This window comes from Cuculus canorus, chromosome 1 (assembly GCF_017976375.1).
Source record: "Cuculus canorus isolate bCucCan1 chromosome 1, bCucCan1.pri, whole genome shotgun sequence".
NCBI classification, from domain to species: Eukaryota; Metazoa; Chordata; class Aves; order Cuculiformes; family Cuculidae; genus Cuculus; species Cuculus canorus.
In genome coordinates this window covers 136,096,936-136,218,831 of record NC_071401.1, presented here as the reverse complement: position 1 = coordinate 136,218,831, position 121,896 = coordinate 136,096,936, and the positions used below count along the sequence as shown (strand labels likewise).

The 121,896-nt window shown below is 39.6% G+C and overlaps 5 protein-coding genes across 10 annotated transcripts; 2 read left to right on the top strand and 3 right to left on the bottom strand.

Moving 5' to 3' along the window:
* Positions 1 to 224: 224 nt before the first annotated feature.
* Positions 225 to 6,471, bottom strand: SPX (spexin hormone). Its single transcript, XM_054050248.1, has 6 exons — positions 6,335 to 6,471; positions 5,350 to 5,430; positions 5,160 to 5,217; positions 3,874 to 3,936; positions 3,140 to 3,217; positions 225 to 1,163 (listed from the first exon to the last, which is right to left on the bottom strand). The coding sequence occupies exons 1-6, from the start codon at positions 6,338 to 6,340 to the stop codon at positions 1,108 to 1,110; spliced, it is 342 nt and encodes a 113-aa protein (XP_053906223.1). The 5' UTR covers positions 6,341 to 6,471; the 3' UTR covers positions 225 to 1,107.
* An 11,583-nt stretch (positions 6,472 to 18,054) lies between these two features.
* On the top strand, positions 18,055 to 57,319 carry IRAG2 (inositol 1,4,5-triphosphate receptor associated 2). Of its 2 annotated transcripts, XM_054078523.1 has the most exons (39): positions 18,055 to 18,661; positions 19,428 to 19,535; positions 20,268 to 20,448; positions 20,669 to 20,745; positions 20,825 to 20,903; positions 21,871 to 22,029; positions 22,999 to 23,116; positions 24,165 to 24,215; positions 25,205 to 25,282; positions 25,815 to 25,871; positions 27,959 to 28,018; positions 28,123 to 28,187; positions 28,271 to 28,370; positions 29,939 to 30,082; positions 30,355 to 30,450; positions 34,022 to 34,185; positions 35,854 to 35,968; positions 36,401 to 36,563; positions 38,792 to 38,853; positions 39,781 to 39,846; positions 40,748 to 40,856; positions 41,999 to 42,146; positions 42,947 to 43,028; positions 46,258 to 46,304; positions 46,388 to 46,452; positions 46,579 to 46,695; positions 49,265 to 49,347; positions 49,496 to 49,568; positions 50,368 to 50,422; positions 50,509 to 50,536; positions 51,080 to 51,220; positions 51,652 to 51,786; positions 52,612 to 52,759; positions 53,641 to 53,678; positions 54,337 to 54,414; positions 54,516 to 54,580; positions 55,027 to 55,128; positions 55,303 to 55,407; positions 56,670 to 57,319. In XM_054078523.1, exons 1-39 carry the CDS (start codon positions 18,055 to 18,057, stop codon positions 56,911 to 56,913), a joined length of 4,413 nt encoding a protein of 1,470 aa, XP_053934498.1. In that variant the 3' UTR covers positions 56,914 to 57,319. The 2 variants fall into 2 exon arrangements, with proteins under 2 accessions (XP_053934498.1, XP_053934506.1); XM_054078531.1 differs by lacking the exons at positions 18,055 to 18,661; positions 19,428 to 19,535; positions 20,268 to 20,448; ... (14 more) ...; positions 38,792 to 38,853; positions 40,748 to 40,856 and having other exon boundaries at positions 36,235 to 36,563; positions 56,670 to 57,238.
* Positions 57,320 to 57,377: 58 nt separating this feature from the next.
* Positions 57,378 to 84,600, bottom strand: DNAI7 (dynein axonemal intermediate chain 7). Of its 5 annotated transcripts, none has more exons than XM_054078541.1 (16): positions 84,566 to 84,600; positions 82,048 to 82,068; positions 76,661 to 76,742; positions 75,078 to 75,166; positions 73,771 to 73,872; positions 70,144 to 70,281; positions 68,144 to 68,290; positions 66,872 to 66,975; positions 65,107 to 65,386; positions 63,252 to 63,357; positions 61,502 to 61,668; positions 60,420 to 60,564; positions 59,809 to 60,023; positions 58,966 to 59,133; positions 58,621 to 58,734; positions 57,378 to 57,656 (listed from the first exon to the last, which is right to left on the bottom strand). In XM_054078541.1, exons 1-16 carry the CDS (start codon positions 84,566 to 84,568, stop codon positions 57,378 to 57,380), a joined length of 2,160 nt encoding a protein of 719 aa, XP_053934516.1. In that variant the 5' UTR covers positions 84,569 to 84,600. The 5 variants fall into 5 exon arrangements, with proteins under 5 accessions (XP_053934516.1, XP_053934523.1, XP_053934531.1 ...); XM_054078548.1 differs by having other exon boundaries at positions 59,809 to 59,930; XM_054078556.1 differs by lacking the exon at positions 58,966 to 59,133.
* A 67-nt stretch (positions 84,601 to 84,667) lies between these two features.
* On the top strand, positions 84,668 to 86,222 carry ETFRF1 (electron transfer flavoprotein regulatory factor 1). Its single transcript, XM_054079586.1, is given in 6 exon segments — positions 84,668 to 84,730; positions 85,821 to 85,914; positions 86,003 to 86,074; positions 86,076 to 86,102; positions 86,104 to 86,152; positions 86,155 to 86,222. Coding segments are annotated over 5 exon segments (258 nt in total). The 5' UTR covers positions 84,668 to 84,730; positions 85,821 to 85,869; the 3' UTR covers positions 86,220 to 86,222.
* KRAS (KRAS proto-oncogene, GTPase) lies at positions 86,075 to 115,405 on the bottom strand. Its single transcript, XM_054079577.1, is given in 9 exon segments — positions 86,075 to 91,504; positions 97,576 to 97,703; positions 104,592 to 104,683; positions 104,686 to 104,750; positions 106,979 to 107,070; positions 107,073 to 107,108; positions 107,110 to 107,163; positions 113,378 to 113,500; positions 115,201 to 115,405. Coding segments are annotated over 8 exon segments (606 nt in total). The 5' UTR covers positions 113,489 to 113,500; positions 115,201 to 115,405; the 3' UTR covers positions 86,075 to 91,476.
* Between the last annotated feature and the right edge of the window lie 6,491 nt (positions 115,406 to 121,896).

The window sequence follows — 121,896 nt, the reverse complement described above, 5'->3', positions numbered from 1 at the left end:
TGGGTTTTTGTGTCTAGGAGAAGCAACATTAGAGTTAGCGTGAGTAAACAAAATTAATTAGCAGTGTCATGAGAAAGATCAGAGGAAAGCAGCATTAAAAGATGAAGAGCATGACTAGGGTTAAAGGTTAAAAAAATAAAACATTGTTGCTTGGACACAAGAATCATGTGGCTACTTTTTAATCACATGAGAACTACAGAGGGATTTCCAGTAAGACCGCGAAACTACATAAATAATATTAAACATATCCTTATCAGCATGGAATAATAATTAACCAATTTAGGTATAATTCCAGTTTTGCAACTCAAAACAAAGGCCAAAAAAAAAGTATAATAACAATGCAATTAATATTCTTTGTGCCTGTTGCCATGCTTGGCACCAGATTTGTAGCTAGTTCACCACCAGCAGCTCCAGCAGTACTGCACCTCCTGACAACAGTAGTGACTGTATGCCATAGTCATCAATGAAGCCCCGATCCTTTAAAGATCTGTCTGAATACTATCTTTATGCAGTTGGATTGTTCAGAGTGTACACTTCTGCACGCATGGACCTGGGGCAGCACTGGGGTCAAATTCAGCACTATTGCCTATTCTTGTGTTGATAGACGCCTGCAAAAAAACCCACTTGCTTTGCAGTCAAAGATAGCTGGATCATTTCAATATCTCACTGACTTTATTGACCATCAGCAACTTACAGGGCCAGCAGTGAAGTGATGAAGGAATCTGCCTTTATCAGAAATAAAATGACTTCAATATAGAGCTGGGTGGAATATGGCAAAAGGTTTCTCAAAGAGTATTTAAAAATTGTTTTAAATGAAGTAATTGTCCAAAAAGATAGTTTTAGAGTAAAGATCTTTGCAGGTAGGATTGTACAGAGTATTTTAAATTTTGGGTGGGACATACAAAGTGGTCTAAACGAGACAGGAACTTTGCAAATCATTTCCTTATCTGAACTAGTAACTTCTAATCAGTTTGCATCCAAAATGTTGCAACATGTATATACATCACCCTTTTGGAACTTAAATGAGAATGGATGAAATACTGTTTGCACAAATCATGATTTCAGGATATGTGCAATACAAACTTTAAGGAAATTTGAAATATTTCATCAGTTTGATACGTTCTCTGTCAAGTAGCCAGGGTGATCACTGTTTTCTTCTTCAACTGTAAGACAAGACATAATGGGTGAAAATAAGTTGTAGGTAAAGGAAAATTCAGTCAGCCAAAGCTTTTGAGAGATAGCTAGATGTGCCTTAGGCACAGGTCTAGTGTAATGTGACTGCTTGGCTAAGAGACACAGGCATCTATAGAAATAATCATATCTTCTCTCACGTTAAATGTAAGAAATTTTCTCTTTGCTGAAGAGCAAAGATACAAAACATGTTGAGAGGGATAATTTTTTTATGCAGAAGAAAATAATGTAATTGTTCTTTCTTTGCATATTTCTCTCTGTCAAAAAGATTTTAAGATCACCTGAAAGTGGTCTTCTGAAAGTGTAGTGTTTACCCAGGTTTGACTGTGTTGTTATTCCCTGATAAAATAATGGCAATATTATTCCACATAGTATTTTTCAAACAAGCTGCCAGTTCTGCGTATTTCTCAGATATGTCATTTGTTTTCTTAGGAAGCTGTTACTCTGCACTATCTCCTCTGGAACAGCAACCATAGGCAGAAAAACACCACTAAAATTTACGAATCCTAAACTTCAGAGAGTTTTCTTTTGTTGTTACTATGCAAGTGGCACTTTCCCCTCATTCATCTCTAGATGTCCAAAGCATGAATATAATTTTTAATTCTGCCTTTCTCTTTCAGTCAAAATTCCACTGATTTTTTTCTTTTTTTTTTTTTTTTTTTTTTTGTTAAGTAGTGTTCTGCCAGGGCAGATATTTCTAGGGTTTTGCTTCACATTTCCCAATTCAAGTAAAACATTTTTTCTTCCTGTCATGATGACAGAAATCAAGAATCTGAATAAGGAACTGAGAACCATAACAATAAGAAACAAAGGCAGCTTCTAACCATCTTCTGTTTCTCTGTGTCCTGGACCAAAGATTCAAGGAACATTAATTTAGACAAATTCCTGAGCTTGTATAAACTGCAACAACCTCCCCAGATACCAGGGGCCAGAGCACAGCACAGACCCTCCACAGCATTATAGGGTACACCCTCTGTTTATAATGTCCCTGTCCCTGGCTCCATGTCTGAAAAACAGTCTATGGACCTGAAGAAGTGAAAGGTAGGATGACAGAGGACATGGATAGCATAGATTTAGGGTCTCAGCCTGGTGAGCTGTTTGCATCCATCAGATGATGAGTTCAGGGTGATGGCTTTGCAGAAAGCTGGTCTAGGGAGGAGAGCAAAGTTGAACTATAGCAGGATGAGGGAGATGGGGAACATGGGATAGGGATCCTCATTTAAGGGAGTGCAATATGCACAAAGGAGATGAGGGAACACAAGTTATTTAAGCCTGGCACAGTAGCTGGGTTTTGCTAGGGGGTACTGTGAAAGGGAGATATGATTTCTGAGGTTCTGAAACGAGAAGCAGAAGCACACAGCAGGTGATGAGAAAGTAGGTGGTGAGGAAACAGACATGGGTGTGTTGGGCAATATCACCAGGAGGCTGGGGACACATGAATGAAATATGGGATTTTTCAGAATATCTCAGGGCTCTACCTCTGAACTTCACTGGGAGCCCTTGTCAGCTCTGCGAGCAACAGAGCTCTCAGGAGCCAGATATGAATTCTACAGCTGCTCTGATGGGACTTCTAAGGATTTTTTTTAGCCTTTATACCAGGACATAAAATTCAATGGAGGAAGGCAAATGTCATAGGCAAACAATATTCTGTAGAAAAGAAAACCCCAGTGGAGTTTTGTTTTGGAAAATTCAATTCAAAATTCCCTTTAATCTAAACCAATAAAAATCTTAAAAGCAAAGTAAAAGTAGAATGTAGTAGTTTACCTGCTATCATTTATTTGATTCATGTTCTAATCTGAGTAAATGTACACTCTAATACAATGAAGTCTGTGAAATAATATCTCATTTCAAATGAGATCTTTTAGATCAATTTACTAAATTGTTTAATAAATGAAATACTGATAAACTTTGTTTTAAAAAATCAAGGTAAGATAAAACATGGATTTACCTTGTTTCTGTAAGGAACTAAGGAACAGTGCTGCAGCTTCAGAAAGAGATAAAGGATCTGTGTTTTGGCTCCGTGTTTCTAGAATTATAAAATCAGAGATGCATGGTGTGTTAGTGTTTGATGGCATTCCTTTATTTTGTTCTTTGTTTTTTTTATCTCTGTAACTAGAGACACAAAGAGAAAAAAATACTGTTGTCTCCTTCACTCTCTAGCATTCTCTGCTCAAAACCAGCCCAATAAATACTTAACATAGAAGCCACTAGCAATCTTTTTACAAAGGAAGCTTTTTCAAAATCCCCTAGAAGATAAAAGAATATTTTAGGCTTTTTTTTTTTTCATATTTTTTTGCTACAACATTCTGCTTTCTCCAGAAACATTATCTAGCATGGATTAATATTGTCTACTTTTGTCATATGTCAGTTCAGCACAATTAATAACTTGATTTGAATTGTTGCCAGTGGAAAAAGAAAGTCAAAAGTACTGATGATAATCCTCCCACTTAACAGCCAGGTCAGTCTGGAACTTATTTAAATGAAGTCACACAGCTACGCAGAAAAGGAAAGTCACACAATCTTTACTATGTGCTTTTTGGAATGAAGGAACTAACAAAAGGGAGTTTAATTGTTTTCTTGCATATGATTCCAGGAAAACAAATCCTCTCCAGCTTCCTCAGATTTCTTCCATAATCTGAGGAAAGACTGATGTGTTACCTACAACTATGTGCATGTACTTACCAAGCTGCATTCTGTTGAACAGATCCTTTCGCTGGCTCTCATCTGAGATGAATCGACGTCCTTCTACAAAAGTAGTGGGAAAAGGGTGAAAACAATCTCCTAAATCTGTTGTAATTCCTTCTTTACAGTCCCAAAACCAGTCTTTTCAAAAAACAACATTACAGCTTTACTTCTACAAACACAGAACGGGATGAATAAGTCAATCCTTAGGTCTTCCCAAATCAGCAATAGCCCATCCCGAAACACTCCAAGACGTACTTTATTTCATAGAACTTCCTATGCATTAATAAGAATGATACCCAAGTTGACATAGAAGTAGCACAGTGCATTATTCAGTTAGAAGAATCAGACAAAACAGAGGGCCAAATTCTTTGATTTTATGAGTAGAAATAATTTTATTAATGCCACTAGAACTTTTTACAGTTACACTTACAGTTTTTTTGAGATTACATTTACTTCGTTATTATTTGTGTTGTTTCCCTTTTGCCTTTCTTCCAGGATTATGAGCTTCAAGTTGCTTGTTTTTTTTTTAATTTCACAGAAGCTATTTTTCTCGGTCTCTTAATACATACCCTGCCTGACAGCTTTTAATTTTCAAACAACGATTCAGAATAGAGTTTTTAAAAATACAAATATTTCTTTGAAGTTTTGTGGGTTTGCATGGAAAGACTAAATTTCTCTTTGGTTCTGTATTTTATCTCTGTATCTAATGCTTCTTTAACTCTGGACTGACAATAGAAACTCAAAAGGTCATTTACATAACCTTAAAAACACAATATTGATAACACTGGCATCCAAGTTCTCCTTAGAAGAGGTTGCTTGTGGTCTTTGTACCACCTCTAATGCTAGGTGGTTGTAATAGGAATGCATGTTCTTGTACTGGTTGAGAGGGTGTTTCAATAAAGCCTGACCGAGAATAAGGAATGATAACTATATCCAGTATGCCTTAAACTCACTTTAAGTTTATTTCAGATATGGAAACTCCTTTTCCAATAGATTTTACATTTAAGCTTCAAACTCTATACATTTTCAGTATTTTATTTTGCTTTTCTTCTTCCAACACTTATTTTCTTCAATTTTATTTCTTTAAAATTAATAATAATACTGGTGATGCCACTGTTTCAGAGGCAAGAAGAAATAACTAATTAACACATCCTTGCAAACCTCAGAACTTCACCTCCAAAGCATCCTTGAGGATTTATTGCTTGTATGGAGTCAAGCAGATCAGGAATAATCCAGTGGTAGAGAAAGTTATCTCATCCAAATGGAAAGAGCTTTGGACTTACGTGCACCTTTCAAATAGAGCATAGCCTGAGGAGTCCAGTTTCTTCTTTGAAAATGAGACTTTATGCCAAAACAAAAGAGAAAAGAGACAAGTCAGTGTTGCATGCCATTAAGAACCAGTAGAAATACTTAAATGGCACCAACCTGTGAGATTCATGGATGCTGCACATTCAGCCTGAGTGAGTAGTTTACCTGAGGTGCGCTCCAGGAGAAAGATAGGAAGGATACTGCAAGGAACAGTGCCATTGCGGATGCTGTCAGTTTACGCTGTCCCTGTGCACCACAAAAAAACAGAAGGTACAGGAAAAACCTTTCAGATCTGTAGATCCTCTCAACTTCAAACGTAAATGTGAAGGTATTTCCAGTTGCTCTTTTCTCCCTGACTTGCTGCCAAACCTCCTTTTGCTCAGTGGCCATTTCAGCTTCAATACACAGTGATCAGATGGGAGGATGAAGGCTAAATCAAACATACTTTATTCTCTTTATTCATATTCATAATAAAAGTCCCATACTGCCTTAGAGGCAAGCACCTTTTATGCTCCAATTTATAAGGGCATTAGATCTTTCAGAAATGAGAATAATGTGCCAACTAAGGAGGAAAGATGATATAAAGTAAAACTTGATTTTACCAAATCTGGAATCATAGAATTTAGACAATAAGCAAATGTAGGGGGGTTGCCATTCCCAGCCAACCAAGAAACTGGATCACTACTGTCTCAGGAAAAGAAAGTTTTAAACTTAGCATCCTATTTGCATCAACCACGATTAGACACATGTCACGAGAGAGGCTTTTTTGATTCTTGGAGTCTGTTCCCTGATGCAGCACATGCAAATGAAAGCACTGAGCATGAATCCTCTGTGAGCAAGTTGCATCTTTGCTTGTTCGCACAGACCACGTTGTTATTCATGCATTGACAACAGTGATGGGCAACAGAGAGCATCTAACTTCATGATTTACATTGGTTTATTTTATCCTGGCTGTGAGAGCACATTGTGCTATTAGTGTTTTCTTTAATGCAATTGTTGCACCTTGAATATAAATATGCATATATTCCTCTCAGGTTATTTTTAAGGTAAAATTATTAAGACTTCTTGCAGTTCCTAAATATTATACTCACATAAAAGATCATAAATTGCAAACTAAGTGTTTCCTACAGAACAAAAGAATCTCACTCACCTTCATACTTAGATCAGTGGCAAATTTTCAGTCTTCTTTTCTTGGGATAGTGTGTCACAAGATCTCCTATAGGTTTGGGGTTCCCTTTTTAAATCTTCAGAGTGAAGGTACCCTCCCCTTCTGCGGCAGGGCGGAGGAGTCTAAAGGGATCTCTTGTCAGCCCTGTAAATGGAGAAGTAGAAGGTCTGATGACTCCTGAGGGAAACCTGTAGTCTTGCAGGAAGTCAAGGAAATGATTGAAAGATGGATACCCTTGGAGATGCACCCTATTAGCCAGGTGAATACCTTCTGAATACATTAACATCATCCTTGTGCATTTGCAATACGTCACCTTCTTGCTAGATGATCGATAACCACAACCAGAAGCAGATATTAATATGGATGATGAGTCTTTATCAAGATAATCTAATATATATCAGGTTGCTGTACATTGCGGGAGCTGGGACAGTTAGTAAATTACTCTCGAGTCATAATGTGCTAACATCAAGAAAAAGATTACTTAGACAATGTCACTAACTTGAGGTTATTCCTAACATACATTTAGAGGATGGTGTCTCTTGTTTGACTCTCTAGCAATCTCTTGTGTCTAGTTTTCTTACACACAAGTAAAAATACAAAGCTGAATAATAAAAAAAACCCACCAAGAAAACTCCAATCCTTACCAGTGAAACTGTATTCTGTCTCATGGATCGGTTGGAGTAAAAACCCGCATCATGGGCTTGAATAGGTCAAGCGGTGTATCAATAAACAGAAAAAAATGCAGGAAGCAGGAATCAGAGAAGCCATTTCCATAAGCTACTTCTAAGTGATTGTTGAACTCATTGCAGTCATGGATAGTGGATTTGGTTCTCAGGCAAAGAGCTAATCTCTTGACACTAAGCCATGTTGGTTATGTACTTAGGGTTTTTATCTCTCCTTAATATTTTTCTTTGTGAAACCGGAGAAAGAAGCAGAAAAGGAAGCAAAGCAAACAGAGAGCGAAAAAATTATCTGATTAGAAGAGTGGCCAATATAATCTTAATGTGGCAGCCTCACAAATGGGATCAGCCTGCAGTGTAACAAAATCACAGGTCAGCCCATGTGTGTGACAAACTCATGCTCATGTATGTGAAGGCTGAGTGAGGAGTGTGCAGACAGGCACTGCTAGGACATGTTATGAGCTTTTCCTTGACATAGTGTGTCTGTGGAGACTACTCTGAAGAACACTGTTAGTTAAGGTGCAATTGTTTTCATGGTTTTGGGGGAAATTTCTCTGTTCTCTGATCATGCCAAACGGAATTGTTCATTGAATATACAGAGCTGGCATTAGGTGCAGCTTACTCTGGTATAGATGCAAAAAATCAGAGGGTAGTTCAGGTTTTGGCCTCATGAAGCTCTTGTGATGGCTAGGAGCCGCTGTTATACCTCTATCCTATTTAAAAGGCCATGCTATGATGCACTTTAGCTAGGTGAAGGGATTCTACTTGCATATATGTCAAAGTGAAGTTTACATTTTCCTTGCTCTTTTCCTCTTGCTCTGACAGATCAGAGACATTTCTTCATGATGTTTTACCCTTACCCTTAGAAAGGGGCTATGTATTGCATCTAAGCAATATTTAACAAGCAGAAACTTGAAATAGATATAGCTACTCACTTATTCCCTTCTGGAGTGGCTTCAGAGACTCACTTTATGCACAGACCACAGGGCCAGAATCAAACCGTACCACTGAGTCTGTACAGATTAATCCTCTGCCTTTGGTATTAGTCAATGTAACATACGTTCTCTTCACAATAGTTGTCCTTGTGGAATAAAAATACCAGAATGTGTTTGGCACTGAAAATAAGCTTTGTTTCTCCTTCCATTGGAATGAGACAAGTTAACCCAAAATTAACTGAAGACTACCAGCTCAGTCTCTTTTGCAAGAACAGGGGAGAATGGAAAGACAATAAGAGCCATGGAGAAAAATTTATGCTGTTACCCCACTGTAGAAAGGCAGCTTCAGATTTTTTTATCTTTTGACCATTCTGCGAAGCCTGAGCTGCTCTGAGTTGGTGTTGGAGTCTCACTCTCTCTTCCAAACCTGGCTTTATCACCAAAGTCCCCCAGCCTCTAAGGGCTGCCTGGAGGACAGCAGGTTACTGAACTGGACGAGTCAAAACCTGAACTGGCTTATTATGAGGTGACATCAGCTCAAGAGCAAATGCAGTGTTTTGACAACATCCTCTTAAATGGTTTTAATGTTGTACCATCAGACGCTTCGATGGTGTCTAAAAAGTGAAGATTTTAGTTTCAACCAGTAGCAAGAGAAAGACTACCTTGTCCAAACACCACTCAGGTCACCTGTAACAGAGACATGGGACTGCCAGCTGCAACACAGTGCCTACAAGAGACTCAAGACTTGTGAAGAAGCAGCTGAAAGGCATCCAGGATTCCTATTGTACCTAAAATGCTGCTAATTGCTTTTGACTAGGCACCAATTCACTTCTAGAACCCCTTGGCCACAGAGTGCAGAGCATTAAGAGAGCAGGACTGGAATTCCCCTCTGGAGAGGTCTATGTCTCTTCATTGGCTTCAGACAGCATTTTACACATGGAACATCAGATGAAATTAACCCAATCCCAAACTGAATTTCCATAGTGGTAAAAAGCTTTTATTATTCCCTTAAATTCTCTGTGCCTTTGTGACTCAGGGCCCTAAATCCATCTCTAAGTCACTCTGGTGTTTTTTTTAAAATATTTATATTTCAAAACCACCCTCCTGGAAATCTCTAAGAAGTCTGCATGCAGAACAAAGAACTCCAGGTCTGTCAATTCCACTTTAGTGATTAAAATTTAAAAGATTCTTCTTCTCCCTTCATAGCTCTTTCTTGTCATGTTCCTATAAGAAGGTGGTCATCTCACTCTTCCCAGAAATCTAACCACTTCCAAGATGGCATGTGGAACATGATTTTTTCGCCAACATCAGCAGGAGGCAGTACTTTGGGAACAAAATGCATGTACTGATGGTGTTTGCATTCACAAAAAAACATGTTAATGTGTACAGGCATATGTAAGCTTGTACTCTTGTAAAATGACATAGCCTATAATTGAGCATAGCCTATAATTGGGTTATGGATCAATACACACTAAAAAACTACAGCACTTAGGATGATGAGCTGTACATGAAACACTCATCGTCAATCCTGCCATTTCTCAGCTGATTCATATAAATGAGGAAATGGCTTTGGCATGTAATCAATAACCTAAGTGAGGGAAATAGAGTGAATCTTACTGTAGCAGCAGGACCTCTTATTAGAAAGAACATAACCTCTTCTTATTCTTAAAGATGATCTAAAGGGCAAAGACTACTTATCCTGACACTATAAATGATAAAAAGCCAATTTCTGGGATTGAATTTCAGTGCTGAGGTGGGTGAAAAAATTCTTATATGGTGGAGTTTTACCCAGTGGGGTCAAATACACATCACTGACTTGCATCACGACCACATACTTTCCCAAATATACCCCTAAAAGCACAGGCTACAGTTATTGTGCCTGTCTGTTTTTAAACTGCACGTGAGGACACCAGTGATCCATTGTTTACTCTTGAGTAAAAGGTGTAGCTGTTGTGTGTAGGTGGCCAGTAGATACGTCAGCAAATATGGTAGTCTGACAGTGTGGGGGTACAAATCTCCTGAGATCTGTGACCTTTGTCTCAGATTCTCATTTCCTTTGTGCTTTCATGCTTGTTTGTTAACTCTTTCAGGAATACATTTTGCTTCTGCCTGGCATCTGAACAGCACCAAGCACAGTGCGGTTCTGGCTCTTACATGCTAACCATAGCATCCTAGAAGGCTGAAGCTGCAAAGTAGGAAACTGCAAACAAATAATTTTGTATTTATTTTGCAGTAAGCAGATTTAAGTTAGATGCTAAGATCAGCTTTCTAACAGTAGCACAGTGAATTATAAATAGATTGCCTTGGAAAACTATGAATCTACTTTTGCAAAGAAACCCAGAGAACAGATTAGCCAATCACCTCTTAGAACTCATGGGTAAACTGTTCATGCCCAGAAATTTGGTGATGAACTTTATGACCCCTTAACATCTTCTTTTGGGCTTGTTTTTTTTGCATTCTGTGATCTTTTAATGTTGATTCTGGTCTTTAACGCCATACATCCCACTCAGACCAGGGGGAACTTTGTGTCCAAGTTCCATGTGTGCCTTGTAAAACCTGTTGACTGAGCAAACCTTATGTGCAATCCATCGATACATTTTATGTCACATGAATAAATGTTTCAGTATTATTTTTCAGAATAGGCCCTAACTTATAGAATAATTTGGTTGGAAGGGACCTTTAAAGGTCATCTAGTCCAATGCCCCCTGCAATGAGCAGTGACATCTTCAGCTTCTCTGGGAAGTTGTATTTTCATGGTGCAGCTCTGAAGGGAAGAAACACTCTCTGACACAACCATGTGCATGATTACAGAGATCATTTGTGGCTGGTGCAAAATTTATCTAACAACTACTCTGTTGCACAATCAGCACCGTTATATCTGCAGGACACATTCCAGTGCTACTGTGTAGTTACTACAGTTGCTTTTCTTGTTTTCCCTAAGCTGGATGAGAAGAACTATACTAAAAACTACTTGCAGTACAGAACAAGCTCTAGAAAAGCCACTCTTCTAGGGGTTGTGTAAATCACAATACACACAGAGGTTGAGTCCTGGTGAATAACAAGCTAACCATGAACCAGCAATATGGCCTTGTGGCTAAGAAGGCCAATAGCATCCTGGAGTGCATGGAGGAGAGTGTGGCCGGCAGGTCAAGGGAGGTTATCCTCCCCCTCTTCTCTGCCCTACTGAAGCCCCATCTAGAGTACTGTGCCCAGTTCTGGGCTCTCCAGCTCAAAAAAAGACAAGGATCTATTGAAGAGTCCAGTGGAGGGAGACGAAGGTGATTAGGGAACTGGAGCATCTCTCTTACAAGGAAAAGCTAAGAGACTTGGGTCTGTTCAGTGTGGAAAAGAGAAAACTGAGACGGGATCTCATAAATTCCTGTAGATAGCTGAAGGGTGAGAGTCGGGAAGATGGGGCCAGATTCTTTTCAGTGTGCCCAGTGACAAGGGGCAATGGGCACACACTGAAGCACAGGAGTTTCACCTGGACATGAGGATAAACTTTACTATGAAGATGGCAGAACACTGGAAGAAGCTGCCCAGAGAGGTTGTGGATTCTCCTTCTTTGGAGATATTCAGAACCCACCTAGATGCATTCCTGTGCAACCTGCTGTAGGTGAACCTGCTTTAGCAGGGGGTTGGACTGGGTGACCTCAAGAGGTCCCTTCTAACCCCAACCACTCTGTGATTCTATGATAACATGACTATAGTGTGATCTATGCTACATCCAGGTCCAGGAACTACAGTTCTCAGAAGTGTACTGATGAAAGAGAAGAAACTTTAAAGGATAATAATAAATAAAAGTAAAACTTAAATACATAATGTGGGGCAAGGGATGTTTAAAAGTGTCAGGAAAAAGTAGAAAGCCACAAATATTTGAAAGATGTAAATATCACAGGAAGAAGTGTTTCTTCTGAGGTTGAACAAACCATAGGATAGTACTTTTTTTTCAGTAACGGAGAAGTGTGGGGCAAATACCGGGAAAAAAGAAGACCAGCTGAAACACAGTTTTGTTGAGTTTATAAGGTGGAGAAGAGACTTGACCATCTAAGTACAGGCATTTACGAAGTATCTTAGCAGAAGCTGTACCACTCTTCAGACAGGAAGATACTACTGAATGTATCTCATAAAATGTACCTTTTTGTAATGACAGAAGCACCAAAGGCCAAGGAGTCATCTGACCTTTTCTTCCATCTCCATGAACTTGGCAAAGAGGATTTTTGTCTTTGTCAAGAAGCTACCTAGAGGGCTGCAAACTATGCTGAGCATCACGCATGCAGTCATCTCCTCTTGGCTGAGCAGTACATTTGTCACACAATCTCACTCATGGAGTTTGGCAAGAAATACATGCTGCTGCTGGTCATTGTGGCATTTCAGTCCATAAACAGTGAACAGAACTGAGATAGAGAATAAAAGGCAAGTTACACTGAGAAACTGCATGATAACCAGACACTCAGATGTCAGAGACTGAAACGGCCTGTTGCATGTTCTTGACACACAAAGTGCCCAACCTCTGTAAGCATGGTTTCAAGCATGTTCATGCTCTTGGACTGGTTTTTCTTACCCACACACACTGTGAGGGATGGTGAGAATTTGATACATTTACATAGAAATACACATATCTCTATGCATGATACGTAACTTATGCAAAGGAAAATGTTGTTAAAGCCTGAACAGGAAACCCTGGGGAATATTTTCAAGACAAACCAGGTAACTTAGGACCTTTGCTGCATTAAAGTTTCTTAAACTTTGAAGACATTTGTCCTCAATATTTGCCTATTCATACTGAACATGACAGAATTTTACCCTTGAATAGCATGCATTATAATCCTCCCATGCAGAGGACAGGAATCCTACTAAAATACGAGTATTCCTTTTGTCTTACGCTGTTGCAGCAACTAACATTGATGTTGTTTGAAACAAAGCTTGGTTATAGAGGCAGAAGTCCATTTTATGGGAGAACAAATAGCTCTATCTACTGTACCAGGTCATCAACATTGACAGACATTTCAGATGTCCCCAAGGTGGGTGGGCAACCACTGCCCCCAGGTCTGTGCTTTATCTATCTCAGCCTAGAGTGAAGCTCTAAGTAACACACTGAAGTGCAGCAAAGATGGGCTGTAGGCCACATGTACTTGGACTGCATGCCAGGCAAATGGGGGATGGCAGGATTTTCCTTCTGCTGGGTCCCTCACATCACTAAATCACTGCAACACGTATTTCTTTTTGAAGAGCTGAATAAAATAGCACAAACCCCAAAACCTGATTCAGTTGTTATATGAATCTGTGATTCTACCTGAAGGTACAATCCTGTTCTGAAGGAATACAATGTAAAGGAGCCTCTATTTTTTGAAATTAAAAATTTTATTGCAAGTTTTTTATTACCAGGGTTTGTACTGAAGAAGAGTAATTAACAGCTTAGCTGTTCAGTAGCTAAACTTAACTCTTTACAAAGTCTCGTGATGTTTGTTATCTGAAGCAATGGGAAGAGGAGGCAGACTGTGTCGTTGAGACTTTTCAGAGTGTATCAGACATATAGTTTATTACTCAGACTCTGTGAATGAAGCACTGCTTCCTGTGCCCCTATAGTTCTCTCTATCTCTCTCAGTTTATACTGCAAGGTCTGTACACAAGGGTTGTTTGCTCCTGCACAGGGGTCCAGGACTATTCTCCATGGCAGCTCTCTGTGGGACACCTCTGCATGGCTGCCTCTCCATGGAGAAAAATCAATGTGGGGACCCCCAAGACCCTGCAGCAAGCAGTCTGGCAGACGCCACCAGTCCTCCTTCCCTGGTGCAGACAGAGCACCACAAAGACTTTGAAAATCATCAGGTGTTCTCGCCAGGTGCTCGGGGCTCCCGATGTAGAGTTGTCCCTGCAGAGATTCATCCGTGTAGAGATGTCCCACAGAGAGCTGTCTTGCAGAGACTTATTCTGCAGAGTTGGCCACCACAAAGTGTTGGCTGCAGATCTGTCCTTCCCACCTGCACAGTGGCTACTCTGCTAGTTGTACAGCAGCACAAATAACATTGTCACCTGGAGGAGCTTCCCTGAGCAGAGGTCACTTATTCCTATCAAGGTATGAAAAAATAGGGTGATGCTTTTAATATGAGAGATTTTCTCTTCAATAAGTTAAAAATCTTACCATACACATAGATCTCTCAAAGATAAAGAGAAAAGAGAAGAGATCCTCACTTGGATTGGTTTGATCTCAGAAATGCTACCTCTATATTACTATCAGCTTTACTCCTAGAAGAAAAAGTGTCTAGATAAAAACATCCATCTGTCAATCAAAATAGAATTTATGGCATCACCTCCATTGTCTCTGGTAATGCCGCTGGATGACAGTGAGAAGCTTTCACTTTTATTTAACAGATTTCCCACAAAACAGGGAACAGACATGTCCACATTTTGGGTTTTCTTCACAAAGCACCTATAAGAGCACTTTTTACTGTTTTCCCAGGAGTGCTGAAATAGCTTGTGGTAGATTGGGAAGTGTCATTTCTCCAAGTGTTTGGAGAAGTCTGATGGGCTGTGCAGTTAGTAGGTAGTGGGCAGTAATAGTCTCTTAACAACATTATTCTGTTTCCAGTTATTTGTACAGCATATACCTAAAGATTCACAGTGTTCAAACGCAAATCTTGTTTGAGAATTTAATAATAAAAACAGGACTTGGTTTACAGTCCTAATGTCAAAACTCTTTTTTTTTTCCCCCTCACAGAACTGAGTGCAGAGCAGACAGTAACACAGAGACTCTTAAATACTCCCATCAGCTCAAGACTTTTCAACTTCTGCCTTCCTTTAAAAAGTGGTTAAGAGCTATTAAATTTATACACTTTCTGGATTCTCTGCTCAGACTGTCACAGGAAAAACTAGAAGAGGTTTGCTCCTGTCTGAAAGTTTGCAGTAGGTGGGAAAAGTAAGAAAGAACTGCTGAGAAAACTGAGAAACATCCCAAATACCTGAGATCAGACACAGCACTATCTGTGTCATTATTTTCCTCACTGGTTTAAAAATAAGGATAGGATAGCAGAGAGACTTCAGGATGCCTTGAAATTCCAGGCAATTTGTTTACCAACTACTGGAAAGATGGGAGAAAACAAGTAGGAGGGCTAGAAAGATGGAGATCGATGGTTGATCTGCACCTCATTGGCAGCTCATTGTCCCTCTTAGCCTGAGAACGGAGGGGCAGGTAACAACAGATGTAACTCCTAAAGCTGATTCTCCAGCAAATGGGTCCACTCATAGCTTGAGTGCCAAAGTTCATTCAGCTGGTTCTGCTCAGAGGAACAGCTAAAATAGCTTTAGTCATCCTGTACTAACTCTACCAGAGAGGAAGAGAGGGTAGTTTTCTTCATGCTATTGTAAGCACGAGGTCCTGGGTTGGGTTATTTAGGGGTTGGTTGTTTGTTTTAATGGGGAATTAGAAACAATGTTTAAAAAAACCCCACATTGTATTTAAAAAGACTAATATTATTATTTTTTTAAGGGTTACTTATGCCTGTTTGAAGGCTCTTGTGCACTTACGGAATATACTTAAATCTAAACTATATGTTTTTTCCTTTTAAAAGACATTCTGTATCTCTAACAAAAGAGACTGCTTTGACTTGCTGGCATTTAGTTTTAAGAACTAAATCTTTTAAACCAGCCATAATAATAAAAAGTGGTCTCTTTTCCAAAATTATTCTGAGAGTCTTACTATTGATATTTTTTTTTAAGTATTCCTGTTGCTAAGGACGTGTTCATTAAGGTAAATGTTACTGCTTGGAGAAATAACAGTAGAATATATAGAATATATAAATATAGAATATATAAAATTAAGCTGCTGGTGTGCAAGAAGCTTGTAATAAACCAATTTAAGCAACATGTTGAGTATTTATGTCTATTGAAATCTAGATTAATAAATACTTACTTGTGACTTTCCTCTTTGCTTCATTAGATTGTATGAGTGGCAGCTATTATGTTAAATGCTAGGAAAACGTTGCTGTTTTTAAGAAAAGATTTCCTTTTTTTTTTTTTTTTTCCTTTTTTCCTTACCTTAAAGGAAAGCAGGGAGCTAACCTCTTGGTGGAGGGATGAGAAGGAGAAGTTACTTCATTTTGTTTCTTGATGCGCGGTTTGAGTAAAAAGATTCAGTTCACTAATGTCTATGTCCTTCTGTGGGCAATATAATACTTCTGTATGTAGGGAGAAAATCTTTCAGGGCCAAGGAGTCTGTTCTGCCCCTGTGGGCAACTATGTCAGTCCCTCTGACATGCACACAGTATCTTTTGAACTTGATTTATAAGCCTGTTGTTTCATTTCCCTCTGCCCCTAGCAGAGATCTGCTCTGTAATGGTGCTATTCTAATAGGCTGGCTACAAGTAAATCCCATCTGAGAGGATCTAAGGACTGTTGTTGCTGGTCATGTAGATTATGCAGTTAATGTACAATGAGCTCTGACTGTTTTCCTTCACAGCAAGAGCAGGTTTTGGGTTAGGTTGGGGAGTGGTTTTTTTTTAACATTGCATATAACCCTTGGGAGAGAAGCAATACAATGCATTTTCAGAGCTGTGGAGGTGAAGGTGATAAAGTGATGGAAGGTAGGCATACATCCATGATATTGGGTGCAAAATATCACCTAAAGTCTGATTCTTGGGAGCTTCAGCTGTCCTCATCTGGTGGGTTGGATTTTTTTATAATAATATATCCCTTATAAATGCCTAAATGTCATAGCTATCTTCCAGTAGTATTGCTTTTCCCCTTCTTGTTTCTCTCCAATGTCAAAGATTCAGCCAAAGTGCTGATGGCTGTTACAGAGCTCTGTTCAAGTCTCTTCGTGTTCGCTGGGTTACACTGACTGGTGGATGGTGTTCCTTAGTGCTGATGTTTCAGTGCATACTCTTTCAGGGGGGTGAGGAACTGAGTGAAGTCCACAGCGCAGCAGTGTCAGATGAAAGCTCACAGTGACTGAGTTCAGAGGAGAAGGTTGCAAATTGCAAGGTAGAGAAAGACATCTCACTTGAAAATGTGGATTTTGTATCTGCAGCACATGCCTTCCGTGCCCTGGTCACACACACATGCTCATCCTATTGGAAATATCCTTTTTAATACTGTCTGGGAGAACAAATAAGAATACAAATAGAATTGAAGTGCCTCTGTAGAGTGTTTTTTGGGTAATTCCCCATGTGAAAGTGTGACAGGTGTAGTTGTGGCTAGTTAGTATAAGAAATAGCTGGGGTTTGGTGTTTTGATCTTGTAGGCTCACTGAAATGCTGAAACTCCTAGTTGTACTTGCTTTTCCCACCTTCCCCGGCTGGTACCCGCAAAGAGCAAACCCAGAAACCAGGCTAACGTTTTCCTGAAAGTAAACTTCATTTAAATATTAGCTTCTGAAACCCGTCATGAGACAGTATCAAGAAAGCTGCAGGCTCCGAATAGTTCAACTGATTTGTGTAGCTGTGGCTGCAGGGTTTGACTGGGAGGCTGTTGAAAGAAGTGAGAAGCTGATAATGTCTATAGTTGCAGGAGATATCTTCAGTAAATATCTTGATGGTTTTTGTGGTGAGACATAAGCAAAAAGCCATGAAATCAGGCAAGGAAGTGCATGCTACAGATGTGAACAGAAGTAATGGTTACAAAAGCTGTATGAGGCTTTTTTTTGTCTTCTTTATTAACACCTTTTATATGAAAATGAAATATCCAATTTGGGATAACGGTCTGAGTAATGTTGTGTAGTGTTTCCTTTAATCTAAGAAGATAGTCAGCTGCTAGGTTGCAGCTTTTTCGGTTCTTATTTCTGTTTTCACCCCCCCTACTTCCCAACACAGTTATTGTATTTAAGAATAAGCAGTATGATTTCAGAAAGTATTTCTTTCTTTTCAAAATCCACATTGCTTCTAGTTCTCTGGAAAACTAATCCTTGTGACTGAAGGTTTCTGCCACAGCTGGTACGTGGACCAAGGATCTTCAAATCGCTTTATACCAAACTCCAAGCTTTCTGCTGAAAGGGAAAACTTGCACAAACAATATGCGTATGTTGATAATCCTGACTCTTATATCTTGTCCCTATTCTTTCCAGATATGTTGAAAAAGAGGTGAACTGACAATGTCTTCAGAACATGGAGCTAACAAACGGCATCATAACCCAGTGGACAGTATATGCAGAAAGATCAAATCTATCCAAATGATGGACCAAGCTTCTAACACTGCTTTGCAGATACCAAAATTTCAGTCCCAGAACTTCGACAGTCCGCAGTGTAATATTAAAAAAAATCTAGAAGAAATACTGAAGAAAAGAACTTTTAGAAGTCACGATTCACAGTTTAGAAGTACTGATTCACAGTTACTCAGTCCTAGCAGTGACAGTGTGCTCTCTGCAGACTTGCAGTTGGTATCACCTTGTCTTGGGCATATGTCTGACTCCTGTTCTGCAAATGCTACTTATTCAGTCACTAAAAGTGAAGAGAGATCCAGCAGCTCATGGATGCCAGTGAGCCCAATGGAGAACTGTTCTCCATCCTACTTCAGATCCAGAGAGGCTAATACCCAGAACAAACTGTGTGCTTTATCGAATATCAAATCTAAAGATGTGCCTCGCAACCAGAAGTATCTTACATCAAGTCCAAATTTATACTTCTTCCCATCTGATAAAAAGTCAGAAAGTGCTGTGATCAAATCTAGTGTGCCAAAGAGACTATCTTTGAGTGAAAGAGGTAAAAATCCAGGGGAAAAAAAATAACCCTCCTAATCCAAAGTCTTAGACATCTGAACAGTCAGCCTACTTAGATGGCGTTAATTTACTACTTAAACTAGTAACAGTATGTTTTGGAATCACTTGGATCCAATAATACTGCAGAGAGAGCAGAGTTAACATTTTAATTTTTCTTTTAAAAATATGAATTTAAAAATAACCAAGTAAAGCTTCATTAAAAACTTAAGTCATTTTTGTCGATAAGAGATTTGGCTTTAAACTTAGTTTATCTTTAATATAACAATATATATCTGTTTAGATATGGCTTTTTGGTTGAGTTTTTTGGTATTTGTGGGTTTTTTTTTGTAAGGATTGTTTTCTTCATGCCTTAATCCAATGACAATGGTTTCTGTACAATATATTTGGAGGGGAAGGGAAGAAATAGCTGGCCACTTAATGTTCTGTTGTTATGTTTATTTCATACAAAAGAATAGCCAGGATTACCAAAAATGTGCGTACAGAAGAAGATGCATAAACAATTTCCCAACTCGGAGGCTCCAGCTATGGCCAGTTTCTGGTGTTATTTGGCAGTGAAATCTCTGTTTCTTTTGGCAGGGGAGAGGAAGCTGGTTTGTTGGTTTTGGTCTTTTAATTATCTTAAGTGTCATTCAAGCTGTGGTATGTGATGTGTGCTCACGCTATTACAAGCATAATATTGGAGTTAGCATCTGTGATGAGTGAAAGTTGCTATAAGTAGATAAAGATGGACAAAATCTTATTCATCATAGGACGGAAGCAGACGCTGGGGTACAAAACTGAAATGTATGATGTGAGCTTGATCTGTGAAGAAGACCTACTGACCACTATCTTCTGTGCATGTGACATAGATCGTACAGGTTTGCCAGTGCTTTTTCATTGCTCCTTTTTATTCTCTTCTCACCAAATTTTCAAGGCTGAGATAGTGTTGCGATTCCTGAGGTATGCCAGTCTGCGCTACTCTTGAACTGAGCAGCTTTCTTAGTTTTGTGGCCGCATGCGTGGCAGACACAGAATGAATGCTTGTGTCTCTTTTGCATGGTACCTGTCTCTTCCACCATCTTTCCCCTCCCCCCACAAGGTGACCTTTGCTGTGTTTTAGTGTAGAGGAGCAACGTGCTTCTAGAAATCAACCTCATTAGAAATGAGTCTTTATTTCTTTAAGGCTTTTTCCTGCTAGAAAAGAGAACTTTGGGAAACTTTAGAGCAAGTGATAATTTCCAAGTTCCACCTCAAACATGACTCAAATTGGTAGAGAAAAGAGTCATAAAGCGGAGTAAGATAATGTCAGTCACGAAGTTTGCCCCATTTGAGAAACCTGAAAATAGTAGCATGCCAAATGTGTCAAGTTTGTTCTTAAACTGAAGTTCACAAAACTAGTAAACTGGACTTTCAGAAGAAAAAACAAACAAAAGCTCTAAACTATTCCTTTCCAGGTCACACTAGAACTGCAGGGATTGGTTGCTTGAATACAGCTTTTGAGGGCAATTGAATACATACAAGTGGATATTATTAACGTGCCCTTTTAGATCTTTTTATAAAGGCCTACTAAACTTCAGAATCTGGTCCATGGATGTCTGTATCTATTTTAGGAAAAGTAGCAGTTTCCAAAATAGTTGATTATTTGAGACATACTACTAGTCGGGGATTGGAAGATAGTGGCCTTCAAGAGCTGTGCAACATGCTTGACCCAGATCAGAAAGATGTCTCCATGGACCTGGAAACATATCATGCCATCATGAAAGAGTGGATTGAAGACTGTAAGAGAAATTGGTAATAGCTTTTTATCAGTCTATCTCATAAAACTTCTGTTGAAAACAGGAGAATAGAAAGTTCTCCTGTGGTTTACGTCTTCCATCCTCTGGAACAAAGATTGTATCGGGACACTGTGATGACAGTGTGGGTTTTGGCTGAAAGCTGTTAAATGTTACAAAGCAGGTAAGCAACCCAAAGACGTATTGATTTTTTGATTATTGATGTTTCCTTCTTCCAGGGAAGTTAGTGCCACTGAAGATCCAACAGCAAGCATGGAAGACCTGGAACAAAAAGTGCATAAAAACATCTCTGAAGGTGCAAATCATTTTATTACATTTTTATCCAGGATAACACTGCTTTTTTACTCTATAACCAAAACCCCCACCTCTTTCAGCAAAAAAGACGCCAGGACGGATGAATGTCACATCAGGAAGTTTGGAGGCCTTTGGAGGTGATGTGTCTAAAGGGGACATGTAAGTCCACTGAAGCGATTGTTTCAGAATTTAGTACTCCTAGTTTTGATTACGCAAGAGCGATTGCTAGAACCACTGTTTAAGAAAACTATCTTGGCACTTTCTAATGCTGACCTCTGTCTGCACTAGCTCTTAATGATATCACATTTTTCCTCACGGCTTCTGCTCAGATTTAAAAACACACTAGTAATTTTTCCTAGTAATTTCTCTAGTCCTTTTGTATCCATTTGCTTTAATTCACTGTAGTCAGAATTTTGCTACCTGTTTCTTTTCCTTTTAAAACTGGTCATTTCCTTCCCCCAAATTCCTGTGTGTACGATATTTCCTGAGTACTTGGTCCTTGGTTTTGTTTGGGTTTTGGGTTTTTTGTTGTGGTTTGTTTTTTTTCCTCTATAGTCATGAATTTGACTTGGATTCTGTTAATAACAAAGCACTTGAACACCAGAAGTTTCAAAAATGACTTTTTCATTTTCTACATAGTCAAAACTCTTACAATCTGCTTTCTGATGCTCCCCTATCATTGTTCAGAATCTCAAAAATGAGACCCTTTGTCAAGTTTCAGTTGAAAGCATAATCGGAGAGTGGCTAAGAGGAAAAGAATGGATCCAGAAATAGTGGAGCTAATACAAAAGTATGGTGGCCCAAGAGGCAATTAGCAAAGGCTTAACATAACTGTCATACAGACATCCAGATGTGGCACTTGTCTAGTGGCATACTTCAGTTGCAGGGAGGGAAAAAGAAAGTGCTTGAAACCAAAACAGTTCCTGGTGTCCATAGAATTAGTGGATGGATCTGAAGATGATTTGATAACTCTGTGAGGAGAAAACAATTGTACACTGCAGCATTACAAGTCCTCTGTGGGCTCTCCTCTTGGCTCTCTAATCAGGTATAGAATTAGATCTAATCTAAAAATTAGATTTTTTAAAAGGTTTGAATTGCTCAAGTCCTGCTTTTGTTATTGGAACAGGGAGACTTCTGATTTGATAATCTGTGTTGCGGACCTGCAATACAACAACCAGAAACTTCAGGAAGAGAACAACAAGCTGAAGCTCACCCTGGAAGCTGTGGATGAGACCAACAATAAGCTCTTGGCAGATAATGAGAATCTGCATCAACAAGTAAAAAGGTGGGAGACTCTGATGGCATTGGGTCTTTGCTGAAGTGACCACGGGCAGACTTGTTTTTCAAATGATCCAGCTTTGTTCTATGCTTTTAGCCTCATTGCTTTTCCATGACAGCAACTTTCTTGACTTAATGTAGTATCTGTAAGGCTTAATCCTCTTGCCTGATTGTTCTACTCTGTACTTCCTGGTTTGTATAAAAATCGGTAATTCACCTTATAGCCTGTCTCTTGCAGCATAAGGGGCTACAAGTGCACACAGACAAAATCTTAGGAAAAAGTAAGACAAAACAAAACAAATTACAAAAATAACCAACCAAAAAACAAAACCTCAAAAGCTTAATGTTGCCAAGACAGCAGCCGAGCACTGGAAGACTTCCAACCTGAGACCTCATGTTTGCTGCCAAGCAAAGGGGACGTGAACATGCATGAGTCCTTTGAGGAATTAAAGTGAACTGTCTCACTAGCTTAGTATTGCTGCAGCCTGGGGAGCTGTCAATGCCATAAGTACAAGCCTGTTTTTACATTGAGTTCATGATGCTCATCTGGCCCAATTAATTCAAATATGATATAGTTATGTCACTTGCCCAACTATTCCCAGTAACTTCTGAGGAGGTTAAGGCAAGAGTCCTGCAGTGTAGTTGGCATGGCTTGTGTTGCTCTCGTGATGGACCATGTGCTCTGGGATGCTTTCCAGCCTAGAGCTAGCCAAGAAAAGGGCCTTGCCCCATTGGTTAAATATGCACTGTTTGCGGTATCAGATCAGGATAAGAACGTGACTCAAAACTTATCCTTGCAAACTGAACTGAATTGATTTCTGTAACTGCTAACAAAGTAGTATTGTAAAGATGAGTATCTGAGTCAAGGAATAAATCTCTGAGGGCTTCTAAAAATACTTTTCTTGGTATTTCAAGTCTATCTAATGACCAATAGTAATTTGCTACACTTTCTTTGGATTTATTGCCCTCCACACAGCATCCAGCATTCTGTGCTTAAATTGAAATCACTGGAAGAAGAACTAGAAGATGCAAAATCCAACCTGAACCTTTCAGAAGAGAAGAGACAGCAGATTCTCTGCCAGAATAAACAGCTGGTAGGTGTTCTTATTTCTTAGCTTATATTGTATAGTGTTTCATATCCTGGCATGACTGCTTGGACTGTAAAAATCAGCAGTATAACCAGCTATGTCCGACTAGGTACCGAAGCTTTTTGAGGATGCTTGAAATGTGATTTATTAGTGTTACAAAAACACTGAAGTTTTACATAAGTTGTTTCTTCAAACTATTGACAGTTACAATGAAGAAAACAGCTAAAAAGGCCAGTCTCGCATATAATTATGGTTAAAGACAACACCTCACATGCTGCCACCACTGAGCCTTGTCTGTTTTGAAGCAGACGTGCTGCCAGAAATTCATGTGACTTTGGTGCCAGCAGGGACAGGAGACACTGTTTGGGTGTCCACACTAAAGAATAATTTTTCCAAAACACCCCTTGCCAGCCATGTTGGGCTGGCAGATATAATAAAGGCTTATTAGAAACCTGTCTATTCTGGACTGACAGCTGGAAGACGGGAAGAACACCTTGGTGTGTCTCAAAGAGAATGAGCTGCCTATATGAGTGTCTGAATTGTACCCCAGGTGTCTGAATAGCAAAGCCAGTGTGACTGCAAGATGTGTAAAACAGCCTGGTAACAAGGCTGATGTGGCTGCGTCTTTAGCAGGTGTTGCCAGACACTAGAGCGTAGGCTTTCAGGAGAACATGTTTGTGTTGCTGCCATATGCGTTGTTCACACTACAGTGGTGTCTCTATACCCTATTGTGTGGGCATAACTGTAAACTAGTGCTCCATAGCTCCGTGTGGTTCTGTTGGAGGGTACTTAGAAATCAAAAAGCCTTTCATGCTGAGCAAGAATGCAAGATTTTTGGTGGTATCCTGCAGAAGTGTGTGCATATTTTTGTTTTATTTTAATTTGAGATTGCATGCATAATAGCACGGCTAGACTTGCTCCATATTAGGCCGAGGACATGTTTGTGGTCTGTTGCTTTTTTGCTTAGTTTGACTCTGAGTGTTGAATTTGATGTGCAAAAACAACTGTTCTCTCCTTCTCTTTTTTTTTTTTCTTATTAAATAAACTCAACCAGGAAAAAGAAAATCAGTCACTCATCACCAAAATCGCTTCTCTCCAGGAAGAGGTAAAATAAATCATGGCTTTGCAAGTACCTGTTCTTGTCTAGCTGAAAGCTCACCATTAAGAAATGAAATGTTTGTCATACTTTGAAGCCTGATATGCTAATTAGGTTATCAGAATGCCTTATATTTTACAAGGAGGACATCATAAATCTCTATACCTTGAAGCTGCACTGTGCTTCAGGCTTTGTCTGCTGGATAAGCATGTGAGGTTGGGGAAGCATGGGGGATGACAGGGTCAACAGCTCTTTTCCTCCCCCATTTCAAAGCTTTATAGATAAATCCCTAACGTGTCTAGTTAAGACAGACATTGACACAGGCCAAGGACCTACAGGAGGCTTGTAGGGAATTTGCTGCTAATGGAGCTGTATTTTGTTCTTATGTATTTGGTTAGTTAGTTCAGAGGAGAGCTATTAATTCTTACTTTATTACTTTAAAATAAATACTTAGTAAACCAGTTTTTATCAGGTGACAAAATGTTTTAATACTTGCTTGCAGACCATGTTTTAGACCACTTAGGAGGAACTAGAGAAACAGGTTAAATCATGCATAATTATGAAAAGAAGCACCACATGGATTCAGGAATCTATTTTCTATTATAACATGGTAGTTGTTCTTTGCATGCTTACCATGCTCAAGATTAATCTTTCTGAAAAGGACTGAAGTCCAAATAGCTATTAAATTGCATCTTTCAAAAAAATAATTCTCATGCTGCAGGCCTGAAAGGTTTTCTTTGTTTTTTTAAGTGTGGTCATATTTATAAATCGTGTTTTGAAGTTTTCTCTTTTAACAGTGCTATAGAGAAATGGGGAGTGGGGGGAAGGGAGCAGAAATAGTTTCAGTGGGGCAAACACGTACAATGTATGTACATAAATGCTGTAAGTACTTTAGAGTAGGCAGTAACTTGGGGGCGGAGATGTCATTTTGCCTAGTTTCTTCAAGGGAAAGCTGTCAATCCATTCAGCTGTGCCTAAATACTGTGTATGTTGTTCAGAATATTAGGAATAACATGGACACCGATGGACTTCAAAAGAAGATTTTGGAGCTGTCTAAAAATGCAGCAGAGCTTCAAGTAAGCCTTTCAACTCTAGGAGGAACAAAAAGACAGCTTATAGTTTACTCGGGTCTAGCGAGGTGAATTTCCTCCTCTGGAAGGTAAACAGCCATGAACCTGTCCCTATTAAAGGGCTGCAGTGCAAGTATAGTTTGGACTGCATGGCAGTTTTGACTGAGAAACTTACTGTCTGAAGGCTAAAAACTGGGCTAATACAATCCACAGTTAAACCTAAGTTAAACTTCTAGGAAACCTTTGTCTCACTATTTGTGAGACTATATTAGAAAGTCATGCTTTGGCTGGTGTTGCTGAAATTATTAGAGTGGACACACAAGAGCAAACAAAGTTGACTGAAAGCTGAGAATGCTTTTGCTTTTAACTGAGTGCAAGGTTTGAACTTTGAAACACACCGTGTAAAGCATTCAAAGAAGAATTTGATTTTCCTAAGTGTGGAATCTTGATACCTTTTCCTCCTTCCAAGTAGGAGATCAGAACAGACTCATAGTGCATGGTGATGACTGGTATTATTTCTGATCTTTTAATTCTTTAGATCCAAGTACATATGTATGAGAGCACTGTGGTGAATAAAGAAGCAAGCTTGATCCAGGTTAGTTGTTTTTATTTCACTACTGTCTTGATTGAAAATACTGACTATGGGCTTATTTGTAAAAAGGCAAGGCAATAGTCTTCACTGTGGCACTTTTATTTCTACTGTTCTCACACTACAGAACCTGATCCTATAAATGGTTTCAAAGTAGGCGAGATCTGCTTTAAGACCTGCTTATGAGTCAGCATAATTAAAGGTTTCAAGATTTTTCTTTTATTTTAAAAAAGAAAAAATATCACAACCTGTTAAAACAAACTAAATTTGCAAACTAGACTTCAGGAAAATGTACAGAAACTTCTAAAGGCTACTTCCTTCAACAGCTGGAAAATAATGCAGAAGATCCTTTGCTTTGTCTAGAAATAAAATTACTTGATTTTTATGTTAAGCTAGAAATGGTGATTCAGAGCCCAATGGAAAAGCAAATTTGTCCTTTTTCATTACTATTTCCTAGGCTTTGCTGAAGAAGTCAATATTTCTGACTATATTTTTGAACTTGTATTTTGTATTGGAAAACAAAGACGTAAGACTACATGAAGGTGTTGGCATTCTCTGTATTCATGAACTATGCAAATGCCCTTCTAGGTCAGTGGAGTTTCTATTTAGCTAAACATGTTCCAAATCAGCTGATGAAATATTTGACTATTAGGCTGCCTCCAAAGATAAGTCCAACAGAATTCAAATAGTGACAAGAGAGAAACTAACTCTAATTTGATCTAGCTGATGACTTTGTAGCTGATTGTTTTCTAATAGGTTGGGTGGGGGTTTTTTTGCTTGAATCAGTTTAAAAGCACACAAACTGTTTGTTTTTTTTTTTTAAATGCCTTTCACTTTCTCCTCCTTGAATGATTCAAAGCTTTTGTGATCTCTGTAGTATCCTTTTATTTTTAAAAGGCTTTTTTAGTCTTTTAGCTTTAGGAATTTTGAAAGTAGACTGCTACATGGCATATTCTTGTAGATTAAGGTGACTGGTTTGTATTATCTTGAAGAAACTGGAGTGGAAAACTGACTTTGCTTGTTGATGTTAGGATCTGTGGGCTTACCTGTAAACTAAAAATCCCCTCCCATAGCTCTTTTCCCAAAGGCAGATTGGTTAGGCTTGATAATCCTTGAAAACTACTATGGCAACCTCTCTTTTCCAGGCCTGCAGATGGTATGTGAAATGGAAACAGTTTTTTTTTCCTGATTATTTGGGATTTGGGGGAATTTTTTGTTTGTTTAATAACCTTCAGCACAACAGTTGTTTCTGCCAAGGGTGGAAACCTGTTAATACAATCTCATTTTTTCTGCTTAGCTTTCTGTGTATATCATCTCTCTCAAAACCCCCTACTATTTTTAGAAGGAAAGAGTAGGGAGAGTCATAAAACAGGTGAGAGAACCAGAGCTCCTACTTGTTCTTCTTTTCAGTAAGAAATGCTCTGTTCGTCTGTGCAGCATCTTCTACCGTTATGGCTTAACATGACTGGAGCCCATTGCTAGTTCATAGAAGTACTAGTTTTCTTAGAGTCACAAACTCCTCAGTCCTACTGTGAGGATTGATATGTGCTCTATCAGCCCTTACATTAGCAGTTTTTTGATCAGTAGAGCTCTACACTTTATGCCTTTTAAATGTGAAAACTGAGCGTAAACTCAGAATATTGCAACTTGTTGAAAGGCTCAGTTTGGATTAAAACTCATGCCAGGCAGAACATAGTAGAAGCTTTCAGCTGAAACTAGGGTGCTTCCTTCTAATTTAATCTGCTACTTCTGGTAGAGAAACCAGGTAAATAATAAATTAAAACGCAGCACCTGGAAAGAGTGTTTCTGCCTCCTTAATTTCTATTTAACTCCCAAAAAGATCATCTGAGTGCATTTTGTTAGTCAGTATGCAAGGCAAATGACTATATTCTTCCAGATTTGTAACTATTCTTATGTTACATAACTAGATTGCTTCTCAAGCTAAATCATACAGCTTACTGCTGTAATGTGAGTATAGTGTTATTTTAATCACAAATCATCGTACCTGTAAGCATTACAAATGCACTTCAGTGTCCTAGTTGTAGGGCTATGTGCTTTAAAGGTTTTGTTTGTTTTTTTTTTAATCTCTGCAGAAGGAGCAGGACATCAAAGAACTGAAGTTAACCATTGTGGAGTGTTCCTCAATAATAGAGGTATGCGACAGAGTTCAATTTTTGACTATATGAAGGGGAAAGCATGTATATCCTATATATTCAGCGTTATTAACATTCTAATCAGGTCTGATTATACGTTCTAGACTTTGCGGGCAGAAAAAAATAAGCTACTGGAGAACATGCAACATGTGCAGCAAGAGCTGATTTCGTGAGTATTGTGAACAAGTCCTAGGAACTACAGATCATCAGAAGTCAAAAACGGCTGATACAATGTTTTTCTTCTTCTTTTAGGAATGGATTGAGTTTCCCATTGCTGTGTAAACTTAACAGTAATATTCCTGAAGGGATGAATTCACTGCATTGTGAACTGGAACTTGCTCAGTCTTCTGAGGTATGAATCCAGTCTCTATTGAATTTCATCCCAGTTGTCTTGCATCAGAAAAGAAAGAACAAAGCTCATTCTCTGTAGGTCATTAGATAACCCTGGAATTCAAAGCCTAATGAAGCCTGAATCCTAGCACGCAAGCACAGAATGTGAAGGTTGCAATACTGCCCCAAACACATTGGAGAAAGTCCAAAGAAAAGAAAAAACAGTCAGAGATTCAATAAAATGCGACTTCCAAAGTAAATCTGAAAGAGCTAGCGCTGTGTGTTTAGCTGGCAGAAACAACAGACTGATAGGTGAAGATATGATTTTTTCAAATATATAAAGGCTATTATGCTGAAAAAAATAACACCATTTCTTCTTGTGCTGCTTACACCAGGAGGAGAGACTTCTTTTTCCTCTAAGTCTAATGCGATGAAAAAGAAAATTAGGCATTACAGTAAGCAACTTTGTAGTGCCTTCATCTAGTTTATTCTTTAGAAGCATCTGTCTGTAGGCACCGTTTCCTTGCCCCTCAGCAGGTACAATGAGGGCTAGTATTTAGAATCCTGCATCTGTTCCCCCCCCTCCTTTTTTCTCTTTTCCTGAGGTTTTTGGATAATGACTCAGGGGAGGACAGGAAAGTCTTCGTTCTGATGAGTCTGGCACGGGCTGACAAAAATTTTAGTACTGCAGTTGAGCCCGTTGGTTTGGAGTCATATTGCCCCCGGTGTCCTCTGCAGAACACCCAGCAGGTGCTTGAGTGACTTGGGAAGAACTATGCTCTTGATCAGACACACTTCATTTAACACTGGAAGTTTGGTCTCTAATTTACTGTTCTCATAGCTTCCCAGCACTCTAAGAAACACTGGAGAAAAATTATTCAGGTTTTCCTCCTTATGTTTCCCTAAAGACATTCCATGTAGTTTCACCCTTCCTTATAATGCTGTCTTCCCCTCAAATGCAAGCTGTGCAGTGGAGCTGATAATAAATATATGCTAATGCAGTGATTTGTGATTTTTTTTTTTTTATTTTGTAAGATTTTATCATGCTGCTACTTGCTTTTGTATGTGGCACATTCGCAAAGAGCATTAGCATTTGCAACAGAAAAAGTTCTAATACTGGACTAAAACTGCAGGCCCAGAAATTAAAGTCATAGTTGGCTAGGCAGCTCTGTTTCAAAAGTAACTTATTGTCCCCTATTCCACCTCCCCACAGCCACTGTGAGTCACTGTGTTTACCTCTCAAATGCTGTAATGAGAAATGATTTCACCAAATCACCTGTAAAGCAAGTAAGGGCTCTGCTTATTCACCAGTTGGTAAAGCCTCTCCTGAATAAATATAACTAATTATGGACTTCCTCTTGCCTACTCCTGACATAAAAATTTACGTTGGATCACTTAACATCTTGCTTTTTTTAAAATCCCTGTGAGATGATGGTTTTGAAAAGCTTTTACAAACTTCAAGTTTCAGTAGCTCTGACCTTCTGGTAAATATGATGCAGGGATACTTCAGAAAACGCTAAATGTCACTGATACAGGTTTGTAATACGGAGATGTCAAAATAAACTAGCTGGCTTTTCTATCTCTTCAAAGATTACCAAGACTGAATGGACATCCCTGAATGAAACACTGGACCGTGAAGTGCAGTTTTTACTTCAGGAACCTGAATATGTGGGAGAAAAATTCAAGGCTATCAAGCAAAACCTGGTCAGTGGCCGAGTTTATTTGAATATGGATGTGGTCTTCTAGCAGCATCTTTCAACTAGGATTTTTTCTGAACGCTGATAATCGGATCATGTTTAGTCCTTTTGAAAAAAAACAGAATGACTTCTGTGAAGAGGGAGGGATGCATGCTTACTCTAACAATATCCCTTGCACCTACTGTAACTTATAACCCGAGTAACTCTGTGCAGCGTTGTCAGGCTAGTACTAGAAATGTCAGGGTTTGATTATTTTTTATTTTTTTTTCTTATTTTCCCCCTCCTCCCAACCCCATTCCCCAGGAAAAGGAAGCCTCTGAAACAGAGGAGCTTGTCATGAGTTCTTTACAATGGCTGAAAGATCCTGATGTGAACATGCAACAGTCTTGGGAAAGAAAACTTGTGGTAAGAAGCTGGTTTATCTGAAGATACTTCATGAAATCCTGGGGCTGTGCAAAAATTTAAGGCATGTGTCTTAGTGCTGCATGCTACACATATTAATTGCCTGAGACCATAAGAGTCTAATTGGTAGTCAAAAATGGCTGTATGGAGAGAAAGATCCTTTGCAATGCTTTTTAGGAGGAAGGGAATGATTGCTTTTCACTTAAATGCTGTGCTTTTCCTGACTTGTCTTCTGCAAGACCTCAATTTCTTAAAACTATACTTGGAGGAAAGGCTAGGTAAAGCAATTCAATTTGAAGAGGAAAACTAGGTCAGATGGCAATACTATATTGTGTAAGCTATAAAGCTGAGTTTCCCTGTGCTATGAATCTGACTATAGCAGTGGATGGTTTTACCATCAAGAGGAGGAGAGAGCTATCTTTATAACCGCATTTCCAAATAAAAACCTTTATAGGGTTTAGAATCATAGAAGAGTTTGGGTTGGAAGGGACCTTAAAGATCACGAAGTTGCATGATCCAACCTTCCTGCCATGGGCAGGGACACCTCCCCCTGGATCAGGATGCCTAAGGCCCCATCCAACGTGGCCTTGAACACCTCCAAGAATGGGGCATCCAAAGCTTCCCTGGGCATCCTGTGCCAGTGCCTCACCACTCTTATTGTGAAAGAATTCCTCTTTATGTCTAGTCTAAATCTGCCCCTCCCCAGTTTATACCTATTGCCTCTTGTCCTATCGCTACAAGCCTTTGTAAAAAGTCCCTCTCAAGCTTTCTTGTGGCCCCTTCGCATGCTGCTTTCTTTTTAAAGGTGAAGTGTTCTGCTTTTGCTGGACACACTCCACAGGAAAGTTTCCTACAAAAGCATCTTACAACTTAATCTTACATTATGTATTTTTACTATTCCTCATGCCTCAAATAAGGCTTGAAAGTAAAGACTTTTTCTCAAGGTAACTGGAAAAAATAATTTCCTTATGTGGTAGCAGCAGTCTGTGGACACGATTCAAGTCTCTTCCTCTTCTTCTGCTCCCTTCCCTCCTGAGTAACAACACGGTTTCTGAAATTCTTGTCTTACTGAATGTAGTTTTTCCTCTAATCTGCTCCTTCTCTACTAATCTGTTAAGAACACTGCTACTGAAAAGTCCATCAAACTGATTATTAATGCTATCTTTTAGCTCCTTAATAGGTGCAAAAAGCCACCTGGGTAATAGCAGGTGGCACCACAGAACGTACTCCTTCAAACTGTTGTAGCTTTCTGCTTGAAAGCCCCTTCTTTTCCTCTAGTGCTGCAAAATATTGTAGCTGGGCCGGACCTCTTCATGTATCCTAGGTGGGCAGGAGCCATCACTGGAACCACCCAGTGTGCAGACAGCATTTCTAATTTTTTTTATTTTTTATATAAATTCTGAAATCTTGAAGTAAGTGCATCTCAGTCTTTTCACACTGCTGTGACTTTGGCTAGACTCCAGGAAACTGCTGGCTCGTGCACTGCTGTAACTTTTTTACTAAAAACTTCCTCCTTCATAGTTGTCACAGCTGAAAAATGTTTGTTAATTTATTATTCACGTCAGGATCATATTCCTGTTAAAAACATGAGGCTGAAAACTTTTGGTGTAGGTGGTGGAGTCGATTGTGGCAAATTAATCCTATTCTGGCTTCTAGAGAGTGATACAGTTGGAAACTAAGGAAACAGAGAATCAAAGGAGAACAAGATTCTTTAAAAATAAAAGGTCCCGCGGTTCTGGGATCCAAGCTGATGGGAAGTGACTTCATGTCAAAGTCTTCACCTAGCTAGAACAAGTCAGATATGTGGGAAATACGGTATATGGAACTGAACAGTAGTCAATAAAAAAAAAATCAAAATAAGTAAAATAGCTCCTTCCAGCCATAGAGAAAGCTTTTTGTAGGAAAATAAATTAAATCTTGGACCATGCACTATCACCAGAAGCTTAAACTCTTCCCCAGCATTTCACATTAAATGTATTATAGAGAAGTTTTGCTGGATTTCAGTGTATTTAAGTATGTTTTAAATTAATTATGCATAAAGTAAATTTTAAGTGTGCTTATGTTTTTTTATATATGTATATTTAAGCATATGTAGTTGTTGACAGCGAAAACTTTTTTACTCTTCTCCTGCTGGAAGATAAGGCTGTGGCACATGTACCCTGGTAAGCCTACACCACTAATCTGTCAAAAACCATGCTATTTCTAAAAGCAAGTACTGCCTGCCTTGGCTGAGAAACCGATCTTCAGGATGTGGGCATTTGTATATGGTCATATCCCATATCATCCTAGCAAACCTATCTAGCAAAACTGCTCCAGCTCTTAGGTCTTTTTAAGTATGATACTTAATCCACTACGCCTTTTCACTTGAAGTTGATGAACGACATTAGACTCTAACTTGCAGCTAGATAACATAGCCTATATTTGTAGGATTCATGTTTTTCCCCTTTGAACTAATGTAAAATCCCAGAAACATGACCCTTATTGCTACCTGACCTCTGTTTGATTCTCATTAAGTATTCATTAAAAGCAGAGAAGTCTGTTTTATATGTTCAATTGAATAAAGCCAGAGAGAGAACCGTATTCTTCCTTCTTAGTATGTTGTGCTGCCAGTCACTGCTCAGAGAAATACAGAGAATGCAGTATTACCTAACTCCTCACTTCCATATTTTTTTCTTCCTTCAAGTCAGAGGTAAAACTGAAAGCCTTTTTCACAGAGGTCACCCCTTTGATAGATTTTATCTGCTAAACATGTATGACAAAGTGAAATATGGATTTATTGCTTTTATTTATTTTCTTTTGGCGTAGTACAAAGTTGTACTTTGAGGACAAGTAAAAATTAACAATTTCAGTGCTTTCTGCAAGATGGTCGTTATTAAAACTTCATGTATTTCACTGTGGCATCTGGTCATCTTGTGGTGGCGTTTTTCCAGGGTAGGATGTAAAGACACCCTAGCGTTGCATGTAATCTCCTGCCAAGCTTAGAATAAATAGTTACTAACACTGTATTTATTTTACAAGAGAGAAAGAGGACTGTCTGTATACCCTAAATCTGCCCAGAAAGAAAGGTTGAAAGTGGCTTGTGACTTAGAAACAACCTTTTGATAACTGAGAGTGCCATCTGTCAAATTGAACTAGTGTATTGAAGGCTTACATTTTCTTGTGCAAACTGTTATGCATTGTTACATCTTCAAGTCTTAAAGTACTAACAGTTGGTAGGAGTCTAGACTGTCTGTCCGCACACTCCATCAGATTCAGGAGTTAGAAGGCACAGATTTGAAGTTCAGGTAGCTTTGTTAACCTAGTAGACTGCCCAAAACAGTTTTGCACAAAACAAACACCTGTTTATAATATCTCCCTTATTAAACCACATTTATTTCTCTCTCTCTTCTCACTTCCTCAACCAGATATTGTGCGAGTAGATTACAAAATATTGTCAGTCATCTACCTTCTTCATTGCTGATAGTGTTGCATGTAGAGCAGGGAAATAATTTTTTATCTGTAAACTTGGGCTCTGGTTTACCCTGTCTGTGCTTCTCATCTAAGCACGGGGCAACTTGGTTTCAAAATTTCACAGGTTCTCAAGCAAGAACTAGGAGAGAAAAGGCGTCTTTGGGTCCACAAACTTAATCTCTTGGAACAGTACAAAGAATCCCTAGATAAGGACTTTATTCAAATAGCAAGCAACCTAAGGAGAACCAAGACAGAGCAACTTCACCTAAGGAAAGAGCTCTCTGCCAGGTACCCCTTCAAAGCATGGGTGTCTTTGCTGAGGGAGGGGAGTGTTGTTGATTTCTTAGCTCTTTGGTGGTGTGTTTGGGGGTTTTTTTTTGGGTTTTGAGTTGCATTCTTTGTCCTGTGGAACAGTGTTCACTGAACTATGAAGACCTTTTTTTCATGGAGGAAATTATCTGCTATTTGTGGAGTGTATCTGGTTTTAGCATAACGTTACGCTGCATGGCAGTTAAGGTTTTCGCACGATATAACACACGAACTTGGAGATGTCTTTGAAAACAACAGGGAGACCACACATTAAGCAGTTAAAACAAGAGGAAACTGCCTATCTAGCAGGTGCAACCATTGAATAAACTGCTGGTTTTTCTGCTGTTTTTTCACAGCAGTACAGCTGTAAAATATGTGCCTACAGGTATTATTGCTCTGGAAGACAATTGCTAACCCCAGATGATATAATGTTTTAGTTTCTCAAGGGTATAGCTTCAATGAGTTATTGACTAAGAAAATGTAATTTTGAAATTTCAGTTCATTGTCACATAGTTCTTGCTATGAGTTTCGATGTTGCAAATACGGCAGCAAAAGACAGAAGGTGTGAACCTTTGCCTCCCTGCCCTCCATCCTCACCTTAGGCACTCAGGACAGCGGCTAGTCAAGTTGGGTTTTGTTGGGTTTTTGTTGTTGTTTAAGTTTCCAGAATAACTAATCTGAATCTGTTGTCTTTGTGGAACTCGGGCTTACTCATAGTGTCAGCCTTCTGCTAACCTACACTAAATGTAAATATTTGCATGCGTGTCTTTACTTGGCATTGGGGTGTAAGCAGCTTCCTAGGGCTTTGTGTCCCTGAAGAGCTAATGTTGAGCAGTTGTACTGCACTTTTGCCTGACTTGTCTTCCACTTAGCATTGTTAATGTAGACCTCCCACATTTTTTTCCCTTCACTCAGAAAACAGATGATAAAAATACTGGTGGCTTGGTTTCTTAAAGCTGCCTCTCCGTATCAAAATTGTTTGTGGTGGTAGCGACAAGCAAAAAAAAAAAAAAGGTGAAAGTGAGTTAGAGAAGGAATGGTCAAAGAGTTTCTGCAATGGAAAAGAAAGGGTTCCTTGAAAGTCATTACCTTTAGACACTGGTTGTGATGCCATCTACTTGCTGTCAAGTAAAATACCCTCTGAAACACCAGGAAACTAATCTGATGAAGATGAGTATCTGCAGTAACAGCTCCAGGGTATCTTTTCTGGAATTACTGAATCTATATCCAGTTACTGTTTCTCCCAAGACATGAGGCAATGCATTTGTTTGAACAAGTGGCAAAACTTTGCCCCACTAAGTTCTCGCTTTTCTAGGTTTCATTGGATATTCCATAAGCTTCCACTGTGGTACCCAGGTGACTGAGGCTGGCACAGCCATTGTGCTGTTCAGCTGGGGCGGAACCAGGGAAAACCTCCATCCCCTTCCTAATTCTGGAGCTACTGTAGAACAGCTTTGTCTGCCTACTGGCTTGAATTGTGCTTAGCAAGAATTAAATCCCTGGTGCTGAATCCTGGGGAGCTACAACGTGTAATGGCTGAATGTGGTTCTTGATGCACGTCTCAACAACTAGCATGTGTCATCTCCCAGGCATGCCTGCTCTAAAATGTCAGTAACGGATTGTGGTTTGTGCTCTCTTATCCTGCAGGCAACGTGAGTTAGAAACTGTCAAACAGTTACAAGAAGAAACTGCTGGCCGGGCAGAAGCCCTTGGTTTAGAGCTGCAAAAAGCTACAAAGCAGCTTGAGGATGCCAGCAAGCAGGTAAGGGGCAGTCTAATTCCTTCTATATGGAAAACAAACAGGTGCCAAAGGCTACGTACAATGCATCACTGCTCTTGGGGGGGAAAAAAGCATGTTCAGAACAGAGTGCCTCCTTGCAAAAGTGGAACCAGCAGAGGAAGTAAAATTTGAGGGGGTGGTGACAACAGTTTGCTGATGAAAGAGGCAGCATTGCATACTTGTGGTGGCTTAAAAAAAAAAAAAGAAACGAGAAAAAAACCCAAAAATATCTTTCATACACAGTCCACCCCAAAGTAAAAATGCAGAAGTTCAGAGAGAGCTTTATCACTTCCTAAGAAAGAACAGATGCAGTTTGGTTTCATTTACATGAACTGTAGAGGCTTCTTATGTTGACCAGACTGCTTTATTTTTTCTTTAATTCTTTTTTTTTCTTAAATACTTTTTTGTGCTTAGGCAGAGGATCAAGTTGAAGCACTTCACTCTGCTTGTGAGGAAGCCACATCCTTGAAATGCAAGTTAAAGGAAGCCATTTCTGAGCAGCAAAAGCTCAAGGATGTGAATGCAGCTTTAACAAGCACTTGCCAGTTGCTTCAAGAAAAAGTGGAAGACCAGAAAAGTGAGTAGCTGCTGGCAGCATGCCAGCATTCATTTTTGCATGGACAAGTCTTTCTGGTTTAGTTATGGCAAGGGGGAATAGAACTGATCTGCAGCTCATCCATAAAAATGCTTTGTAGAGTCTCTTCCCTCCCCCCCCCCCTTTCTTTGTTTTCCCTTCTTTTTTAATAAGATGTGACTCTATGGCTTCTGGGCTGAGAATCAGGTGGGGTCTCAATGAGTGGGTGTTGGGCTGGACCGAAGCTGCAGACTCTATTAGCAATATCTCTAGCCCTAGGAGGAAGAGTTAATAACTCCGTGGGTAACAAAGGCTCTCCTTTACTCAAGGTGCTCTTCCCACACGTGAATAGCCCACCTTATTCCAAACAAAGTCATCCTTCTTTCTTAAGCTTCCTGTACAAAAGAGATCTGATTTTTGTGCTATTTTCTGCCCGCTGCTTGTATTTTCTTTTAATTTTTAATAACTGTATGGTGTTAGGCTGTTCTCTGTATTAGAAAGCAATCATATCACTGCATCATACATGTGCAACTTCTGCTACAGAATCATGGAAACTTCATACTACCTCCTGCTCACATCAACACTTCATAAGCTTGGGTAATTTAAGAACCTAGTTTGATTCCAGATGTCTCATTCTTTCCAAATTCTGAAGTGCATATAATTTGCTTATGTGGAAAAAAATTTGACTGATTGAAGTCCACTGAATGTTTGATGTCAGGCATACATTTCTCAGGCCAAAGTGACTGATGCTCAACATAGTTGTTTACAGTGCACATGTATATAAATCTACAATTTACCTGAGACCCTATGTCTTAGCTCTAAGGCACAACTGTTAAGCACTGATGTGGCATAAATGGCTCCACACTGTGCTTGCAGAGTTCTGACCAATATTTTTAGTGTTCTTCACGTGTTCTTGTATAGCTTTCACATTTACTGCTTCCTTCAAACTGTGAGGCTGCTTTCTAGCAAGAGGCATAACGATGGAAATAGTGTGACGTTTTCCAGTTCTGAATAAACAAAGGTTTATTTAGCTCCTGTAAAAGGAGCTAGAGTAAATGAAATGAGGGGAACCCAGATATGTGGAAGAGATGGGTGCCACTTAGACTGGAAAAAACAAACAAACAAACCAAAACAAAACCCCAACCAAACAAAAACCAGTACAAAACCAACCCCAAACAAACCCCAGGAAACATGACCACCCTAAAAATGGCTGAGACTTTGGCTTTAAATTACTCCAGGTAGTTTGCAGAAATCTCTTTCAGATGATAAATAGAAATAAACTGGTAGATGTGTAGAGAAGTTGAAAGGTGTTATAAAGAACAGGGCTGAAAAACAAGAATGGGACTTGGGGGAGACAACGCTTTGTATTCACTCCTGTAGAAAACCAGACAGGTCTAGTTCCCCTTCTGACTGAAGGACTGGGTTGTAGTCTCTTCCCCAGCCCACCTACCCATGGCATTCCTCTACTTCCCCAAAACTGAATGATAAGAGATAAGAAATGAGGAAATTTGTTGGCCAAGAAAGCTACTTCAGCCTAAATCAGCCTGGCACAACTCCTTCTGTGTTTCAGATGCCTACTCATGCCTTGCCACTAATTACTTCAGCCCTCATCCAGTCAAAAATCTGAACAAGCTGCTGAGAGCTGCCTTCATTTTTTTTTTTGCTAGGGCACTAAGGTGATGACCCTAATGAATGTCTTTCTATCCCAATACCCATTATTAGCTGTGGTATAAAAGCTCTGACAGATTTGCATCAAGGTAGAAGTCACCAGGGGCAGACCCTGGCACTACTGAATTTGAGCAGGGAATGTTTTTAAGTGTAATGTAAAGCCCATTGACTTTAAATCTTCTGTATGGGATGCCAAATTGGGAGGACAAATGCTTTGCTTCCAATAATTTGTAACAGAGCTGTCCACTTCTGGATGATGTCCAGGGAAATTTGGTACCTTAACTCTGATGAAGAAGGGAAGCATTCCTTCCCTTTATAGCAAGAATCATTACCAGAGATCAGGGAGTGCCCAATATCTTCCGGAACTCACAAAACAAAATGCACTTTTAAATTTCTTTCCTGTGAAAAAAATGTTGTAGGTATAACTAGACTAAAGGTAAGTGCCGTGGGTTTGTGATGGGCAGTGGGTTAGGTTTAAAGACACTCTTTAAACTCTTAAAAATCTGAGTGCTTGTTATTGAATTATCAGGAATCCTGTAAGAATTGTAAATGTCTCTTCATAGTGACTGTTAATGCACTAAGATGGGAACTGCTTCAAAGGCGACTCTGTGAATTGCTGTGTCAGGTATGATGCTTGTCTGGTGGGAAAAGAAGAGGTAGGCTTGCACAGAAGGTGCTCTCTTGTAAGGTCTTCTACAGCTGAGATGAACTGCAAGCATCTGGTTTATTTTTTTCTAACACATGTAACTAATGCAGCAAACTGTTTATGCTGATCTGCACATTATTTTCCTTCTTCAGCCTTCTGTAAAAAATGGGCTAGAACTTGCAGGTGTGCTGTTTGGTCTTCACTGTAAACAATTGCTAGTGATCGTATCCAATGGGGCCAAGGGTGCATGGGCCCTGCTGCATGGGTGTAATTTGTCCTCTACAATCAGCCCTTTCTTCTGCAGACAGTCTTGAAAACAACATTTAAAAAATTGTAATATAATATTTCTCAGTATTCAGACAATGGAATAGGCACTGAAACAGTAATTACTTTTGTGCCCCTTTGTGGAAATATACTGGAAATTATATAACTCTGTAGTACTTTGCTTTAAATAAAAACACTTTCTTTAAGTTTGGAAGGGGGCGGAAGGGAGAGGCATTGTGGGAGGACTTTTTTTACCCAACCATCTCTAATAGGGAATGCTGTAGCTCAGAGCCTGAATGATCTGGATTTACCATAGAATAACAAGGTTTTCATAAATACAAACAGAAAATTCTGACACGTATCTTAGGCTGTAACGGGGGCATCAGAAGAGCAGAATCAAACCTGTGGACTAGCTATACATGGATAAAACTTGTATTTGTGTTTAAAGGTCTGCAGAATTAAAGGCTGAAAGCACCAAGGGGAAACAACTGCATATTTTTGCTGATAGCTGAAAGTAGCTCAATTAGAGAGACAAAATTAAATTTTGTTCATAATCAATAGTAGTGTTCCTTCTCCTTTTTTTACCTTTTTATTTTCTTCTTCTATGTCAGTCTGCCTTAAACTGTTTCTCTATTGCAACAGTGCTGTGCAGAGTTAGAATCTGACTACGGTCTGCTGCCCACATCAGCTGAGCCGGTAAAAGCGAAGGTAAGTGTGTTTGCTATGATCATTGCTAAGCTTGTTAAAATATGACACTAGTTCTGTTTGTTCGTATTTTTTTTCCATGACCAGAAGGAAATAAATAATTTGCTTTATGAGAAACTTATTGAGATTAAACATTCAATGAAAATAACTTGACAGATACATGTTCATGCATATACACATGCATGCGTATAAACACATTCAAAGATGTATTAAAAATCTTATTGCAGAACCAGCTTCCTATTACATCTGAACAGTCACTGACAAATACAGGCAACTAATAAGTTGCACTTTGAGAAGTATCAGAGGCTGAAGATGAGGCTACGTCTTCCAAATTCTTCCCTTTATAATCACTTAAGCAATATTAGGTCGAATGCAGCTGGTTAAGTGTTGCTTCAGAAGCTGCCTTTAGCTGCCTTCAGATGACATCTCTTCAGCAGTAAACAGCAAGCAAGTGGTGTGCGGTCAGGGCAGGCGATAGAGGGGGCAGTGCTTTGTCTCCACGCAGCGAAGCTGGAGCTGCCCTTCTGCTGAGAAAAACCTGATCTGTGTAGCAGGTACTGGACACTGGAGGAATGTTCTCCTCAGTCTATTGGCTTGGCTTGGCTGAGAAGGAGGGAGAAGGTTGGTTCTTATGAGTGGTTTTGTTTGTTTTTTCATTGGTGATTTTTGTCTTTTTTTTCCCCCTAAGCTTGAGCCAATGCCTGTTGAAAATGTAAAGTTGAGTTATTCTACCTCTTTCTGTATCTCTGAGCTTTTCTAGACAAAAAAGCAACAAATAATGTATTAGTATAAGTGTTAGTATTACATTATGCAGATGCAACTGTGTGTGTAGGGAGGGAGTTGGTGGCTTTAATGTATTCAGTGTGACTGAACAACAACAGCACTCTTTCTATTTTTCAATTAGCAGCCCCAACGCTCTAAACAACTGTGGAGCAAAGGACCTACACTGTGCACCGAATATCCTAAGACACTGCCCTCAGATATTTTGTGCTGGCATAGTACGTCTCTTGTAGGTAAGACCTGGTGGTGCTGGCCATTATTCACTCTCTCCTGAAATACAGGAAGAGTTGATTGGTGGTATAGAACAGCATCACTGGTGTTAATAGGCTGGTAGAGTGTGGAAAATCTGTTGTTGCCCTTAGCCCAGTTTTGCATGTGATCCAGGAGGCTGTTAAATACTTGCAGTTAAAGGCCTGAAAAGGTGGGTGCTTGTCAGCCTAACAGGAGTTCCCAGAAACTCAAGAAGCCATTGGTATAAATCATATATCCAAGTATACTCCTGACAAGATGCTTGCTGGTCTGGATTGAGAGGACTTGAGTTACGTTCCTCCCATTCTTGCTGTTGACTGGCCCATGCTGAGATAGCAAGCAATATCTTGCTACTTTACTACTGAGATGAAGTCAGACCTGGTTTACAAAACTTTAACTGGTAACAGCATGACGTCTCTACTGAGAAAGAAATAATTGTATTTGTTGATGTCTCCTGCATTCATAAGGTGTTCATACTTCCCCACAACTTTTGAGCCTTGCTAGAATTATAAACAACGACTGACAGATATGCATTGCAGGGCCACAGAACTGCAGAGTGCATTTGGGACTCTATAGACAAAGTGTTTCTTCTAGCAGTAAGCTGCTAAAACAGTCTATTCTCATGCAAACTATAAAATGCCCAAATGTAATTCTGCATCATATTGAGGGAAATGGAATGAAATCTTTCTTCACTGCACACACTTCTTATAAGAGCACTCTGCTGCTCTGGAAGGGCTGTTTCATCGAATCCGCTCCATACTCTTTGCAACTTCCTCTGGTAGCACAATCTAGCCACACATAAAGCAGGTATTCCAGGCTTGCATTAATCAAGTAGTGATATAAAAAACACTGTTTTCCAGCCCTCCCTGCCACCTGGAACAGAGCTGTCCTACCTGTAAATTTCTATAATCTGACTGATGGAAAATCCCCATTCGCAGGTGTTCAGGTTCTCCTTCTACAAAATGTGTTAAGGCCACATAGCCTAACCCGTTCCTACTAAGATGCAAGCTGCCTTATTTTAAATCTGTATTTGGTTGGTCTGCTTCTTGAATACTTTAGATATAGTAAAAAAATCGACATGTGACTAAATCCAACTTTACCCTTCACACTTGTCTCTCTTTAACAGATGCTTTGACCTTGGAAATTTCATACCCAAATAATTCTCCTGTACAAAACTGGGATCAGCTTTGTAGACAGAGCTCTGGCAGCTACACGTTTGAAAGGTGCAACCTAGGGAACACATATGCTTCAGATGTGACGTCAGTGGATTGCAGGTAAGATGGCAGATTGACCTCTTTGGGGTGGAGGATGGAAGAGTCCGCTTGATCTACCATGTTTCAACGGAAGTTGTACCTCCAGCACATGCTGAGTTCAACAGCAGGGATCTCTTATAGGAAATTCTGGATGCCCAGTGGTCAGATAGGGGTGTTATAGGATAACACTTTGCTTTTGTTCACAAAAGTAGCATTATTTTCTACTGAAACTATAACCACCAGCCAAATACAATGATGGCCTTTCCATTTCATGCTGGAGGAGTGAGGCATGATGTAGGTGTCCTTGTGTCTATTTTCAGTATTTAAGTCACAACTGACGCTCCCATTTAGGAGCCAAAATCCTATTGGCTTTGAGGAGTCGCTGTTCTTTTTTGCAGAGTTCTGAGCAGGAGTTCTGAGGTCTTTGGTTATCAAGCTGCCTCCTTATATCTTTAAAATTGAGATTGAACTGCTCAAGGTTATGAAAGCTAGCTAACTATTGTCAGTGAATATCTTAAAAGATGAGGAAGTTCTTGAAGATGCAGAGGCAGGCAATCTGCAGTAAAAGATTTGGCAGCTCTTGAGGCTGTTGCCACTGGTTTTCTGTAGAATTGTGCAGTGTGGAGGAGGCTGGGAGAAGGACTGGTTCTTGCTGTCCGGGGGTGGAGGGATTGATGTTAGTGATGAATTTGTCTTTCTCAGACAGACCAGCTGTCTGACTATACAGATAGGGGTGACTTCAGATGTTATGTGCTTAAGGAAAACGGGCAATACATCTCACTGTTGTTTGGGTAATATGCAAATAAAATATGTATTGCCAGGTGGAAAATATGCTCTGCTGGCAACAATACTGATGCAGACCTTCCTGTTTCCATTACAACGATGGACTTCTCAATTACTGAGGTGAGTGCTGTCTCTGGTGCCCGAGGTGTTCTTTTGAATGGGTTCAAGCATTTACTGCCTCTCTTGAATCCAGACCCAGACTGAGCAGGTATAAAACAGCAATGCTCCAAGGTGAATGGAGCTGGCATCAGTCAACACAGTGCTGAGATATCTTGTTCTGTATGGGGTAGTCCCTTCTATTTGGGCACACATCTGGAATACTGTATTTATAGACCCAAATGGCTTGATGTCCATTTCACACCTGTGTCATTCTTTTAGCTGGGGAGTATTTGAAACGTAGTTTCAAGGCTTGAGACAGTGCTGTTTCTACAGTAATGCTCAGTTCTGCTGTGTGATTTTGGGTTTTATCTACATGCAAGAAGCCATGGGATGTTTTAGTTGTGAATGCTGCATTTCTTTGTGCTTTCTCCCATGGCTTCTGTGTAACAGCTGAAAAATGTTCTCTTTGTGGTATGAAAACTCTCCTTCAGCTGGTATGCTCAGATGTGCTTTAATTGCTATACTGAATCTTGCATTTGCAGCTTGAGCTGTCAGTTGGCTTTCTCGTGGCAACAGCAAGATGAGCTGCAGGTCAGTGCACCTGCCTGTGCTCTGTGCTAGTGCCACAATACTCACTACTGAAATCTAAAACTCAGCCCTGCCATGCAGGACTTCAAATTAACTTCACCAACTCCAGTATTTGTGTTGGTGGTGATGGAAGAATACTGGTCAGTGGTTTGTGTCAACCTGGAAATAACTTCTGCAAGACTAATGACAGGGAAACTCAAGCCTACTCTAGCTAGCGTGCCGTACGTGCAAGTGCAGCGGTGGTTTAGTTGTAGCCGCAAATCAAGCCAGAAAGTGCAGAGAGGTTAAAAAGTAAGAATTATTTGGATTGCCTGCAGTTTTGGCACACTGCTCAGTTGGGGTAGGGCAGGTGAGAACTCCTACTTTGTGCTGCTACTACTTAAGCTACCTTTAAAGAGGATAATCTCAGGGGATCTTGCTTTATCCAGTCCTTCTAGAAAGTCACAGACTTGCAAAGTTGTTTGAAATGCCTGTGCTTAATTGCTCTGGAGTTTTCTGTGATTCCAGCTGGTCTCAGAAACGTCACTTTCTGCTTTTGCTTCTTTATATAAACTTTCAATGTCAGTATTCTAGAGGGAGAAAATTAAAACATTAAAGCTTGCCCCAGAGAAAAGGCAAACAGGCTGTGTCCAGTATCTGTTCTAGAAACTGTGATGTGCAGCAAAATTTGAATATCCTTGTTTAATAGGAAAAGTCTCCTAGCTTTGGGGGGGTTTTGTAGTTACACTGTGGTTGCAGATGCGTTCGACCAGATCGAGCCCTTTAACATGTAAGTAACTCAAATTATTTTGTCAGTGTTGTTGCCACAGCATATTAGGGGTTATTTAATAAAGGGGCTCCCGTGAGAGCCAGATGAAGCTTGGGATTTTTGTATTTGTTCTGATATATAAATATGGAAGTCATATCTGAGCCTAAAAGAACATGATTGGTCTTCAAAATTGTTAATGGTTGTTTAGGAGCAGTTACGCAAGCCTGCGGCCTTGCTGTGATGAGGTTCCTTGGATTACTTTGCTAATAGAAGGGACAGAGGAGGAAAAAGTGATTAAGGTTGTACTACAGGATCTTTATTGACACAGTCTTTTTATTGGAAAGAGCCATTCTGTAATGCCCTGTGTGGCATTAGAATAATGTATTGCTTTAGTCCATTCCAAGCAGCACAAGGTTTCCTATTTGTTGGGGTGTTTGGGGGGGAGCTGTTTTAAAATCTCTTTAATTTTCTTTTTTTTCTTTTTCATTCCACCATGTTAGTCATTTTTGCCTTCTCTTTTCCAATGCTCCTGTGAACCTAATGGCCTGAACAAGGCAAATGCAATGTTGTACTTCCTTAAGCTTAATAAAGAATTCAAATAAGGATAAAAATAGCCTTGATTTGCATTAGAGGAAACATCCAGCCGGCTGGGGCAACGCTCTATGAGCACAGTTGACCTCTGATGGGTGGAGGAGTGGGAGGGGAGAGAGAAGGCACTTACTGCTTCTGGGAGCAGTCAGTTGCTCTTGGAAGTGACCTTGGTCACCTCCTTTTCAACTTTGCCAAATTTCCTGGGTCCTCTGAGGATGTTTTGGAGGGAAGGGAAGATACCAGAAGGTAGATGATAACTCACTGATATGTTTTTTCTGTTGTGTTCCTCCAACTTCAACAGTGTTCTTGGTCACTTGATACATAGGGAGCTATGCAAAGCTGTCTAGCCTCATACTTTCCCTGCTTGGAGACAGGTTTGGGTTTTTTTCTGTTCAGCACTCCTCTTCAGCAGTGGGTGAAGTTCATCACAAATCAGTCAAGACTCGACCCCTTAAACACCTCTTTCACCCTGTATTTTCACCCAGAAAAAAACAACCTATCAAATGAATAAGCAGGCTGGACTTACCCAGAATGAAAAGAGGAAGAGGGCTATTTCCCATTCAGCCTCTCCCTTGCCATATTAAAAGACTTAAGAGGATGTTGGTTTTGCCTGTGATGTGATAAGGCTTGGGTCCAGAACTGCACGGTAGCTGCTAAAGGAACATGAGCAAAACTGCATACTGGCCTTTAACAGCTGAATTCCTCTCTGCCATTTTCCTACAAAGGAGGAGAGGAGGCCTGAAGTCTTCTGAACTGGCTAGGTAGTTGTTACATACAACATTGAAAACTAGTGTTATTCTCAAACACACACTGAAACGTACAACACAACATGCAAGATTTGTGTTCTGAATCATCTGCTCAGTTGAGCTGTTAGTAGTAATGCTGGTATCTATAGCTAAGTAAAGCTCTGTGCACTTCACTGATGGGGTTTGAGGTTAAGACCTTGAAAATGGATATATCTTAAGGCACAACATGAAGATAGAACAGTGGTGTGGTAAGAAGTACATTGGTCACTTGAAAATGTGCGTTAGAAGAAAAACGTGAAGTCAGGAACAAAAATATATCTCTAAGTATATTCCTGAGATAAGATTTCTGCAGAAACATAGTTATCTCTCCTAATGATGATAATATGCTGAGCTACATAGCATATGTATGAGTGGCTTTAGTGTAGCAGATTAATCTGCATGCACTCACCATCTAGTTCTTCACTGATGAAATAAGTTAGGCACAGCTGGAGGAATTATTAAAACTTTGGCATACAGATTTTTTCTAATTGTTTGGCAAACCTTCCCCCAATACTAACTCTTCTCCCTTTCTGTTAAGGGTGACTGTGTAGAGCCATCGCTACCAGCCAGTCTGATCCCGTCCAGGTCAGGTTTTGTGCAAGCTTTTAAAAGCTTTTTCCAAGATTGTATAATGTAGATGAGTAGCTGAAAGAATTTTGTTTTGGCAGTGATCACTTGACTTCACCGCAAGAAGTTCTTGCATCCCCTTTGGAAAGGGCTGCACCAGCAACAGGTAAGCCCTTAAATTAAGGTACGAACGTGTGAACTTTTTGCATAGAAAATCTTGGAAATGGATATACTCAAGTCTATGTATTTATTGAACAGTAAGAGTTTTGTCTTCTGTTGCCTGAATTTACAGGCTGCCTTGTTAAGGAGGAAAAATCACCCAAGTACTTGCATGAAAAAAAGGAAGATGCACCAACTTCTGTAGCAATGGAGAGAAACAAAGATAAGGATCCAGCTGGTCCTGTATCAGGTACAGTATTTTTTACTGTACAGTATTTTATGCTGATTTTTGCAGCACACAAGCACTCGCACAGTGAGGAAATAGTTTGCTTCCATATTTAAAGTGAGGAAGCTGACTAAGAGAATTTGTGTTTTTTCTCTTGCTGAAAATGCTCTTGCCTGCGAGTGCTCTTAAACCTCCTTGAAACTCTGAGTAGGAATAAGACTTTACTGCAGGAAGCTCGTTGCCTTCAGCACTGCAAGAAGTAAAGATGAAATAATTTGGTGAAATTTTAATAATCGCTCAGCTGGCAAAGCATTGCTTGGGTTCTAAACCAAAGGCAATCTTCAGGGGAGACAGAAAGTTTTAAAATTTAGTGATACAGCTAGACTAAATAACACCTTCCTCTCTTTCAAAACTGATGCTCAGCACACAAGAAGCAGGGATGGATCAAGAAGAGAGATGAGGAATTAGAAGCCTTTGGGTCTGTTTTTTTATAGCCACAAACACTCAGAAGCATTATTCTTGCCAGATCTACTGGTACTTCTTCCTCTTAAAAACTAAAAGCAAAACAAAATCAGAGTAGATGTACACAGTGTGTTGTTTAAGCTATTTTTAAAAAAGCTGATCTGAAAAAGCATCACAGAATAAGTGTGCATGCTTATTTGTAACTATTTTTTAACCTTTACCCAAATATAAGATGTTTTGTTGTCATTTCTTATTTGGTTTGGGTTTTTTTTAGTACTGTCTTCCTGAAATCTAATTCAGTCCCCTCACTTACATTAGAAGAAAGAAGACAAATTTGTGTCTACTGTTAATTTTCATATGTGTTCTAGGTGCCTTTGGCAAGGAGGAAATAGATATGCAAAACAGATCAGAAAGAGTCCAGATAACTTTAAAGTCAGAGAATCCTGCCGCCTGTCATAAGTCTCTGAATCAAAAGTGTTTTTACTATCAGTATGGAGACACTGGTGGATCTCCACTTGTGGTTTTTGCTAGTACCACACAACATCCATTAAAGGTACTTGCGAGTCAGGGCAGATATGTAAGGCTGCTGCAAAATTCAGCAGGGACAAAAGGGAATGCTAAGCAGAGGTGGCTGTTCATGTGAAGGGTGAAAAGAGAAAGCACTTCAAACCTGAAGGTGAATCTCGGGTTTCTTTCCTGTGCCATCTCTTTTGCTTTCACCTGTGTGTGTGTGTGTGTGTGTGTGTGTACAACTACATAAACAGAAAAGAAAATCTAGATGTCTTAAAATGTGTAAATAGAATCATAAAATCACTAGGTTGAAAAGACTTCTTGGATCATAGAGTCCAACCATTCCTATCAACCACTAAACCATGCCCCTGAGCACCTCATCTACCTGTCTTCTAAATACCTCCAGGGATGGTGACTCAACCACCTCCCTAGGCAGCCTCTGCCAGTGCCTGATGACGCTTTCTGTGAAAATATTTTTCCGGATATCCAGTCTGAGACTCCCCTGGTGCAGCTTGAGGCCATTTCCCCTCATCCTATCACCTGTCACTTGGGAGAAGAGACCAGCATCCACCTCTCTACATTCTCCTTTCAGGTAGTTGTAGAGAGCAATAAGGTCTCCCCTCAGCCTCCTCTTCTCAAGGCTAAACAAACCCAGTCCCCTCAGCTCCTCCTTGTAAGACTTGTGCTCCAGCCTCTTCACCAGAGTTACTGTTCCACAAGAAACCAATGTGACTCTTGGACTTACTTTAGTTTTTTCAATATTTTCCTTTAAAAATATTATTAATAGCTGTCTTCCTGGAGGTTATTTTTGCCTGCTTCAAAGCTTTTCTAAATTGAAAGTTCACTTGAAAGTTTCTGTTGCTTTGAACTGGCATCTTCAGTTCCTGGACTTTATCAGTTCATCATCATGCATCTTCTGGAAAATAGAGTTATTTTGTTGTCTCTAATCAGCACACTGCTAGTTCAGTTTTTAGGTATAAAGGACGATCCAAGAGTCAGTCTGTCTGAAGCGCATGAACATCTGAAATACCACGACTGTGTATGTTTCATGACCTGGTTGTACTCAAGCTCATCTGTAAAGCTGAGTTGAAGTATCATCTATTTCTTGACTTCATCTAAAGTCCATAAAGAGAAAGAAGAGAATTACAAACGCTCATCACTTGTCCTGTCAGTTTGTGCATGGGACTATTTTTTCTTTATTTATTCCTGTGCTTAGGGAATTCCAGTTAAAGTTTAATTATAAGCTATCTCTTTACATATCAGACAAACAAAACAAAAAAATCCATGCTGGCAGCAAAACAATGAAAATCATTTATCCAAAGGAATGTTACTGTAATTCTTGCATCTTCAACTAGAGAAACTGCAACCAGGAGTTATAGCCTCTCTTGTAAACATGTAACACTTCTTACGGGGATTTTTTCCAAGTGGAACGTAATTACCATCACACTTCTTTCTTTGTGTTCTATAGTGTACTTTGCTGCTGCTTCTCCTTCTTTAATGCCCTCTTCTGGCACTTGCTGCTCTTTCTTTTAGCTCTGTTCATCCATGGCTTGTACGGTGGTTGCTGGAGGCTTGTTTTGTTTGTAATGTTACATTTGGTTTTGGGACTATTTATTCCCAGGAGTGGATCTGACCAAGAAGGAATTCTGCCTTGTGACAGAAGAACACAAAACAGCGGTTCAAAACATCTTAAAGCAAGAGCCGGTAAGAGTTCTGGTGACATGAAATATAGAATTGGTTTGGCCTTTTGGCTGAGCAGTGACAAACGAAAATGCTGCAGGAGGGGACAGGTCCCTCCAGTGGTTTTCTGGCTGTTCCCTTGCTGATAACCTGCTCTTTTATTTGCCCTTAGGAGGTGGACCAGGAAAAGAAAAGCAATAAAGAACGGAGAGAGGAAGCACCAGCTGTGGCTCCCAATAGGAAAGGTAAGAGGATTTTGCTGAACACATTTATGTAACTCCCTGAAGTGCCTAGGTTGGTCACTTGTGTCAAGACCTGTGTAAAGAGGTGCAGAGAGCTGCTGCCCCACACCAGTTATGAGAGGGGGTTGTTTTAAGGAATAGTATCTGCAGTTTGAAATCAAAATAGAGAAGGAAAACAGTGGAGAGAAGGAAAACATTGTCATGCAAAACCTGCTTCTCTGATTTCTATGGATACTGATCTAATCAGCTCCATCTTCCTCTAGACAGTAGGGGAAACTTCCTCTGTGTTCTAGAGGAGTTGGTCTGTTTTGAAATAGTTCTGGCATGCCTGTTCTCCCTAAAGATTTGTAAAGCACCATCCTGTAGCTAGAGGATGGGGTAATGTGATAAGAGATGAGCAGGACAATGTTTCTACTGAACTGTGCTTAGACATCTCTACACTTCTAACTTCACCTTTTGCCTTTGAATTTTACTGAAAGTTAGTGATATAATAATTTGCATAACATCCTGAACTTAAATGCTGGGGACTTATACCAAAACCTATAATTAACCATCCCTGTACTAATTAAATACTGTTTGAAGCCAACTAAACTTACTTTTGGGGCTTTGTAGTGGTGATGATGATGTGCTGTCTTAGTGGCACTAACCCTAACATACTGAGAGTTACACGAATTGTTTTAGTTGGCAAGTGAACGTGGGAAATTCTTAACAGTGGCTTCTGTTGGAGCTTAAACTTTCACAAGCTGTGTTCGGGCAGCGTTTTTTTCACTTTTGTCTGAGAACATTTTTCCTCTCTTCTCAGGGAGTTCACCCACCACAGGTGGCATTAAAGCAGATAAAACAAAGCAAAATGAGCCGTAAGTGTTTTGACTTTCAATGATCACCTGCAGATATGAATTTAAAGTTGTAGTCTGTTAAGTGATTGCTTTTCCTTATCCTACAGTGACTCTCCTAGTGAGAAAGAAGTGGAGGTAAGTCTCAACTGCTTATATCCTTAAGTTTCTCAGAAAACAGAAAGATCTTGTCTCTAAGCCCTGATTAATATCTTGTCCTATGCAAAAGAATGATGCTGAGTATCTTAAACTGGATGCATTTCTTGAAGTTGACTTCTGACATCTGTCTTTCCAATTCCATCAGAAATTTTGGAAGGGAAGGGGTGGAAAAAGGTGGCAATCTGTGAAACCAAACAAAAGATTTGTCACTACTGAAACACTAGTTTGCAAGCTCAAAGGAGCATAGCTGTGACCTCCTCCCAGGCAGAATGTGCTGATTTAATACGGTTTTGTCAAGAGACACAGATGGCACACTGCGTGCTGCCAAGACATCACCTGTTCTGGCTGCAGATTATTTCCCCCATCACTACAGATGGGAAGACTGGCTTTGCGGAAACAGGCCATGTTTACTTTTTCTTCTCTATTAGTCCTATAGATTTGTTCCTCGTGTCAGTATCCCAATTATGTTAAAAGCCTCTGCATCACTTGATTGTTCTGAAATCTTTTCTTCTCCCACAACAGGCTGAATTTCTGAGGTTGTCTTTAGGTTTTAAATGTGACTTGTTTACCTTGGACAAGAGAGTGAGGCTTGAAGAAAGGTCCCGAGATTTGGCTGAAGAAAATTTGAAAAAGGAGATAACAAATGCTCTAAAGATGTTAGAGGTTAGTGTTGGCCAAGGCTGGTAGGGTGGGTGGGATTAAGGGTTGAGAAAGTGCCTCTCTCAATATGTTTTTTTTTTTTTATGATTTGTGTGCTCGATATGCTACAATCAAATCTGAATGATGTTCTTATGTGTTAAATTTGGAATATGAAAGTTGGCATTTGAGGGGTAGCCATCATCTGTGTCCTCAGGCACTGGGTAGTCTTTCCAGTTGCGCAGGTGTTGGGCAAGTTTCCTTGTCTTCAGCTGGTTTTGTGCTAGGTAAGCTGAAGACTGCACACTGGATGTCTGTATCAAGTTCCACTGATTGAAGAAGTTGGATGCTGATCTTGTGACTGTGTGGGCCTGGACATAACCACTTAGTGTCATCAGCTGGGTTCACCCATCTCTACTAATAGCCCCTGCTGTTTTTCTTACCAATATGCCTCTTAGGCTTTAGTTCCTTTGTGTGAAGAAGATAACCAAGCACAGGAGATCATTAAGAAGTTGCAGAAAAGCTTGCAGTTCCTTAGCCAGTATGCAGCCCGAGTCGCCAGTAGAGCAGAGATGTTGGGAGCTATTAATCAGGTAACTGTTTCCATGTAAATATGTTTTGTTCGAAGTTGAAAGCATCTAGTTGTAGAGAGGTAGAAGTATCGGTTTGCTAGGTTCTCGATCAGAATTAGGTTTGGGAATCTTGTCTATGTAAAACAGACTGAGCATTGCAGCTTAGTCCTGGTTTTCTGCTTTTGGATCGCTGTTTGTGGCATTGTAAGGAATCCAAGACAACCGTGAGAGTAGCTACATTGCACTAGCATTGTGCAAAATCACAAAACCAATTCAAAACAAACAAGAAAAATTTTTTTTTTAAAAAAAATTGCATCAGAGGGATATATATATATATATATATATATAGTAGAGAACATAAGAATGTGCTGTGGTAACAACGGTCTTGATTGATGCTTTAATTCTGTGCCTTACGGAAAGGGCAGCTAATAAAGTAAATGTATGGAAATTTACAAAGACCTGCTCAGATGCTATGTGTAATTGTGTATAATGCCAACGAACAGCATGAAAATATGACTTGGCAATACTAGCAAATGCGTGGTGGCAACTGAGACTGTAGATCAAAGAAAGAGATGAGGGGGAGTTGTAAGGGCTTAGAAAATGAAGACTAATTTATGTTCAGATATGATAATCACCAGAGAAGTGAGACCTGTGTAACTTGGCATGCGTTGAGAGATGGGTTGTAGTGAAACTTTGACAAGATGGACAAAATGAGAGAATGTTGCATCACAGTGATGCAAGATGAGAATAGATGGTAAAGGGTTTTAAAATAAAAAGTCTTTAAACACGATGCAGTTCCTCAAAGAGTAACTTTTTTTCCTACTGCTGTTGCTCTTGCTCTGTTAGGAAAGCCGTGTCAGCAAGGCTGTAGAAGTAATGATTCAACATGTGGAAAACCTGAAGCGCATGTATGCAAAAGAACATGCAGAACTTGAGGAGCTGAAACAGGTCCTGCTCCAGAATGAAAGATCCTTTAGTTCTCTTGGAGATCGAGGTAACTAAGACAAGCTGCTTCATCTTTTCTCCTTCTAGCACCTGCCAGATAGCCACTTATCTATTTGTAGCTTAAGACCTTAGGTGGAGGGATTATGTGGCTGTTTCCCTCTTTTCCTAAAAACAAAAGAAAAATTAGCAGTTTACTAACAGTATTAGAAATAACTTTCTGAAATTAGACATGTATGTAAACTGCCATGGTGTGGAGACGCACACACTGCGAGTATGCAGTAATGTTCTGGCTTTTAGAAAAGAGCTTTTTATGTGGTGATGATGGTAATCCTTGTGAGCAGTAAATTTGGATGGTTACTCACACTATAGTACTCCCAGTAGCTAATTCTATGTAGCTGAGCTCATTCCTGCTCTTTTGTAAATACAAATTGTAGACTTCTTAAGCACAAGTGCTCTAAATTTCTGCCTCTAAGCAGATGGTACAGCGGTCAAGATCTCAGATGGCACTATGCACTTGTGTCTTCGCCAGAAGAAGTATTAAATTCTTCTTTGGCAAAAATAGAGCATGTATTTTAAAATTTGAAAGTTCAGCCTTACACATTGGTAAAACCCTTGCAGGAGCCTTCTGAATGACAGGTTATTAATTCCTGACTGTAAAAGATTGTCCAGTAAAAGGACACTGTCTTGATAACAGAAGAATACTTTCAATGATAGCAACAGAAATTGATGCTTGTAGAGGATGTATAATGCATGAATATTATGAGCTTATCTACTGAAATAGAAACCTCTTCCTGAAACATTGCTTCTGCTTCCTGAGAGTACTCTGATATACTCCTCCCTTAAACAGATAGTGCAAAAAGTCAGGCCTTTAGTCACAAATGAAACTCACTGCATTCCTGTAAGCCTTTCTGATGTTTGATATTTTCACAGATGAATCTACAAATAAAAAGCTACCAAATCCTTTTAAGGTAATCGCCCTCGCAGCCTAACATGAAATTTAAAATGGGTTTTTAAGTCTGTGTTTGTTTCTCTTTGCTTTCTCGTGTGCTGGTGCTCTGATACTTTCTTGATTTGGTGGTTTTCTGTCTCGAATATGGGCTGATGTAATCAAACACAAAGATCTATTTTCAATCAATCTCACCAACCTAAGGGAACTGCATGTGGTCCCATCAGCTTCAGTAAATGCTTCATCTTCTGAAATGGCTGTGCTCTCATGTAATGGTTAAGAAATATTGTTCACGTATGGTTGTCTCACCAGGGCTGCAAAGGAAAGGTTTAGCACAGAAATGAAAGTAATAGATAGAAGCAATTCAAATTGATTGTAGGAATTTCTGTGAGCGCCATTAAAGGAATTTTAGAGACGCTCAATTTTGTTGTTTTGCTGGAAGCTGTGTAGCCAGCCTCACTTAGGAGAGGAAAAAGCAGTTAATGTGTAAAGACGCTGCTTTCAAGAATGTTTTGGGCTGTGCTTATGCTTTGATTCTTCTTTGTGTGTCACTTCAAGCTAAGTATCAACATCTATCTATTTTTTAATATGATTTTTATACAAACAGATGGTGTTTTATGTGATCAGTGAGTAATCCAGTCATTCCTTGATAGAGTCAGTAATGCCTCTTATTTGTATAGCCATCATCATCCCTACGAAGAGTTAGCATTGCAACATTGCCTAGGAGTGCTGGAAATGCAGGTATTGGGTTGTCACTGGTAAGTAAGGGTTTCCAGATGGTGAGGCACTTTAGCTTCTCAAAACTGGCTTGTCTGACATGTGAAAACGCCAATACATTAAGTGTGTCAAACTTCTCCAGGCTCAACTCCGTGAATCTGACGGAGATGAATGGAGTGATAAACTCAACAGGAGATCAAGCAGTTGGTAAAGTTACTTGGTTTTCTTTTTGAATAGGGTTAAATACTTTTCAGTTGTAACTCTGCCTGTATTAAGGAGATTTTGGAGCATCTTAAGGTGTAATGATGCTTAGGCTACAGATTTCATGCTAGTTTTATGTGTTTAAGTAGGTAAATAAGCCTTTCTGAGTAAATGTTACATCTCTTTTATTTATGTCTTGTATTAATGGTTAAGAGGTTTAAAAACACTTTCTTGCTTTAGAACTAAAATATGAAACCTAGGTTGCTGGTATTGATGGATCTGGGTTTTTTGTTTGGTTATTTGTTCAATAATAAAAAATAATCTTAGTTTCAGACAAATAATTTTGAAACTTATTTGTCTAAGGTCTACACGAATAGGCAACTGCTGAATTTCTAACTTTCTGCTATATATCTGACGGAGTAATTAAGGTCAATGTCTTTAAAATATGGCAGGGGACGACTGGGAGCAAAGCAAAATGAGAAGCGTCCTTCACTACAGCGGTTTATTAGCACCTATTCCTGGACAGAGTATGAAGATGAACATTCTGAAATGAAGTAAGTTCAACAGCAACCTGCTCTGAGGTGTCTGTGCAGGGTTGATTGTTTTGTTGTTAATGAACTTTTTAACTGTTCATTGCTTGATCAAGGCTATAAAGTCACCCTATTGAGAGCTCTGTCAAATTGAATGCTTGATGGAAAACCTTTGGAACTGTTGATGCTTACTTACAGAACTGAGCAGCTGGAATCACCTGCTGAAGTACAGGAACCACCACCAAGAAAGGAAAGTACCTCTGAAAAAGGAAAATATCCATCTAAATGGAGCCTAGAGTCAGCGTAAGTTTTCTCGCATCATCGTGAGGTAAAGTGGTGTTTCAGTGGTGGACATAGGAAGAGGAAGCAAAGCAGTAGCTTTGGTTTGGTTGTTAATGCCAACTTCTTAAACAAAACAAACATGAATAAGCAGTGTCAGGTGCCAGAGACTTGTCCCACTGGGAGCTTATTACTAATCCTAAATGGTGAGATAAAGAGAAGCCTCATACTACAATCTAATCTCTTTTGGTTGCTCTGTGACAGCCACTAGGTCATGCTGACATATATTCTTGTAAAAATGATCAAAGATTTGAGGCCCGTGCAAAACTTTACCGCAGTTTTGGCACACACCGAGACACATGTAGTTATCAAGAGTAATGCCAGAGTGTTCCAGCTATTTTCTTGGAATATCTCTAGTCAAAGAAGAGAGTACTGTCCTAAAAAAGCATCCCTTGGAAGACCCTAAATTACAGGAAAAGAAGTCTGCTGCTTCTACAGCAAAACTCTTCGTTACATGTGAATATCCTACACTCAGCCTCCACTGTTAAGCATTCCTGATCAAGGGGGGAGACAATTATGCCAGTGTGTAAAACTGAGAAGACAATAAGAACAAATGCTTTTTTTCCCCCCATTGTTTGATAAAGAATGGAGGTATCCAATGTCATGAGAAGTCTGGGATTTGGATGGTCAGTTAGAGTAAGACTTCTCCCTAAGCTTAAGGAAGGCACCAAAACCTCTAGAAAATAACAAAATATAAGCCCAACACTTTCAGTGCTTTTTACAAACAAGATCTCTTGATTATCCACAAGGCAGCTTTTGTGAATCCTCTTCGAAAACAGCAGACTTACAAAACATTTGAATACAGTTTCTCCCTCCTGGCAACTTGTCAAGTTTTGAAGAGAAAGGAGTGACAGAGCAGCTTGTTGCAGTCACATTTCTATGTTTCTTGTACCCACAAATGGCAGAGCACTCAAAAAGGTGATTCATGATCTTAAATGTCACTTCCCAACTAAACAATTCTGTGTGATTCTGTGACTCAGGAGTTGGGTCAGTCACCTAAATGACTTATCAAGAACTTGCTTACTGGAGTCTCTATTTTAAACCTAGAACATAAGCTACTACTGTACATCACTCCCAGTATGGTTAACAACCTTGTAATTTTTGATAGTTAAGGATCTATATGTTTGCTTTAGAGTATTTTGGGGTGGTGAGGGAGTGAGGTGGGAAGAGGGCTTCTGAGTTTTTTCGAAAAACTGAACCACTCTATAACTCACTCTTCTGTGCAGGTACAATTTAATGTTATCGTGGGCATCCCACTTCAAGACTTCCTTTTCCAACGCTAACAAAACTCTCTGGATTTCTGTTTCCATCCTGGTACTGCTTGCTGCTCTTACAAGCTTCCTCACTGGGCTGTCTCTTCAAAGACCAGCAGACGCAGCGCCTGTCGGGACTGGGGACTCCTGGACTTCACTACAGCAATTATTGTGGCCATATACAGGACTCCAACACAATGGACCACCCCCAGTATAACAAAGGTTTTAATTTTGTACTTATACTTCCAGGTTCTGGATGACAGGATGAAAAGCTGAGATTAATGTATTTAAGGTTATAGATTTCAGTCAGTTTTTTGGGTTGTGGGTGTTTTGGGGGTGAGATGATTTTTTTTTTTTAAAGCATGACTTGAAATTGAAAAATACTTTTTGTTTTTCCTCCCCTTGTTCTGACAAAAGTCATCTTTACAAGTACCAAAGTGGATCTCTGTTCCATTCAGTTTTACAACAGAACACTTAGTAATTTTGGACATGGCTAATAATAAATACGATTAAGTGGCCTAGCTACAAGAGAATAAAGAACTTATTTTGCTGTAACAAAACCGAAATGTTTGTGTTTTAGTCATAGAAGCTATTCTAATGATTTGAAAAGGATTCAAGGCTTGAAGTGTAACTTTATTGAAAGCTTTTGATAATAAAGTTTTGAAGGAAAGCATGCAGTATCTAAGAAGAGTATGTTAAAAGTCTCATAGCAAGCAGTAGCTGATATACACCATCAACAAACAAGAAGTCAGCTGCTTCCACTTTGTCAATTGCTTCTTTGCTAGCAAAGTCCTTAAGCACATGGTAGAGTGTGGAGTGAAACTCAGAATCTTCTTCTAGCTCTTCTGAAAAAGCTTCACTGGTTTCAGTGATCTTGAGCTTTTGTGCTTTCCTACCATTAAACAGGTAAAGAGACCAGTCTTCGTCTTTGACAGAATCTGCTTTAAGATGCTCACTTACCTGTTGCAGAAAAATAGAACTGTGCTGTAAGGTGATGTCCATGACACTGACAGAATATAAATTCTAGTATGAAATTCTAAATTCTAATATACTCTTGAGTGTAACACAGAAGAAAACCAAGGTGCTGCTTTGAACTCCTAAAATATTAGCTCTCCTAGGAGACTGTGTAACAGATGCTGTACCAGCACGAAAATCTTCCATCTACTTTGCCTCTATAAAATGCAAAGTTTGGCCACTCTAGTACCGGGTTTTGTTGCTCCTGACTCCTGTGGAGAGATGTTAAGCTAGGAGCATTAATTTGTTTTAATTCTTGCTCCCTGGGACAAAGCATTAGGCTAAATATTTTTGTCACACACGGTTAACTCAAGAGATTGAAATCTTGAAGCTCTCCCAGTAGTATGACATGCTTCGTGTCCACAAGCACAACTCGGAGTATTTTTCTGTCTGGAGAAGTTTTAACCACATGTGGTTTAGTTCACAGATGGAAACAAATCAACACTTAAGTTTGCTTTTCCCCTACTTTACAGTAGGGAACAAATGAAAACCCATATGGACAAGAAGAAATTTCCAGATACTAATAAAACTTGCAGATCATATTGCTATTCAGCTAGAAGAGGCTGCTACTCATGAAAACTAGCATCCATCTCTATCATCTTGGCCTTGGCTAAACCCTCAATAAGTGATCTATCAGTTATACACCCTAGCACATGAGCAAGCATCTGTTACTGAGAGGTGTCCCATTAGAGATCTCACAAATGTGAAACAATGGAGAAGCAGGCTCTGAAGTCTTACTGACACAAGACCTAAGTGCTGCTAATTAGTCAACCTCAAATCTTCAAGCTGCTGCAATAAGAGCATAAGCAGGTTGACAACATTGAGATGAGTGTAACTTACGGAAGTCTGTCTCTTTAACTGCAATAGGGTTCTATGCTGCTTTTCTCTAGTTCAGTCTAAATTCACAAACCTTGAACACAACTTGTTCTTGACCTGCTTCTAGATTCCACTTGCTCCAGGCAAAGGCAAAAGCAGATGCAACCAGTGCCATCTGTTGATATGCCCTAACTTCTGCTAGAGGAGCCTGCAATACAAAAGTACAAGTTAGAAAATATGTATATCATTCAGTCTAATTCCCTGTGTCATACAAAAGGAAGAAAAAGCTTGTTTTAACTGGAATCCACTGGCTAAGCTGCCAGAACACTTGTATACCTGCCAGCTGATTCTGCACAACAGGTCTTCATACGAGAAAATGTTACCTAAGTGAAAAATAGGTGGAAAAAGCAAGAGGGAAATCATATGGTTTTGCACTCACCTTTTTTTTTACAGAGATATACTTGTGAGAATACTCTCCTGGGAAAATATTCACACCAGCTTTTTTCAGAACTGTTCTTAATTCAACAGGACTTATCCATTTTCCTGTCAGGTGTGACAGCACATCCTTCTCTTCCACCAATACTGAATACAACATGCACTGGTTACCCTGTTGTACAAACCAGTGAAAAGCACTTACTGGTCATGAAAGCTATTTTGAAGCTTCAGGCTTCAAATAGTAACACTTTTGCTAGTCTGTATATTGTGTACATAATCTACCCTGCTGGGCTGTAAACTTTGATTCAAGTATCCTGAAGAAAGCCACTTTTCTGTAGGATTTTGGAAATGTCTTTGGTCTACTGCTCCATGCTTGTGTTCATACTGATTTTTTTAAAAACCACACATGTTACTGAACTGATCTATACAGAAATGAGCATATGGATAATCATGCATAACTTGAACCTTTAGAAGGAATGAGTATCACTAGTGCTAGTTGCTTGAAGTGCTTTTAATTTTCTTCGTATAGTTGAGAAGAGAGAGGAACAATTTTTAAGTTTCTAGCTGGTGAAACAGTCTTGAATTCAGTAAGGAAGAATCAATGTCAAAGCACTTCCTGGACTTTTAATACAGATTCTTCCTTCTGACCAGTTCACGGGAACTAACTGAAATTAAATCACCAATACTGTTCCTTACAGTACTTATAAAGGAAGAGATCCTCACTCATTTTCACTGGTGCAGAGTGAGATTCAAATAGCTCTTGCAGAAGCATCTCAAGGACACCGTAAAAATTCTATATTTAAAAAAAATCTTCAAATATTTATAGAAAATAAGTTATTTACAGTACCTTAATTTGTATCTGAACAGTTGCAAAGACTGTAGTAACTGTAAGTAGTGCTTCGTCCACACCAGTAGGTTGCAGCTCCCATGCACGATATGGCATGTTGAGATGTGCATCCTGAAGAAGTCCTATGGTATAAAAGGCACCCATCTCAAAGGTGATACTCTTTTCTTGTGCTTCATACTTTATATTGCTGATGCCATCGGTTCTCCACTGTTCGCCTTTACAAAAGGGATGCAAAATTACAAAGACGATCCATAAAGCTTCTGCTTGTGATATGTTCTGGGGAAGAACTACTTAGTAAAAATATCCTAGGTTAGCTAATACTGATAGTTAAGATAAAATAGCAAGCGCATTAAATGGTGTTTGGTTTTTTTTCTATTCCTATTAAAAAACTAGAGTAAAAAGACTCAACCAGCAGTCCATTATTACATATGATGCAGAAGCAACACAGAACTAAAGGAAAAAAACCCAAATCAATTAGCACTGATGTTCCTAAATTACTTCTGTGCTCTGAATTGGTTCTTGTTCTTTGCAGCTGGATTCTGTAAATAGTCAAACTCGGGTATAAATTCTGTTACTCATACTTAAAATAAATTGATGTCCTAATTTCATACCTGCAGCATCCCATCGGGCTACCACAGGATCCTCAAAATACATCACATTGTCAGAAAGCCTAAGGGTTATCTTTATTGCTGTATGTGTGGCATCTTCAGCCTCTTCTGTGGGATATGGGAATGCTTCCAATCCAACATCGAGTAACTTTGGCAAGACAAGAAAAGGCCAAATAACATCTTTATTAGAAAATGCAGTAGGCTATGTTTTTCTTTAAGTCCACCTAATTGCCCGGAGAGTTTCCTAACCCAACATTTAAAATTTATTAGTATAAATGGTTTGCTAATACTGTACATTTCCAACTACAATGTTGAAGTCACCAGAAGGGTGACTACCAATAGGTCTTTGAACCCTTCACGTGCTGTAGGTGTCAGTGCTGCACAGCAGGTATAGTCAGTTTTCAACAGATCCACAGTCTCAAAAAATCCCACGAGGACATGGGAGGCAAAAGCAGATACAATTCCATTTTTTCCACAGTGTTAAAGGGAATGAGAGAGATCACATACAACTGCTAATGCAGGTCTGTGTGCGCAGCTCTGAATGAAGACCTGTGCCTCTCGATCTGCTCACCATCCTGCTTTCTTTGCACAGGAATTTCACTTGTTAAAGGTTTTTGGCTTCACAATAAAAACCGTTATGTAGGTTAATGCCACATCAGGTTCCATGAGTGGGAAAACTAGAACACACTGAGTGTAGTCCTCAAATATCTTGCAGAGCCTCGAGCTGTATTGGCAGTAATTTTACCCTTTTTACCTGTACCTTTCACATGTGAAAAACTAAGAGCATCTCTCTTTGCTTTTTCTTTGGCCATGAGCATTTTTCCAGCATGCCAATCCATGCTAGCCATGCTGATGGGCACTGCCCAGGCACATGCCTCTCTAGGTGTAGGCTGATCATCTCCCTACAACTGCTCTTAAAATTGGCCAAATGTAATAAAAAAATTATTTGAAAACTTCGTCCTTCGGTTTGCTGCTCAAGAAATTAAGCACACTGCATTTGTATGGTGATGACACACCTCAGGAACAGCTCTTCAGGGATGGCAGGGTGGAAAAGTGCATAGGAATTAATCTCTTTCCTCACTTACCTCCACCATACTCCAGTCTTTGATTTGTTTGACCTGAGGTGGAAGCTGCAGAGCATCAATGTGGTACACGCCACCCACTGGTACAAACTGCTGCAAATCAACAATGTTTTCATCAGTTATCACTTCCTCTTTTTCATTTGTCTCCTCCTGCATCGGTGGATTCTGAACTAAAAAAATAACCAAACAATACAAGCTGACTTGGTGCTTAAACTAAGACACTAAATTGCCCACTTCTATTATTTTTCGGTTTTGCACAAAACACCCACGTGCTTGTAGTGCTTTACACTCTGCAGCATTTCAGCACCATCTACTGGTGTTCTTTGACTCTTCTAACAGTGAATTGAAATATGAGGCAGATGGACTATGAAAAATACTTCTTGTTTTGGTACTGAGCTTTTTAACAGATTAATTCTGCTCTAAATTTGTAGTCAATTCAAATGCTTTATAAAGGAACAAGGTTTTACTGACAAAATGAGTCACATCATTAATCACAGAAGGATTTCACAAATATGTAACAAAGGAGATTCTGGGTGGGTTTGGTAAGATTGTATTGGCACGAAAAGAAATGAAGTAATTAAAGAAAGATATAAGGCACCTACAGGTCACATGCTGAAGGTAAAAGACATTATGAAGATCAAGAGGGATTTGAAATGAAACAAAATTTTCAGATAAAAGGGAACATTCCTATTTTTTCTATATGTAACTATGTACACATTAGATATATGTATGAATTTAAGTTTTAATTAATTAGAAAACATTACTAGAGGGCATCAGTGTCATGGACAAAAATGCCTAGAAATATTTTCTTTAAAAAAAAAAAACCCTGAGCTCAGATGAAACATTGCACTGGATGCTACAGAAGAAGGACAGAAGTTACCATTGACATGGATCAAGAAAAAGAGTTCAATATGGTAACAACAGCTACTCCAAGTGTTATGAAATTTGCTTTTAGAGAGTGAGATAATCTCAAAAGAAGACAAATATCTATATAAGCTTTCTTCAAGCTTTTTAAAAAACAAGTGAAAATGGTGTTAATTTTATAATGTCAGATTTAGTTGCGATATGCAGAAGTTTTATTTTACTTCATGCAACAACCTCAAGTCCTTTTGCAGTCATACTGAACAAAACATCTACAGGAAGTAAAAACCTTTTTTCATCATACAAGAAAATTCACTCTTATTAAACCAAAGGAAACAACAACACTGGAGAAATTTGTAACAACTTATGTGGGACAGATAAACAGTGTTAGTTCCTCTTTTTGCAAAGCATATCAGCATCTTTTTTGCTTTAAGTACACATTTAAGCAATACTGAGGAAAATCTCTGCTAAACGAACACCTAATGTTACGCGCGTTTGAATCATTCTTTTTGAGGAAGACAGTCTCACCGTACAGCCTGGCAGATTCATAAAGACTGGCTGTCTCACTTATAAACACACATAAATGTATACATAATACACAAATGTACATAAACACAATAAACATGTACATTAATATAAGCATAAGTAATAAATAAAATAATTAAAATAAGTAAGGGGACAAAATCCATTTTCCTATCTGTCCTGTTTTCTCCCTGCATTTAACAATCATTAATGGAAAAGTCAATAAAACTCAAGTGTTATCAAAACATCAATATCTTTATAAACTTTGTACCATTCACAGAGAGATCTATATCACGGTGTTTCCACATATAAAATAAAAAATTTAGAGTAAGTACTTTTGTAATGCTGCACATAAAAACTAACCAAATACCTTCTGATGGTACGTCCAAGATTTCTGATTTCTTCTCAGCCTCCTCCTCCGTTATTTCATTTACATCAGCTGTCTTATTGCTATTTTCTTGGAATGAGATAGCATTCTATACAAAAAGCAGAAGGCATTTTTTCATCAGAGCCAGACACAATATAGGGTATCACCTCCTTCAAGGAGGCCCAAGTAGAAAGAGTACAGTCCCACTTCTCCAGCAACACTTGCACCAATCTTGCTGCAGCGTTTCAGGAGAAAACATTTCTACCTAGTTAGCAAAAATCGCTTTGATTAAAGATACTCTCCAACTTTTTAACTGTATATATAGAGAGAGATAAACATAAAATAATTACTTCATTTCCACAGCAAATTCCATCTTGAGCTCCCCAAGTACCATACGTGAATGTAACCTTCTTAGCAATGTGTGCACTCAAAAAATCTGTTTATGCTGACTTTACTGCTAGAAGAGCAACACAAAGAAAACTTAAGCCAATGTTGAATCCAAAGCCGTACTGAAACTCTGCCAGAACCCCCATTTGCAGCCTTAGCCTGTGCCTTGCCCATGATATTTATTCCCTTTCTCACACTGTTTTCTATTTTCAAAACATGTCCCTAGATTTCCAGCCAAATTTCCAACTTGTATATGAATTCATCCCTGTCACAGCAGACTCCTCTGGAAGCCCAGCAGTAGCCAAATGTCAGTTCAGTGTACGAGCTATCCATTTGGAGGCACCTCCTGTGCCCTGTGCTGTGCTAGTGCGTGGGAAGAACATACATCTCCTGAAACCAGGCAGAAGGTGAGGAGAAAGAAGTGTTTACGCATATAAATGGGGGGAACTCAAAGCAGAGCCAGACAGGAGGAGTGACTGCAGTGGCTGAGAGAAGTAGAGTCTTCAGATGTAACAGGAAAATCCACAAAACTGGATTAAGAGAAAGAGAATGAGACCTGGAAAAGGAAAGAAGAGAAGAAGTGAAATGAGGACTTTGGAGAAAGTCTGAAAAATGTAGGTGAAAACTGCCAAAAGTTCATGCAAAAAAAAAAAAAAAAGAAAAAAGGAATGAAGAAAACATAATTTTGGTAACTGCATCACTACTGAAGTGTCATGGACTGGAAAGGACAAAGGCAAAGAACATTGCTACAAACATACTAACAAGGCATAAACCACAAGGGTTTTGCTATTTGTGCAGAAATTTTAGATTGAGAACCCAAGTCATTTATCTACAGGTCATGGATGATACTGAAAGTGAGAAACACAAACCCAGTAAGAAGAATGAAAAAACAAGTAACCTCCACAACACCTACAGACAGCATATTCCATTGAAGAGTGTTGATGAAAGGAATTCACAAACAGAAACAGTGTTGGGAAGGCCCTCCAGTGGCAAAGCTTCACTGCACAACCATGCCCTGCTGAACTGAATCTTACTCTGCACACTACGACTTTTTCCTAATATCAGATTCCTGCAGTGATTTTATGGGGCTGTCAGTTTCTCAGAAGCACAATCCATTCATCCGGACACACGTCACACATTTATGCAAATATCTCACAAAGGCACCTGACGTTCCTCATGGTTTGACCCTACTCTTAAACTGCCAACTCAATGCCAACTCAGGCATGCCAACTGCACATGCCAGCTACGACATCTTGTAGAATTTTCTACCTTCTGTACAACAATCATTGGCCATTCACCCTTCCATTCCCTCAAGAAGATCTATGGCACAGTACTAACACAAGCCACATTTTTCCATAGAACATTTAAGAACCTGGTGCTCTCAGACACTTCAAGAAGCTGTTGTACTGCAAGAGGGCCTCAAACAACAGCAGCTTTGTAGAACATCCTTTTGTGAGATTCTTTTACCTACATTTCTTGCATTAGACCACATTTCTTCTTCGGTGGACATGTTAGGCTCTTCTCTGGCTTTCTTTCCCTCTTCTTCTGGTTCTTCTCTATTGTCTTTTGAATGCTGAATTAACTCTTTGCTATCTAAGACTTCCAATTCTGGCACACTCTGACACTGCAGCCAAAGTGGAGATACGTGGTCATAATGAGTATGCAATATGCGAATAGCAACACTGCTCACAGCCAGCGACTTTGGAAGATCAAATCCATGCTGTGCGTCACAAAACTTGTGATTTTTGAATCTGTAAATAACAGTTAAAAAATAATAATAAAGATTGGCAGCACTTCCTTTTATATTTCTTCATAAGTATTCAAATTGATGTTCTACACTAAAATTCACACAAATTCCCTTTAGTCACATGGCACAGTTTAAGAAATACAGTGGGATGTCATAATGCACTTCCCATCTTGTACTGACAGCTGCCTGTAAGCCCCTCTGGAAAAACTGTAACTGCATTAAGGACATCAGGAGCTGCAAAAATAAAGGTCCTGATAGGATGACAGTGAGGCATAATCAGTCGGCAGCTCTTCTACATAGTACATTCCTGGTAAACTGGACTAATTTAATGGGCAAGTTCCTGCATAGGTGAAGTCACCAGTTGCCTGTGTTACCTCAGTCTCAGCATTTTCCACATAAAATCCAGAAACATACTCAAATATAAAAGGTAATTTTCACAATCAACAGTGTTACACAGCTATTGATCCTTGTGACAGTGTGGGAAATAGGCTAAAAGCAGGAATAGGAGGTCAACTTGCATCAAATCAAGTGCCTAACCTGTGAACTTGAGTTCTTTCATCAGATATGGAAGTTTCTTGCTCATTGCAATCCCTGTTCAGCCGAAATCAGAACGATTCAAATAATACTTCTTTTCTGATAAGATTAGGTAGTCACACATACTGGAATTCTAGTAAAGCAGCATTTCAACCAATTCTTGACTGAAAATTCTAAGTGCATCTCTAAGCTGAACAATAGGCTTTAACCCTGACCAACACGGGCTCTTCCTGTAGGTCAGTCTGACATTGCTCAGGACCCAGCCTTCCAGCTCTCTTAGCAAAGCTTACAACAACAGGTCCTTAGTTATGGCAAAGTCCTCTTACCAATTTATTCCTCATATTTGCATAGTGAGAGTAGGAAGTCCATTCAGAAATCTTGGTTTGAAAAATATATCAGTTAAATAGTAATCAAATAATAAAAAAAAAATCTTAGATTTAGAACCCACTGTAGGGGATATTTGCATTCCAGGTTCTAGAATCTTTTCTCTAACAGAAACCTGAGCACAAAGCATCATTCACCACTTTGCAAGAAACAGTAACAGCTTAGAACCTATTTTAATGCATCAGCAGGAAACACTACTTCCAGTGGAATTTCAGTTCTCTGCATGGGTTTTATTGGTTTCCTTTTAAAACTGCTCTGGCAGTAACGGGGTTCTACTGTAGCATTTTAAGAAATGAATGTTATTTATATATATATTTATATACATATAAACAGATAAAAATATTTATGCATATATCTCCATATATAAAGCACCCTTGTTTCTTTAATAAAACTCCGAGATAACCAGTACCTTCCTTAGCAACAGGTTGGTATGAAATCCATCAATTGGAAGTCTGTAAAATAAACACTATTCAACATGAAAAATAATATGAGAAACTGGCTCTTGTGTTCACTTGACTTGGATAGACAAGGCCAGGCCTGATTTTAAATTAAGAATTTCAGTATGCTGTACCTTACTTTTTTCTTCAGATTGGCCCAAATACAAAAAGTAATGTTTTTATCCTTTATGACTGCCTGCATATTTCCAGTGTCAGAATCTTCATACATATTAGCTGTCTACAAAAGAAAAACAAATTAACTAATTTTTCTTTTTTTTTTTTTTTTCATAATACTTTGCTGTACTTACATTTACACTTTAAAAAATAAGAACAGCCACGCAGGAATGAAAATACACCAGATCAGGCTCAGGTATGTTTTACCTATGTACTAAAATATGACAGCTATAAACTCAACTCTCTGTAAAAATCTAAAGGACATTCTTTTTCTTCCTCTCATTTCATCAACTCCGTCAGTCAAAATTCTGCCAAATATGGGATTTCACACTATCTTTTCAATTGTACTGCCTCTCTCCCTTAATCATGTGCCCTCAAAAGTATTTCCTAAGGTAAGTTTAAAAAAAAACAAGGACTTCCTAAGGAATAAAACACTCTTATCCCACAGCCACTACACAGAGCATTTTACATTTTGGTCAGTTTGTAACTTGTGAAATGATAATTACATTAGGAGTTTAATCCTAAAATCAGCAAAGTCAAACAAGACTTTACCATTTCTTAATCTGCAGAAGATTTTGACTGTGAATAAACATACAATTGGTTCACTATTTCCTTTATTTATTATTTTTTGTTTCCTCTAGCAATATTCTTTTGCTAAAAATACTTACATATATGATTAATATACTAAAAATAGCAAGCAAGATCACTATCTATACACGCAACCTAGAAAACTGATTCCCAAGTACATTTTAATTTTATAGTTTAAATAATCTTTACTCTTCCCAAGACCTCAGTTTAAACACTACTTTAGTCATATTAACTTGCATTAAAAAATGTTTACAAGCTAACCCTATGATCTGCTTTTCACGTTTGATACTTTCGGTACAGTCAATGAACTTTAATTTAAATCAATGAGAGAAAATAGGGGACAAATTTCATACAGCATTTTCTAAATCTCCAAATCTCACAAAATCTCACAATAATTTAATATTAAATGTCTTAATGATGAGAATTTCCACTCTAAGGCTAAGATTTGCAAGGGGTTTTGAACAAACATGTCTGGTATCTGCTATAGACATAACTTGGATCTCAAATACTAAATCTGGAAACTGAAATACTAATCTCCATGACAATTTAAGAACAAACACAACCAACCATCACAACAAGACACTTGTAGCTAACCTTATGTGCATTGGGCAAATCACAAATTCAAAACAGTAAGTCTTACTTACTTTAAGCAGGAGTTCTGTTGCTCCATTGTACTTCTGATGAAGCAGATTCCGCAGTTCCAGAATAGATTCCTGGTACTGAACTGTTTCTTTTTCTGTAATCTCATTTGGTGGTGTGTCCAATAAAAGAAACTGCAACTTCTCAATCAACTAGAAGACATTATATGTGGGAAAAGCATCTCTGTTAACAACACCAGCCTTAACATACTGTGTGTTCTGTCATAAAATATGAGACAAGCTTGCTTCCTTTGTACCTAAATTTATCTTGGTTGCAGTGATAATCTTTTTATATTATGTATCTAGATGTTGCAGTAAGCCAGCACTATCAGATAGACAGTCAACCATGCAAAGTGCTTGAAATTCCAAGGTCAGGTCTGCCTTCCTTCATTCCTCCGTTCCAATTCCTTCATTCCTTAACTTGTGGGCTGTGAACTCTTAGCTTATGAAATAGATCATTTATTGAACCAATTGGTCATATGAAGAAACTTTTGGTCAAGTATTGGCTTTAACTAAAAGCTTACAGTTTTATTTTGGAACTGTACTTTCTATAGTAATAACCTCAACTATGAAATCTTAAAAAAAAACCAGGAAGACATATAGCAATTATATTTTAATTCTCAGAACAATCCTTAGCGTGAAGCTTGGAACTCTGTGACTACATTGTTGTCTTCCACTATGTGCTAATATCTTCATACGTAAATGCTTGTATGGAACTAAAACATTCCTTGCTGGCCAAAGGGACCTGCAGCACTGAGACAAAGGGAGGATCGGTTTACATTTTATGCTTCCCTTCAGACATGTCAGATTCTTCTTCCTCTTGCCCTGTGGAATCACAGTGCCACTGCTCACTAAAGGTGTGTCAAAGCAGCAGCAGAACTGTAACTGCTACTGCCTTTTTTGTATTGCACCTTTAACACGGTCTGCCTCAACAGTGAGGTCATTCCTGTCAACTCTGAGCTGACGAGCTAAATGATTTCACAATTTGGAGCGTTTAACAGTTTCCTCTAAAAACATGTAGAACAGGAAGGAAATGCTCAAGTGTTTCAGGCCAAGAGGTGACAGGCAATCTTTTTGACATCATCTTGCATTTCCAGTAGGGGCAAACCAGAAGTGTTAGCCCTACAGTCCAGGGTAGAATACTTTTACAGTATCTGAAGTAGCTGTAACTGATTCAGTGTTGGATGGGAAGAAGTGTATTTGTGGATGTTGAGAAGGGATGGAAGTGGGGAACTGCCTGGCTTGCAGGGTAGAAGAGAAGGGTAGGAGTTAACTGTTGAAATTCTTGGAAAGCACCAGCACATTCCCTGCTGACTCAGGAAAAGGCAGTATGCAGAAGATGAAAACAGCAGCACCCAGCAAGCATTGCAAGACAGGAAATCTAACACTTGGAACCAAACCAGCCCAACAGAAGTTGTACTACACATGCAACTTTCACCTCCAGTTTCTGGCAGACCTAATTTAACTTTCTGAAAAATCATTACAAAGTTAGTGTAAATGAAAATAAATTCCTACATTTACAGAGCAGCCACAAATTGTGTAAAATTGCTTCACAAACAGTCAGTGGTTGGTGGCTGCATTTTGGGAACTCCTGCTCTTACATGGCACTTCACTGGCTGTTAAGTGTTACATAAGAAGGCTGCTGTCCACTCAAGTATCCAGGTATGACATGAGCTTCTATGTTCTGGCTCAAGACTGTTTAAAGTGTACACAGCAGGGAAGATGGATTTTGGAATACTAAAGCTCAGTGTAGAAGGACTACACATAAATCCCTTAAATGCACTGCATATTTCAAGTCAATAATAATCCTATTTAGAGTTAACAATAAATCTATAATTAAAAAAAATGTAAAAACTGAAGGGAAACTTGTGGGTTTTGAAGGTTATAGCCAATTTCAGTCATTTGGATGAAAAAAAAAAAAGAAAAGAAAAAAAACGACAAGGGAAGGGGCTGTTAAGTATGTGTTCCGGTAAGCTTAAACTGAAAAATACCATTTTAACACTTACATTTAGCAGCAGTTCCCCCTTCTTCATCACAAGTTGAATGTTCTCATTTTGATCTTCACGCCATAAGCTCATGAAAGTATTTATTTCCTGCAGTACAGTTGGGTCAGGACTTCCATCACAACTAAGGTAATGCTCCCACTACAGGAAATGTTCAAAGGAAAACAGATACAGGCATGTGGTGCAAATGACTATCACTATTACGAGAAAAAAAGAGGACTCTGAAGGACAAATATATTATAGTGATGCATTCATACCTGCATCTAAATATGACAGTAACACCATCTGGCTTATCACTATGCCACATAAAAAATGCTTTACTTTGATATTAACACGTTAAGATACTTCTGGCCACCCATATAATATTCATTGTTTATACCTACCTATTTATCAGCAGTTTCTGTTCTGCTAGGCAGAGCCTGCCTGTCTGCAAAAGCAATGAATTCAGTACCTGCCACAAGTGAGGGACTGAAAGAATAAATGACTGAGAACACAAATGAGGAACCGGTGCAGGTGGAACAGGCAGATTGTTCTCAAAGCAGATACTGCCAACAAAATTGAAAATTCCTACACTGGCAATAAAGCTGCTTAAGAGCCTTCTACTGCAACATGTTTATTCCTCCTTTCTCTGCCTCTGTAGAAGATTCCCTCCTCCTTAGCAGCACCAATTTGCTGTTACAGAAACCTCTGGTGCAAATGGGAAATCCTAGATATTTTCTTTTTTAAAAAATAATTTTATTTCAAATCAATTATTGGTCATTCTTACAGTTGGGGGAGGAGAAAAAATATCTTCAACAGGCTAAACCCACTTAACTCTACAGATGACCCTAAAATTGGCTCATGGGACCAATTTATCACCTGTAATGTAATTTCTTTCACCCATATAGTAAGATACTAAGGAAACATTGAGCCTTCCTGTTTACTGTGAAGATTAATAACGCAGTATTACTGAAGACCGCATTGCAATGTAAAATGGATCTTCTAAAGCAAAAATGTTTGTCCAATTGCATTGCCAACTACTTCCATAATCATTTCCACTGGCATAAAAAAATAGACAATAAGAGGTGAGTGCTCAGTGGACTGGAAACTCCTGTATAAAAGACTGATTAGTCTCCTGTAATTAAAACATCCAATTATTTTTTTTTCCATCTTCACACTTCAAAGAAAGCTTCAGTTTCACCAACAGGAAAACATCCACAAAAATAACAGTACTTGTTCTTCAAAAGAAGGGATAAATTTCATGATAGTTTGTAAACTTATCTGTTAATCTGAACTGAAATTGTTCAGAAATAGACGTGGAAATTCAGCATTTGGTATATTTATTTTGCTCTAAATATTCTTAACAGCAGACTAATATAAATACTGGTATTTCCCTTAATTTACTGATATTTTATTTGAATACTTATTTTTAAAATAATAGTTATATTTTGCCATCACTTTTCAAAACAAAAAAAAAAACCATTTCTCCTTCCAAGAAATACTCTTGAGAAACATCCATAAACAATAACCGTCCCCTTTTAAAATGGCCAATAGGGTCTCTTGTTCACAAGGATAATAAAGACAGAGCTTGTCATCACTTGAAACAGGTAATAAAAATCATCCAAACATGTCAAGATGTAACTGTGAAGTTATCATAGTGCATCCTCATGGCAAGAAAGCTAAGGGCACACTGGGTTACACCAGGAAGAACATAACCAGTGACCATACGACTTTAACCTCTTCGGGGCTCCTAGGCCACATCTGCAGCGACACATCCAGTTTTGGGCCCCTCAGTACAAGAGGAAGAGGGGTAAATTGGAGAGTCCAGAAGAGGAATACTAAGATGGTTAGGGTACTGGAGGAAACAACACATGAAGAAGGGCCAAGCTTTCTTCATCTGGAGAGGCATCACAAAGCTAAGGAAGGAGCTAAATACAATCTACCAGAACCCAGAGAGGGGTTACAGAAAAGACAGAAACAAACTTTTCCCAGAGGCGTACAGAGATGATGTGTCATGACAAAAAGGTAAAGATCACAAGCTGCAACATGGGAAATGCTAGTTGGATTTAAAAGAAAATTTTTACAATAAGGAGATAAAGCAGTCAACTAAGTTGTCCACTGATATGGTATCCTCATCCTTAGAAATTTTCAACACGCACCTGAGCACCTTCACATAACTTCAGAGTTTGCCCCGTTTTGTGCTGGAGGTTGAAGGATATGAATTCCAGAAGTCCCTTCTATCATGATTTATCCTATGATTCTAAATTTGCCCCACAGAGGCTTTAAAAAGTCTCTCCCCTCCCACTCTTGGTTCCCAAGCTATAGGGTTAGTTGCAGATGTTGAACTTTGTACAAGACAAGGTGAAAATCTTTGTGTCTACAAGTCTGTTCCTTACCTGGAATCAAACTGACCAAATATCATTGTCAGACAGTTACTGAATGATGTTTGATGGATTTACAAGACTGAAATGTTCTATTAATGTATTACATACTTTATTATTAGATATTTAAAATATAACTTTACTGGCATATTGGGTTATATTCAACCACCATGTATGTTAGTCTAAACTGCAAGCATTAACTCTTGGCTGCATTTTCATGTATTTCAGTTCCTGACAGCTGACACAGATTTGCACTGTGTCCTTCAAAGTTCTGGCCATCCTCTCTCTGAATGGTGACCTATGATATTCAGGAACCACCCGAACAAGCGTTGTCAGTGGTCTCAAACTCTACAAAACCATTTTTAAGCTCTGGTAGAGCTTTTTTAAGGAATGTTAAAATGCAGAATGAATTAAACAAATAGAAAAGGAAGGACAATGTGAGAATATAGCGGAAGACTGGAGAAGAGGATGTTTAAGTGACCTTGCAGCTGGGATGTAGAAAAACACATATACCGTACTAATTGTTGTTGAGCTTTGTGTGTTTAACAAGCAGAGCTCCTATATTTAGATAACACAGGTTTGTGAAACCCAAGGCCTTATAAAATGTTGAGATTCCAGCTCTGGCAGGAAAAAGACCAAAAGATTGTGATCTCCCCTGATAAAAAATGGAAAAAAACAGCAGTTTGCACTCATGCTTTCACACTTGCTAGCAATGCCGGAGCTCTATAGTGCCTGCATTATTCTGCTTGCATATTCCTCTCTGCCTAGGTGCTGTTCAGGGCTTACCCAGACCCTAATCAAGGACTGAGCTCTGTGGTGTGTACATTCCCAATTTGTGTTCCCTCTGCTGTGTACAGACCTCAGTTTTGACCCAGATTATGAGGTAATAGGAATAAATTTATTCTTTTCATTTTATCTGTGGCTTTGTGGTTGTTCCTGCATTTTGCCTGCATTCAGCTCACACAGACAAATAGGAGAACATATGAAACTATAATTCCTCTTAACTGCTACAATAAGCTGCAGGGCTCTAATACTTTGGTCAGTCAGCCAGGCTTCTCTTTGCGTGTGTTTCTTTTCTATCTATACCAAAGTACAGAAAACGGAAGAGAGTGAGGATGGCCAGTTACTACCTTAAGATGGAACTTGAAATGCAGTCATAGCACACACCTAAGTTCAAGAATGGAAGCATTCCAGGATCCTGTAGTTGAGACATAGTCTCTTCACTGTCAGTCTTCTGCAGCACTAGGCAGATTTTGGAAAGAAAGCTTACCTTTGCACGTGCTCTATAATCTGTTTTCCACTGTTGTGCAGACAAAAACTTCTGTTCCAGTGAATGAAGTTCTGCTAGTTCAGACTCTCTTCGTTCTTGTTCCTGTTAAAATACATACATATCAAATACAGGAGTTAAATAACTGGTTTGTTACTGGTAAATATCGTATATATAAAAAAATTATGATATTTGAATGAGTTATCATTTAAACAAATGCAAACACTGATAACTTTCTCTTCTATAAAACATTTAAATGAGAAGACTGCAGCATTTAGCAGTATGTAATTGCCATCACACCAGTTGCGGAGCCATATGACAAACATGTCACGTGACTGTTAACCTCCTACTCGAACAGTTTCCGTATCATCATCCTAGAACTATGTCTAATGAGAGCTGATGAAAAATAAAAAATGTGAGAAAGGTGATGTTTTTTCCACAGAGTTTCTATTATTTTTAATTTAGCTTCTCTCTAGGAGGAAGAAAACATTCTGTGAAAGACAAAAGGCACAGGTAAGAGTGACTTTTTCCTAAAGGAAAAAAAAAGAATAAATTGTGGTAAATCTCCTTATTTTTAAAAGACAAAATTATTTAGGTATTAACAATCAGGGGTTTTTCCTGAGTTCTAGTGTTCTTAGAAAAATAAATATATATATTGAAATACACACCCTTACACAAATATACATATATGTACACATACAAATCAAAGCATCTATCCTAATATGTAACCACTTCTAGGGTTTATACCAAAATTTTCTAGCTACAACTGTACTGAATGTAGTTATGGGGAACACAAAAAATATATCCAATTGAAAGTATAGTGGAAATGAAAATAAAGAAGTATTTATTCAAAATGGAGTATCACATATCCCAAAAGTTAGATGCTGTGTTTAACCACAGCATCTTTATGTATCAGAAACAGGCAAGACTATCTTGTCTCTGAGAATTTTTCTGAATTAAAGCAAAACTAAACTAAATATTGGCTTAGTGAAAGAATAATACAGAAAAAAGCTCAGCACCATTTCTCTTGAATTGATGCGTATTGTGTTTTATTTAGTTACTAATCCAGCTCACTACCTACTCAACCTGTGGGATATTATACAGAAATATTTCTCAGTGATTTAGTTAGATTTTTCATTATTAATTTGAATCTATTGATGCTAGAAAATTTCCTCTACACTGTTTCCAACACTAAGAACATAGGGAAATCCCTATCCATTCTTACATTAAATTAATAATGTTTTACAGACCTTGTCACAAGTTTAGAAATAGTATTAGAATTGCTCAGTAAGTAGTGAGTGTAAACTAACTTTTGCCATAAGCTTTTCCATCAGCTCTTGTTGAATTCTCTCCTTTTCAAGTCTTGCTGCTTCTTGTTCAGCTTGCAATCGGGCTTCCTCTGAAGATTGGGAAATATATCAAGAGTATAATTATATTTTGCTTTATAAAATCAGACAAACTGGTTTTTAGTTATGTAACGACAGAACAAACACAACAAGTAGCAACACAAAGGTGTATATTATATTGCACAGAAATCTTGCAAATAACCCAAATGACTTTGAATCACAGTACTAAAACACACAGAATTAAAACAACACCACTAAACGCGCTACCCCAATCAGTCTGTGACAATGTAAGTGTAGACAAGATCAGCAAGCCCTCCTTTTTCCCTCAGAAACAGTAGAAGGAGAGCCATCTCCTTTTTATCTACAGCTTGAACAGGCCCAGGTTCGTAATCCAGTGTCTATGGTGAAACCGCCTGAGTAGTTCAGTCCCAAGTTAGTCTTCTCCTTTCCTCCAAACTTTGGTCACTATTTCAGTCTTATAGTTACTGCTTCATTGAAATCTTCTTCAGGATCAGCTACTCCTGATCACATTTTTAGCTTTTCTTTGCTGCCACAGGGACTAGAAAATCAGAGAGCATATGAAAACTAAAATTGATTTCAACCTTTAAGCCTTCAGCTTCAGATAGCACAGACTATCCATCAATCCAGATGTTCCCAAACTGTGGCTAGAATGTTACTGCCTACATGCAAATCATTTCAGATACATCTGTGTTGTATAGAGGCAAGAGCACGGACAGTTCTAAAATCTGCCTGTACTTACCCAAGCTGCTACTACATCCACTGGCAATCACAGCATGCACAAACCCCGACCAGGATGGGTCTGATGTTCAGGCAGGGGTTGTGATACTAAACTGCAGAAGTAGGCACGTTCAGATGGGGATGGCAGCTCACGTCATGCATTTGGGATTTCATTTTAAGGGATACAGTGATATACAATAGAAAGATCTTGAAGAAGTGAGTGGAGGAATCATTCTCTCAGTAGAGACAAAAGAAATAAGCTCAAGTAAACTATACTTTCATCTGTCCTAGTTTGTAGTCACCCTATCTACTACCTCTTCAGAAAACCAGCTGCTACCTCTTCAGAACACCAGCTATCCCCCTGCCAGCAGTAGCATTCTATTAGCCTGCTCTGGGAAAAGTCCTTTTCAGACAATCTCTCCTGTCTACTGATAACTGGGCTAGAAAGGAGAGGGAGAAAAAGAAAAAAAAAAAAAGGAAAAAGAAAAATCACAAATCACTACATTACTAGCTTGTTAAGAATATTTCAAAAGGTAAAGGTAAGAGAGAAAAAGAAAATTAATCTTCCAGCCATCCTCCTTCACAAGCTGCTAATCATGGTAGAAGTAGAGAAAAGACTATGACTCCAGTAGGAAAGTGAGATGTGGAAGGCGATAACAAGTAACACAGAATTTGGCCCAAACAGGGACGAAACACCTGTAGTTGTAAAACAGAGAGATGTTGGTGCACATATAGTTTGAGAGATTAATTTCTGCTCATTTAATTAAAATAAGTAATTTGTGCCATCCTGTAAATAAAGTGCACGATACCTTCCTCTTTCAGCCTCCTTTCTTCTTCCTCTTCTTTCTGTAATCTCAATCGTTCGGCTTTGCTAACCTTTTTGCCACCGGACTTTATGTTTCCAATAAATTAAAAGAAAACAAATGGCAACATTACATTAACACATTTTGAGAGGTATTCACTTTCTATAACTTTGCCATTTTAATCTCATCCCTGAACTGAGATTTTAGACTCTCTACACAGTCAGTAAAGCCTCCAGAATGGTAATCTACATCTTGGACTCAATTTCCTTCTCATTTTCATGACTCTCAACATATGCGCATGCAATTAATACGTTATTCTAGGCTAGACACTCCTTAACGTGGCCACTGTAGGGGAATATTAAAATCTCTTGGTTTAGTGTGGAAATTGAATGGCTGCATCTGCTAAGAAAGGGGATGTTACAACTTCAAATGTTTGTACAACTTGAAATGTATTTGGGGATATAGAATCATAGAATGGTTGGGTTGGAATGGACTGAGGTCATCCAGTTCCAAAACCCCTGCCACAGGCAGGGACACCTCCCACCAGACCTGGGGTTGCTCAAGGTCCCATTCAACCTGGCCTTGAACACTTCCAGGGAGGAGGCACCCACAGCTTCTCTGGGCAGCCTATTCCAGTACCTCACCACCATGGAGAATTTCTTCCTAATGTCTAATCTAAATCTTCCCCCTTTCAATATGAAGTCATTCCTCCTCATCCTATCATTGCAGGCCCTTGAAAAAGTCCCTCCCCAGCTTTCTTGTACGCTCCTTTCAGGTACCAGCAGCCTGCCATGTGGTCTCCCCAGAGCCTTCTCCTCTCCAGGCTGAACAACCCCAAATCTCTCCCCAAATCCCAGGCACAGAGGTGAGGCTGACAGGCTGGCAGTTCCCAGGGTTGTCTTTTCTACCCTTTTTAAAAACGGGCACAATGTTGCCCTTCTTCCAGTCACCAGGGTCTTTTCCTGACTGCCATGACTTTTCAAATATCACAGAGAGTGGCTTGGCAACGACATCAGCCAGCTCCCTCAGGACTCTGGGATGCATCTCATCAGGTCCCAGAGACTTATATATTTTCAGGTTCCTCAGGTGGTCAGGAACCTGATCATCCCCTACAGTGGGAGGGGCTTTACCCCCCTGGTCCCCAACTTGCTGTCCATTGACCCAAGAGAGATGAGGAGAGTGGTTCACAGCGAAGACTGTGCCAAAAATGCTGTTGAGGACATCGGCCCTCTCCTTGTCTCTTGATGAAAGGTCACCATTTTCATCCACCAGTGGGGTATGCTGTCTTTAACTTTCCTTTTCTGGCTGACATATCTGTAGAGGCACTTGTTATTCTTTGCTTCCCTTGCAAAGCTCAGCTCCAGCTGCACCTTAGCCTTCCTGACCCCTTCCATATAAAACTGGGCAGCGTCCCTATACTCTTCCCAGGTTCCCTGTCCCTGCTCGCACTGCCTGTGCAGTTCTCTCTTGCTCTTCAGTTTGACCAGTAGGTCTTGATGCAGCCACGCCGGTCTCTTCCCTTCCCGGCCTGGTTTCCTGCATCTGAGAACTGAGTGCTGTTGCACTTTATGGAAAGCATCCTTAAATATTTGCCAGCTCTGTTCCCTTGTAACCGAGGACTGTTTACCAAGAGGTCTTACTGACTAACTCCTTCAAGAGCTGCCAGTTTGCTTTCCTAAAATTTGGGGTCCTGACTATACTCCTACCATCTACTCATCATATATTCATTATCTCTTATCATCTCCTACCTACCTACTGTCATGTAACAAATTAACCAAAACAGAATACTTATTTTTGTGCTGTAATTCATAGCATTCATAGATTTCTAACGATACACAATAACTGGATTTGTGAACATGAAGCCACATTGTCTTCAAGAGACTTGAACAGCTAGGCTATGGAAAGCATAATTTGCTTTGGATTTGAAGATTTGGATTTGGCCCCTCACTTTTTTCTTCAACATCAAAATGGAAGATTCTTGGATTGGTTTTTATTTTTTATTATCATTTTGCTTGGGCTTTGTGTTCAATGTCTTTTTGTGTTGACACCGTAAGGTCAAACGTGTAAGGCTGGCATTGTCACTATAAACCAGCACTTAAAATGAAGACACACAAGAAAAAAACCACTGATTTTCTGCTAATGCAGCAGGCAAAAGTTGCCTAGTGTTGCAATAGTCACCAAGCGCATAGTTACTAAAGACTAAATTGTCTTTATCCAGTTTTGCTCAGTGTTTACACAGGTAACATTGCCACTGCACTGCACATGTAATGAACTTGCAGACAATGTGCCTTGACTCCATTTGGTATTGGTGGAATGATACTGAGGAGCTGTTCCTGCAGGCAGATGCTGCAGAGACAAGGCCTGAAAAAAACATATTAAAAACAAACAAAAAAAGGGAGGGGGGTAAGAAGCGATGGGCAAGGAAGCAAATTAAAACAAATTCATGGAGCTTGTAAAAAGAAGGAAGCTGATTGTGTACGGAACTGCAAAATTAATTCACAGCCAGTATTATTGTTTACAAGTGGGACAGATAAGCCTATTTTCTTGCACACATGAGAAAATAAATCACAATATTCTGCTTGGGCTCCAGCATATGAAGAAAACAGAGATTGGCAGCAGCCTAAACTAAGGGTGAAAGCAAAGGTGTAGATGACAAAAGACAAGATTTCAAAGAAAACAAATTACTTGCATTTGGTGGTATATCTGTGTACTGGCTGGACAAGGGTGTTCTGCCATTGCCACACACAAATGAAAGAGAATTAAATTAAATCAAATGTTCACTTTTTTAAAATAGAGAAAATATGGACTGTGAATGGGTTCAGAGGGCAAGGCACTGCGACAAGAGGAGGAGACATATCTTTTACCTAAGCATCTAACCTGGATGTTACATTTCTAGCAAGTTTGCAGATGTTTCCTTAGCGAGTTTGCAGATGACACTAAGCTGGGTGGAAGCGTGGATGTGACGGAGGGTAGGGAGGCTCTGCAAAGGGATCTGAACAGGCAGGACTCCTGGGCTGAGACCAATGGCATGAGGTTTAACAAGGCCAAATGCCAGGTCCTGCACTTGGGGCATAACAACCCTATGCAGTGATACAGACAAGAAGTCTAGCTAGAAAGCTGCCTAGAGGAGAAGGACCTGGGGGTGTTGGTTGACAGCCGACTGAACATGAGCCAGTAGTGTGCCAAGGTGGTCAAGAAGGCCAATGGCATCTTGGCTTGTATCAGAAATGGCGTGACCAGCAGGTCCAGGGAGGTTATTCTCCCTCTGTACTCGGCACTGGTGAGACCGCACCTTGAATACTGTGTTCAGTTCTGGGCCCCTCACCACAAGAAGGATGTTGAGGCTCTGGAGCGTGTCCAGAGAAGAGCAACGAAGCTGGTGAAGGGGCTGGAGAACAAGTCTTACGAGGAGCAGCTGAGAGAGCTGCTGAGTTGTTTAGCCTAGAGAAGAGGAGGCTGAGGGAAGACCTTCTTGCTCTCTTCAACTAGCTGAAAGGAGGTTGTGGAGAGGAGGGAGCTGGCCTTTTCTCCCAAGTGACAGGGGACAGGACAAGAGGGAATGGCCTCAAGCTCTGCCAGGGGAGGTTCAGGCTGGACATCAAGAAAAAAATTTTCACGGAAAGGGTCATTGGGCACTGGAATAGGCTGCCCAGGGAGGTGGTTGAGTCACCTTCCCTGGAGGTGTTTAAAGGATGAGTGGACGAGGTGCTGAGGGGCATGGTTTAGGGAGTGTTAGGAATGGTTGGACTCGATGACCCAGTGGGTCCTTTCCAACCTAGTGATTCTACGATTCTATGATTTCAGAAACCTGAATCCCAAGTCCTCACATCATCACAAGTGTGAGGCAAGGGCTTACAAGGATTCAGTCAGATAAGATAAACTGCCTAAACCAGTATGAATTTCATCCAATGTCAGCAAGAGAATACAACTGGACAGAACCGCAATGTGAGTAACCACTAAGGATCAAAGGCATCTATGGGAATCAACTCTTCCTTTTCCACAGTGAAATGGGTACAGAATGGTACCACACCAGCAGAGCAGCACAGTGCCCATCTTGCAGCGGTGTAAATAAGGCAATAAAGAAAGAGGTCCAACAAAGCTGACGGGGAGAGACAAGAAAAGAGAACTTAAGTTCAAACACTTGCAAATGAACACGATGGTGTTAGAAACACTTCCCACCAACTCTACCCAAGTATTTATAATAATTTGATAAATATTATAAGTAATCCAATTAATAGGTAACTTGGAAATGAAATCAAGGGGAATCTTTGTCATCCATTTCTCAAAAAGTGTACTGTGAGTACATTTCACATTTTGATTCTGACTAGTACATTTTCAAACACAAACAACCACTTGGAAAGCAATTCACTTTATGCTACTTTGCATGGTAATGAGTACATATGTAAATGTAATTTAGAATACAAAGGTTATAACAAAGCTTGAACAAAAACAGTGGTGAAAACTTACTGTGAATGACCAGCACACACCCCTCAGAACCTGAATCCTGTCACACTTGTTACCAAAGCATTTACTTGCAAAATTTGCTTAGAATAGTCAGTAAAAACCACAGTTCTACCCATTAATATTTCAGGAAAGAATCAGTTCCTTCTAGTTAAAAAACAAAGAGGTTTTTTAGATTATTTTTCTCTCAGTGAAAATGGAAAATCCACTTGATTGATTTGCTCATAATCACTCTTTAGTCAAATTCTTTTCCTGTACTGACAAATCCGAGACGCAGAGCTCCCCAAGGAACGCATTTGCATGTGTTCTTTTGGGGGAGGGGTCAATAACGTAATTATCACTGAATTAAGAATAAGCCATGGCCATAAATTTATGCAATCCAGTTTCCCCGCAGACTTCTGTCTGTTGTCCCTCCTACCCATCATGTTCTGTGTCCAGATTGCGGCTCAAAGCCAGGACACTGGCTCTCTGCCCAGACATCCACTGCCAAGCAAAACACACAGCGGCCACGCTCGCCACTTTCTCTCTGGTAGTTCTGCAGGAACATGACTTGAACTCCTTCCAAAAGGCACATAAGTTAATTGTCCTGGGATGCCTGTTTCTCTTTCAAATTTGATTGAGCCTGACCAGCTGGCTCAGAAGAAATACAGGTTAAAACACAAAAGCCCCACAATTTTCTTTTTTAAAAAGCATATTTGCATACAACTGCAGTGTCACAGCACCTTTATTAGGAGAAAACCTCTTAAAAATAATGTTTTGTAGACATTAAGTCCAGGACTAACTGATGCTTACTTTAATTTCAGTATAAAGTGCTTTGAAATTTTACTAATTTAATTTCCAAAATAACTGAATAGTCCTGGCATAATGTCTAGAGGAACACCGCAAGGGTCAAAATGCTGTGTGTGAACTACAGCGTGTTTCTGGCTACCTACCTTTTTTTTCTTTTTTGGACCCTAGAAGATCAGAGGTGAAGAAAAAAAAAAAAAAAAAAAGGAAAGTGAGCATCAGAAAACAGGGCATTGAGTATTAAGGACTAATTAGAAAACACAACTATTCTGTAAAATTAGATTAGATTAACTATTGAAAAATTATAATAACAATAATTTCAATACTGCAGAAAATCAGCCACTAACATGTGACTCCAGACCACCATAATTTTTCAGGCTAGGCTGCACTTGTGGTTATAGAAGTATATCTACTTATTCCCACTGTTACAAAATCAACACACAACAAATATGTAATTTAGTTCGAGATACAACTTAAGTCAAAAGATGTAATCTGATCAACTGATGCTGTATGCTCCTCCTAATAACACTAAAATACATCATGCGATGACCTAGAAGAACACAGAAGCACTGTTGGAGTCTTCTTATTCACAGGGAAACTACATACGAAGAGAAGAAATTTAATTAGAAGGTTTCTCCAAATGACTACAGGAAATAAGAACACGTTCCAGAAAGCTGAACACCTAACAGTGAATACTTAATGTGATTTCCCAATCACCTTTTCTGGGCAATATCTGCTATTGCCATGTGAATTTATATAACTTTGGTGTGATTAAATACCCACGTGAGGACATTTGTGGGGTCATGAAAGGGGACGAAGGAGAAGACAGGCTGTGCAGATAAACAGAGAACTCTGTTATGGTGGAATGATTCCAACAGCAAAGTTTTATTATAGTTCTGTCCCAGCCGGGTTTCTTGATAAGCAGCAATAACAATAAACTGTGGCACAAGAAATGGGATCGGAGGTTGCAGGAAAGCTAGCATGCCCTTCAGGTGATCTTTTGTAGAATCATAGAATCATTAAGGTTGGAAAAGACCTCTAAGATCATCAAGTCAGCCACTACCAACACCACCATGCCTACTAAACCATGTCTCGAAGTGCCACATGTACACATTTTTTGAATGCCGCCAGGGAAGGTGATTCTACTACTTCCCTGGGCAGCCTGTTCCAATGCTTCACCAGTAAAGAAAATTTTCCTAATACTCAACCTAAATCTCTTGACACCACTTGAGGCCATTTCCTCTCATCCTACCACTTGCTACCTGGGAGAAGAGACCAACAACCACCTCATCATAACCCCCCTTTCAGATATTGGTGGAAGGTGATAAGGTCTCCCCTCAGCCTCCTCTCCTCCAGGCTAAAGAGCCCCAGTTCCCTCAGCCGCTCCTCCTAAGACTTGTTCTCCAGCCCCTTCACCAGTTTCGTTGCTCTTTTCTGGACATGTTCCAGCACCTCAATGTCTTTCTTGTAGGGAGGGGCGCCAAAACTGAACACAGTATTTGAGGTGCGGTCTCACCAGCGCAGAGTACAGGGGTAGAATCAGTTCCCTGGACCTGCTGGCAACACTGTTTCTGATACAAGCCACGATGCTGTTGCCCTCCTTGGCCACCTGGGCACACTGCTGGCTCACGTTCAGCTGCTGTGGACCAGCACCCCTAGGTCTTTCTCCTCCAGGCAGCTTTCCAGCCACTCTTCCCTTCAGGTTTTCAAAGCCTGAAATCTATTTTCATAAAATCACAGAGTGTCATGAGCTGGAAGGGGCCACAAGTGCCACCAAGCCCAGCTCCTGTCCCTGTATAGGACACCCCCAACACACACCCCATGCGTCTGAAGGCACTGTCCAAACACTTCCTGAATATTATCAGGCTTGTTGCTATCTCTGCTTCCCTGGGGGGCTGCTGCAGTGCTCCACCATGCTCTGAGTGAAGAACCTCTGCCAGAAGGCCAACCATATCCTGGTCTGCATCAACAGAAGCATGGCCAACAGGTCAAGGGAGGTGATTCTGCCCCTCTATTGCTCTCTTGTGAGACCTCATCTGGAGGACTGTGTCCAGTTCTGGAATCCTCAACATAAGAAGGATATGGAACTGTTGGAACGGGTCCAGAGGAGGGCTAGAAAGATGATCGGAGGGCTGGAGCCCCTCCCATACGAGGACAGGCTGAGAGAGTTGGGGTTGTTCAGCCTGGAGAAGAGAAGGCTCAGAGATCTTATAGTGACCTTTCCAGTACCTGAAGGGGCTACAGGAAAGCTGGGGAGGGACTGTTTACAAAGGCTTGTAGTGATAGGATGAGGGGCAATGGGTATAAACTGCAGAGGGGCAGATTTAGACTAGACATAAGGAGGAATTTCTTCACTATGACAGTGGTGAGACAGTGGCACAGGTTGCCCAGGGAAGCTGTGGCTGCCCCATCCCTGGAGGTGTTCAAGGCCAGGTTGGATGAGGCTTTGAGCAGCCTGATGTAGTGGGAGGTGTCCCTGCCCATGGCAGGGGGGTTGGAACTGGATGATCTTTAAGGTCCCTTCGAATCCAAACCATTCTACGAGTCTATGATTCTGTGGTTCTACGACTCTATGACCCTATGACGCCCACACTGACACACCCCCCCCCCCGGCCCCGGCGCACCCCCAGCCCTTCCTCGCCGCAGCCCCGCGCGCGCTCTCACCATGACGCCGCCGCGTCGCCTAGGCGACCGGCCCCTCCTCCCGCGCGCAGGCTGCCGCCAATCACGTCCGCCCTACCGCCCCGCCTCGCCCCGCCCGCCCAGCTGTGCCTCTCGTTACGGCTTTGCCGTAAAGCGGCACCCGTAGGGATTTACGGCTAGGAGTGGGTGAGGCATTGACCTTCTGTTTCCCCCCTGCCCCTCGTATTCGTGTATATGATGTGTATATGTGTATAGAGCGGGGACCGCGACGGTTATCTGAGGGCTGGAGCACTTCTGCCGTGAGGACAGGCGGAGAGAGTTGTGCCTGTTCAGCGTGGAGAAGGGAAGGGTCTGGGGAGACCTTATAGCAGCTTCCCAGTACTTAAAAGGGGGCTCCAGGAAAGCTGGGGAGGGTGTCTGTATCAGGAAGTGCAGGGATAGGATGAGGGGGGATGGTTTTGTAGCTGAAAGAGGGTACATATTTAGAGTACATATTAGGAAGAAATTTTTTTACTATGGGGGGTGAAGCACTGGCCCAGGTTGACCAGAGAAGTCGTGGCTGGCTGTCCCCTCCCTGGAGGTGTTCAAGGCCACGTTGGATGGGGCCTTGAGCAGCCTCACCTAGTGGGAGGTGTGCCTGCCCATGGCAGGGTGGTTGAAACTGGATGATCTTTAGGGTCCCTTCCAGCCAAAACCATTCTATGATTTTGTGATATTTACCATTGTACATATATATATATATACATGTGTGTATGGATATGTTTCCAAGGGAGATGGCAGATAAGGCAGGATGGCAGCTGGGCAGGGATCTCTGGGCCTGTATGGAAGTGGGCTATGGACAACACAGGGATGAACAAGCGTTGGGGCAGGGGAAAGAGTTTATTTGAGGTTTGAGATGAGGGCAGATGAGAGACGAGAAACTAGGCAGAAACAAAAAGAAGCCAAAAGCAGAAGAGAGGGAGAGCAGAACAAGAGAATGGCTTATAGTTGGATTCATAGAATTGTTTGGTTGGAAAAGACCTTTGAGATCATGAAGTCCAACCGTAGCTGTCCAATACTAAACCGTATCTCTGAGCAATTACTCATCTCAATGATCTGACTGACTCAATGGTCTTAAAGGTTTTTCCTAAGCAATTGTGTAGTAATGCAGTTGGAGGAATCAGAGCCTGATCGGGTAAAGGAGCGTGGTTAGAAATGGCACAGGCCCTACATGGAGGAGGAGGCTGGGGCATGCTGACTCTCACAGAAAGCTAACATTAAACTGATTATTCTTCAGGTAAAACAAACAAAAAACAGACGAAAATAGAGTTATCTGAAATGTGAGAATGGCCAAGTCTTTAAGAGGTGAAGTGTTGAATCTGTACAAAAATGTAAGTGTCTTAAACGCCATGAGCGCTTCCCTTAACCAGACAAAACCCTTCTTGTACTGCGCATTCAATATTTTTTTTCTCCTTCAAGCTGCTGTACCTTGGAAGGGAGTATCCCAAAGGAGCAGACTACTTTAGAAGCCGTTTGAAAGCAGCTTTTCTAAAAAAATAAAGATGAGAAAGATCCTGAAAAAAATTAAGCAACTAATTGCACGAGGAGAATTTGTTATCAAAGAGCTGGAAGCTTGTACTTTCTCAGAAAATACAGAGCTCTGAAACACCGCTACTACAGTGATGACAATCAATAATATTAATAACTCTGCATGTAACTATACAAATCCATAAACAATAAAAGAACTGTAACCCTCAGAAGACATGAAACGTAATCCTTCTAGTCCATCTAAAACACAATTAGGATTTGCTTACCCTTAGGTAGTTGCTCGGAGGATTTGGGGTTTGTGTTACATGGGTAATAAGTTTTTCTCAACTACTTTTGGCCTCCTTGAACTAAAGCTTCATGTATGGACACAGTTTTGCAGGCAGAAGATGGTAACTTGATTCTGTTCCATTTCATTTTTACTTAGATGTTGAACAGAGAACTCCTCTTACCTTGTTGCTCTGTGTGTGAGTGCTGATTCAAGGCCCTGTTCTCATTACTTAGAATAGTATTCTGGTTTTGAAAGACTTCCATACTTAATAATTCTCATTTTCACTTTAAATGAGTATCTTCTCAAAAGTAAATTAAGTTCCCAAACATTTTAACTGCATCTGTTTAAGGTGCAGGACTCACATTGGCAGGCTGGCAGATGCACAGTGTTACTGTGTCACAGAGAATACTATAGGGCCAGGTGAATTATAGCAATAATAGTTTAAGCACTTAAACCCTGAAGACAGTTCATGCTACCAGCGATTCTGACATTGTGTAAGTACTGTAGAAGGAATATGGAACTTGATCCTTTCCCCTGAAGGAGAAATCCATGGATGTTTGCTCCGTGCTTAACACTGTAGGCCTTGGCTTGCCTGCACAAACTTGTGCCAGAACTGATAACTCTGCATGTGCTAGGGCTGGTTGGCATTTCCCATCCTTGGGAAAAGAACTAAATGACACTGGAGATAGATAGAACATCAGTGATCTTTGACATATAGGTAGGTAATCACAGCAGGAGAACTGTTGGCAATAGCAAGGCTTCACTTATGTAAATTACAGGACAACGACAAAAAAAATGTCATATTAGACAGTAACACTACCTTGTGATGAAATTTATGTGCTTCAGCTTCCAGCACCACATCAAGGTGAAAAACAGTCCTTCCCCATCAACCCAACTGCAACATATGTAGAGGAGCTAAACCTGTTCTCAGTGAATACCTCTATATACAAAGTTCAACCTAGCCTTCTCGGCAGTCGGTAAAAGATTATCCAGAGATGGTAACAAAGGGCCAAAACACAAGTTTATTTATAGAACAGTAGCAGTTTCACACTTCTCGCCCTCCATGGGACACAATCAGTACTATAGAATGTCCTTCATATTTTTTGTAAGTTTATGGAAGGCATTTGATAGAAATAAACCAAATTGCACCTCAGAATGAACACAGAATATCGATTCAGAGAATTTTAAACTTGTAGACTAATTCACGTTGAAGCTGATGTCAGAGTTATGAAGATGAGGTCTCTGGGGCATGACTGAAGATGGTACAGCCCAAGCAACGTGCTCCAAAGATTGTGAAGTGCAGCCTCACCTGAATCAGAGTACAAAATGCAAAAGCAGCACAGACCAGAGGATAGGGATCAGTACAATAAAGCATTTTGTCAAAGCGCAGTGGCACTCCCTCAGAAGAAGGGAACACCAGTGGGCAAAGACAAAAGCTGTGTGACAGGCACTGAGAAGCACTGCCAAACACATAAAGTCCCCGGGATACTCTGTTGCAGAGATGCGGCAGTGAAAATCTTGGAGAGAAAAAAAGCAAACTGGGACAGAAACTCACAATAACTATTTTTTATTACATTACAATAAATAGGAGCAGTACAGTTTGACAAAAAAATGACAAATTCCAGGTCACCTCACAGCACATACTCCTAAAAACATTAAAAAATTTTAAAACAAACAGTGGTCTTTTTTTTTTTTCCTTTTTTTAACTTAATGTCTGGTATGACCAACATTCCTAGGTCACGCAACCAAATGATGGAAAAACTGGATCACACTGCATATGTTCCACATCAAATAAAGCACAATGTACAAAATGTGCATGTTTCAGTTTACACTATACAAAAATAGTTAAAATACATTCCAGGTAAACATATTACATTAAGAAGTCATTCTAGTAAGAAGTTGGCACTCAAGAGGAAAAAGCAGAAGTATTTTCAACATGAAAACACAAGACAGTGGAATAAAGAAATGTTAGGAAAGATTTACCATCTATGTAGCTTTATGTAAACTTGAGACAAAATGATTTGTTTACAGTCTGATGGTCTTTGAAGGTAACAATTGTATTGCTTCATAGTATAGACAAGAGCAGAAGATTGTGTGTCAGTATTTACCCATTACAGAGGTCCTGTTACTGTAACAAAATTATACAGTGAAACATCTTTAAGTTAGCATAAATATTAGGGCAATGAGACTGGGCAAAATGGTGAAAGTTTATTTTTGAGAAAACCAATGATAAAGTTGTTTACCGGAGTTACATAAAGCTACTGTAAGAAGGCGTTACTCCCTGACACATGGCAATTTAATGTATTAACATGGTAAGTGAGTCACATGTTCATTTAGGAGTTGCTATCAGAGCAGATAGCATCCAGGTACGTTCTTTGAAAGCATTTGAAATAAGGAAAGACAGAATAATTACGAGATCAACTTGTGCAAGCTGCAATCCAACATGCTTCACCAAATCTCAACAGATACTAAGACAAAACTGCACAACAGTGGCAAGGATGTTTATTTTTCTTTTTTAAAAAAAAGAACCCGTAAATAAGGTCTAATTAAATAGATTTTGTACTAAATTTAATTAGCTTGGTAGCTACAGATAACACTGGGAAAACAAAAAAATCTTATTTCATATATACCTTTATAATTAGAGCTATATAAATCCATATTTGACGACCAAGACATTTCAGCTAAAATTTCTCCTTATGGTTTTTGGTTAAACTAACAAGGAATTTTAGACCAGCCCTAACTTTTCATGCAGTGTGACTCAGTTACCAAAAACCTTAAAGTAATCTTAAGATTACTTCAATTTCCTCAAATCATACTATCCACCTTTGCTACGTTCCTCATACATAATCAAAAGCATCTAAAATGTGCAACCAACCACCCATCTCCAAAATGTTTTAACCTTGGAAGCTGTAAAATGTTTTGTGACACTGTGAATCTGTTCTTATATCTTATTGGTCCTTACGGTATAATATTAGGCTCTCCTATTACTGCTTTTCAGAATATTTCACAATCTATATTTCACATCGAAGCTGCAAGGAGGGGAGGGGTCTGGGTGTTGGTGGAGAGTGGGGAACAATGGGCGTAGGCAGGGAAAAGCATTATTTCTCTCAGCCACATTGAAATTAAAGAACAGGTAGCAACCTAGACAGTGTATGTCCCCTTGCCAGCTTTGCAGCTTTCCACCGTGGGTTTTCTTTTTTCACAGCAGCAAAAGAACACTTTTCTCATGCAGTTGCCCCTTTGACATCATATAAATGGTCCAAGTTACACAGCTATGTGAAAATTGTACTAACATTTCCACATAACTGTTTAGGTATACCTTAGGTTAGGGCAATGCTGCTATTCCCTGTTCCAAACTTCCCAGTGTCCTCGACTATCCTACTTTGATGTCTTGTGTTTTAGTTTTTGGGGGTACGCTGGAGTCACATTTTCACATTTTACTCTACAGCTGAGTTAGGTACTACGAAGAAGTGCACCTTCAGGAACCCAGGGCCCTAATGAAACAATCAATGCAACATGTACAGTAAGACAACAGGAACCTGTAACACTGGAATTACTGGCTCTTATTTTAGTGCAGAACAACTGGAGTACTGCAGTACCAAAAAAAATGAAAGCTGGTGCGAAAAATTCTGCATGATTTCCAGTCAGAAAGAGAGAGGAGTGAGGGGAGAAACCACAAGAGAACTTAATCACAGAGAATGAGAACATTAAAATCTTGGTCTAGCTTCATGACAAGTCTAGACACTGGAATGCTGCTCACGGACCATTTAATCTCTGCAACATAACTAGTACTTCATGAACATCACACAAACAACACTGACTCTGGAAACCAAGTTCTATGCTGACAGTTTGTGCAAATTCCACACTATTTTTATGGCATAGCGGATTTCCCAATTATTTGCATGAAGCAGCTAAATTCAATTCATTCACTCACTCATTTGATGTAATTAGAATTTAAAATTCCTCCCCTATTTTGCACAAAATGGGCAACTGGAAATATTTAATGCCACTCTTAGGAGATTAAAAAAAAAAAAGAATGGTGTTACTTTGTTATATAGTTTAGGATTCATTCTCATTTAATTCTTATGGTAAATTCTGGATCCATGTATGAATTAACCTAAGAATTTGAATCAACTTATTGGTTAAGGCTTCCTAGTATTGCCTAGAGACACTAAGGGTGAAATCCTGTACCTACTGAACAAAGCTACTGAAAGATTTGCCACTGGGGGTCAGGAGAGCTAGGATTTCACCTTAGTCTTCAGACACAGAAAGTCAGTGAAAGTCTTAAAGCAATGCTTTAACAATAGCAAATCAACCTAACTAGAACTTCTACAATTTTTCCATTGCCAGATGTGCACTGTTGTCTTTTTTTATTTTTCTCTTTTTATAGAAAAAATAGAATATTTAAGGAGTGACCGTGACAAATTGTGGTGAAAGTTTTTTTGTGAAAGTTTATCTTTACATTCATTAAAGTTGATCTGAAATGACTACAAGACTAGATGCCTAGAAGCAAAATCTACAGGAAGACTTTAACGGCTTCTGGTCTCTCTATATTGCAGTCAGTCTATAACAAAAGAAAGAGTGAAATGGAAGTCTCTTTTGCTAACTAGTCCTTTTGTCCCAACCAGATTTAAAAACAAAAAAATAAAAGGGGATGTTAGAATGTGCAGAGCATCATTTCATTGTTTGGTTTGCACACAGAACAGAAGTTCACAATCAGTAAGAAAAATAGGAAGTTAGCAACTGTGCATGCACCAAAGAGTCCAAGACAGTTCTCAGGGTTTTGTGTGTGTATTTTTTTTTGTTTGTTTGATTTTTTTGTTTTTTGCTCTTTTTTTTTCACAGGCTTTGCTAGTTCAAGAACCAACAGTCAAAGAATACTGGCACTTAAAGAGGAATGAAGTTTCCACTGTCATAAAACAAGCATTCAGGTAAAGCTAACAGGATCATGAAGCAGAAAGTAAAGTAATGCTAAAACAAATGCTAATAATTTAGTGTAATGTACAAAAATTACTTAAGTACTTCTTAAGAATAAGGATAAATTGTATTTACATAATTATACACTTTGTCTTTGTCTTCTTTTTCTTCTTTTTACCATCTTTGCTCATCTTCTCTTTGTGTTTTCTGATTTCTCGAACTAATGTATAGAAGGCATCATCAACACCCTGAAAAGAGACAAACATGCACCCATTGAGATGGCATTCACACACTTGCATGCCTGCTTAGGTACAGCCTGTTTACATCTGACTGGATCAGATGAAGTGTGTTCAATCTGCAGTCTGTTTTGCTGCCTTCCAGGAGAGGTTACACTGTCCTCTCCTTGTTGAGGCCTCTATAAGGTAACCTAGAGTAGACTGTGGGTAGGAGGATCACTGGGGCAACAGTCCTCTCAAGCATTCCTGTTTCTGGGAAAAGGGCATGCTGGAAAAAACATATTCACAAGTAAGAGGAACTACAGTTTTCTCCTGTCGTACAAGAGAAATGTGCCTGACTGCATTACCGTGTATGGGCAGAGGGGCCTGCAGGAGAGCAGCTCTGGGCAGTGGGCTGCCATTGTTTGAACAATTAATCCTGGCTGCAGGTTGTTCCTCTCCTGATTTCTGAGGAGCATTGAGATAACATCCTAAATGAACTGTTTGACACCAACTATGGCCTGCCTGCCCTCTCTCTCAGCTGTTCCCCAAACTGGGCTTGCAGCAGCCTACAGGTGACACACTGCTCAGCGGTTGACCACAGATACCCCATAGGTCCAACTCTATTATTAATGTGGGAAGGAAAGAATTCAGTATACTGCCCTCTTCTCCATCTCAAACGGCACGTTACCCACTGCAAACTAGAAAAGTATGAGTACCACACGTTTAGATTATAAGTATGTACATTATCGCCACAGAATAAAGTTTTGTAGTTAGATTTGTTTATGCCTTAATCTGTCTTTTAGACAGATCAGAAATAGTTATATAATGTTAATGTATCACAGCAGCCACTGTAAAACTGGGCCTAGAAATTTAGCCCTGCAACTGGCGGGTAGCTTCCTACCTCATCAGCTACAGTTTGCCTTCAAGCTACCAGTAAAAAATTAACAGTCCTGCTAACTGAAGTAGGCATACAGGAATGAAAAACTGAAAGTGAACTCTGAAAACAGAACCACAAAAAAGCCAAAAACCACTTAATTCATTACTGTTCCAGTCAAACACCAAATGGTAAAGAAACTAAACATGGGAAGTCCAAACAGTGAGGTTGTTAAACAGCTTCACTTATAAGGCAATGCTCCCAGTCTAACCTCAATGTAAAACTTTCACATTCAAGTTCATAAAGCATTTACAAACAGCTGATGGTCAGTCTAAGTCCTTGGCAGCCTATTACCCAATATTAATAGCATGCTTTTGCAAGGTCTTGTAATGTACAAAATACACTTGCACATAACTTATTCTACATTCTAAAATATTATTGATCAATATGAAATTGATGTAGCATGCCTAGTGGAAGAGTAGCCTTGGTTCTGGAAAAGGTCATATCCCCCATGAATCTTTTGGGCATTAGAAACACTTGGTATTATTTCACAGAGTCCATATATTTTTCTTAGAACTTCAGCATTGATACACAAAGTGAACATTTAGTAATGTTCACGTAGGGAAAGAAGTAGCAACATTTCAAACTTGTATTTACGGCAGTTCTCAGCCAGCCAGCTAGGAGGAAAGCATTGAGAATCAATCACAACAGTCAGAAGAATGCAAGAATGGTATAAGAAAAAGCTCTGCACAGTATTCTTCTACAAGACTGTTTGCATTTCCTTACAAAACTACTTCCCAGTATTTCACACTCAGCGTTAACATGTTAGAAAAATAATCACTACAATGACAGTCACTGACTTTCAGCGGTATCTTCAAATGAGACACACTAAACAAAAATTGCAATTAAAATCTTCAAATGAGCAACCCTCCCTCATTATACTGGTTTTAAAATAAATTCTAATAAAATAACTTGTGCAAAGTAATATCCAGAGACTACTCTGGGCCTTTCAGCCTTAAGGCTGAAATCTTAATATGGTGATGATCTTTTAAATACAGCACATGTTGCAAAATACTATGGAATTGACTTATTTTTCATCTTTGCATTTACAACTTTGTAGATCAAGCCTTTAAAATTATTAACCACGTATTTAGTAGTTTGGTCCTGCCACAATTTCTCTTAAGTTCAGGTAATGAATATAACATTACATACAAAATCACACTTCTAATATTTGTGAATTAGAACTGGAAAACTCAAGATAAAGTGAAGTCTTTCACTTTTCAGTCTGTGGACTAAATTTTAAATGTAAGTACTGGATACTCTGTTTACAGAAGGTCCTTAAAGACATCAATACTGTAAGATCAAAGGCGATCAACCTATCTATTTACTTCTTTCAGTAAGAAGGGGCTGCACGCAGCTGACCTTCCTCCCTCTAACAATGGGGTTATTGATTGCAACCTTTGCAGAAAACCTAAGATGTACTGAATTAGTGCTTTAAATCCAGGCTCAGGATTAAAAACTCTAAATTCACTGTGCGTGCTCCAAACTACACCACACTGCCTCAATAAAGGTGCATTGACAGAGCTTGCTCCTGGCACTTGGTTTTCCAAAGGGCAACTATGAAATGCAAACAGAAGAGAAAAATCAGAACTGTTTCCACAGGAACAGCCTGCTCCAGCCTAAAACTTGTCTTTGGAGCACAAGGCTGCCCTGTGACCACACAAAAGTCTTTGTATCTGGTTACATTTATGTATCAGGCTTGGCAACTAACCTGACTATCAATAAGAAACCTGAAATTCATAAGGAATTGGGATTTCCAAAGGATTCCAGGCCCAAGCAGACCTTTAACACGTTTAAATTGTATGGAAGAGTATTTTTAAATATATGGTTCATATTTTTAAATAAATATAATGCATACAGGCACACACATCTATCAGTCATGAGAAGTTATTTGTATGCCTCAGTACTACTATGGAAAAATGATGAAATTACAATTTTAATCAAGAGTCTAGAAATTAATGAACTGTATTAATTTAAACACTTTAATGTTAACCCAGCTCAATCTGAATTGCCTTACCTAGAAGTCTAGATTTATGCCTTAGAGAAACTTTTCATTATGATTTGCTTTTTATGTAAAAAATTCAATGCTTTCAAGGAAGATTTCTGGAGATTCTACACTGCATTATAGAAATCTTTTTTGTGCTATCAGGCAAAGGAATGAACCTCTTGGAAAGCGCCAGTAGTTAATGATAATCTGGGTGGTCAAAGTTTTCACTTACTTTGCGCAAGATTAATATAACTCAGAAAGCAGCCAGAAAATAAACTGAATATTCCAAGAGGTAGCAAAACACCCTGAACCACCAAATTTGATTATCCACAGACAAGAAGAGGAAAAGAAATACTATCTGTCATTGCAATCTGTGTTATAATGAATATTTTTGAAGTCTCGAATCCCAGCTGAGAGGCTTGCATCATTAGGTGCTGCTCTCCTTAGCCTACCTACTATATGTCAAAGTGGAATAATATGCATCTTCTCACTAAATGGAAAGCCACACAAGCCAGACTGTTTTAAATGCCAGATTTCTCACTCCACTAAATCACAACTGAACTACAGCTGTACCAAAATAATTTCAGAATATGCTTTCTCCAGCTAAACCTCCTAAACACAAAGTTGCTGAAATAACTACTAATACAATGCAGAATTCACTTGAGTATAACGAGAAATGTTTCCTTCCCTGTCTTGAAGTTACAGGCTCTTCCATTCAAGACTATTTTCTAAACAGGGCATGGGGAGAAATTAAATCAAACAAACAAACCACCAAAACTGAAACCACAACCAACAATACCCATTTTTGAGAAATGAGATTTCCCCCCATCCGGGGGAAAAAAACTACACCAACAAAACCAAAACCAAGCTATACTTCTCTTGGACACAGAAAGCAAGCAGGAAAGCTGGTACGAAGAAAGCCTAAGTTCGCTGAGCTATCAAAAAGAATCTTAAATTCTGAAAAGATGCTTGCACTGAAAAATTAATGAAAGCCACAATTCTGTTATCCTCCTCCCAAGGAAGTCCACAGAGAGAAGCAGACAGAATGCAGGGATCTTTATAGTCTTAGTATCCAGAAAAAAAAAAATCTACGTTATGTTAGTAAGACAGCAAGAAGCAGTAAAGTTGGTTTTCAAAGACTACACAAGGAGGAGGCTTAAGCAATGTAATTCGTATTGCTTTCATCAAAAGTAATCTTGTCAAACCGCTGTTGAGTTGGGGTCTTGCCTTTGACACAGTTTCTCACAGTAGTCTGCTTGAGAAATTGGCTGCCATTGGCCTGGTCAGGTGCATTTTCTGCTGAGTAAAAACTGGCTGGCTGGCCAGGGCCCAAAGAGTTGTGGTAAATGGATTTAAATCCAGTTGGAGGCCAGTCACAGTGGTGTCCCCTGGGCTCAGTGCTGGGTCCAGTTCTGTTCAGTATCTTTATCAATGACCTGGATGAAGGCACTGAATGTACCCTTAGTAAGTTCATAGATGACACTAAACAGGGAGGATGTGTCGATCTGCTTGAGGGTATGGAGGTCCTACAGGGGAATCTGAACAGGCTGGACTGATGGGCTGAGACCAACAGGATGAAGTTCAATAAGGCCAAGTGCAGAGTCCTGGGGGACTCTGGAGGGGGACAGACAACAACCCCATGCAACGCTACAGGCTTGAGGAAGAGTGGCTGGAAAGCTGCCTGGCAGAGGAGGAGCTGGGGGTGTTGGTTGGCAGCTGAACATGAGCCAGCAGTGTGCCCAGGTGGCCAAGAGCGTCAACAACATCGTGGCTTGTATCAGAAACAGTGTGGCCAGCAGGACCAGGGACGTGATTGTGTCCCTGTACTCACCACTAGTGAGGCTGCACCTCAAATACTGTGTTCAGTTTTGGGCCCCTCACTACAAAAGCTGTGTGAAAGAGCTGGAGAACAAGTCTTTTGAGGAGTGGCTAGGGGAACTGGGGCTGTTTAGCCTGGAGAAAAGGAGGCTGAGGGGAGACCTTATCAAAAAAGCTGTAGCAAGGTGGGTGTTGGTCTCTTCTCCCAAGTGAAAGGACAAAAGGAAATGGCCTGAAGTTGTGCCAGGGAAGGTTCAGATTAGACATCAGGAAAAGTTTCTTCATCAAAGGCTTACTGGGCACTGGCAGAGGCTGCCAAGGGAGATGGTAAATACCCATCTATGGAGGTATTTAAAAGATGGGTAGATTAATTGCTCAGGAATACGGTTTAGTAGTGGACAGGTATGGTTGGACTTCATGATCTCAAAGGTCTTTTCCAACCTAATGATTCTATGACATGCAAGGAGCTATTCTGATGGTTTCTTCAAAAAGCACTGGAAGTGATGTAGACCTAGCACGTCCGGATCATAGTTTCCTCTTCCCTCTCCTTCTCCCCTTTTTCTTACAGGAGTGTTACTGAAAAAAACCAAACCCTGATTTTGTAACAATTAGTCTATTCTCTTCTGTTGTTGTTGGGGTTTGGGTTTTTTGTGGGGGTGAGGCGGTGGTGTTGTAGGGTTTTGTTTTCTTCTCTCCAGTACCACTTCACTGTTGCTTCTGCCTCCACTTTGTCAAAGCCCTCAAAAAACTTAAACCTTACCATTTTGTCCAAATCTGGATCAGCCATGGCATTACAGTTGACCAAAAAGAAAGCTAATGCATTTCAGTAAATGATGACTCAATTTTTTTTAAGCTCAGGGAAAACAAGGGGGAAAGGTTATGGCATAAGGAAGGGCTTGAGAATTAAGAAATCCTGTATGTTATCTGCTAGACAGATACTGCTTTGCTGGATTAGGGACCTCCTAATCTGAGGAGGACTACAAATATGACAATCCTGTCCTCCCAGCTCCTCAGCCTGAAGGTCCAATCAATACTTGCTTCAGTAGTAACTGCAATTCAATCTCTGAAAAAACTTTTTCATCTTAATTTCTTCACATGCAAAACTAGGTCTCCGTTTCAAGGACGGTGATTGCAGAAAGAATTCTGTTAATTTGTTTATCAAAAGCCATGAAACAAAGCAAATCCATAGAACTTGGGTATTTGCCACAAATGTTATTCAGGACTACTACACTGAAACCCGATTGGTTTACATTATAGATTATGTCATCAATTAACCATATATATGTCTGATTTTCAAGGCACTGTCAATCATTTCATTGGCAAGTGATTTGTAAAACTACCCTGTTACATTACAACACTTACCCTGTTACATTACATAGGCATTTTTTAATTTTCACGCACCCTGGAGTCTTTGGTCTTCTTTGCTGCTTTTTTTTCACTCTGTACTGTCGAATCTCTCGCACCAATGTATAAAAAGCATCCTCCACTCTCTGCATTGTAAAACACAACTCCTTAAGAACTCCTTCATTAACAATCGTGATATATTGGGACAACCCATGGCAGGGGAAAAAAAACCACAAAACCACTGAAATTAAGAGCTTTACTTTGAGAGAATTATATGGATCTCCATTTATGTATTTAAAATGCTGGGCTTGCACATTTGCTGCTTGATAAATACTTTTAATGCAGGCAAAGGAAAACACTTCAAGAATTTAATTGCTCACGCAATTATTTGAATAACTATGCTTCAAGCTCTCCTTTTTTTCTGTGCAAGGTAACATTTGGACAAGAAATAAAAATTCTTTTTTTCCATTGCAAACTATGCTGAAATACCACTTGTGTTACTGAAACTTTTCACACATTCTGTGGGTATTTAGCAGGCACAAAAACTTTATTAGATTGGTAACTGGAGGACTGGAGGGTATTATAAATACATACCTATTTTCACTTCTTAGCCTAAGTGAGAAATTGTTACTGTTTGGGCAGGCAAAAAAGAAGCCCGTTTATATTCTGTTCTTTATTAGAAGAAGTTGTGCTTTCTTTGCAAAAAAATCTGTGGAATAAGGTAAGGAAGTACAAAAGAAGTCTAACCAGATAATTTCCTAAGAGTTTATAAATAAATAAAAGTCTTCTAAGAATACTAAATTCTTGGCAATACTGTTTTTAAAGCTACTACTTTAAAAAGCAAGCACTATTCTATTAAATTCAGGAAAAATTCACATAGCAAAGTGCTTTGACAAAGCACCTTAAGGTATATTCTGTTTCAGAATAACTTTCAAAAGGAATTACTTATTGTAATTAGTAGAAGTTAATTCTTCCAGGTAGAAAAAAGTAACAAGTACAGTTATTACATTTAAGAGCTTGCTTCAAGAGGATGCTCTTGTTATAGAAAGATGCAAAACGCATAGTTGCAGCTTTTAAAGAGAGCAACCCCTCTGCCTTACTGTCAATCTCATTACTTGCCTACTCAGTCACATCCACAGGGTTGTTAATTCAGTACAAACTCATTATTTGAAAATAAAAACAGAATAGACTGATGATCATGGAAAACAGGACAACCAATTAAGCACCAAAAATTTATTACTACCCAAGTGCACAATCTAGGCTTTTATTTGGCAGATTTTCCATGAATTACCTCTCCAACCCACCTTCATATTATGCACCTAATAACAAAAATAGCTAACATTTACTGCCACAGTTATGGGGTCATTTTGCACAAACTTTGCCATAGGTCATGACTTTGAAGACTCATTGTTAACACACTGCTGCTTATTTAATTCTTCTATACTCCAGCCTCTTGAATCTAAAGATTAAATGAATTGGATTTATTTCTTGGATTATATTTCTCTGTTTATATATAATGTGCCCTGTTAGGATGTAGTGAAGTATTGATGAGTATCTTACATTGAAAGTCTGAGAGTCTGCAAAATTTAAAGAAAGCCATTAAAAAACAGCAAAACCCAAGTAAAGCTCATACTTTCGTTTTTTTCTGGAAGGAATGGAAATTTATTCCTGAAGAAGAAACAGCAAACATTGATCAGCTGCTATGTGCCAAACCACAAGAATCAACTTTTTTGCAAATCTACTGTGTTGCAGTAGAAATACAAAATTTGATTATGGAGCTTTCACATCACTTGAATTGTAATCTGATTATTCAGTTTTCCCATCACCAATATGAGCTGTAATTTGCTTTAGCAATGCAGAGAGAGGGAGAGACACAGGGTAAGAAAAGAAATTGCTACTACTGCCACCACCAAGAACAGTCTTATGAATCCTGTTGAAAGAACTTATTCTGAAAGAAAATCTGTACAGAGATGCATTTGCTAATTTCATTAGCACAAGGTGACATTTTAAAAAGATGGGTGCCAGTCTTGTAAGGTTAAGAAGTCATTTTAATACTTTTTTTTTTTTTAAAGTTTCCTCAGTATTTTTTTCCTTAAATGAGCATGGACCATATATCCAAAGTATGATCAACCAGTTCCGTTAGCTGTCAGAACTGGAAGCAAAAACATCCCTTGGCAGATAAATAATTTCAAAATATAAACTATTTACTTAAATAGCCCAAAGAACCCATGACCCTGGGGCAATCTTTTCAAGATGCTTCTCATTCCTAGGAGACAGCCAAATATTCAATTTAAACTGTGACTGTGCAAAGAAATACTATTTCAAATACATGCCAAAGTACAAATGTGAATTTTCACGTTCTGCTTCTGCAAATAGCACTTAAAAGGAAACCAATGAAAATTGACATCGAGTGTTCTGTGTCCACCTTTATACATTTTATCAGAGTTGGTCTCCTAAAACCAACTGCTAGACAAATAAAATCAAAGTTATTCATGAGGACATGAGCAAAAATAATGCTAATCACTTGCACAAAAGCACTCCCAACATAAAACTTTGTAGGGGCAGAGTCATCTTAGCCAACACTAGAGAATACATAAACCTACATATTTCATCTAGCTTGCGTAACATTTAGCTTATAGGCTAAGGCTAAATCTTCTGCTGTCTCTAAAACAGCTGCGTCTCAAAGGACTGTTGGAAACAGTAAACCATAACTCATGCAGATGTAGAACCTCCACTAGTTTGGGGAGGGAGAGGAATTAAGCTGATCACGTTATCTTATGATGGTTAAATACCAGACATACATCAGTAAATTCATATTAAGTACTGCACAAAATCATTAAAATTACAAAGTTAATCAGTCCAAAGTCAGGAAGTGCCAGAATTACAGCTCTCTTCCTACCTGACTTTCACCCCCCTGTCGCCCACAGCACCCTTTTTTTTATCTGCTGCACCTACTGTTACCTACCATTAAGGCATATCTATTACCGCTTAGCATACCAGGAGTCATACTAGAATAAAGTTTACCTTACAATAAACAAGAGTAGAAAAACAAACTCCAACCCACATAGTGAAGTCTGACAGTTCTAAACCTGCACAAGCAAAGTTTTAAAATGAAACCTGTACACATGAACTACATTAAGAATGGAACACATACAGTATCATTAAACTGATCCGGTAAATCCCTAAAAAACAAAGGCAAGTTGGTTCAAGCAAACTAAGTTATCAGTTATTCATGAATCTTAACCGAGATGTAGGAATGAAGTAATCAGTGCAGTATTTACAGATTACTTCATCAGACCAGGCATAGGTTCTCAACTGAGTTTCATCACAAGTTTGAGGCCCAACCTATTGTACATCGGGCAGGTGAAGTAACTATAATGCTTATTTAGCAGCATCCTTGTGATATTAGTCAACTTCTTCATTCAACACTTCAAAAGTGCATTTAAGTATACATTCTCAACAATGAGATTTAATGCTTTGGGGAATCTATTATGCTTACAATAATGCCCATATAACTGCTTTTGCTTTGAATTCAATACTAGCAGGACAATAGAAATTTTCCAAGGAAAACAAAATCCTACAGCGAATCTGCATTTGGGGTACAGCCTTACAGCTTTTCCTTGCATAATTGGCAGGCAAATGGAAGCCCGGTAAAGAATACATGATCTAGCTTTGATGGGGATAGATCAAGCTTGCCTCTCAACTCTCATTGATAGTCCTGATAGTACTGGGAGCTATATGCTCACGTGGAAGAATTTTAATTTAAAGCTTATGTCAAACAAAGAAAAGCAAACACAGCTATCAAAATAAACCTAGGAAACTCACACCCTTCTGCAATGAATTGTGAAAGGATGAGTCTAAGTGATGCAACATGCCTTACAAAACCACCAGTACTGACACATTTAAAGTTAGAAACAAAACTATCACTATTTCTCATAAATTACATTATCTTCATCTCAGTCAGCGGTCTAATTAAAAAAAAAAAATAATCTATACAGCCTTATACCCAAGTTGTAAGGTTCAGTAAGTGAATGCTTCAGTGATTAACTCAATGATTTGTATGGCAAGCCACACAGGGATTTGGCTTAAAACACGACATTTTTGTAGTAAGTTAATGTTTACATCTTTATTGCCAGTCAGAACCAAATAAAATACACTAACTTTTTCAAAAAAACGTTATTTCTGCACTTCATTTCAGTTGTTCCTCTCTTTCCTATTTTTGACTTTGTCTATGAATTTTTGTAAATCTTAAAAACTGACTTAGCTGGAACTGCAAGACCATTCTGCATGAGCACACAGTACCACCATTTTTAAAAAGTGTCTTGGCAATCAAAACAGACTACAGGGACAACTGCTTTCCACTTCCATCTCCCCCATTTCCTTCCCCAGAAGCCTGATTCTCCCTGAACTCCAGCAGAAGTGGGGCACACAAAAGGGCTGAAGCAAGAAGATGGGGAGGGCCCCTTCAACACAGCAATAGTGCTGACGTTTCAGTGTGGTGGGAGATATACGCAGGAAAGGAAAAGACAGTTCCTACTTCTAAGTATTCACTGCCAGACTTTCTACTGACTCCAGAAGTTACCAGATCACCAGCTACATTTGTTCATACTTGGAAGTTCTCCATTTAACCAGTGAGAGACGAACAGGTTCATATTTATTATTTTATGCCAAGGTACTGAATATTCTGGCCCAATAAAAATACAGCCCCATGGGCTACACGCAGCTCATTAAAATTGTTTTGAAGACTCCAGTTAAGACACTTATATTTGGAGACATGGGAGGGCGTGTGTACATATCTAATGTGTATGCGCACAGTGTTGTGTGTATATATTATGCACATATTTTTAATATATGACACTGGACAATCATTATCTATAGTCATCTAGCATATGTACTACACACATTATATATACAAACACATACATGAATATTTAGACTGATCTTGCTGTAATAAAGATCAGGCTCTTCCTCTCAAATTCCCTTTTGGTCTTCTCTCAAAAATATCTATATTAACACAGCATCTGAGAAGCAGTTTTGTAACACAACATGTTATATTAACAGCACTGGTGAAAGAATCAGCATACCATTAGCTCTAGTGTTTCCAACTTTCAGAAGGTAACATTCTCATCAACGAATCTATTGGATATCTTTATTTAAAAATATATGAAACATCTTTAGGGACTCCTTATCTGTAGAGGGTGTAGAGCTCATCTTTGAAAAACAAAAGTCAACAGTCAAATCCCTTCTGTAACATTTCAGTTGGCTCCTCTGGAACTATAAAGTCACAGTAGTCAAATTCTAGAATGACAGTTCATACATGACTGATCTATTGTCGTCTGAAACAAGTATAAACCTCCAGCTGATCTCTTAAGTCTGGAAAATAAAAAAGCAGATACTACTTCATGTAAACAAAGATTATAAAACTGAACAGGGGTGGTGATTTTTGAGCATGCAGTTTTGTATCAGGTAGGCATGGTGGGGCTGCTCACAGGAGTAAACTGCAGGTGGGATGGGGAGAAGAAATCTTGGAAAAAATGCACTGTCATATCAACCTACTTTTATTAAAGTGGCTATGCAAAAGGAATATTTTCTCAAAGAAGCCTTTATGATGCTCTATAAAACAGGCTGAACAAAGTACAATTGCAATGTTAGTAGAGAACTTCTATTATTTCAAACCTCAAACATAATTTCAGAGTTCTTCCTTTTTTATCCTAACATCTCAATGACAAGCACTAATGCAGGACCCTCTGAACAAGAACACGGTAATTATTCAGCCCACTTACATGCCACATTCTTCAGAACACTTTTGTGCCCTAATTTATTCTCAGCCATTAATGGTGCGTACTTCTGCTTTTTTAAGTCTACCTAACAGAGATTGACTCTAATGCCAAAAGTTAGCTTTCCTTTGATTTCTCTGTAAAGTTCTCCTGATTAGTCCTGATTTCAACTTGTCAGAAACTCAGACACGTGTAGCAAATTTACACTAATAAAATATTGATTTCTTCTATCCAAAAATAACATACATACCGTCTACGAGGAAATTCTGCCAAGTGATGCAGCTGAATTATATAGGAATTACATTGAACAGATACTCAAACTGCAGTATTCTGCTCTTATTTCCCGCCTGCTGCTACACCCAATTCCCGATACATAACTTGCACATAACACCTCTGATTATGCAGACAGTAGATTCAGCCATTCAGGTCTGATCTAGGTTGTACTAATAGCGAGTCTTTACTCTTAAAAGAAAAAACATAAATATGCACTTTTAAAGGAGACTGCTTTCTTCCAGAAGTACAGAAGTAGTTTCATCTGTGTCTACACAGCTTATCTTTTCCTGAATGGATGGATGTACCACTCTGTGTGCCTTTGTCCCACACTGTGCGCCTTTGTCCTAGCAAACCCTGAGAGAAGCACTGAAGGAACCCTAATGGCTGCCTCCTTCACCTATAGCAGTGGGGTACAATAAACCAACAGTGAACTCTGAAGTCTTAGGAGAGTATCAGTTTACCCAAGCAATTAATCCAGTAATTTCAAAAGAAACTTATGGTCAATTGCTTTGCTATAAAAAAGTATATCAAGCATCCCACTAACGCTGAATCAATGCCTCAAAGAAAAATTCCTTTGTTATTAATGAAAAGACTTAAAAGTGAGTAAACTAATTAGTCTGCCTGTTAATCCTCTTGCCGCACTGGAAAAAAGCATCTCCACCTCTAAGTTAGGTGCTTTTGTATTACTATTCAAAACCTACGACTAATATTAAGAATGCTTGCATCCCGTCTCTCAGCAGTGAAGAGCTAATAAGCAAGCCAGGTCTCATTCTTTGAGTTTGCGCAACTGAAGCAAATCACTCATTAATAAAACAATTACCATTTGTCAGTAAGTCAACAGAAAGAAGAGACACCACAAGAATTTCTACTGTGGAGAAATGTATCTTGATATGACCAAGTAATTGTCAATGCCTAGAATAATTAACATTATAATAATTCAGATGAGAGTTCTGCATTTGTATCTGTTAAATTTTGAGCTTTAACCTGTCTTGTTTTTGCTGATGTTTCAATGAAAGGAATTCCATAACTTCTTGCTAAATCCTGAGCTTGTTTTGTATCTACGTTCTGTGAAGGCAATCACATTTGTTTCCTACTAGCACCATTGGGACATCTTCAGAGTCTTTAACTCTCTTTATTTGTTCCCTAAAAAAAAAAAAAAAAGACAGATTGTATTAATAGTTACACATATGCATTAATATTATTCATTTACGATGGTAGATTTAAAACAAAAAAAATACTACCCGTATTCCTACCATCAGTTCTTTATGATGGACCAATCCTGTCACTATGAAATGTTAATAGCTAAGGCCAGAACAAGCCTAACAAGCTCTAGTATAGAACTTCCTACTTTTCTTTCATACTCAGCACTCAATATTCATTTGCCAAAGTAAAACACTGTCAAAAGAGTTATGCCCGTTGTCTGAGTTTTGGTTTTGGTGTGTATGTGTGTGGTGTATTCATGTTTTTTTTAATTAAAGACAGCATTCCATCTGCGGTTAGACACAGGGTTTAAACATTGAAGACCACTTAAAAGAGAAATTCCACAAAACCAGCCCTTTTCAAACACTAGTTAGAAAGCATCTTGATACCCGTTAGATGTTCTTGTCAATAATCTCAACAATAATTTCATTACTTTTGCCTCCCAATAATCTAGCAGTATGTTCCTCTATATTATCTGTTTTCAGTTATTTACTTATGAGCCTTCAGCTTCGGTCTGCAAGGTCATCCACAGATATGTGAAAGCACAGTAGAAATGCCAGCATTCAACTACCCAACATTCTTTGAAATACACTGGAAGGTCTTCCTATGCAACACTGCACCTCTCTCTTTAAAAAAAAACACCACTTACACATAAAAATCTCTACACTCCTTCTTCCCCCACACATCCAACATCTACTTCCCTTTTTCCCTCCTTCTCTACAACCAGAGGAAACCATTTGTAATAAATCTGGTTAGATAATAATGAGAAGTTTAACAGTTTTTCAAGAGCAATATACGATTTTTTTGATTTGTCATCCCTGCTGGCGCTCTTAACTGTTTCATTATTTTTTTTAAGCCACCAGTACCAATAGATTCAATTAGAACATTCTATATATAATGAAATTTATACAAAGGCTGGCTAGCTCAATTTAAACATAAAAAAGAAACAGTCCTGAAAAAAAAGTGTCCACATTCTCAATATTGATCTCTCCCTGGGTTAGCGTGAAGCAATTCTACCCCTCTCATTTGCAACAGTGCTCCCCTGATCCCACAGCTGCTCCAGGGAGATAAGCCAGCAGTAATCTATTTCTGTAGGTAGGCATCTACCTGTTTAAGCTACTCACACCCGCACAGGACACAATCAGATGAGGTGACTTGCTAGCACACAGAGAAAATGAAACTATGTGATCAGGGCAGTAGCACCTACTGATTTTGATTAACTTGAACTGTCACAGTATCCCACCTTAAATGAGGAACTGTTACCTTCTATTTGTAACAGAAATATGCAACTTCAGCTTACCAGTATAGGCTAGGTTAGTGGGTGATAGATACTAATAGCAAAACACTCCACCATACAGCCACGTAAGATCTGACAGCATTATAAATGCTTAAGTACGAATAACTTAACATTATAGTGTTTTGGGACTAATCTTAAATGGATGCTGCTAACTCCAAGACCTTTGGTGGGATTTGCATTGCCTTCTAACAGAAAACCCATGGAGAATTCAACGTAACAGTAAGCTACTAACTTATAAATTATCTGATATGGTAATCACCAGAGATGCTTCTAGTTTCTGGATTAGCGTAGCTAACAAAAAAGCATGAGTTGAAAATTTTAACTAATTACTAAAAAAAGAAAAACCAACAAAAATGCAAGAGGAAACTAACAGCAGATTGTCTTTTAGCAGTCAACCTGGAGCTCAGAGTCTGTGTGTGTCTGTCCGCCTCAGGCATAAGAACTCGCATGTCATTCTTCTAGTAACACTCCACAGGTATTTCCCCTCCATGCCCAGAATGAAAAGCTAAAAAGTGACTATTATTGTCTGTAGAATTTCAATTGCATAAGCTTTTCCAATCTTAATAAACAATTTTGTTTATGGAATGAGTTTAGACAAGTCTTCATGATGAACAGGCTGGAATACTAGGTCAACATTAGCTCCATAACAGAGCTTCCAGATACTCTACCTGCCTAACTTGCGTTAACAGGCAGCAGTATTTTCAGATTACACAAAATTACAGACCTACAAATGCACAAATAAAGTTGCAATATTGCTAATTTGCAAATTTCCCTTAGATGCTATTTCAGAAGAGATCATTCTATTTATCTAGTGTACCAGGCAGCAACCTATTCCCAGTATAAGTGTTAGTCAATTATCTTTCAGTATACACACCTATAATGGTGAATATCTTCAAAAGACTTTGTATTGTTTATAGCAAATACACACAGGAAGCCTTCCCCTGTTCTCATATACTGGTCCCTCGATATTGTGCACTGTATTCTTCTTGACCTGCTGTATCAAGGAATATCCAACAGACAGGTTTCTCCATCGATTACTACTTGCTTCCTGTAGGAATCCTAAGAAAAGAAAAAAAACATAATCTTGGTTAAAGGAAAACAAGTCGGATTTCGAACACCTATAACACAGGAGATATTCAAGTTGTTTACTAGTATTCCAGCATGACTGAAAACACTTAAAGGGTTAAAATCCAACTTTGCAGATGGGCAAGTGACAGTACGAAAACAGCCACTCCTATTTACATGTTTATAATGTTGAAATGGAAAGAGCACTGGAAGGACGTGTTCTTAGCTGTATTCTCAACTATCACTAAGTAACACTACGTAGGAAAGGACACAGAAAAAGGACAGCACTTATTTTTCACAAAAGGACAAAAAGTAGATACTGGATCCAGATCAAAAGCATCTCCCCTTTTTTCTGTGATAATTGAAGAAACTTGCAATCCTGATTTTAAAAGGTTTTACTTTGTTTAAGCTTATTCAATTTACCAATTTTCTTTTTTTAAAGTAAAATTCTACCTTCATTCTGTGGATGTTTATGAAAGTGTTGTGCCACAGCAATGTACAAGACAATAAACCAGAAAGAGTTCACAAGTAAGACAACTCCAAAAATCTATGCCACTGAAAAGGAGATGAAGTACAAAAAGCCTTCAGTGTTGGGACAGGAGATGTGTTTTGTATCCCTAAGCAGGTGCATATAATGATACTTGTTATTAAGTTATCAAAGTTGAGTTTATACATTTTAAGTTCAAGCTTTTTAGCCATCACAGACTGACACAAGAGTTATGTAGAAGCCCTGACAGAAGGTTGGTTCACAGAGATGTTGGAAAACAATTATTTCAATGCTATCAATTCAAAAGTTTTCAGGTCACTGAGTCAAGTGGCTAAAATCTGTACTAAGTCCCAAGAAACTAGATATTAATGCCTATTTACAGCTCTTTTTGGTGCAAGGCTTCTAGGAGAACATAGCTTCACCAGTAAGAATATAAGCATTACTTTTCCAATAACTCTTTTTATATTGAATATATACATGTTTACAGAAACCATGTCAATAAGTTTTAAATATAGGTCTTTAAGCAGTGCCATGAATTACTATCAGTAAACAGTACTTGTAACAATGAAAAGGTATAAACACAAAATTTTGGTATTACCTTTCAGATCCTTTAGCTAGAGATTAACACAACACTGCTATTGTTTCTGTTTAACCACTAACAGAAGTAAACCTAGGTGACTGGGAAAGGAATTAAAGAATTTGAGTTGCAATTCTGGCCAACTTCAGAATGAATTCAGCATGACCTTCCTTCCTCTGTATCCATTGTAGGCACAGTACACTACTCCTGTGCACTTTCTATCTATTTGTATTTTTACAAAGGACTCATTTTCTCCCATTCATGATGCTAAAATACATGCAGGAGATGACTGCAGAGAAGGAATATCTTAAACTAAATAAACTCTGTAATCTCACATTTATCTTGAGCCTGGATGACTTTAACAGTATCAGGTAAAACAATATTGACTGTATACCTTAAAGATAAAAGTTTACTTCCAGTGTGATTTTGGAAATATTTATTTCACAGAAAGTATGAATTCAGTGTTTAAGAAGAGAAGTAGGTAACTTAGAAATAGATGAGCCATTTAAAATATGGATAAAATACACAAACTCCAATGTGTATTAGGTTAATTACTCTAATTATTGCTTAAAGGATTAAAAAAGCCACCAAAAACCTCTCAAAGGACGCATATTTATTTCAATTCACTTAAATTCACTAGCCAGAATCCCCCCATGTCCTATGATACCTTTTTATCAGTTTCACAGTGAAGTACTAGTAGAACTTCTAAGCATTATACTAGGCATATTTACAAGGCTTTCATTTTCCTTCTTGCTAATTTGACTGCTAGTTAAAAATATGAAAACAATTCTTGCAAAGCCTGTATTATTCCTTCTATACTTAGCACTTTCAAAGGAAATTTCCCTCAACTGACCTCTAAACAAAGCTTTTAAGTAATTTTCATCACAGAAAATAATTTTTTAATAGAAAGAAAAAATCACTTTATGAACCCCTGGCTCTAGCATGCCTACTTGCGTTAAGCAGCAGCCAGCAAAGAGGCACCAGCATAAGGCACAGCATAGGTACAAGAAGGAGCGTAGCACTTTTAGATTATAACTGCTTTGCCCACTTCTGAAGAGGAACTTTCTGTCATTAACTACGAAAGGGGATTGAGGTGGAAGGAAAGGAAGACGTGGGAGAGAGGTTTCAGGCTTTAAGATTTCCCTTCCAAGCTCCTGAAATAATAATACATTCTGCTTTTTTTGCCTTTTTCTCCCCACCTCTGCAAACATCAAATCTGAAATCACATTTGTCACTGTAGAAAGAAACCTGAAGCACCACATTAAACATTCAGACTACTGAGATTCCACCACCCTCCTCTGGCCAACTACCGGTGATACACATCCCAAGATAAAATTTGTTTCATTTAAGTGTTCCCATACAGTAAAAATTATGAAGTCCTGTGACAACCGAATGTAGGATATAACAAAAGTTACAACTGGCTATAGTACCTGCAGCACTTCTGCTTCAAAATGCAATTGCAGAATCCAAATGGCCAGACACCCCTTCACAACAAAACTCCCAATCTTCTGATCTATAAATTTCATAATTCATAAAAATCCAGCAGTTTTACTGCTACTACAGGAAGATCTCCTGTAATGAATGCAATGAAGGCCCATCCAGTTCAAGGCGATTAAGTAAAAATAAAATGCAAACTAGAAGTTAATTTTGAAGTAGTACTAAATTCTAAATGTGAATTTGCAATTCTCCCCAGTATAGAGATTCAGCAGATCTATATCAGAAGTTTTAATTTCATTAATAATTTAACCTGCTTTTATTGGCCTTTCACAAGCCATAAAAATCAGCATGAATTATGCTAAAGGAGTAATAATTCTCTACCTGTTCACAAGCACTGATAAGAAAACACAATATGAAATCTCAGCTATATATTACATATGGAATTTATCTAAAAAAACCTCTACTGCTTAATAAGTCCCATATAAGTTAGAAACAATTATTTTGTAAAAATCCATTATACCAGTGCTTTAATGTTAAAATATCACAGCCACTAAGACTAAATTATTACCAAATATTGGTAGAAGTTTCACAGGTGCACAGGTCATCTAAGATATATCAGTATTTAAACATCAGTATTCCTAAATCAGCTGAGGGATTTTGCTAATCCAATTGAAAACCCTCTGACAGAGAACTTGGATGGCTGTTCTTTCTCTAAGGACATTTAAAAGGTGACATATATTTAGTACTAAAACATGCAGAAGCTGTAAAAATAAATAAAAATAAAGTAAAACATTTAAAATTATGTCATCACACAGTCTTGCAAATAAATATTTAACAAAGCTCGACCAGTAGAGGGCAACAGTCCAACTGTGCTGTGATTTCAGCCGTAGATTTACAAGGGTTCGTGTTCACACAGTCAAAAAAAAAAAAAAAACCACTTAAAATTGCTTGGCTATAAATCTGTGCTTGGACATCTACTTCAAACAAGATATGAAATTGTGAAATGCATGTAGAGCACGTATATTTAATAACAGTAGCCAACCAAACATGCACTCATTTTAACTCCCCCTCTGCCTCCCATTATCTGCTAGACTCATATATAAGTAAATAAAAATACTCAAGCAGGCCAGGAAACTTTACTTTTTCCGAACAAGTTATCTGTTGAATCATTAAGTCTATTCCACTGAAAAACAGCAACAGTATTAACATAAACACATTTGTGATTAAGTAACCAGTGTATGTCTTTCTTCAAATGCATCACATCTTCACAACATGAGAATTTTGGAAGCAAAGAGTTTCACTTTGTTAATCACAGGAAAGATTCAAAATTATTCAATAACTGTGTTATTTATGGAATTCATGACAGATAACAAACACTGAACTCTTTTCTCTGTCTAACCCCAAAATATCTAGCTTATTGAGAAAAAAAAAAAACTAGTATTTTGGCAATAGCCATATGGCAATGAAAGAAACAGTAGTAAGTGAGAACAAAGTAGCAACATTACTGAACTGTCTTAACTGTTTAGTTTTTACCAGTTTAAAGGCAATTTTAGCCTTATTTCCTCATACTGCATAAACACACTCTACAGCTATTGTTCTTTGATCAGCCCTACCACCACAACTGCATCTGAAAGAAGCACAATCAAGCAACCCTCCACAACTGAATGAGGAGTCTACCCAGTAAAGGACTGAAGCATTTAAACCCAATTACAATTCTCTGGAACCTGTCTGCCACTCCAAATCATAGACCACTCCTAATATAACTGAATTATTTGTTCTCTACAAGCTTACCTACCTGATGATGGCAATTGTGAGCACACAACAAGGTACCACATGAGCAGGAAAAACCACCTCCAGTCCTCAAGGTCTCAGAATTCACACGCAAAAAAAATGGTAACTGGTATACAGTCAAGAACTTCTAGGAGTTACAGAAGACCAATACTGCGCATGCAACAAATTGGTGGAGCTGGTGAAATCCATTCAGGTTAAAGGTTTTCTTTCAGAGGAACATACTGATTCTGGATCACAACACAGTGTTATGGTCACCCTGCACACTACTGAATAAAAGCCACAGTTCTGGGGGTTTAGGTTCTTTCTATAAGGAAACTGTATTTTCATTTTATTATATTACATTAAAATGTATCTGTTATTCCTCAAAATGCTCAGCTTGTTCACTATCAAAAATTCCCTCAAGTGATTTATGAATACTGGTATTTAAGTTTTTTGTGTTCCTAAATTGTTTGCACAGTTCTGACTCTGTATGACAACTTCTAACATAGACCCTGCACAGTACTTTCTGTAATGCATAAACACACATCTAAACTGAGAAACACAGGATGATTACAAATGAGGATTACTCCAAAGTTCCTTCTGCAGGAAAAAGTAAAATCCCATTTTGGCTTGTTCTTCTCGATGAGCTTTGTGTGTTTTCTGTCTTTTAAAGTGTATTTTTTATTGCTGCTTGGTTTAATATTTCACATCCTAGTAACTGAAAAGACCTGTTCTCATAGTATAAGTCAAACACCCTTCCTCTCTCCATGAGGTCTATTCATAAAATCTTCTACAAGCACACACAAGGTTTCCTGGCCACGCAAAGAAAGAGAAGATGACACACACGCAGGCACACTGAGGTAAACTCAAACTCAAGCCAACACATTTCTATTTGCGAGACATTAACTCGCCTGTACTTTGCTGAAGTAAGACAGCTTCAAACCATCTCAAGGCACTGGCTCCTTATGTCTACCTGAAAATGACTACATAGCCGTTTTCCAAGTTACCATTTTAAGCCTAGCTTTAAACCCTTGTAATTCATTCAAGTGAGCTTGGAAGTGCCTCATTGTATAAACATATAAACGAAGTCATAAGTTACCGAGCTTCAGTGCTGGGAATGTAAAATTCTTTGGTAAATTATAACATCATTTCTCTTTTTATATGGTCTGAGGTGATTAAATCCAATGATCCACAGGAGATTTCAGACAACACTAGTATTTTTCTTATATTTAAAAGGCAGAGCTCGCCTGCTCATTAAAAACCTTTAAAATATCATAACTTTTAAAGCTTAATTACAATTTCTGATTTTGAGGAATTGTGCCATGTATTTCAAAGAATCCACTACAGCATTGTAACATTTCTTCTAGGTACAGAAACATGTTCCTCTGTTTAAAAAAAAAGAAAAAATCAGGCTCCAAACTTTTGTCTCATTCACCATAACATTCCCAGAACACGCTTCTCATCATGTTAAACAGATCCTAATGATAGCAGCTGAGGACACTTGATGCAAACATTTCAGAACTATAAATTTTCCTTCTTGATATCAAAAAGGAAAGCCACATTTAAGAGATTATATGCAAAGCCATGAAGAGTTTCGCTAAGCATTTTCAAGTGAGTTTGGGGAATACTTCGAATACTTTCTCACCAAGATCCTAAAAACAGGCATCCAAACTCTCCAACAAAACACGGCAATTAACACCATGCTTCAACTGATCAAAACTGTTATTTTTTTTTTTACTACAGTTGTTCCACAGCCAGATGAAGAAGTGGCAGGGTTTGCAGGGTTTTTAGCCTCCAATGCTTGTCTACTGCTGACCATCTGAGCCTTTTAACATAAAGCCTTGTTCTGTGTTTTGTAGTAACTGTTCAAAAAGTAAACGACTAGCATTATTACTGATAATCTCTCTCACAACAGGTAGAAGATGAAAATTGTTTACCTCTATTGTAGGGTCATATTCATCCACAAAGTGATTCTGAATCAGCTGTATTGTCAGGGCGCTCTTGCCTACACCACCAGCTCCAACGACAACAAGTTTATACTCTGTCATTTTTTAGCAGACCTGATAACAAAGAAACCAATGTTAATCAGAAAGGGTAAGGCTCCCACAACGAGGATTGCGCTTGCATTCAGCATCCCCTTCCTTTACTATTACCGGAAAGCAACTCCTTTCCTGGAAGACAAGGCAAAAGCTTTGAGGGAATGCTATTTCTCAAACTAAATTATAGATGGGAAACACAGTGTGGGTATTAAACTGAAAGGCATCGATTACAGATAGAAAATCAAGGACACACAGAATTCCGGAAAAGGTCAAGGAGTATTTCTTGCGGGGCACAGATTTAGTTCTGTGCTTTCTCTCAAAGCCTCGCTGGCTCTGGGCGCAGACTCATGAATTTTAGGAAAGCCGGACACGCCGATCTCCCCTCGGGTGGAGCACAAAGACGGGATCCCGCCCCCCTCGGAGCGAGAGGCAGCGGCGGGACAGGCACAGCCTCACCTGACGGCGTCCACTGCCACCTCTGCGGGCTTTCCCAGGGAGATCCCAGCGCGGAGCCGCCGGATTCCCCCCCCCAAGTCCTAGGCGATCCCAGCGAGGAGCTGCCGGATCCCTCCACTCCCTTTCCCCAGGCGATTCCAGTGCGGATCTGCTGGATTCTGCTCCACCTCCATCCCTCCGCCGGTGTGATCCCAGCGCGGACCCACCGATCCCCTCCCTCCCCCCTTAGGCGTTCCCAACGGGGAGCTGCCGGATCCCAACCCCTTCTCCCGGACGATCCCAGCGCGGAGCCACTGGATTTCCGCCCCTTCCTTCCCCCCTAGGCCGGATCCCAACGCGGAGCTGCCGGATCCCCCTCTCATCCAGGCGATCCCAGCGCAGGGCCTGCCCAACGCCAAACCCCTTCTCCTGGGCGATTCCAGTGCAGAGCTGCTGTATTCTCCTCCACTCCCATCCCCACCCAGACGATCCCAACACAGAGCTGCTGAAACCTTCTCCTTTCCCCTTCCCTCCCGGCGATCCCAACGCGGAGCCACCGCATACCCCCCCCATCCCGGTCGGTCCCAGCGCGGAGCTACCGGATCCCCCTCCTTCCCCTCTGGGCGATCCCAGCGCGGAGCCACCGCATCACCCGTTTCCCTCCCTCCTCGGTCGGTCCCCAGCGCGGAGCCTCCGGATCCCCCTCCCATCCCAGGGCGATCCCAGCGCGGAGCTGCTGACCCCCACCCCGCCCCGTTCGGTCGCAGCGCGGAGCCGCCCGGTCCCCCAACCCGGGGCCGCCGCCCGCCCCGCCCCGGTCCCCTCCGCCAGCGCCGCGGCCGCCCAAACTTTCCAGCCCGGCGCCTCGGCTTTCTCCGCAGCACGGGGTGGGGGAGAGAGAAGGGAGAGGAGGAGGGAAAACAAACACATAAATCGTAGAAGCGCAGAGCGCTTCGGGTTGGAAGGGACCTTAAAGACCATGTAATTCCAACCCCCCGCCACAGGCAGGGACGCGTCCCGCTGGAAAAGGCAGGGAAGGGAGGGGGGGGAGGGCGGCTCGGCAAAGCCGCGGGGCTCCCGGAGGGCGTTGCCCACCGGTCCCACCGCCCCCTCCCGCCGGGAGAAGGCGAATCCAGCGGGTGGGGACGCAAACACCCGCCCGGTTCTGCCCGCTGGGATGCACAGCTCCCGGGCAGGCCGCTTCCCTTCGCCCCACCTCGAAATGGGAGAAAGAAGGGGGTGAGGGAATAAAGGGAAGGGCGGGCAGGGTGGGATCAGGCGTGTACCTGCCTGGCGGGGCAGAGGGAAGCACGCGCCGGTGCCTCCCCTTCTCGCCCGCCGCTCCGCGTTCCTTTCCGTCCCGGTCTGAAATGGCGGGGGACGGGCGAGGGCTGGGGCTGCCGAGGGAGCCGAGAGGCGGGCGCGATCGATGCGCTCTGTACTCAGTAGCCACGGCCCCTTCCTCCTCCTCCTCTGAAGCGGCGCGGCGGGAGGAGGGGAAGGAGGAGGAGGAGGAGGGACTGCCCCTAGCGGGCACCGCGGGGTTGAGAGGCGGTGCTTTGTTGTCGCAGCGTGAGGGAAGGGAAATCGGTGACAATCCCAGTGTTTCCTCGCCGTTTCCCCCTTCCCTCATCGCTGCAAAGGCACGGAGGGGGGGTTACGGCTGCCTGGTTCATCCTTGGCTCCCCCCTGGGTCATAAAGGATACAAGAAATAGTTGCTGTTACAGAAAGTGAAATAGTTTTGATTGAAGCTAGAGTTAAGTTTCATCTCAGTAATTCTGTTCTTGTAAAGTTAGAATGTCCCTCGGATAGCACGTTTTCTTTAGCGCAGTGTTTTTTCCAGGCACGGTTCATTCTTTGATGATGATAACGCCTTCTATTCAGTGTGATCTGTGCTGAACAGGGGTGTCTGCTTCTCTGATCCCCTATGTTTGGAGTCTTCTTCTGATTTCCAAGGCAAGGTCAGGCAGAGAGCTGGAGCCAGCTCCAAATTAGCAAGAGTATCGGCTGTTGTGAGGTTCATAATAACATTAAAATTGGTCCTTAGAGAGCATTGTGTCCAGTTCTGGAATCCTAAGAAGGATATGGACCTGTTGGAACGGGTCCAGAGGCGCGCTACAAAGATGATCAGAAGGCTGGAGCACCTCCCATACGAGGACAGGCTGAGAGAGTTGGGGTTGTTGAGCCTGGAGAAGAGAAGGCTCAGAGGAGATCTCACAGCGACTTTCCAGTACCCGAGGGGGCTACAGGAAAGCTGGGGAGGCACTGTTTACAAAGGCTTGTAGTGATAGGACGGGCAGCAATGGGTATAAACTGGAGAGGGGCAGATTTAGACTAGACATGAGGAGGAATTTCTTCACGATGAGAGTGGTGAGGCACTGGCACAGGTTGCCCAGGGAAGCTGTGGATGTCCCATCCCTGGAGGTGTTCAAGGCCAGGTTGGATGGGGCTTTGGGCAGCCTGATCTAGTGGGAGGTGTCCCTGCCCATGGCAGGGGTGTTGGAACTGGATGATTTTTAAGGTCCCTTCCAATCCTAACTATTCTATGATAATAGAATATGCATAAGTTTTCGGGGGGAATTTATCCACCTGTGTGTAAGTGGGAAATCCATTCTGTCCCCAGCTCTTGTCTTGCTGCACATGATTGATGGAGATCATTCCCTCGTGTTGCCCAGGCCTGAGAAAGAGTGCTTGCTTTCTAAAACTCCAAAACAAGTCTTAGAGTTTGTTTGCTGGCATTTTCACATCATAAGAAGCGCTGCTAATCTGTAGCCGGGTCACCAGAATGCCCAAAGAGGCCATGGGATTGCTGTGAAACTTAGTTGCCACTGTTAAATTTGGCTGGCTTTCAAAATAAATGTAAGGATTATTATTAGCTACCGAGATGCTCTGTATAAAAGTTGATAAACGCTGGGCTTTTGGGAAGCAAGTTAATAACCACATAGAATCATAGAATGGTTTGGGTTGGAAGGGACCAAGAAGGTCATCCAGTCCAAGCCCCTTGCAGTAAGCAGGGTCACCTTCCTCTGAATGAGGTTGCTCAGAGCCTCATCCAACCTGACCTTGAATATTTCCAGGGATAAGGCATCTGCCACCTCTCTCAGCAACTTGTTCAGTGTTTCACCACCCTCTGCATAAAATTTTTTTTCCTAATATCTAATCTAAGCTTCTCCTCTTGTAGTTTAAAACTGTCACCCCTTGTTATATTGTCCAGAAAGCCAATCATATCCTGAGATGCATCAAAAGAAGTGTGACCAGCAGGTCGAGGGAGGTGATTCTGCGCCTCTACTCTGGTCTGGTGAGACCACACCAGGAATATTGCATCCAGCTCTGGAGTCCTTAGTACAGGAGGGACATGGACCTGTTGGAGCAGTCCAGAGGAGGGCCACAAAAATGATCAAAGGCCTGGAACACCTCCGCTATGAAGAGAGGCTGAGAGAGTTTGGGTTGTTGAACTTGGAGAAAAGAAGACTCCAAGGAGACCTTATTGCAGCCTTTCAATACTTAAAGGGGGCTTACAAGAAAGATGGGGGGGGAACTTTTTAGCAAGGCCTGTAACAATAGGACAAGGGTAATGGTTTTAAACTAAAAGAGGAGAAGTTTAGTCTAGATATTAGGAAGAAAATTCTTTACTGTGAGGGGTGGTGAGGCACTGTAACAAGTTGCCCAGAGAGGTGGTAGATGCCCCATCCCTGGAAATATTCGAGGTCAGGTTGAATGAGGCTCTAAGCAACCTCATTCAGTGGAAGGTGACCCTGGCTTACTGCAAGGGGATTGGACTGGGTGACCTTCATGGTCCCTTCCAACTGAAACAATTCTGTGATTCTATAAAAAGAATTTTTATCCATAGCCAGTCATTAAAATGTTAGCAGACACCTTGTGGGATTGCTGTAGAACTTGGGTGCCACTGTTAAAGTTAGTTGGCTTTCAAAATAAAATGCAAAGATTTATTATTAAGCAACTGGGATGCGCTATACAGAAGTTGATAAACATGAGGGGGGGGGTGGGAAGCAAGTTAACAATCACTTAATGGAGCCTTTTTTCATATTAAAAGGCCAAAACCAGGATTCCCTGCAATCGAAAGGCTCTAATGCCTTGATTAAAATACCGTAATGTCCTTTTATATGCCTGTGTTACATCCCAAGCAGTAAGATTTCTTTGAAAACATGTCACTAGATCTCAGGCAAAGGTAGTAAACGTTATTCCTAACAAAGCTTATTCTGAGGGTAACTCCAGCGATGTTGACTGGTTCACACGAGGGATTAATTTAGCCAGTTTTGCTTTCCCTCTTTAAATTGGAAGGTCAAAAATAAATATGTCGTGTCTACACATCTGGTGTTCAAGAGTTTTAATTTAAGAGGATGGAGCTTTGTTCTCTGCAACTGTGTGTGACAACTTCCAGCTTCTTTTATTCTCAGTGTGCATCTAAGGGGCTCTGCTTTGGGGCCATACCCAGCTGAGCATCGAAGGAATTAACCCTCTGGGACTATGCCGTCTAATTTAGTAAGTGTGTTCCTGTGATTAATTCATGTAAATAAGCCAAAGCCCCTGTGGCTGTGTTCAGCACTACTCCCTAATGGTAAGGTGTTCAGACTCGGGTAGAAAACAAACATATCTTTGAGCTGTTCTGTGAAAAATCGTGTCTCCTCAGGCAGAGACCGCAAAAGATCAGATGATCTTTTCTTGTATTCTTGAAAGTAGTCTTTTCTGTCACTGAAATCAGTGACCAAAGTCCTGTGGATTCCTATGGGAACTTCTGTATGGATACTCATATAGAGTGGAAGGGTATACATTGTCAAGAACTGCAGAGAAAATTAAATTGTGAAACTCGTCATGATCCCCATTTCTCCTCTCCCTGTGATTTAGGTGTTAGTAACCTGGTCATTTTTGTGTTAAGTGTTCTTATTATATTGTTTCCCAACAGCCTCATTAAAAAAGACTTGCAAAAAAAACACATGGCAGTATAGCATTAAATCACCTCGCAAGTTAGAGTTAAAACTGAGTGATTCAGTATGCTTATTAAGAAGGCTACCTCACATGAGCAGATGTAAAAAAACAAAAAGAAAGACCTGCTTTCAAAGAACAAGTAGCCTGGTGGTAAAACCACAAGCTTGGGATGTGGGAAACCCACATTCCCATCTGTGGTGTGAAAGAGGCAAAGAAAGGATTTGAATGCAGATGTTTGGTAACTGAGGTAAGTGCCCTCATCAGCAGGTTAAGGATAGCCGAATCTCACTTTCCTATTTTGCCACCCCTCCCAAAAAACTAGTTACGTCTTGTGATTCTTCCTAATGCAGTGGGGAAAAGCCTGCATTACAGGAAAACTTGCCCAGTTCTGCACATAATGCTGGTGTTCCACAGATGACTTGGATGCTTTGCTCTCAACTACAGGGCTTTATGTGGGGAGCCATTTGTCTTTAAACCCACAGAGTTCCAGCTGGGATCAGAAGAGATCCGGAGAACAGCTGCCTTTGGTAGAAGCTTCTCTGTGAAAACTTCAGGTCTTGATGACAGCTTGAATCGCCTTATCTCCATATGATCTCAATGAAATGTGCAAACAGTCATTTTGCATACAGTTGCGAGGAAAATATGAATTGTTTGGATTCTAGAAAAAGCAGAATGCAAAGCTTGGGGTTTTTTTTGTTGTGCACAAATCTGTTTATAAATGTCTGTTATGAAATTGCTGTTTGGTTTCATTAAAGTTTGTTTAGAAATATCTTCTCAGGCTTATGTGTGAAATGGTTTGAAAACAGGCTGAAGTAACTAAGCTGATCAAAAATATTAAGTGCTAACCCATACACTGCATTGATAGGAAAGCAAACTGGAGAAAACTCAGCACAAGCAGTGCAAAATCTCCTAGATTCTGTGTAAGTGCTGTTCTGAGAATTACCAACTTCATTTTAGTGATTGTTTCTTCAGTGCGATTTGCATGGAGAATTCTGAACGAAGGCAAAGAAGATGCACATCCTCAAATCCCACAACACTTCAGTGTGCCAGAGCTAAATACTTTTGTTAGGTTAAGGCATGTTCATCAATTCAAAGGCTTCTTCAGATTTGCATTAAAATATTCCAGTCCCAGTCTTCTGGATCCTCCATGAATATGGATCTTTGAGAGCAAATCACCAGTCACAGCTCCTTACTGTGACAAGATGCTTCCCTTATGATACTTGGCCTGGTACTAGGCCAAGCGTAATCCCACCAGCCACATATTTACACTACTCAGATTTGCCCAATACTGAACATTATGCAATAAAGTCAATGATATTTTAACTTTGAGAATATATGAGCTTTTTCAGCATTTGTGAGGTGTGTGGGGGAGAAAATGTAAAATACAGCTCCAGCCTCAAAATAAATAGTAAGTTTTCTCTGTTAACAGAGAGTGTCAGACAAGCTGAGACAAGAGTTAATTTTCCTGTGCCTTTTCCTGGCATTGAACTCTATGCAAAGCAGATGCAAAGCCAGTGTAGAGTTGCTGCAGGAAGATAAGTGGTTTATGCAACTTTGAATTTGCCTTCCATGAATTAGGAGTATAAGTAATAAGGATTTTTTTGCCACACTTAGATAGGCCAAAGGTCCCTGGCTAGTGCAGCCAGTAGCGATGCGTACATTGTCAGGTAACCACCGATAGAGATTCAGTCCTGGACATGTGTTAATGGCCTCAAGTTTCACTAGAGGAGGTTTAGATTAGATATTAGGAAAAATTTCTATACCAAAAGAGTGGTGAAGCACTGCAACAGCCTGCCCAGGGAAGTGATGGAGTCACCATCCCTGGAGGTGTTCAAAAAACCTGTAGATGTGGTGCTTCAGGACATGGTTTAGTCAGCATAGAAGTGGTGTTCTGATGACTGGACTTGATCTTAGAGGTCTTTTCCAACCTTAATGATTCTATGATTCTGTAAGCCCATGGTTATACATCAGTTAGTTTAGCCAGAGGCCACAACACTGGCATTAATGGTGGTTTCATGCCTTTAGGCCACTATTATGGCACTTCGTGCAAGGACAGACACTACTTGATCAGCCTGCACACATGAACTGTTTACAGGACAAAGTTTTTGAAGACATTTGACCTGGCTGCATGGGTTTATAGGGGCTGTGTGATTTTTTTTTCATGCAGGCACATTACTTTGCTCTGGTGTAAGATTCCATGTGTCACCCAGGAGCAGCATTTGAGACATTCCTGTTATTTGGGATGTACCAGCCTTCTGGTTTTACCTTTTTGTCTTTTCCTCCCAGGAAAATCAAGACTTTTAAGGAAGTCCTGCCAGCTTCATTATGCTGCCCTATCATTAAGCCCACCTACAGAAGATGTTTCTTTTTAAGTCCTACCTAGAGCAGTACAAATGCCCTTAAAAAATTTTTGTCTGCTGACACAGCAGGATACAATTACATTTCCCAAGAATTTTAACTCTAGTAAAAGACCTTTTTAACTCACTAACTCTACTCAAGACAGGATCTACAAGACATATATAGGACAGCGTGCAACAAAAAACATATAAATATTTATATCCATAGATAAATATATCTATATATGCAATTTAAATGTGTGAGTTTATATTAATATAAAGGCTATAGTTCCCATGGGGTGTTAGTTTTTGTGCCCTATCAAGTTTCCAGTAGTGGTATGGACCTCCTAGTAATTTTACATGTGTAGACTGAAGTTAAATATAGACACACTCACAGAGTATATGAACACAGTGTATATGGACTCACATTAAGTGTGGACATGTTTTGCCTTGCCATTGAAAACTCTTTTCAAATTAATTGATGGACCCCAAGAAATCCACAAATACGAAGCTAAAAATTACCATTCAAATGCTCAGCTTTATAAAGCACAAGTCTGAGTTCTGCTCCTTTGGCTTCAGTGACAGATAGGTTGTCCATTGCCCGCTTTAAACATGTGAATAACACAGGGCCCTGAAAACCTTCTTTCTTTTTTATGTGTAGGTGCTAAGGAAACATGATTAATGTGTTTTTTCTGCAA

Excerpts from the sequence above, each read along its gene's own strand:
- SPX (XM_054050248.1), bottom strand. Across the intron at positions 5,218-5,349 it reads TCTCCTGGAGCGCACCTCAG|TCTCATTTTCAAAGAAGAAA; the intron begins GTAAACTACTCA and ends TTTGGCATAAAG. Across the intron at positions 3,218-3,873 it reads GTTCAACAGAATGCAGCTTG|AAACACGGAGCCAAAACACA; the intron begins GTAAGTACATGC and ends TTATAATTCTAG.
- IRAG2 (XM_054078523.1), top strand. The coding sequence starts at position 18,055 with ATGTCTTCAGAACATGGAGCTAACAAACGGCATCATAACCCAGTGGAC. Across the intron at positions 42,147-42,946 it reads GTGACGTCAGTGGATTGCAG|GTGGAAAATATGCTCTGCTG; the intron begins GTAAGATGGCAG and ends ATGTATTGCCAG. Across the intron at positions 50,423-50,508 it reads AAAACAAAGCAAAATGAGCC|TGACTCTCCTAGTGAGAAAG; the intron begins GTAAGTGTTTTG and ends CTTATCCTACAG.
- DNAI7 (XM_054078541.1), bottom strand. Across the intron at positions 70,282-73,770 it reads ATTATAGAGCACGTGCAAAG|TGGGAGCATTACCTTAGTTG; the intron begins GTAAGCTTTCTT and ends CATTTCCTGTAG. Across the intron at positions 58,735-58,965 it reads ATATCTCTGTAAAAAAAAAG|GCTCCTCTAGCAGAAGTTAG; the intron begins GTGAGTGCAAAA and ends TTTGTATTGCAG.